This window comes from Abramis brama (assembly GCF_963993115.1).
Source record: "Abramis brama genome assembly, chromosome: 3".
NCBI lineage: Eukaryota > Metazoa > Chordata > Actinopteri > Cypriniformes > Leuciscidae > Abramis > Abramis brama.
The window spans coordinates 45,076,157-45,220,335 of NC_139965.1; the positions used below are offsets into that span (position 1 = coordinate 45,076,157).

The window sequence follows — 144,179 nt, forward strand, 5'->3', positions numbered from 1 at the left end:
CACTACCTCCTGGGGTAGGACAACTAGAACCCGTCCAGAGACCAGACATGGAGATTCCAGAGGTCTGGATGTGGGTGCCATAAGGTGCCCTGTCTCTGAGAAAGCAGATCTTTCCTCAGAGGAATGCGCCAGGGAGGGGCTGACCCAAGGAGTGAGAGTTCTGGGAACCAAGCGCAGGCTGTTGTGAGAGCTTGTCGGCTGCATGATGGAGCACGCCTGGAATGTGAATGGCACGAAGCGACCTCATATGCTTCTGACTCCATAGTAAGAGATGGTGGGTGAGTTGCGACATGCGACGGGAGCGTAGACCACCTTGCTGGCTGATGTACGCAATGCCCTGTAGCGGCCCTTTTAGGCGGACTTTGTACTGATATGAACGCAAAGCATAGGAACGGCCTGTGTCGAGGGAGAATCAAGACATGAAAGTACGCGTCCTGAGACTGCCGGTTTTGCACCTGCCATGTGAGGCCGCATAAGTTGGGAGCTCCGCAAACCAGCTCTTAAATTTCGTCTTTGGAAACAGTTGAACTTTCCAGCCGGAGGGTGTTGCGAACAGGCTTGAAAGTGGAATTCACGCCAAATTTGACGCGCATGACACTGAAATTTGAGGCAAAATTTCCCTGATACAAGAAGAAATGCAGAACCCATTTTCATCTTTGAAAGAAGACCTCAAAACCCAGAGTAAGCGCTTAACAAACCTGGAGACCACTACCTCAGATTGGACAACAACAGTCGTTTCTCTCCAGAAAGAGATTTCCTCACTGCAAGCTAAGTGCACCGATTTAGAGTGTCGTTCCCGCAGATCCAATCTTCGCTTGGTGGGAATTCCGGAATGTTTGGAAGGCGAAGTTCGTGGCAGATGCTTTGGTGGAGATATTTGATCTGCCTGAACCTCCACTCCTTGCTTGTACACATCGTACACTTGCACTGAAACCTGTGGAGGAAAGCCATCCGCAAGCCTTCGTAATTAGCTTCCATCGCTACGATGTCAAGGAGGATATTTGGCGAAAAGCGAGCCGGGGTGGGCAGCTTAGGCTAGGCTTTGCGCTAGGGTACTTGAAGTGTGTCATGTTCTCATTTCTGTGTTCATCTCATTAGCACAAGACTGGGCCATTGCTCTTTTGTATTTTTTCATTCTTTTCTGTACTGTTTCTTGCATAACTATTTGGGTTTTACACGAATATTTTTGGTCTTTCTCCTTTATTTTTTTCTTTAAATGATAGGTGGTAGGGCTAATGAAGATGGTTTGGTGAGATGGGTTAGCTGGAACTGTAAAGGTTTGCATAATCCAGTTAAACGCAATATGGTTCTGATTCATCTTAGGAAACTGAAAGTCAGTTTTGTGTTTCTTTAAGAAACTCACCTCTGTTCTTCTGACCATTTTCGATTGAAAAAAGACTGGGTAGGTCAAGTCTATCATTCACAAGTCCAGGGGCGGTGGCATTCTGGTACATAAAGATACATAGATCATAAGGGCAGATATGTCATCGTAACAGGAACTTGTTTTCAACCTCCCTAATTCTTGCTAATGTATATGCCCCTAATTATGATGATGTTTCCTTTATCACCTCTTTTTATCATGTGTATTATATGTATTATGTATTAAATACAGTTATAAATGCTGTATTCTTGATTTAAAAGCATATCTATAATGTGTTTAATAATTGTATTTTCATACTTTATTAATGATCAATTTATCATTTTTAAATGAAGTATTGCATTATTTACAAACCAGTTGTTTAGGAGTTGTCATTGATTCATAAGATCACTTAGAAAGTGTAAGTAAATGATTAATAAATTATTTAAATGTACATTCATACATCTTATTATTCAGACATATAGAAATAGTTACTTAGTGTGTTAATAAATGCTTTATTAACATGTATTTCTACTGTAATCCAGGGTTAATTCAGGTAGTTATAAAGCATTTAGTAGTGGTCAGTTAACTAATTTTGTGAGCTCATCTAAAGTGAGGACTATTTATGCCTTGTAAAGCATTTACAAAGGAGATGTAAAGGCTGTTAAATATTTTTATGTTCTGTATCACTATGTTGTGTTTGTTTCCTTTTCTGTTTAGAAGATGAACCTTTAAATCTCCTTTGTAAATGCTTTACAAGGCATAACTAGTCCTCACTTTAGATGAGCTCACAAAAATAGTTAACTGACCACTACTAAATGCTTTATAACTACCTGAATTTACTACATTTACTTACACTTTCTAAGTGATCTTATGAATCAATGACAACACCTAAATAACTGGTTTGTAAATAATGCTATACTTCATTTAAAAATGATAAAATGATCATTAATAAATGATGAAAATACAATTATTAAACACATTATAGATATGCTTATAAATCAAGAACAAAGCATGTATAGCCGTATTTATAAACTGCTTAATAAAGTATATTAATGCTTTATAACTGTTTACTAATTCTTAACAAATGATTTTATTCGCAAGTACATCAGTCCTATTCACGAATCGATTCTTTTTTTCTAGATAAACTTCTTCCATATCTGCAGAATGGCTCGTTTGAAAACATAGTAATATCTGATCACGCACCAGCTGTTCTGGAACTTAACTTTCCAAAAGCACCCCCAAAGCATAATCAAGTCTTTTAACCCTGGCCTATTAAGGGATAAAGAATTTGTCAAATTGATCTCATCAAATATATATTCTTTTTTTGAACTCAATAGTACTCAGGGTATGGCTTATTCTACCATTTGGGAGACCTTAAAATGTTATCTGATTGGTTTAATAATTTCATATTCGTCTTGTAAAAATAGAGAGTGAAAGAGGCAACTAGATTAATGATCTAGTTCTATAACATATATTGATGTTCAGTACTCACTGAATCCATCTTCCAACCTTTATAAAGAACGTCAGATATTGCAGACAAAATATGATCTGGTATCGACTGAAGAGGCAGAGAATTTGTTTTTACGAGCTCAACATAGGGTCTATGAGTTTGGTGATAAGACAAGTAAATTGTTAGCTTATCATATTCGTAAATCGCAACTTAAGTTACCTTCAGGAATTACTACCACTGACTATAAAGAAATAAACTCAATTTAAACAATACTATGGAAAATTGTACACCTCGGAATCTCCTCAAGATGTATCTTCAATGAATACTTTTTTTTAGATAAATTAGATTTCCCCACTGTAGAGAAGACTGTGTGATTTTTTGGATGAGGATATTCAAATAGCTGATGCGATTGCTTCCTTGAAAACAGGCAAGGCCCCGGGTCCTAATGGTTACCTATCTGATTTTTATAAACCATTTTCTAAATTACTATGCCCTGTGTTGCTTTTGTTTTTTTAGTCTTCAAGATTCTAAGTTACTCCCAACCTTCTATATCAAGCTACTATTTAATTAATTCTCAGGAGATATAAGCCCCCCCTAGATTGTGGTTCTTATCGTCCCATATCACTTTTAAATTGTGATTACAAGATACTAGCTAAAGTATTATCTTTTCGGCATGAAAAAACTTTGCATGGAGTCATTTCACCTGATTACTGGTTTTGTTCAAGACAGACACTCTTTTTTTAATATTAAAAAAGGTGTCTTTTTATACTGGATATGTGGAAAGGTTATTCAACAATTTATGTTTTTGTTTTATCTATCAGGCCGTTAACAAAGCTACCAATCAGTATCAGTCTTTCCCATTTTCATGCGGGCGTTTTGTGCAACAAACTTACATATTCTGTAAAACAGCTCACATCTCTTCCCGTTCAGGTCGTTTGTATGTGCTTCGTTAAATATTAAACTGTTTTACTCGTTTTACTCACCTTTCAAAGGAAGATGATTCTGATGACACCTTTCAAAGATGACCATAACCAATGTCGATATCTAAAAGTTTTTTTTTTTTTTCTTCTTCTTAGAACTTATAAATTCATTCTATTCTAAATCAGGTAGATGTGGCCATGCTGGGTGAGTGGAAAACTACAGAGGAAAGACCTTGAAGAAGGAGTATAAGAAGGGAATTTCCTGGGCTGGGTGTCAGGTCTTGCTCACGTCACAGGGTAGCTGCTGTGATTTTGTGACTAAGCCTCTTGCAAGAGAATAAATATATTTTAAAAAACAATTTGATTCTTGGTGTCTCTTATGCAGTGATGATGATTGTTTAATTATTGTTTTTGCCACAACAGCCATCATGTGGTCCCATGCCATCTTTGTCCTCCTAGTCCTCCACCACCTCTTCATCTTATTCCTCCCTGTTAAGTAAGGACACTAGTGCCAAGTATTGACAAGGCCTTTTCTTCCTCTGCTATGAGAAGGGGTGACTCATTGGTCCCGCCACCTGTTTTATTAAATGTTGTCCGCTGCAGAGCCCCTTTCCTTTTAGCAAGGCTGGCAAAGTCCTGCCACTTCTTCCTGACCTCCTTCCCTGATCTTTTAATGCCACTAGTTGCAGTCAGTTTTCTAGCAAAATCCCAGATGTTTATGTTTTTGTTTATTTGTATGACTTCCCTTAAACCTGCTGAAAATAATGATTGTATAGCTCCACCTCCTCTAAAATGACATTAATCTCCTCTTTTTAAAAAAAAAGTTTTTTCTTTTTTTTCTTTTTTTTTTTGGGTTCAGCCATTTTGCTGGTGTAGGTTTGCTGATAAACACTTGTAGGTTTGTGCTTTTATAGATTACTGGCCTTGTAAATGCACATCAGTTGAAAACAATTAGGTTAAACATTTCAAAATACTAGTGTGTGCTACAATTACGAGCCATTCTACAAGGTGACATTTCAGCACTTGACAAACGGACAGCGACTCTTAAGTAGCACTTAAAGCAAAGCTGCGTGCGATCGTGCTAAGTGCATTTTTGTGAAACGCACGTGAAATGAACACGAACGTTCGTAAAGTCGCTCGTAGAAAATCCTCGTAAGTGCTAAGATCCCTCGTTATCTGGAAACACAGCCCTGTACTGTACATTGGATACAATGAGACCATTTTCCTGTTTGTAAATGTAAAGTTCAAAATAAAGCCTTTTGAATTCAGAAAATAGATGTGTGATTAATCTAATGTTTGTTCTGTTTGAATCAAACATATTAATCTGCATCTATGATGTACACATAGAGACCCTGACCTCGATTTACCCCCACAGGTCAGAGAGGAACATCCTGTCCACTGACATTTGAGCAGAGGGGCAGTGACCCACAGAGGTTCCAACCCCCCACATGGCCCTCCAAATTATTTATGCTCCTAACATTTACACAGCACATTGCCTCTCTCAACACAAGCCTTTTTATGCTCCAGTGGGGGGATTTCATGCAATGAAAATAGATGAATCTCATTACACAGGTTTGGATTTATTAGTCTGGACAGTATTGGCAATGTTCATTTGACATGTTTTTTATACAACAGAAATAAATTGTTACTTAAAAAAAAATTCAAAGAAAAAGGGTGCCACTAGGATAGGTAAAAAAAAAAAAACTAATATTTTTGAGTTTTTTCTTTTTCCAAATGTCAGGTCAAATGCTATTAATAAAGCCAAAACAAGCTTCCATTCAGGTTCAAATTATCTTGGTAGGTTTTGTGGAGGGTCTCAAGTCAGTCGCTCCATGAGCAAAAGCACAGTCCTCACTGGGCAGAGGACATCCGTGGGGATGGTGGGTGTGGAACCAGCAGAGTCGGGTCTTCAAGGCACCTGAGGGAGGGGGTTTGTGCTTGGAGGTTACTCTAGGGCTTTGACCTGATGTATGTGTCCTCCAGTCCCGAATAAAGACTCTTCCACCCTGCACTATGGAAAAAAGAGACAGACGCAGAGAGAAATGTCAAATATTATTGTCCTTACAATTTACCTGTAAGACTTGAAATGAGAATCATATCAAATTGCCAACCCAAGGGCATCCTTTTGAAGGGGTAATATTTTGTGGGGTATTAGCTGGTCGATAATGTTAACTAGAATGGCATTTTCTTTGAAGCTGAGGAGGTCTAATTCTCTTTTATCCTCTTCAAGACACATTCACACTTCAATATGGATTCCTGTTCATCTTTCCAAATATTATTTGTTTAAGCACTAACACATTTACATTGTCAATGATGTACATGTCAACAGCACTATAACAGAAGTTTATAGGAATCTGAATGAATGAGTGTAATTTGAATAAAGAGTTAAATAGAATAGTCAAATGTGTAGTTAAACTATTATACCAATGATCAATAGTCAATTAATGTTGAAACCTAAATCAACCTAACCTAAAGTCAGATAAAAGTTTAATTGGAATAAAATTACTTTTTTCTTGCGCACTGAAAAGACAGAACACGCAGGTTACCTTTACCTGCTCAATTGGAAACCGTCGTTGAGCCAACTGGGTGGGCCTTACAAAGTGAATCTAAGGGTGGAATGTAAGGATGGTTTCACTACAGTGGTTCAGGCTGCAGGATTAGGATAAAGAAACGTTACCAGCAAGATGGTATAAGGGTGTAATGTACAGTTGTACATTTCTTGTCTATTACCACTCACTGCTACTTACCAATGACGTAAATAAGCGCAGTTATAATAGCAATATAAATATAATATATTTTAATATAATAATAATATAATTTGTTTAGGCACTATACCAAAAATAGCCACCAGGTGACACCCAAATTCCACCCAAGTTCTCCTTTGACAAATAAATGTCACAATATCACTTCTATCACAAAACAGTTGCCAAATATGGAACCTATATGGAATTACAAAAAAAAAAAAAAGATTATAAAATAGTAGAGCTATCAGGATTGTTTTTTTTGTTTTTTGTCAAATAGAGATCACGATTCTGAACAGACAACTAAACATAATGGCCTGGTTTCACAAACAGGGCTTAGATTAATCCAGGATTAGGCCTTAGTTAAATAAGGACATTTAAGACGCTTTTCTAAACGTGTCTTAGAGAAACTAAGACTGGTGTGCATCTTGAGACAAAACAATGGCACTGACATTTTAAGACATGTCAGTGCAAATTGTGTTCAGTTAAAAACAGCTCAAACATGCATTTTAGTCTGGGAATATATTTAAGCATTGTCTGTAAAACCAGGGGAATAACATGTAATTTACTAGAGGTTCTGACAAAATGTTAATGCGAACACTTGTCACCATCCAGTGGCGTAACGGTGTAATCGATACAATCATTATTTGAAGCGCCAAGTTACTTTTTTTAAAGGTGATTTGCTCTATTTTTAATCGCAACAGTAGACTGTTTAAATGCAACCCATAAACTTTTATCCCAGTACTTCAGTGATAATTTGAAGATTTGTAAGACAGAAAAAAAATATACTGAGTGGTTGAAAATACTTTTTTTTTTTAAAGCTGTTTCAGACAACTGCTCTCTCTGGGTCAGCGGCAGCGCAAACACAGAGTTGAATATTTCGGTAAGAGTTTGTCAATGGTTTAATAGACACTGGCGAATCGATGTCATTTAGGAATGAGATCGTGTGGGTGTTTGAATCGAGATTGTGATCTTTTAATGATTAATCATGCAGTTCTATAAAATAGTTCAAATACATTTTGTAATATGAAACATGACAATGCCCACTAGGGGGAGGAGTCTGCTAGAAAGCTTTTAACGTACTGTTTCCATGGTAATGCAATGTCTATACGAAGTATAGATAATTTATGATGATTTCTAAAAAATGTGAAAAAAGAGTGCCAAGCATCCTGCTAGCGGGATGGTGATAGTTCTTCTACTTAGGGCTGGGCGATAAAATGATAATAATCACGATATAAATTTCCCCGATAAAACGATAACAAGAGTTCGATAGATGTTCAATATAATGTTTATGCGCCAAAAACCCAAACAGCGTGACTCATCTGAACAGCGCCACACAGACCATTTATCAGCCCTTGTCTCAACGACCCTAGCTAGCCTCCATTAATTTCTGGTAATATTGTCCTCCTTGACAATTACTACATCCCCAACTTTATTTTAGGCATATGCCAATGTTGTCTGAGGATTACGTTGGCCATGTATTCTTTGCTCCATCTGCTCCAAAATGGTTGACACATACTGCACTCTCCACCACCTTTTCCTGGCCTACAAATCTTGTCAGACAAATTTGCCAAGAGGAGGAAGAGGCACTAATGCCTTCATTGTGAGTAAATGATTAGGCGACAAAGGCTCAACACACCTTGGGCCCTATTTTAACGATCTGAAACATTTTTTTCCTAAATTACGACATATGCTCTCAATGACAAATGCAGAAAAGTTAGTTCATGCGTTCATGACCTCAAGGCCAGATTATTGTAATGCTCTACTGGGTGGTTGCCCAGCACGCTTAAACTTCAACTGGTTCAAAAAGCAGCAGCTAGAGTTCTAACTAGAACCAGGAAGTATGACCATATTAGCCAGGTTCTGTCAACATTGCATTGGCTCCCTATTAAACATTGCATATATTTTAAAATCTTGCTATTTACTTACAAAGCACTAAATGGTATTGCTCCTCAGTACTTATAGTTACAACGCATTATAGTATGTCTCATCTATTGCAAAATTCTATCTCAAAATTCTGGCCACTTGATATTTAGCTATTTAGCACCCAAACTCTGGAACAGTCTTCTTGCTTGGGAAGCAGACACAATCTGTCAGTTTAAATCTAGACTAAAAACACATCTCTTTAACCTGGCATACACATAACCTTATCACATTTCCATTATTCACATCCGTTAAAGGATTGTTAGGCTGCATAAATTAGGTCAACCGGAACCAGGAACACTTACCATAACACCCAATGTACTTGTTACTAGGGTTGGGTATCGTTTTAATTTTAACGATTCCGATTTCGATTATGCTTATCGATTCCGATTCTTATCAATTCCTAATTTTGATTCCATTACGGTAAAAAACAACCTTAGATATCATTCACATTTAGTCTTATTGCAAAACATTTAATTGTAGCTGAATATCTTGAACAAAAATCAACAGGCTAAATAACACTTACGTTTGAATGTTTGCCTGTGGTTTAAAAATACCATTAAAAAAAAACAACTAGCCTAACTAATATAAATTTCAAACATTATTAAAGACAAGTAAACACTCAGTAATTAAAAAAGAACAAATAAAAAATTAGCAAATCGAAACAAATGGATACAACTGAACAAAGATACGATTGAAATAAACAGTGTTTTAAGATTTTCAGGTATTCAGGTACAGAAACTGTAATCAAATGTAAAATAACACTGCACTGAATTTAAATTTTTATTTTATAATAAGTATCCGATTCCTGAGCTCAAGTATTCCCAACTCTTCTTGTTACATTGTAAAAAGAATGGCATCTACGCTAATATTAGTCTCTCTGTTTATCCCGAGGTTACTGTAGTTAGCCGTATCCGGTCTGTATCCAGATCAGATGAAGGACCTGCACCTAGACACGACCACAAAGCAGTCCTGAAGGTCAGCAGAGATCCTGTCAACTAGACAATACCCTGTGAAGGCCTTGTCGACACGACAGCCATCAGCACAGATCCCAGCAAAGACCACAAGAACTGAAGCGGGGTTTCTCAAAAGGTTTTTTCTCCTTCTGTCACCTGATGGAGTTTGGGTTCCTTGCCACTGTCGCCTCTGGCTTGCTTAGTTGGGGACACTTAGTATTCAACAATATTATTGATTTGACTGCACTGACACTATTGGATGAGAACTGAACTGAGCTGGTTGATGACATCACTTTTTCTGCAGAATTGCTTTATAGATGAAATGAACTAATTTAATAATTGATGATCTTTACAACGGAACTGAATCATTGCTGAACTGACTTCAGCTGAACAATGATACTATTTTCTTTTAGGGCTGCTGTATAGCCGAAATAAACTGTTTGCATCATTGAATAATTTTCCTGTTATTACTGTAAAGCTGTTATTACTGTAAAGCTGCTTTAAAACAATCTATATTGTATAAAATGCTATATAAATAAAAGTGTCTTGACTTGAATGGAACAGGGCTAAATACCTCTGAACACCTGGTGAATGTTTTTCAGTAGAGTCTGGAGACCACCACATTCTTTCTTTAGTGCTTGGAGAGTAGACCGGTCCAGGAGGTTGACTACTTCACTAATCAACAAACTTCCTGAGAAAAAAAAAAGCAAAGAGATGGGATGAGGGGGATTAGAAAAGAGGCTAAAGAAGAAGAAAAGGTGGAGTAAGAAGAAGAAGAACAACAACAACAAGGAAGGAAGAAGGATGATGATATATACAGAAATAGCATACCAATCATAGATACCAATTTTGCCAGTCGGCCAAACTTCCTGTCCTCCATTTTTATTTTCTTTAACCTACTTTTTTAAACTCCTAGGTAGTTGCTCCGATTTTTTAAACGAAAATTGAATCAGATCATCCTCAGACCATGCCAACAAGAAAACATGGAATTCAAGTTGATTCGTCAAACCACTCTCAATTAACACATTAAATGAATTCAACGAAGAGCACGCAAAAATGGACGTGAGGATATATCTCCACACCGCTTTAGCGTATTCTGACCAAACTTGGTGTGTGTTATGACAACTAGGAGTGTGCAATAAATATCATCTGCGATAATATCATAATTAAGTGTGCTTGCTGAAAGCAGCACACTTATTGTTCTTCTTAAGTTTTCTTATTATTATTAAGTGTGCTTGCTGAAAGCAGCACACTTATTGTTCTTCTTAAGTTTTCTTATTATTAAGTGTGCTTGCTGAAAGCAGCACACTTATTGTTCTTCTTAAGTTTTCTTCTTATTAAGTGTGCTTGCTGAAAGCAGCACACTTATTGTTCTTCTTAAGTTTTCTTCTTATTAAGTATGCTTGCTGAAAGCAGCACACTTATAGTTCTTCTTAAGTTTTCTTCTTATTATTATTATTATTATTCCCGGGAGAAAAATTTTGGCCAGCTCCTGCGCCTAGGCCCTTTGAGACAGAGACACCGTTCCAACTTTAAAACGTACGGTCAGTACTGGTTTAAGTTGCTCGCGAAGATGACATCACGAGTCCATGTCGTTTGTCCGCCACACTGGATTGAACAGAAAGCGAAACTAAATTTTCACAGGTCACAAATTTAGTCCGAACTTCACGAAACTGGACGTGCATGATCCTTGGACCAAGCCTCACAAAAGTTACTAGAAGGATTTTTGATTTTCGGAAGCGTTTGCCCGTCACAGCCAAACGAAATCAGCGGCGTAGTCGCCAAAACAGGAAGTAGTTCATATTTCAGGAACTCTATCACGTATCGAAACCAAACTTTGTACATGAACTCGGGACTCCAATGTGAGGATGTACAAGATCTGATTTTTTTTAGCGATGATCACCCAACTGTCATTTCGCGCACCATGTCATCAGCATTCAGAACGGTCATAACTAACGTGTGTGTAAGTATTCATACATTTCGCCCTTGTTAAATGACAGTATTTTTAACGGTTATTGTTGTGAATATTACATATACTATTTTTGATGATTATAATTTACCTCAGTGAATGCAGCCAGCTTAGCTAGTTTGTGAAGTAAAGTGATTTTATTTTAGGTAGTTGTAAAATAGTGCAATATAATTGTAAATATATAATATAATAATAAAAATTTAAATATGAATGTAGTCCTATATATATTTATGTTATATCATAATCTATTGTAAAATAGTGCAATATAATTGTAAATTGTTACGTCCCTAAAATGGCTAAGGGCATGAGGGAACACAACATAAAATAATATAAATAATAATAAAAATTAAAATATGAATGTAGTCCTATATATATTTATGTTACATATCATAATCTGCGCGGCCCCGTAGTTGACTTTCTTTGATGACGTTTGCAGGGCGTTTCAAATGAGCGGTTATTGTCAGTGAAGTCCACTTCAACTGATATTACCGTGCTCAGGGAGTAGGGGAGCAGTGAACACTGCGTATGGACCCTGTCGAATGGAACGCACCTTAGATGTGTAAAAACAAGTGGAAAGCGCTGGCGCGCCGCTGTCTCCTTTCGTGCTTGCTCTCCCGTGGCGTCTGTCGTTGCTATGCAAGTTATGCAACCATGAACTGCGCTCTCCATGATGACAAGGAAGTATCAGCAAAAGATTAATAGATTTCTAGCCCTTGCATTAGCTTTACTACTAGATATATTTATGGAGATGAAAAATAATAAGGCGCCCTGTACAGCTATGATCAGCTGTTCGGCCGAGCATTCAATGTTGTTACGCTGCAAACTGATGGTTCGTTGCTGCTGCGCTCTATCACACCATAAAAAGCAAACTGTTTTTTAATGTTTCAATTTCGTGATTAAAATGAAATAATTTGGAAGCGGATAATTTCTTCACAAACAGCTCATTATCAATGTTAGAATGCTGCACCTACACTCGATAGTGTGAATAAGATCAGCGCAACGCAGACCACTGCATTGACAGGGTAAAACATATGATCTGTCTACGGCCAGGGCTCAGCGGAAGACAGAAAATGCCGGTCCAGCACTGATTGAGGAATTAAATTAGAAAATAAAAGACAGTTTGACACATTTTTTCTCGCATTCTCGCATTTTTTCTCGCATCTCGCATCTCGCATCTACCTGCTAACGTTAGTGCACTGCACCCAAGCAAGCACACTTTGCAGTTCCTCCGGAAATGCATTTTTCTTGTTATTATTAGCATTTTTGGAGCAAATATTGTCCCTTAATGGTTAGGTGTGACTGCAGTCTAAGTAGAAGAGAGGAGGTACGTAAAAATGTTAAATGCCTCAGTAGGGTATGCCACTCTAAAAAGTTTGAGAACCACTTCTCTACATGATCATAGACTAGTGCGGGTGCGCATTTAGAGCGCACGCTTTCACTGCGTGATTTAGTCTAATTTATATCATTTAATATAGTTAATAAATATCACACAAAGTGTGCAATTGTTCTCCAGATATCAGCATGATAACAAATGTGATATTGATTTTATACAAGTTTAATAAACAAGTTAATATTAAGAGACTTTTTTTAGGCACCATATTGCTTGTTTTTACTCTATTTTGCCAACGTAAATAGTTCAAAACAAAGCCACAGCACTGTAATTGGGTCTCTGAGCAACACACGGCGGTGTTTCCTTACTGAATGAATCAGCTTTTTGAACAAATCAGTTGAATCAATTACTAAGATAGATTAAGACAGTCAAATGCTTAGTTCCTGAATGAATCAGCCGTTTGAATGAATCGTCTGAATCTCTATGACTCACTCATTAACAGAGACTTGCTCCCACCTACTGGCGGTTTTAATTTCACATGTAAAGTATCTTTTCATGATTTAAATCATTTCAAATATCAATATTCAACATTTTATATTTAAAACATCAAAACATTATTTATGCATTTGTAACTGCAGGCTATTCATTTGTCACCCCTGAGCTGCATTAATTAACGGGGTAGTAAAGTGCTCCAGTTTACCGGGGACAATCTTTAGCTTCAGCTCAAAAAGCAATGCACGACATTAATAACTATGGTTGGGTCTGTCATATACACTACCAGTCAAAGTTTTGGATCGGTAAGATTTTTAATGTTTTTAAAAGAAGTCTCTTCTGCTCACCAAGGCTGCATTTATTTGATTAAAAGTACAAAACAAAAAAACATTAGTTTTGTTAAATATTACGACAATTTAAAATAACTGTGTTCTATTTTAATATATTTTGAAATGTAATGTATTCCTGTGATCAAAGCTGAATTTTCAGCATCATTACTCCAGTCTTCAGTGTCACATGATCCTTCAGAAATCATTCTACTATGCGGATTTGAAGCTCAAAAAACATTCATTATGATTATCAATGTTGAAAACGGTTAACTTTTTTTTTTCAGTATTCTTTGATGAATAGAAAGTTCAAAAGAACAGCATTTATTTGAAACATTAAAGTGTTTCGTGCCGAGCCCCACTCAGCGAGGGAGACCGTCATGTCATCTGCGTCTCCTGCCTGGGTGAAGACCATGCAGCGCTCGCGCTCACTGAGGGCGGCTGCCCTCACTGCGAGCTTATGCCTATGGTGACTCTGAGGACTCGCCTGGCAGTATTCTCCGAGCCTGCATTTCCCGCTGCACTGCCGCGCCGTAAGAAGCGCCGCTCTCAGCGGGTCCCGGAGCCTTCTCCAGCCCGACTAAGCTCGCCGGTTCGCCCGCCTGCTTCACCGGTTTCGCCTGGATCACTTCCTGATGCTCAGCGACCGCTGTCTGCCGCCGCCTCAGCAGAGGAAGTTGATTCTAAAGCCGCGTCGGGGGAGGATGACTCGTGCTCTCTGTTAGCCTCGGGCAGCGAAGACTGGGCGAGCTCTGCGGATCTCGCGCTTCCTGCTCGTACACCTAACAGAAGAGCTAACATCGAGAGGGAGCTGATGCGCGTACTCTCGCTGGCCGCGGCGAGCCTCGGCCTTGAGTGGTCCGCTCCGGAGCCCCCTTCTCGGACTCGACTGGATGGTAGCTTTCTCCCTGATGAGCGCACTTCTCCGGAATCCAAGCCCGCCCCCTTTCTTCCTGAGCTTCATGAAGAAGTTGCGAAGGCTTGGAGCGCTCCCTTTTCAGCCCGAACACGTTTGTCTGTTTCACCAGCATTCGCTACTCTAGACGATGCTAAAAACAGAGGCTACCATTCTCTTCCGCCGGTGGAACAGGCGATAGCGACCCATCTTTGCCCGCCCTCTGCTGGACGGCGGACGAAACCGGTGTTGCCATCCGCATGACGTCGACGCTGCTCGCGCGAATCTTTTCCGCCGCTGGGCAGGCACTACACACCATGGCTACACTGCAGATCTTCCAGGGAGATCTCCTCCGCAAGCTGGACGAGATGGGACCTGATGCGATCTGCCTCTCGGACTTAAGAAGCGCTTCGGATCTCTCTCTCCGCGCTACTAAGTCTGCTGCAAAGGCCATGGGACGGTGCATGGCTTCCGCCACTGTAGCTGAGAGACACCTGTGGCTAACGCTCTCGGATATGGCTGAGTCTGAGCGCACCGCGTTCCTCGACGCCCCGCTGTCTTCTGCTGGCCTCTTCGGATCCTCTGTCAACGAGTTCGTAGAGAGATTCGCCGAGGTCCAGAAAGCGTCTCAAGCCTTCAAGCACTTCCTTCCGAAGCGCTCTAGCTCTTCAGCGAGTCGTGCTAAACCGGCCCCACGGAGCTCTCAGCCACAGCCTCCCCCTCCTGCTGCTTCATCGCAACACCGACAGCAACGCAGCTCGAGGCCCCGCTCTCGCTCTGCCAACCGTCGCCCCGCTCCACGTGGGCCGCGGCCGAGGATTGCGATGAAACCGGAAGCCCCGAAAACATCCTAGCATGCCTAGGAAAGCGCCGGTGTGTGAGTCCCGCTGCGGCCAGACTCTCACCCAAGCGCGCCGCTGTTTCAGTTCCAGGAATTGCGACTGTCTCAGCGTCTTCTGCAACGCGCAAGTACAGTTGCCCGCTTGCCTGCACACAAAAGCCGTTTTTACGGCTACCCAGATAAATCCTGTAAAGAGTGTATTTTCTGGTATCCCGGCCACGGCCGATGGTGCAATAAATGTAGTGCTGATGCCCACTGCCCAGTGCCCATCCCTTCACACAAGCACAGCCCTTCAACACAGGGCGCGCGCCCATAAAATCGACTCAGGTCGATCGCGCAAACAACATAGTAAATGTGCCCACTTCCCAGTGCCCACAAACACTATGTCACACATGTCACAGGGTTTCTGTAAAAACGAAACCTGTGCGCGCTCGCTCTGCCCAGGCAGACAGCGCGTCCAAAGCAGTAAATGTGCCCGCTTCCCCGCGCCCACACTTACTCACAGACACCATGAGTCCTTTGGGACCCGCTCAGCCCTCCCTCACTCGGTTAAGCACCGTAGTCGGGTTGAGGACGAGCGTTCTGCCCGCTGTGATCAGCGAGCTCCCCGCCTCGAATGTCACAGGCATTGCGCCTATGTTGCAGCACACCGAAGCACCTCTGTCGCCCGACGAACAGAGCGCGCTTCGCATCCAACCCTTAGCCATCCATGCGAACGCATGGGCAGCGCTTCCAGGGGTTTCGGAATGGGTGCTAGGCATTATAAAGAGAGGCTACTCGCTACAGTTTTATCGACGTCTTCGCCGCTCCACAGCGCGCGTCGAGACTACGGTGAATTCAGAAGTAGCACACCTACTTCGCGCCGAAATATCAAAACTGATGAGCAAAGGGGCTATAGAGCCTGTGTCTCAAGCTCAGAGCGAAGGGGGGCTGTACAGCAGATATTTTCTGGTTCCCAAGAAAGACGGGGGTTTCAGACCCATACTGGATCTAAGACAGCTGAACAAAGCATTAATGAAACGCAGTTTCAGAATGCTCACGACCAGGAAAATCCTCGCGCAAATTCGCAGAGGAGACTGGTTCATGTCGATAGATCTGAAGGACGCGTATTTTCAAATACAGATAGCGTCACATCACAGGCGATACTTGAGATTCGCCTTCGAGGGCCAGGCATACCAGTATACAGTCCTGCCGTTCGGCTTATCCCTGGCACCTCGTACATTTACGAGGTGCATGGACGCAGCGCTCGCACCTCTCAGACTCAGAGGCATGCGAGTGCTGAACTATTTGGACGACTGGCTGATTCTAGCTCAATCGCGATCAGAGCTCGTGGAGCACAGGGCCATTTTACTCGATCACCTCGAGAATCTTGGTCTCAGAGTCAACTGGACGAAGAGTTCGCTGAACCCCAGTCAAACGATTTTGTTTCTGGGCACAGTTCTGGACTCACAGTCTATGATAGCGCGGCTGTCACCACAGCGCGTGCTAGACATTCAGCGCGCGGCAAAACTTTTCCGCTGTGGCGCGACCGTCACGCTCAGGAAATTTCAGAGGATGCTAAGTCTTATGGCCTCAGCATCATCAGTTCTCCAGCTGGGCTTGCTCCGCATGCACCCTCTGCAGTTCTGGTTGAAAGCGCGAGTACCGCGCAGAGCGTGGGCATCCGGTTGGCTGCGTTTCAGGGTCAATCAGAGCTGTGTGGAAGCTCTAAAACCTTGGAAGACGAGCGACTGGTACCAATCAGGTGTAAGCCTGGGGACTTCCTCGAGAGTGATAGTGGTGTCGACAGACGCCTCCACATCGGGATGGGGAGCGCTGCTCGAGGGCAGAGCGTTTTTCGGCCTGTGGTCAGAACGCGAAAAGCTCCAACATATCAACTGCCTGGAAATGATGGCAGTGGACAACGCGCTGACGCGTTTTCGTCCCCAAATCAAGGACCTACACGGCTTAGTCCGTTCGGACAACATGTCTGTGGTGTCCTATATAAATCGCCAGGGCGGTCTCACATCCCTAAACCTGTACAGGCTGGCGGGACGCCTCCTGATATGGGCTCAGCGCAACTTGCGCTCGCTGAGAGCAGTGCATGTGCCAGGGATCCAGAATCTGGGTCCAGACAGACTGTCCAGGAACAACGTTCCTACGAGCGAATGGTCTCTACACCCGCAAACAGTCCAGCTGTTGTGGGAGAGATTCGGCAGAGCGGAGGTGGACCTGTTCGCGTCCCACGAAAACGCTCACTGCCCCGCGTTCTTTTCCAAGAGCGAGAGCGCGCTGTCCCGAACGTGGCCGCGCTGTCCGCTCTACGCTTTTCCCCCCTTCTCCCTCCTGCCTCAGGTGTTAGAATGGATCAGGGAAACTAAATGCTCAGTGCTGCTCGTAGCGCCGCTCTGGATGAACCAGCCGTGGTTCCCAGTCCTGATGCAGCTAGCAGACACTGCCCCGTGGCCAGTGCCATTGAGGAAGGACCTCCTCTCGCAGGCCAGGGGTTCGATTTGGCATCCTCACCCGGAATTGTGGTCCCTCCACGTGTGGGCGCTCAACGGGTACCCGCTGATCTCTCAGTGGGGGTGCTAAACACTATCACTCAGGCTAGAGCACCGTCAACTAGACGGCTTTACGCCTCAAAGTGGTCAGTATTCTCCAGCTGGTGCACGGCTCGGGGTCTTTCACCCCTCGATTGTGAGGTGACGGAGGTTCTCTCCTTCCTACAGGAGCTGTTGGATAAGGGCAGAGCCCCTTCCACGCTCAAAGTCTATGTGGCGGCTATCGCAGCGTTTTCTGAAACAACGCTCGGTCAGTCATTAGGGAGGAACGATCTAGTCATCCGCTTCCTCAGGGGAGCTAGGAGGCTGAATCCTCCCAGACCTCCTTCAGTCCCTATGTGGGACCTCTCTACAGTTTTGGAGGCCATGAAAGGTCCCCCTTTCGAGCCCATCCAAACGACTAGCCTCAAACATCTGTCATTCAAAACAGTGTTTCTGTTGGCTCTCGCTTCAGTTAAGCGCGTAGGTGACCTGCACGCGCTCTCGGTGAGCGCAGCGTGCTTAGAGTTTGGGCCAGGTGACTCGAGAGTCATACTCAAACCTAGGCATGGTTATGTGCCAAAATCCCTCAACACACCGTTTCGGGCTCAGGTTATCTCCCTGTCTGCCCTGCCGGTGTCAGACGAGGAAGGGGACTCAAGTTTTCTCTGCCCTGTAAGGACCCTGAGAGCTTATGTGTCTCGCTCTTCTGTCTTTAGACAGACTGAGCAGCTATTTGTCTCGTTCAGTGGACGTTCCAAGGGAATGGCTGTTTCGAAACAAAGCCTGTCCAGATGGATAGTCGATGCTATAGCTAGCTTACACTGCCAAGGGTCTTCAGTGCCCATTGGGTGTCAGAGCGCATTCCACGAGAGGCGTTGCCTCATCGTGGGCTTGGTCTAGTGGGATTTCCTTACAAGACATATGTATGGCGGCAGGCTGGGCCTCGCCGTCTACATTTATTAGGTTTTATAACCTAGAGGTTCCCGCTCTACAGGCTAAGCTATTGTCGGTATAATCAAATCAGTGGTCTGATTAGGACTCTGAGGCCGCGAGCGCAGTGCGCTGCCGGCTATCATATGGGCAGTATTGCGTAAGACCCACAAATTCCCACATTAGTTCAGGCTCCCCGCCTTGTCTATGTGATGTCATGTTACCGCGTCAGTGGACGTCACCATATAGGGGCAGAAGGGTTCCCTTCCTGTTCCAGGACTCTCTGTGAGTCCCTCTAGTGATTTATGCTTGATAAATCCTGGGTATCCAGGTTTATGGGTGATTAATCACAGTACGCACAGCGTTTTGCACTGGTTCCCCTAGCGTTTTCAACGCAGTATGAGAGACCTCTCGTAAGAGAACGTACTCGGTTACTAACGTAACCTCGGTTCTCTCTAGAAGAGGGAACGAGTACTGCATTTTCTGGCCGTGCGTACGGTTCACTCTGGTTCGCTTCGGCGATGAATAAAATCAGTGAATCAGCCTTTTCGAGCTCCCTTTATAGGACTAAGCCACGCCCGTTTCGGACGTTTCTGACGTCACCGCAGGCCTCGCTCGATAGGCTTATGCAGTTGCCGCAGAGCAGCCAATGAGCGAGCGAGCCGTCTCGCCCATGGCTGTGTGCTGCTGCAATGCGCTTTACATTATTTCAAAAATTAAAGGATAATTTTTTGCTTCAGTATTTCGTGAAAAAGAGTTTTTCCCCTAGCGTTTTCAACGCAGTACTCGTTCCCTCTTCTAGAGAGAACCGAGGTTACGTTAGTAACCGAGTACGTTTTATTTTAAGTTTGCAAGGCTCCTTTCAGAATAGACTATTTTCTTATTTCAAAGGACTTGAGTGATTGTATATCGAATTGTAAACATAGTAGTATTCTCTTATCTGATCATGCAGCATTATGACTGAAATATACTTTCAGAACCATAATAAAAGCCTGTCTAGACGGCGTTTAAATACAAAGTGGCTACATAACCCTGAGTTTCTTGATTTTGTAGGAAGTCACATTGATATATTTTTTGAGTGTCATACAAACCAGACGTCTGCCTCAATAAGATGGGAGGCATTTAAGGCCTATATTAGGGGGCAGATAATCAGCTTTACTAGTTCTAAGACAAACAGATCTGCACTTAAAACAGATCTACACTTAAAAACGAACTGGAACAGAGTATCAGGGACTTAGAAGAAATAATTTTCAAACAAGATACTCCTGAACTGAGACATAAACTTTTGCTACTTAAAGCAGAATTGAATGACATCTCTATTAATAAAGCTGTGGCTAATATAACTAGGCTTAAACAAACATACTATGACCAAGGAGAAAAGGCTGGAAGGCTATTGGCAAGGCGAATTAAGGCTCAACAAAACGAAAAAGTGAGTAACGAAATAGAAACTATAAATGGACAAAAGACCAGGATTCCAACTGAAATTAATAATGCTTTTAGAAACTATTATGAAGATCTATATAAAACAACACCTCCCGAAAATACCCATCATTATAAAACATTTATGGATTATTTTCAGATACTGTGACTATTTGAGGAAGACTCCAAGGCACTGAATTAAACAATTAAAGAGGCAGACCTGAGTACAGCTATTAATTGTATGAGTAGTGGGAAAGCACCAGGTCCCGATGGTCTACCTATAGACATTTATAAGGTCTTTCACAACAAATTGATAACCCCAATGATTGACATGATGAATGAATCATTCAATAATGAATAACTTTCTTTTTCCTTGCGTTCAAGCCCTCATAACTTTAATTCTTAAGCCAGGGAAAGATCCTACGAAATGTGGCTCTCACAGACCCATTAGTCTTTTAAATTCAGACACCAAGATCATTTCTAAAGTTTTAGCCAGTAGACTTGATAAGTATTTGCCTTTATTGATTGATCCTGTCTGATCAGAACGACTTTGTAAAAGGTAGACAAGCTTTTCATTATATACTTTGTGTGTTAAATGTCATTCACTCTACAAAAGGAGATGCCGAGAAGGCTTTTGACAGGGTGGAGTGGGACTATCTTTTTGATACCCTTTTCCGCTTTGGTATCGGTCCTTATTTTAGAAAATGGATTAAAAAAATACATATTCAAATCCCACAGCAGAGAAATTGACTAATAATATATTCTCTAATTACATTAGATAACAGGGACGTGCACAGGAATTTTGAGGGGCAGTTGCTCTGACCTGAAAAAATGAAAATCCCTACATCAATATCCCTATCAATATCCTATCAAGGTTGCGATTGCAAAACGTCAGAGATGACAGGTTTATGATATACAACTTTGTAAGCAATATACAAAATGTATTAACAATATGTTAAAAATGTCACCAAAATACACATGAGAAAAAGGAAAAAGAGTTCCTCATATTATTGTTTATTGTTTTTTATTATTATTATTGTTTTAAATTTGAAAAGAAATAATCTTGATTGAATTGACAGATGGGGAAAAACTCGCTTCTAATAAAATAAAAATAAAAAAACGCTTAAATTTTGGGGAAAAATGCAATCCTTTTTTAACCTTTTGGCTTCCCGTACATTCAGTTGTGCTTCTTGCTCGTATTCAGTTCTGATGGTACGTATGGTAACTGGGCAACTACGCATGATTTGTAGTATGATTGCGTAAAGGGAACAGGAATTCCGGTAGGGAACAGAATCGACTGCTACACCGGTCGCGTGCAGTGCTGCAGCCACGTAAACAGAGTTTGCCCTTCCCCTACTGACTTTCACTTTCGGTGCCCGAATGGAAGTGAATGAGGCTTTGCGATTTTTTTTTTTTTTTATAGGCCTACGTGAAATTCTGCATCCATTATGGATTTTTTTTTTCCCCCCTCGGAAGGGCAACGTGAGTCGAGAAGGGCATATGGGCAGTTGCCCGGGCAACCTGAGAAACCCCCCTGTGCACGTCCCTGTTAGATAATACATCTGTTCCTTCTTTATTGTGCCTAATTAAAACATTTGGATCTATTTCAGGTTATAAAGTGAATGAGTCAAAATCCATGATCTTATTTCTAAAAGAATCAGAACGTCTCACCTTTAAACCATCCAGACCCCCTTTAAAAATGCTCAAGAAGGTTTTAAATATCTAGGTATTAATATTACTGCAGACCTTAGCAATTTGGTTCCCAGCAATTATAATTATTCAACTAAATGAATCACTGAATCAATTAATAAATGGTCAACCCTACCAATTTCTCAGATTGGTCAAATCAATATTTTAAAAACGAATGTTCTCCCCAAATTCTTATATCTATTTCAATCAATTCCCCTACCCCCATCACATAAGTTTTTCACCCATTTTATTTGGGCAAATCAGCAAATTAGCTCTCCCAAGCTGAAACTCTCTTTTATATCTACCATATGAAAGGGGGAGGGGTTGCAGTTGCCTAATCTTAAGTCGTACTACTGGGCACCTCAGCTAAGAGCAGCAATTTTTTGGTTTACAAATGAAAATTCTATCCCTTGAGGAGAGTACAACCAGTACAACTGAAAGTGCAGAACTTGAATGTAGAAGTTACAAGGCATGCCAAAGAAACAATTTGATTCCAGTCACAAACTTCGTAACAGGAAATTATCGAATATCAGTACTCGCTCCTCTCCGAAAATGGCGGATGCACTGCTGAACCCGAGCGACATGGACACACTGGTGAAGAAAATAACATCAGAAGTCCTGGCGGGCGTCGATAAGGCTTTGGAGAATAAAATTGATCCAGTGCTAGAGAAATTGTCGGCAGTAGCAACACACGTCGAGCAGGTGGAAAACCAAGTCACTGAAGCTGAAACACGGATTTCGGCGGTAGAAGACACGGTCTCAAGAGATAGCGCGGATATGAACGAAATGAAAAAAAAGCTCGACGCGGCACTGGAAAAAATAGACGACCTGGAAAACAGGAGTAGGCGGTGCAATATTTGAATAATTGGCCTACCTGAAGGGGAGGAAGGGACTAACCCGGTCTCGTTCCTTAGGACCTGGCTGCCCAATCTGCTTAACACCGAGTTCAAGAATCACCAGGTAAAGATAGAGCGTGCACATCGTGTCCCTTTACGTCTTCCCACATCAGGAGAATGACCGAGAGCGCTGATGGTAAAACTACATAATTTTCAAGACAAGGCACGCATCTTGCAAGCAACGAGAGCCGCGAGTCAGCTGGTCTACAAACGCCATAACATCTCTATTTTTGAAGACTTCTCCGCGACCATCGTGAGGAAAAGACAAGCCTTTGGAAATGTGAAGAAACGACTCCGTGAACGAGGAATTCGCTTCGCTATGACATATCCAGCGACTCTTCGAGTACAACACAACGGCGGCGAAAAATTCTTCAAACAACCGGCAGAGGCGGAGTCTTTTCTGGACAGGCTGTCCGAACCAGCAATCTCCACTTCGTCAAGTGCAAACCGCCCTGGAGAGACTGAATGACATGGTAACAGACTGTACATGACATATTTCTACTGATGCTTCATTCATATGTTAAGGAGTTCAACGGTTTAATTATTGGGTCACAACAACTAAGCAATGTTATTGTTCTGAGTCTGAGGGGGTAGACGATTAAAGGGAAAACGTAATAAGGAGAATATAACGATGGTATGACTTAAAGACTGAACCATCAACGTTAATGTATAGAGGGCTGTTGCTCTGTATAGAGGGCAGTGTGCCGAGAATCATATCAAAGCTTTTGGACCCTGCGATGCTCTTTTTGAAAATCGCGCTTTTTTTTATTATTATATCGAAGCTTCGGTCATGTAATGTTTCCAATGAGACAGAGTGGATCTCAAATGTGAAACTGACCAGCGTCAGACTTCCTTGCCTATTCTCAAATATGCTCGTAAGATGTTAATTGTAAATAGTTCTGTTTTTCTGTTCGACATGCAGGACAACACCTTTATTCTTTATTATTATTATTTAATTTTTTTCTTCTCAATGCTATACTTAACATCACCGTTCATTCATCTTATATGGGAATACCTCATGTATATCAGATCTAAACAGACTAATCTTTGGCTATGTCAATAAATAAATCAATACTAAACATATGCAGTTGGAATGTAAAGGGCGTTCAAAATCCAGTAAAAAGGAAGAAGATTCTAAACTATTTAAAAAAAGAACAAATTCATATTGCATTTCTGCAGGAGACACACCTAACAGACAGTGAACACATCAAATTAAAGAGAGACTGGGTGGGACAAGTATATGGCTCGTCATTCACCAGTAAAAGCAGGGGAGTTGTCATACTTGTAAACAAATGTATACCACAGAGTCTATTCAGGTGGCCTCAGCGTATCCCCAGTGGAGGAACAATTAAATAAACTTACTTCATCTCGATCTGCATCCAAAATCTTTCATAGTATTTTGACAAGGGCAAATACAGATAGCTCAGACAAAACTAGGGTGTTATGGGAAAAGGACTTTGGAGAAAAAAATTCAGATAACTGATTGGGAAACCATATGTGAGATGCCTTCCTATCTTGCCAATAACTCTGCCTGGGAAATGCAGTTTAAAATTGTTCATCGTCTGCATGTGACTCCTGCCCAAAGACAAAGTAAACCCAAAACTCTCCAACCTCTGCAATAAATGTAAAAGTCTAGAAGGATACCTCATCCACTTTTTCTGGAGCTGCTCAAAAATACAACAATTCTGGAGGGACGTCCTAAAGGAAATAGAGAACATTTTTTGTTGCTCATTACAAATAGGACCAATGACTTGTTTGCTTGGTATGAACCAGGAACTCCCGTCCAGATTCCAAGGGACCCACCTTCTTCAAATCTTACTCCACTGTGCCCGCAAGTGCATACTTCTATGCTGGATAACAGACCAAGTCCCGTCAATAGCACAGTGGATTAACCCTCTGAGGTCGGCAAACGCGCGGGCGCGTTTTGCTGGATTTTCTCCACATTGTAGCACTATAAACTTAAATTACTCCGTCATTTATGGTCATACAGAAAAAAGAAATATAAAAAAAGAATCTGTGATATTTCTACTTTTGTATGTGTCCACTTACAATCAAATCAAAACATTGTGCTTTTGTAAAATAAAGAAAATAAACAGGGTGTGCGTTCTGCCTCTCTGTCGCGGTGAACTTTTTTTTCTTGAGCACGTCTATTAACTGAAACAAAACTCAGCGAATACTTGTCACACATTTATGAGCCATATACCTTTATAAACATTTAAGTGTGTACTTTTAAATGATCGGATTCAAACTGAAAACAAATATTCTCTGTTTAAGTAATTTGTATAAAACCAACAAGATGTCCAGCTTCTCAAACGCTTCCTAATTATTTTTAATTTACCACGCCCACTCGCGCAAAAGAGATTCACATGCAAATCTCCACATGGAACGCGATCGCGCTCATTAGGCCTACCTCAAAAACAAAACACCAAAACACTTCACAAGTCTCTGCTTTTAGACGCGCCTGAGCTTACATTGGATTTACATCAGAAGAAGAACGCGATTTGAAGACAAGAAAGATGTAAGGTAAGAAATTCTTACATATTAGTTTGCTATTGTTGCATAAACTTCACATTGCAGTTGAACTGTTGCTAGATATATGGTGAATATTATAATATTTAGACCCGTGTTTACTGTTACTGTGTTTGTGGATATCTGCTCAAACGTAGATATGTATATGGTAACCATAAATGTTTTATATTTGAGCGCGATCGTGTTTGAATGTATCATATTTTGGATCGTGATCGCGTTTGAATGTATCATATTTTGCAGCGCGATCGCGTTTGAATGTATCATATTTTGGATCGCGATCACGTTTGAAAAGCAAACGGCTTCATGTTTTTACTATTATCTCATTTCATATCATCATAACGAATGGAAACATTTGAAGTAACATGGTAATCAATATATTTTTCTCTAGCTTAGTTGTTACTGAAATCTTTTGGAAGATTTATACTGCTATAGGTTATTGTTATTATTATTTTATCCAGCACTGCGCATAGCTTATGCCTACAAGGCACAACAAACCTGGTGTTCATTATATTATATATTGTTGGAAACATTGGTGTGTGTGTGTGTGTTTGTGTGTGTGTGTATTCTGTGAATTTTAAAAAGCATTTTTAACCAGAAAAATCTAAAATTTATTCCCAAAATCGTGCAGGCCTTTCTCTTGATATCAGTATGTTCACTTTTGTTTTTTCAGGGCCCAGATGCCACTGAGGACTTCAACATTCACATGAGTCTCTGTACATGAACATGGTAAAGTGAAAATCAAACACCTTGGAAATGAAAGGTATGTACAATGTTTTTAGGAATGGCACAAAGGTCTCTGTCTTTGGATCATTGTTTTCAATAAGTGCTTTTTTGGCATTTGTTGTGTATCTTTGGACTATGTTGTGTTGTAAATAAATCCAAACAATTTAAAAGCCATTCTTTTTTAAATCTCCTCATTTACAGTATTGTGCAAGGTTGCTCAGAATGACAGGGCCTGATAGCTCCTAATAGGGCCGTTAGGGGAGGGTCTTTGTCTTTCTCAGGTGTGAAAAACTTACATATTAAAGCAGCACTCAGTAGCTTCGGGATTTCTTCGCTGTATTCTCGCTTTTTGCTCGCAGGTGTCTCTCTAGAGCTCCCCCCACAGCTTCGGAATAGATATTTGACAACACTGTTGTAAAAACTCGTTGGTGATTCTCAGACACCAGAGGCTATAGATCAACGACATCAAAGCAGATGGGACATTCTTTAAAACGTCTTCTTCATTCGGGTTCGGACAGCGTGAGGGAGCGCAATAATGACAGCATTTTAACAGATTTCTTTTGGCCGTAAAGCAATTGTTTACATCGCGAGACCTGATATCACGCGAGACTTCCTGACGCGGCGGCCGGCGGCCCACCGGCTCAAAGTTGCAAGTGCGTATTTTCCGCTCACGGGCACCAGGGGGGTGCGAAACGACCACCATTCAACCCGAAATAAGTAATATAACCATTCCAATGACTCCGAAGCTGTTCAGTTAAGGTAAAAAAAGTTACTCAGTTCACCTTTAATGACCTCCGCATAAAGCTTTTTCACACAAAACACGTCGTAAAATTTTTAAATCAATATATTGTCTTATCTGAATGAGCAGTCCGGGTGATTTTCACATAGTTTTAGAGCAAATATTCTAGGCTACGTGATACAATTTTCAAAAGTCTTGTGAAGAAATAATCAGTATGGGTTTCATGGCCTTATTTCAGTGAGAATTTTTTTTTGTATTTTCACAAACCACGCATAAATGTCATTATCTCAAAACTACAAACTTTTACATACATGCTGCTGATATATTATTGTAGCAGAGTTTGTGCTGAATACAGTGTAATTAGACTTTAGCCATGAAAATGTCACAAGTAACAGAAATAACCACAAATATCAGAGCATGTCAGAACACCTCCAGGGCCCAGAAAACAGCTCAGACCTCAGAGGGTTAACACAATCAAAGGTCTTATTCCATTTGAAGCTTTTTCAACAGCATTAAAAGACAAACCTTTTAAATTCTATAAAGTATGGGATCCCTTCTTTACTTATATTGGGGCGGGAGAGAGTCACCTATTTACGCTGGGTCTACAGAACCTGGCGTGGAAGGACTGAATAATAATCCAACGGTGATGTAAATTTACTTGTTTTATTTTATTTTATTTTATTTTATTTTATCATGTTTTTCTCTTTCTCTGTATTGATGTATTTGGTAATATTGTATGTTAATGTATATTTTGTACCTGGGCAATTTGTATTAGCTCGGATGTGTCAACGATGTTTAAACCCTGCAAATGTCAAAAAGCTTCAATAAAAAATTAAAAAATTAAAAAAAGAAACCTGGCTAAAACCAGACAATTACATTACTTTAAATGAGTCCACTCCCCAAGATTACGGTTATAAACATGAGCCTCATCTGAAAGGCAAAGGGGGAGGTGTTGTTGTAATTTATATTAATATCTTCAGAATTACTGATAAGTCTTGTTTTAAATATAATTATTTTGAAGTGTTGGTGCTTAATGTAACATTATCTAGTGTAAATAATAAATCACGTTTGAGATTTGTGCTGGCTACTGTATACAGGCCACCAGGGCATCATACAGACTTTATCAAAGAATTTGCTGATTTTCTATCAGAGTTAGTACTGGCTGCAGATGTACATGTAGATAACGAAAAAGATGCATTGGGATTGGCATTTAACCTCCTGGGGTCGGCGGTATCGCCGGCGGTACCAGCTCGCTTTTTTTTTTATCAGTTCAAAAGAGATTCATTTTGCTCAGTTGACATTGATATTACAAACAAGTTTCATACATCAATCGATTCTGTTAAATGTGTATTATTTTTGTGTATACTCACAATAAAAACAAAGTGTTGTGCTTTTTGCCAAATAAAGAAAAATAAACACGAAGCGAGTTCTGCCTTCTCTCTGTCAGTGAAGTCCATTCTGAAACGCGTCCGAAAATGAACAATAACTCAGCGAATACTCAGTCAAACAGGCATACAGACACACAGGCATGAAGCTTGAATTCTCTTCTTTTAAATGAAGTAATTTATATAAAAAACAAATATTCTCAGTTCATGTAATCTGTAAGAAAAGAGCGAGATGTCAGTCATTCTCATCTCATCTAATTATTTTTAATGTGACCCCGCCCACGGAGAGCGCGCGCTATTCAAACGCAAATGACTGAGGTAATCCACACAAACCTGTGAACGCCCCCATATCAGCTCGAGAAAACACAAGTTTATTCAGATCATTACTTGTTTACACCGTCTCGCAGCGCTGTGAGGAATAATAATAATGGAAAATGTACCTCAGAAGTGCGGGTATTTCGAGGAGCAAGGATCCGACTGAGCTGAGGAATACTGTAGTAAGTTTTTTTTCCTTCTCAAGTGAATCGCGTTTCTGTTTGTGAATGAATGAACGGCCGAGATGCGCGCTGTTTACCACAGCTCGCAAAAACACAGTTTAAATTTAAATCGCGTTTCTGTGTGTGAATGAATGATGATGTTTTAGCAAACTGTATTGCTATACTGAGATGAGTAAAAATCGACTGAAATATGTTGAAATAAAATGTAGGCTATTTGTATAAGCAACGTATTAAACTGCAAATTAACATTTATATGCCCTAATATTTCATAAAAACAACGTTACAGTCAGGCGAAATATGAAAGACAACATTTTGTTGACTAGATTTGGGTACAGTTTTTACTGTAGAATATACTGCCACATCAAATAAGCTTTTGTTTAGCAATTTCTGCTCATATATATATATATATATACACACACACATACACACACACATATATACATAGCTAACATCTTAGTTGATGACTTTATTTTTGACAAAAATAGTATTTTATATATATATATATATATATATATATATATATATATATATATATATATATATATATATATATATATATATAAATATATATACAGTACCAGTCAAAAGTTTGGAAACACTACTATTTTTAATGCTTTTGCAAGAAGTCTCTTATGCTCATCAAGCCTGCAGTTAAAAACAAAACAAAAACAAAAAAAACAGTAATATTATGAAATATTATTACAATTTAAAATAATGGTTCTCTTTTTTAATATACTTTAAAATGTAATTTATTTTTGTGATGCAAAGCTGAATTTTCATCAGCAAGTACTCCAGTCTTTGGTGTCTTATGATCCTTCAGAAATCATTCTAATATGATAATTTGATACTCAGTTATTATCAATGATGGAAACAGTTGTGCTGTTTAATATATTTTTTTGGAATACTTTTTTCAGGATTCATTGATGAGTAAACCGTTAACAGCATTTATTCATAAAAACAGCATTTATTCAAAATAAAAACATTTCTAACAATATAAATCGTTACCATCACCTTTTATCAATTTAACGCATTCTTGTTGAATTAAAGTACTAATTTCTTTAAAAAAAAATAGTTATTGTTCCCAAACTTTTGAACGGTAGTGTATATTGTTACAAAAGATTTCTATTCTAAATAAATACAGTTCTTTTTATTCATCAAATAATCCTGAAAAAAGTATCTCAGGTTATAAAAAAATATTAAGCAGCACAACTGTTTCCAACATTGATCATAAATCAGCATATTAGAATGATTTTTGAAGGATCATAAGACACCAAAGACTGGAGTACTTGCTGATGAAAATTCAGCTTTGCATCACAAAAATAAATTACATTTTAAAGTATATTAAAAAAGAGAACCATTATTTTAAATTGTAATAATATTTCATAATATTACTGTTTTTTTTTGTTTGTTTTTCTTTTTTAACTGCAGGCTTGATGAGCATAAGAGACTTCTTTCAAAAGCATTAACCCTTATGTGCTGTTGGGGATGTTTTCATCCACTATGGGGTATTTTTTAGTCTAAATTTGGCCATAACTTTCTCTGTGTTTCAGCAAATGGAATGATTTTTGGTGACAAATCTTATTTTGACACATATTTTGGGAAAATGCTTTGAAATTTTTCAAAAACTCAACAGTACACTGTGGGCAAATTTACTACCCTTTCGTTATGTTTGTGGCTGAAAACAGCCACTACTTTAAACTGCTGTAAAAATATATCAGAGAAATATTTTTTTCAATTTTTTTTGCATAAATCTATTAATCAACCTCAGTCCTGCTCAAAAATACTAAATGTTTAAAAAAAATTCAGGATTTTAACTCTTTAATTGCCAAATTCGTAAATGATGTCACTGATTTGGGAAAAAACACACACAAAATGACTCATTTTCAATATAAAATGTGATTGTGGACTGGATTTTTTTTTACCTTTTATCACAGTCATGGACATGTCAAAGATTAGAAACAACATTGGTTTTGATGCATTGTTAGTTTTTGTGCAGCATCAGATTTTAACTTTTTCTCCCTCATTTACTGTTCGTGGCTGTTTTTGCCCCATTGACTTCCATTATAACCACATTTTTTGATTGCAAAGTCATGACACCATATAATTATGCATTTTTGATTGTTGGTGGTTTTCCCTGTTGGGAAGAGGTAAAATTTGTAATTTTTACTGTTGATAACCAGGTGGCACCATTAACCCTTTAGATAGGCCTGTGCAAAAAAAAAAGCTTAGTTTCTGGCTTTTACATGGAGTTATATGGAGTTTATATGAAGTATAATAGCATAATAAAGTGTGTGTTTGTGTGTGTGTGTGTGTGTGTGTGTGTGTGTGTGTGTGTGTGTGAACTCACCTTGATGCGTCTGAGAAAATCAAAATATGCACCTCAGCTCTCAGAACTACATGGAGTAAACAAAAACAAAGTAAGTGTATTTATGCATCTGCTGCCTTTTGATGGTGAGAAATGCAGACTAAACAAAAACAAAGCAAGTGGATTTAAACGCGTACATGCAAGCCTGCTGGTCATTTGATGGTGAGAAGAGCAGCAAGCAACATGAGAAAGGGCTTGACTTGTAGTGAAGTTTTAGAGATGATTATGCAGCCTGACCCCTCCAGCGAGCTGCAGGATGTATCGTCTTCTCCCTCTGACACCACAGACTCAGGAGAGTCAGATCCTGATTTGGATGTGGCACCCTCATCATCCTCTCTAGCTTCCACTGAAGGCGAGGAGGATTCGGAGGATCCTGGATCTGGGTAGATTGGGAGAAACGGCGAAGTGTGGTTTTCCACTAACGCGGAGACAACTCCCTTTCTTCAGCTTGCCAGAGGCGTGACTCCAAGGCCGACGCGCTATGCCATCGCAAAGGCATAGTCATACATGTTTGTATGACTGTACAAACATGTATGTGTTGACGCAAGTCATGCTGACAATGAGGTCAATCATCTCCTCCGTAAAAAACAGATTGAACACGGAATCCATGTTCTGGACCTTTGCGATGGCATAGCGCGTCGGCCCTGGAGTCACGCCTCTGGCAAGCTGAAGAAAGGGAGTTGTCTCCGCGTTGGTGGAAAACCACACTTCGCCGTTTCTCCCAATCCACCCAGATCCAGGATCCTCCGAATCCTCCTTGCCTTCAGTGGAAGCTAGAGAGGATGATGAGGGTGCCACATCCAAATCAGGATCTGACTCTCCTGAGTCTGTGGTGTCAGAGGGAGAAGACGATACATCCTGCAGCTCGCTGGAGGGGTCAGGCTGCATAATCATCTCTAAAACTTCACTACAAGTCAAGCCCTTTCTCATGTTGCTTGCTGCTCTTCTCACCATCAAATGAGCAGCAGGCTTGCATGCACGCGTTTAAATCCACTTGCTTTGTTTTTGTTTAGTCTGCATTTCTCACCATCAAAAGGCAGCAGATGCATAAATACACTTACTTTGTTTTTGTTTACTCCATGTAGTTCTGAGAGCTGAGGTGCATATTTTGATTTTCTCAGACGCATCAAGGTGAGTTCACACACACACACACACACACACACACACACACACACACACACACACACACACACACACACACACTTTATTATGCTTTTATACTCCATATAAACTCCATATAACTCCATGTAAAAGCCAGAAACTAAGCTTTTTTTTTGCACAGGCCTATCTAAAGGGTTAATGGTTCCACCTAGTTATCAACAGTAAAAATTACAAATTTTACCTCTTCCCAACAGGGAAAACCACCAACAATCAAAAATGCATGATTATATGGTGTCATGGCTTTGCAATCAAAAAATGTGGTTATAATGGAAGTCAATGGGGCAAAAACAGCCACGAACAGTAAATGAGGGAGAAAAAGTTAAAATCTGATGCTGCACAAAAACTAACAATGCATCAAAACCAATGTTGTTTCTAATCTTTGACATGTCCAAGACTGTGATAAAAGGAAAAAAAAAATCCAGTCCACAATCACATTTTATATTGAAAATTAGTCATTTTGTGTGTTTTTTTCCCCCAAATCAGTGACATCATTTACGAATTTGGCAATTAAAGAGTTAAAATCCTGAATTTTTTTTAAACATTTAGTATTTTTGAGCAGGACTGAGGTTGATTAATAGATTTATGCAAAACAATTTGAAAAAAATATTTATCTGATACATTTTTACAGCAGTTTAAAGTAGTGGCTGTTTTCAGCCACAAACATAACGAAAGGTAGTAAATTTAAACAATGCACAAGGGTTAAAAATAGTAGTGTTTCCAAACTTTTGACTGGTACTGTATAAAATACTATTTTTGTCAAAAATAAAGTCATCAACTAAGATGTTAGCTGTTCCAATGTTGGCTATATTCAAACTAATGAAAAACATATGATAAAATGTAGGCCTATAATCATTTTTTTTACAAAGAAAGAGTACACTTGAAATATTGTTGAAATTGTAATTATTGTTGTAATTGTAACCTTTTTAATAAAATAGCAAAACATATTTACAAGATAGATGTAAGCAAAATCTTAAATGGTCAATATAAGTCTTCTTCTAAATATATCTTTTGTCCTTGCATTGTGGCTCAGTCAGTGTCACACCTGAATGAATGGCTCATTATGCAGAGTGGGTGGGACATTGTATTCTCAGGTGTAAACCACTCCTCGTCCACGCCCCCCTCGCATATTGGCTTTCCAAGCAAAACCTGTTTTACACAATTTAAATCAATGTATTGTTTTATGTGAACGATAAAGCAAGACTATTTTCACATAATTTTGAAGCCAGAACTCGAAGCGACAACATCCATTAGTCAAAAGTATTGTGGACACATATTTAATATGAGTTTTGTGGTCTTATTTCAGCAACTTTCATTTTTATTTTTTCCAATAACCACGCATAAACATTATTCTCTTAAAAATACAAACATCTACATTCATGTTGCTTACATATTATGGTAGCCCTGTTTGTGCTATATAGAGTGAATTTACACCTTTGCCATTATCATGTTTATAAATAACTGAAAAAAGCACAAATGTCAGGGCATGTCAAAACATCCCAAGGGCCCCAAAAACACCTTAGACCCCAGAGGGTTAAAGACATTCTGAACTCTATTGGAGTTAGACAACACGTGTCAGGACCATCTTTTATTAATTCACTTTTAACTGTTAGATGGTCTGGTTACCAGACCAGAGCTCAGGGATGGTTATTACTACAGATCCCAAAGATCTCCTCTGAATTGGGTAGATCTGCTTTTAGTTTTTCTGCCCCTCACATTTGGAATGAATTACAATGTACTATTAAACTGGATGATCTGGTTCCTTTACGGCATTTTAGACGTCTGCTTAAAGGGATAGTTCACTTTGAAATAAAATTTTGGTATGTTTTAGCTTACCTCAAGGGCATCCAAGATGTAGGTGTCTTTTTTTCCGCAGAAGTTTCAATTTTGATATTTTTAGGTCAAACCGTTCTTGTCTGTCAGTCATATAATGTCAAATATATAACCAAGTGATCTGAGGGCGCGGGCGGGTATAGATATATACACGATGTCGCCTTGGCTACGGTTTCGTTCCAATGAACTGCAGTAGCCAAGGCGACATCTAGTGTATATATCTATACCCGCCCGCGCCCTCAGATCACTTGGATGCGGCTGTGTTCAAGAGGTAACAACGTTATAAATACTGTTCGTTTTCTCACACAAACCGCTCGTTTCGTGTCTTAGGCCATCAATGTGTACTTACGATGGGGAATTGTTTAATTTGGACGATGGGGAATTGTTTTAATTTGGACTCTGTGCTTGCTCTTTGAGGTGGTGACCATAGACCTGCATTATATGACTGACAGACAAGAACGGTTTGACCTAAAAATATCAAAATTGAAACTACTGCGGAAAAAAAGACACCTACATCTTGGATGCCCTTGAGGTAAGCTAAAACATACCAAAATTTAATTTCAAAGTGAACTATCCCTTTAAGGATCATTTTATTACTGATTGTGTTTGTTTCCTGTGATTGTTTTGGCTTTCCTTTTAATTGCTTTTAATTTATTTAGCTTGTTTTACTGTATATTGCATTCCTGGCTGTATTTCTCTTTTTTCTGTGTGACCTACACGGGTCGTTGCTGTAAATGAGAACTCGTTCTCAGTCAACTTACCTGTATAAATAAATAAATAGGACCTACTCATTGTCGTAATCATACTCTAGACCTAATATTATCACATGGAATCAATGTTGATGCCGTTGAAATTGTACAGCAGAGCAATGACATCTCAGATCATTATCTCGTGTATACTCCATCTAGCCAAGGTTGCAAAGACGACTCCGTGTTACAAATATGTTAGAACTATCACTTCTGCCACTAAAGACTGCTTTATTAATAATATTCCTGGTCAGTTTAATCTCCTGAGTTTTACAGTGTGCGCCAGTCACAAACCCATCCTCATGTATGATGTCTGCAATGACTTAATTTTGTTGGAGGATGAAGGAGAAATTGTGTTATGCTTACATACACACCTACGAATAAAGTAACAGAAACGCCCATAGAGAATTCAGAATTTGAGTTGTTTGTTGATGGTTCAGCTCAAGTCATTGAAGGTAACAGACAAGCAGGTTATGCAGTAACTTCCACCACTGAAGTGGTAGCTTCAGGTCGTCTTCCAGATAATTTTTCAGCTCAAGCTGCAGAACTAGTAGCCTTGACTAGAGCATGCATGCTAGCTTCAGGATCGGTTGCAAATATCTACACAGATTCCAGGTATGCTTTTGGGGTAATTCATGATTTTGGTGTCATTTGGCAAAGCAGACAGTTTTTAACTTCTGCTAGATCCCCCATAAAGCATGCTGGATTAGTGAAAGATCTAATGTTTGCCATGAAACTTCCAAAGAAATTAGCGGTGATCAAAGTGAAAGCACATCTCACAACTAATACTACGGAAGCTAAAGGTAATGCTCTTGCTGATGTAGCGGCTAAACAGACTTGTTCCTATGCAACTGTACAAGTGTGTTCAGGTAGTACAGCACAAAGACAATTCTGCCTCATGAATCAATCATTGATCTGTACAAAGACATTCCTCTATATGAAGCATGGACATGGTTAGACAAAGGAGCCACCTGGATTCATCCGGCTGCTGGACCAAAGGGGGAAAGTATGTCGCTCCTGAATCACTGCTGCCATATTTGGCTCAACAAATACACAACTTGGGTTACAGTGGTCCAGCAATGATGAATCACAGGTTCTCAAATCAATGGTGGAATCCAAAATTCAGAAAGGTAGCCACCGAAAAAGTCAAGAGATGCGTTACATGTCAGAAAAATAATGATGTGCCACTGCCAGCAGCAACACATACCCCAGCTCCACCAGGACCATTTCGTCACCTGCAAGTTGACTACATATCATTGCCTCCTTGTAAAGGAAAAACTGACGTTTTGGTAGTAATAGACAAGTTCTCAAGACGGATAGAAGCTTATCCAACAGGGCGTGCTACAGCTGCACATACTGCTAAATGTCTTGTCACTGATTTCATCCCCAGATGGGGATTACCAGATTGCATTGACTCAGATCAAGGTACACACTTCACAGGACAGGTAGTCAAGGAAGTGTCTAAAATGTTGAAAATTAAGTGGAATCTTCACTGCCCATACAGGCCACAAGCATCAGGACAGGTTGAACGAGCAAACAGAACAATCAAAACCAGGCGAAGCAAAATGCATCAGGAAGGGGTACCATGGGTCAAAGCGCTGCCAGCAGTTCTGTGTAGTATGAGAGCGTCACCTAACAGATCAGTAGGACTGAGCCCTCATAAGATTATTACTGGACGCCCAATGCAGATGCCAGGTGTGACTGATCTTAGAAATGCTGATGTACACATTGCTTCAGATGCCCTGATCGCTTACTGTGAAAAACTCACAAAGGCAGTACAGAGTGCTAAAGAGAGAGTTGAGTCGTGTTGACAGACTCCACCAGAAGGTGGACACGCAATCATCCCAGGTCAATGGGTCATGATAAAGTCATTCTGAAACAAGCCATTAGAGCCTAAATGGCACAGACCACATCAAGTAGTGTTGATTACAGCAGCTGCAGTGTTGTGTCAGGGAAGGAAAACCTGGACTCATGTGTCACACTGTAAAGTTGTTCCCCCACCTACAGGGATAAGATAGGACACGGACCAGTGAGGAGCCCAGGGAAGAACCGAATGCAACAGGCTTCGGGGGCCAACCCTGCGGTGAAGACTCTCTCATAGGCCTTCCCCATCCACTAGTCCATCCTTACCTCACTGTTCTTTCTTTTTGGTGTCGCAGGAATTAAGAAATAGGGAAAGATGGAACAATAGCAGACTCGGAAAAGGATACAACCCTAGTGGTTTCAATAAATACTGCTCTATCGTCTTTTGTTTTCTTTCTTACTCTGTGCAGATACCACTTGATGGCTGTCCCGAGCCAACTATCACAAAAGAAAAAAGAAAAAAAAGAAAAAAAAATACACAACTCAGAGACCCACATACGGGAACTTCAGTCATCCATCAACATGATCAAGATTGTCGTACTAGTAACCATCATGAACATCACACAAAGTGTAGACTCCAGAAACATATTCTTTGCATTCCAGGACTCACTTGTGCACAAACATGGTGGTCAAGAACTCTTGGAGCATTAACCCTCTGGGGTCGGCAAACGCGCCGGCGTGTTTTGCTGGATTTTCTTCACATAGTAGCACAATAAACTTAAATTACTCCGTCATTTATGGTCATACAGAAAAAAGAAATATGAAAATGTCTACTTTTGTATGTGTCCACTTACAATCAAAACAAAACATTGTGCTTTTGTAAAATAAAGAAAATAAACAGGGTGTGCTTTCTGCCTCTCCGTCACGGTGAACTTTTTTTTCTTGAGCACGTCTATAAACTGAAACAAAACTCAGCGAATACTTGTCACACATTTATGAGCCATATATATCTTTATAAACATTTAAGTGTGTACTTTTAAATCATCGGATTCAAACTGAAAACAAATATTCTGTTTAAGTAATTTGTATAAAACCAACAAGATGTCCAGCTTCTCAAACGCTTGCTCATTCTTTTTAATTTGACCACGCCCACGCGCGCAAAAGAGATTCACATGCAAATTTCCACATGCAGGAACGCGAACGTGCTCATTACCTCAAAAACAAAGCACCAAACTTCATCAGTCTCTGCTTTTCGTCGAGTTTGGAGGACACGCCTGAGATTACATTGGATTTACCTCAGAAGAAGAAGAACGCGATTTGAAGACAAGAAAGATGTAAGGTAAGAAATTCTTAATTATATTAGTTGAATATTATTGTTGCATAAACTTCACATTGCAGTTGAACTGTTGCTAGATATATGGTGAATATTGTAATATTTAGACCCGTGTTTACTGTTAAATACTGTTTGTGGATATCTGCTCAAACGTAGATATGTATAATATGGTAACCATGATGTTTCATATTTTGGAGCGCGCTGTGCGTTTGAATGTAACATATTTTGGAGCGCGCTCTGCGTTTGAATGTAACATATTTTGGAGCGCGCTCTACGTTTGAATGTAACATATTCTGCATTTGAATGTAACATTTTAGAGCGCGCTCTGCATTTGAATTTTTCATATTATATCATCATAACGAATGGAAACATTTGAAGTAACATATGATAATCAAATTTTTTTTTTTTCCTAGTAGTTGTTACTGAAGTGATCCGTTTGAAAGATTTATAGGCTGCTATAGGTTATTGTTATTATTATTATTATTTTATGCAGCACTGCGCGTAGCCTATGCCTACAAGGCACAACAAACCTGGTGTGCATTATATATTGTTGGAAACATTTGTGTGTGTATTCTGTGAATTTTAAAAAGCAATTTTAACCAGAAAAAAAACAAAAACATTTTAACCATACAGCCCTATAGTTTCTCTTGATATCAGCATGTTCACAGTTTTTATTTTTATTTTTTTTTATACAGGGACCAGATGCCACTGAGTCCTGCTGACTTCAACATTCACATGAGTCTCTGTACATGAACATGGTAAAGTGAAAATCAAACACCTAGGAAATGAAAGGTATGTACAAAGTTTTTAGGAATGGCAGAAAGGGCTCTGTCTTTGGATCACTGTTTTCAATAGTGCTTTTTTGTCATTTGTTGTGTATCTTTGGATTATGTTGTGTTGTAAATAAATCCAAACAATCAAAAAGCCATTATTTTTTAAATCTCCTCATTCTTTGTGCAAGGTTGCTCAGAATGACAGGGCCTGATAGCTCCTAATAGGGCCATTAGGGGTGGGTCTTTGTCTTTCTCAGGTGTGAAATCCATACATATTAATGATATGTTTACGCCTCTTCGCATAAAGCTTTCTTACACAAAACACGTCTTACAAATTTTAAATCAATATATTGTCTTATCTGAATGAGCAGTCAGGATGATTTTCACATAGTTTTGGAGCAAATTTTCTAGGCTACGTGATACAATTTTCAAAAGTTTCGTGAAGAAATAATCAGTATGGGTTTCATGGCCTTATTTCAGTGACATTTTTTTTTTTTTTTTTCACAAACCACGCATAAATGTCATTATCTCAAAACTACAAACTTTTCAGGGTAGCTGCACAATTTTTAAAGTCAAATTTAAGGCTTTTTAAGACCTTTTTAAGACCTGAAGAAATCAAAATTAATACAGTACATTAGGGATGCGCAATATTGACAAAAATATGTCTCGATATTTTCAAAGTTTTGTTGATAATAATTGGATGATATTTTACTGATTGTGTTTTTGTACTCGTACCCTGGCTGGTTTAGGCCTGTTGTTCACAGCAGACTCACAAAGATATTCATATTTTTTATATTCTATGCAGTGGTCAGTTCACAGTAGTGACCAAAATTAACATTTTTATTAAGGGGCAATATTTGCCACCTTAAATTGATTTCCAGGGGCATTTTCACCTATATATGGACATTGTTTCTAAACGTATTTAGAGGTATGCATCACCTTTTATGTAAAAATCTAACATTCAAATTAAATTATATTAGAATAACACAGTACCAATGTCAAATTAAATCATTAAATTAAAATCCATCCTTGCAGTGCAGAGGTGACACAGAAGTGGCATCAAAACTGGCATTAGCCTACTATATTTACACTTCATTTACAATTGCATAAATAAAGCTATTCAATATTTAAATATGAAATGATTTATAAAATGATTTAATGATTTACTGTACAGTTTTTTAACGTTTTAATTAAAGGATACTTTAAATATGAAACTAAAACCACCAGTAGGTGGCGGCAAGTCACTGTCTTAATAAGCGAGTTGTTGGAGTCATTTATTCAACCGATTTGTTCAAACGGCTGATTCATTCAGAAAAACAAGTGATTGTTCATTGAATCGTTAAAATGATTCGTTCAAAACGCGGATTTCAGTAAAAAAATAATCATCGCTGTCTGTTGGACTACGGCTTCATTATGAAATTCTCGTCGGTGATATAAAGTGAAAATTGACAATATTGTGTCCAAAAAGTAACTCACAATGTTAACTTTATTGTTAATTTAACTGTTGTATAAAATAAATAGCAAATTTGCAATTGTGCACAGGAAAACGGCACTCTTGCTCATGTGATATTCTAATATAACAACACAATATGATATAAATATAAGACAAAAACTCATTTGGGGACATCTATAACTGCACTGACACATCACGCAGTGAAAGCAAGCATGAGAGACAAACGCGATGTCAGCTCGCACTCGCAGTGCCTCGTACATAGTTAAAACAATGATTACAATATCATCATAGTTTATAGACAATATTGCACGCTCCTAAGCACATAAAGAATGAACTTACAATTGAACTGACATTTACTCGTTTTCTTCTCTCCTCTCGCGTGCAGGAGACAGACGTAGGCTAATATGGTGCCGAGTGATCAGCTCTCAGATTTAATCAAAAATATCTTAATTTGTGTTACGAAGATGAACGAAGGTCTTACGCGGTTGGAACAACATGAGGGTGAGTAATTACTGACAGAATTTTCATTTTTGGGTGAACTAACCCTTTAAAAAAATAATACGTAGGCCTACGCTAATTAGATAGTTTTAATTTCAAAAGCATTTAGATAAGTCTATCTAATTAGCGTAGGCCTACGTATTATTTTTTTAAAGGGTTAGTTCACCCAAAAATGAAAATTCTGTCAGTAATTACTCACCCTCATGTTGTTCCAACCGCGTAAGACCTTCGTTCATCTTCGTAACACAAATTAAGATATTTTTGATTAAATCTGAGAGCTGATCACTCCTCCATAGGTTTCTATGTGATTGAAACTTGCTGGCCCAGAAAAGTTATTAAAGACATCGTTAATATAGTCCAAGTGACTACAGTGGCTCAATCTTAAGTATATCAAGCGACGAGAATACTTTTTGTGCGCAAAAACAAACAAAAATAACGACTTTATTCTACTATTCATTTCCTTCTCTCTGGGCCTCTAAGTTGGTTCACGTAGTGTTTTGCGCTGCACGTCTGTGTTGCACGTCACCACGTAGGCTCACTATTGGCCGACGCTGGTCATGTGTGTGATGCGTGATGACGTGTAACACAGACACGCAGCGCAAAAACACTACGAGGCCCAGAGAGAAGGAAATGAATAGTGGAATAAAGTCGTTATTTTTGTTTGTTTTTGCGCACAAAAAGTATTCTCGTCACTTGATATACTTAAGATTGAGCCACTGTAGTCACTTGGACTGTATTAACGATCTCTTTAATAACTTTTCTGGGCCAGCAAGTTTCAATCACATAGAAACCTATGGAGGAGTGATCAGCTCTCAGATTTAATCAAAAATATCTTAATTTGTGTTCCGAAGATGAATGAAGGTCTTGCGCGGTTGGAACAACATGAGGGTGAGTAATTACTGACAGAATTTTCATTTTTGGGTGAACTAACCCTTTAAAAAAATAATACGTAGGCCTACGCTAATTAGATAGTTTTAATTTCAAAAGCATTTAGATAAGTCTAAGTCAAAGTGTCATCTAAAATTTAAGACCTTTCATAAGTAAAAATAAGACTTTTTAAGACTTTTTATGGCCTTAAATTAAAAAAAATCTAATTTAAGACCTTTTAAGACTTTTTAAGGATCCGCGGGGACCCTGCTTTTACATACATGCTGCTGATATATTATTGTAGCACAGTTTGTGCTAAATACAGTGTAATCAGACTTTAGTCATGAAAATGTCACAAGTAACAGAAATAAGCACAAATGTCAGAGCATGTCAGAACACCTCCAGGGCCAGAAAACACCCCAGACCCCAGAGGGTTAAAGTTCCTGTCTTAGTCTCTCAGCGGTTTTATCATTGGAGTGAGTAGCCGCTATATTTTCCATATTTGAATATGTGTTTTCCACACATTGCATGCTTTGCATCGCATTGCATCCAGTACTTTCAGACCCTTTTCTCCATGTTCTGCTTTTTCTAGTATCAAATGTCTCCGTATAGGGGTTTCGCTCACACACTCCAAATAACAAATGCACATTCTGGTCAGATAGCATATAACAAATACTTTAAAATGGCTGTATGCCATGACGTATATGTGTTTGCTTATATGTATATATATGTTTACATGATAACCTGTTGACTTCTTTTCACTCAAGTGTATCATGTACTAGTCGATTATGGAAACAGTTTTTTTTTCTTTAAATGTTACATTTTGTTACATTTCCATGTAACTACACATATAAACTTGACTGTTTGTTACTGTTTGTCTTATTTCTGTAAAATGATATTAAAAAAGAAAATAAAAAAAGAAATCGTAAAAGGAGCTGATATGTTATGTGAATTACTTTCTATGCAGACCCGGTGTAAGACTGAAAAAACTGGAAGAACTGGAAGAGAGGGCAACTCTGAGAAAACAAAGGAAATTAACATTTGAACTCTCTCTTGTGAAGTTAGCATCACCATTTGAGATGCAGGTCTAACCTCAGAATCATCCTAATTTACATCTCTTTCCCTCTTCCCCCATTCCCTCTCTCTCTCATCACGTGAGATCACCAAAATTCACCCAAAAATCTATATGGTTTAATGTGAATAATTATCATACAGTATTATACATGTTTGGTATCATTTGAAATGTCTCAGTACGACTGGTACAAAGGTCTCATTCCCAAAGAAGTAAACCAAAAGGTAATAAAGTTTTAAAAGTTTAGAGATAACTTGCACACACAGTCTTACAGGCAAATTATATCCTGCCCAAAAGGTATAAACTCTGAATGCAAATTCTCATTGTTAGCAAATGTTTCCATGTGAAAGAAGTTTCTGTCTATATAAAGAAATGCAACGAGAGGCTCAAAATTTGTAGCTCAAATTAGCCCGTGATGCGGAGTGTGGGCAAGACACTCAGCATCATGTATTTCTTGAGTCAGGTACATCTTTTACTCTTCATCTCTGAGCATTTGATGTTATTGCATTGATTATCTTTGAACCGATTATGAAATGGGCATGATACATTTACCTGACATAATAAAGTGTTACATTTGATTTTATTCTGCCTTGGTCTGAAATTGTTTTCCCAAGTAGATTAAACGGATTTGTATGTTACCGCAAAATCTGTGTTAGATTAGTGACGACTAATATTTGGCACTAATTCAAGTGTCTGTGGTCTTGTAAAGACAAGAAGTGAATTTCCGTTTAGGACAGCAAAATGCTGCTTGACCAACCTAAATTTGGGTGTGTCTTACCTCTGTTTTAATTTAATGTTACTTTAGATAAGTGTACGTGGGAAACCATGGCATGGCCAATCCAAAGCTATTATAAGAGAAGTAATGTTGGTCGACTTACATCTGTAGTAATGGCCATACCTCTGCCTGAAGTAAATGTTACTTTAAATTCAAGTGTATACAAAAACCACGGGGGCTATACAAAAGTATATTTGATTGTGTAAGCGTGAATGCGACCATCTCAGGTTTATAGCAAATTACCTCTGTTTAGTGACCGAAGCTGGCGAGTTTGTGATCGTGAGACCTGCGTTAAACAGAAGGTGTGAGGACCTCAAAGCGACATAGATTCCTAATATGAACAGGTCTGGGGCGGCAGTGGCTCAGTGGTTCATGTAGGTTGTCTACAAACCGAAAGGTTGGTGGTTCAATCCCCGGTTCCACCTGACCAAGTGTCGAGGTGTCCATGAGCAAGACACCTAACCCCAGCTGCTCCCGACGAGCTGGATGGCGCCTTGCATGGCTGACACCGCCGTCGGTGTGTGAATGGGTGAATGTGAGGCTATGTAAAGCGCTTTGGTGGCCATAGGTCTGTGAAAGCGCTATATAAATGCAGTCCATTTACCATTTAAAATATAAGTAAAGAGTTGAAAAGAATAATCAAATGTGCTGCTAAACTATTATATAAATGACCATTAACCAATTGGCATTCTAACCTAAATTTGAGGTTGTGATAAAATGGAGTCAGATAAGTTTAATTGGAACTAAATTACTTTGCCACACGGAAAAGAGAGTAACGCGCAGATACCTTCACCCGTTCTATCGAATACCGCCATTGGATCGATTTAGACAGCCTTACAAAGCCGGCGCCAGACACAAATTCACGGACGGGCATTCAATTTTTTCAGGGGGGCACAAATGAGATCAACCTCATTGCATAATAACATTAATCAATTATAGATTATGAACATTTATGATACAATGATAATGATCGATAGTGCATAATACTATATAATGTACTGATGCTAAAGGTCCTTGCACACTGAGACAGAAATTCTCGTCCGAAATTTTCGCATGTTAAAAAATAAATATCTCACGTTGTGTCAATCACACACTGCCTGCGAAACTTTCACCCGTCCAAAAAAAAACAGATCACGTTCGATTTTCTGCGTTTTTCGCATCCGTACCAAGTATTTTGAGAGGTGCTTTGACAATTCACAGCCACCGAATGACGAATACGAAAAAACTCATACGAATGATTCGGACTCAATATGCAAGAACCTTAAAGGTCCCGTATTATGCCCCTTTTCACAAGATGTAAAATAAGTCTCTGATGTCCCCAGAGTGTGTATGTGAAGTTTCAGCTCAAAATACCCAACAGATCATTTTTTACAGCATGTTTAAATTGTCATTTTTTGGGGCTCAGAAAAACGCGCTGTTTTAGTGTGTGCCCTTTAAATGCAAATAAGCTGCTGCTGGACGACCCAGGGGGCGGAGCTTCATGAGCTCGCGCTCAGTCTCTCAGAACAATTTCATCTCACGGAATGATGATAATATCAGAAACTCTCAGTAACAGTGTTCATTTCGAGTCGGACAATAATGCCTACAGAGTCAGAGTGCTGTATAGAGATGGAACAGGTATAGTTTAGTAGTTTAATTACGGTTATTATAACGTATTTGTCATCTGCTTGTATGTATCCATTATTTATTAATAGCCTACAAGTCTGCTGTTTCGGACCAGGTCCGAATGATGATCAAACATATACTGATGAGTTTAATAAAGTTTATTGTACATCACACAAAAGATGAAGTGTCAGTTTTACTTCAGAAAATCACCGTAAGAGCTGAGTAAACACAGTAAGTTATAAGAAGTGCACAAGTACATAAACGAATTTCGGTAGAGTTGAGAGGGAGCATTCCTGTGGGCGGAGGTTAGTCAAAAAACTGTTCTAGTGACGTCATTAAAGGAGGAAGTAGAGGGATGTAGTCCAAACGGGCCGTTCGATGTAGGCGACTTCTGTTAAATAAAATATCTCGCTTGGCATTGAACTTTGAGCTTTATAATTTTACAGATATTATTTATACTCTAACAACAACATTACACACTAACTTAAGTTTGAAACATGGGATCACGAAGAACGGGACCTTTAACAAGGTTGCGCTGTTGAGACTCGCGCAGTCTCTTGTAGCAAATTAGCTCAGGGGATATATATATTTCTGTTCATTGGATGAACTGATTAAATAATTGTACTATTAATTACAGTCCATTCTAAAACTAGTTCAAATATTTATAATTATTTATATTCTGTTATAATTATAACATTATAAAAAAAAATATATATATATATATATATATATATATATATATATATATATATATATATATATATATATATATATATATTAGGGGTGTCGCAATATACCGGTGTTGATGATAATCGTGATATTCAAAGCATGAAATATCGACATTGTGTTAATTTAGAGTGTGACAATATACCGGTATTGGCGATAATAACCACAATGTTTAAAATGAATAGGACTCTTATGATAACATGACACGTAAATACTACAGCGCCAGTACCTGGTTGACCTCTCAAGTGGCAGTATTGCACCCGCGAACACCTGTCAAATAAGAAGACGATGCAGCGCTCGTCCGCGCTCGCGTAGCTAGAGTGAAACACTCTGTCCAAAGTAAGCTCGCCAGTAATAAGAAAAGAGTTCTTTGACTTCATCAAAGAAAACAGCACATTAAAGATGGTCGCACACCGGACGAGAAGCGCAGTGCCACGTATTTAAAATTAGAACACATTACACCTTTTACAGTCTATGGTGTACACACACCGGCGGCGCCCAGCGAGGGCTCAGGACCTTGTTTAAAATCCTGCCGCGACACAGAGCGCCATTTACATCGTTTTATATTAAATTTACATTATATTTGTCTCAAATCATCCTAAATGATTTCACCCTGTGCTGCAATATACATTTAATTTTACATTTATTTACAGAAATCAGCTGCTTGAATGAAAATTGCTGATGTTATCGGATTTTCAGGTGATATTCTCAATGCATTCAGTTAACGGACGCTCTGAGGTAAAGTGTTCAGATGACAGACTCAGCAACTATTGTATTTAATTGTACAGTATAATCATAACATAGTACAGACATTATCTCAATTCCATAATGTCCTTAAACATAATGATATTGCTGGCCATAAACTGAGAAAGTGCACGTCCGGTGTGCGATACCTCGAGTTGTCATAGACGCGACGCGGCTATTATTTTACTAGTCATGGAATGGGAAACGTGACATTAACTGTTAACAGGGGGTTTTCTGTGTTCATATATTTAATAAAGGGTGATTATTAAAATTAAGAACCCTGTTTTCTTTACTCATCTTATTTTTGTATTTGTATTTGCACTTGATTTTTTTTGTTCAAATCTGCTATCTGCATGACTTTATTGGCAATAGGTTTAAGAGCTTTTCAGTTCTTCAGGAAACCTTCAGACAGTGTTTGGCTTCAGTTTAAAACCAGATAAACTTCACATGCTTGTCTTCCTTCACAAAAATTTGCCATAGATTGAGTACGCAAGAAGTAAAAATGCATGTGCCTTGTGTTTATCAGTATCCTTATGTTTGTTGGGTAAAAAAGAAAAACTATATAAACAAAGTAAAAATTAATTTGACTGATAACTACTACCCCCCCATCATCATATTAGAGTGATTTCTGAAGGATCATGTGACACTGAAGACTGGAGTAATGATGCTGAAAATTCAGCTTTGATCACAGGAATAAATTACACTTTACTGTATATTCACATAGAAAACAGCTGTTTTAAATTGTAATAATATTTCACAATATGACTCTTTTTGTTTGTATTTTTAATCAAATAAATGCAGCCTTGGTGAGCAGAAGATACTTCTTTTAAAAAAAATTTAAAATCTTAAATCTTACCGATCTAAAACTTTTGACCGGTAGTGTATATATGTGTGTGTGTGTGTGTGTGTGTGTGTGTGTGTATGTGTTGAAATATATATGTGTTGAAATATATATGTGTGTATATGTATATATATATATATATATATATATATATATGTATATATATATATATATATATATATATATATATATATATATATATATATATATACAGTGAGGAAAATAAGTATTTGAGCACCCTGCTATTTTGCAAGTTCTCCCACTTGGAAATCATGGAGGGGTCTGAAATTGTCATCGTAGGTGCATGTCCACTGTGAGAGACATAATCTAAAAAAAAAAAAATCCAGAAATCACAATATATGATTTTTTTAACTATTTATTTGTATGATACAGCTGCAAATAAGTATTTGAACACCTGTCTATCAGCTAGAATTCTGACCCTCAAAGACCTGTTAGTCTGTCCACCTCCACTCCATTTATTATCCTAAATTAGATGCACCTGTTTGAGGTCGTTAGCTGCATAAAGACACCTGTCCACCCCATACAATCAGTAAGAATCCAACTACTAACATGGCCAAGACCAAAGACCTGTCCAAAGACACTAGAGACAAAATTGTACACCTCCACAAGGCTGGAAAGGGCTACGGGGAAATTGCCAAGCAGCTTGGTGAAAAAAGGTCCACTGTTGGAGCAATCATTAGAAAATGGAAGAAGCTAAACATGACTGTCAATCTCCCTCGGACTGGGGCTCCATGCAAGATTTCACCTTGTGGGGTCTCAATGAACCTAAGAAAGGTGAGAAATCAGCCCAGAACTACACGGGAGGAGCTGGTCAATGACCTGAAAAGAGCTGGGACCACCGTTTCCAAGGTTACTGTTGGTAATACACTAAGACGTCATGGTTTGAAATCATGCATGGCACGGAAGGTTCCCCTGCTTAAACCAGCACATGTCAAGGCCCGTCTTAAGTTTGCCAATGACCATTTGGATGATCCAGAGGAGTCATGGGAGAAAGTCATGTGGTCAGATGAGACCAAAATAGAACTTTTTGGTCATAATTCCACTAAACGTGTTTGGAGGAAGAAGAATGATGAGTACCATCCCAAGAACACCATCCCTACTGTGAAGCATGGGGGTGGTAGCATCATGCTTTGGGGGTGTTTTTCTGCGCATGGGACAGGGCGACTGCACTGTATTAAGGAGAGGATGACCGAGGCCATGTATTGCGAGATTTTGGGGAACAACCTCCTTCCCTCAGTTAGAGCATTGAAGATGGGTCGAGGCTGGGTCTTCCAACATGACAATGACCCGAAGCACACAGCCAGGATAACCAAGGAGTGGCTCTGTAAGAAGCATATCAAGGTTCTGGCGTGGCCTAGCCAGTCTCCAGACCTAAACCCAATAGAGAATCTTTGGAGGGAGCTCAAACTCCGTGTTTCTCAGCGACAGCCCAGAAACCTGACTGATCTAGAGAAGATCTGTGTGGAGGAGTGGGCCAAAATCCCTCCTGCAGTGTGTGCAAACCTGGTGAAAAACTACAGGAAACGTTTGACCTCTGTAATTGCAAACAAAGGCTACTGTACCAAATATTAACATTGATTTTCTCAGGTGTTCAAATACTTATTTGCAGCTGTATCATACAAATAAATAGTTAAAAAATCATACATTGTGATTTTTGGATTTTTTTCTTTTAGATTATGTCTCTCACAGTGGACATGCATCTACGATGACAATTTCAGACCCCTCCATGATTTCTAAGTGGGAGAACTTGCAAAATAGCAGGGTGTTCAAATACTAATTTTCCTCACTGTATATGGTTTACTCCATGACAGCTCATCATGGAGGTCCTCAAAAAAGGGAAGAGACTGTTGTGGTCTCTCCCCCCTGCCACCGGACAGAAACCTATCCTCTAGCTTACTACGTTTGGGGGTCTCTTGTTCGCGTGGCCAGTCAAGCTGTAACCTGTCCACCGCGCGAGTAACCACCTCAAGCAATTCCTCGACAGATCTTTTTTCGCGAGAGGAATGCTCAGAGGCGGGCTGCTCGTGGTCCGAAGACCCAAGAGATATATCATCCCCCTTGTGAACCGAAGAAGCACCGGAGCGCACTTCGAGATCACGAGAAGGGATGCGTGGATCTGGTGACGCAGCAAGCGAAAGGGACGGACCCGTCTCTTGCTCGTCATGCAGATCCATACAAGAGCCCCACGATGGTAATGTGGGTGCGGATTGGAAATAGTTCAGACGAGAGCGAAGCATCTTAACTGTGAGCTGTTCACAATGCTCGCACTCGCCTTTCTCTAAAGCCAGAACCACGTGCTCTTCCCCCAAACAAACAAAACAGTAATCGTGTGTATCCAGCTCAGACATGGGACAGGAGCATGGAGGAACACAAAGCTTACTGATTTGTTTGGCTCATTTCTCTTTTTTTTTTAAACTCTTTGTTGTAACGTGAGAGAAAAAGATTTTGAGAATGAGAATTTTCTGCACCTGACAAAAACTAACTCCTAGCAAAGATCTGAGAACAGATGAGAGATAGAGAGGGTTTTGACGTTCACACATGCACAGAATGGTCTGAAGACAAAAGACCTGATGATGCATCTGTGGCTCATCTATTTATAGCCTCGTGTTGCGGGTGCACGCCGATGACGTCATAGACCGAGGCTATGTTACCTCCGGGTCAATTCTATCGACGTGTTACACACAATATTCACAGCTGGTCACGACTAAAGACGTTCCCAATGCGCTGAGCAGCGCAGCATCTCGTTCCGCTTTCGAAAGGGAACAGTCTGCAAACGTCTGGGGACTGAGGAGACAAGTTGCTCAAGTTTAGGAATAGGAATGTTGTCCCATTCTTGTCTAATACAGGCTTCTAGTTGCTCAACTGTCTTAGGTCTTCTTTGCCGCATCTTCCTCTTTATGATGCACCAAATGTTTCTATGGGTGAAAGATCTGGACTGCAGGCTGGCCATTTCATGATATTGTAATTGATGCAGTATGTGGTATGGCATTGTCATGTTGGAAAATGCAAGGTCTTCCCTGAAAGAGACGACGTCTGGATGGGAGCATATGTTGTTCTAGAACTTGGATATACCTTTCAGCATTGATGGTGCCTTTCCAGATGTGTAAGCTGCCCATGCCACACGCACTCATGCAACCCCATACCATCAGAGATGCAGGCTTCTGAACTAAGCGCTGATAACTTGGGTTGTCCTTGTCCTCTTTAGTCCGGATGACATGGTGTCCCAGTTTTCCAAAAAGAACTTCAAATTTTGATTCGTCTGACCACAGAAGTTTTCCACTTTGCCACAGTCCATTTTAAATGAGCTTTGGCCCAGAGAAAATGCCTGCGCTTCTGGATCCTGTTTAGATATGGCTTCTTTTTTGACCCATAGAGTTTTAGCCGGCAACGGCGAATGGCACGGTGGATTGTGTTCACCGACAGTGTTTTCTGGAAGTATTCCTGAGCCCATGTTGTGATTTCCATTACAGTAGCATTCCTGTATGTGATGCAGTGCCGTCTAAGGACCCGAAGATCACAGGCATCCAGTATGGTTTTCCGGCCTTGACCCTTACGCACAGAGATTGTTCCAGATTCTCTGAATCTTTGGATGATATTATGCACTGTAGATGATGATAACTTCAAACTCTTTGCAATTTTTCTCTGAGAAACTCCTTTCTGATATTGCTCCACTATTTTTCGCCGCAGCATTGGGGGAATTGGTGATCCTCTGCCCATCTTGACTTCTGAGCCACTCTGAGAGGCTCTTTTTATACCCAATCATGTTGCCAATTGACCTAAGAAGTTGCAAATTGGTCCTCCAGCTGTTCCTTATATGTACATTTAACTTTTCCGCCCTCTTATTGCTACCGGTCCCAACTTTTTTGGAATGTGTAGCTCTCATGAAATCCAAAATGAGCCAATATTTGGCATGACATTTCAAAATGTCTCACTTTCAACATTTGATATGTTATCTATATTCTATTGTGAATAAAATATAAGTTTATGAGATTTGTAAATTATTCCATTCCTTTTTTACTCACAATTTGTACAGTGTCCCAACTTTTTCTGATTTGGGGTTGTATAGTGCGTCTCACAGCAACACACAATTGTGTTTTTATTACTGAATGATTCAGCGTTTTGAAAGAATCGGTTGAGTCAAAGATTCAGTGACCCATTCTTAAACAACTGCCATCAAATTCATTTTTGATGAATCAGCCGTTTGAACAAATCGTTTGAATGAATGACTCAATGACTCAGGTTGTCCTACCCTCGTGCCTGTAAAAACGTCATCAGAGAAGAGATGTTGCAAGACATCGTTGTTATTTTGATTAAAGATTATAAGGGCACATTCATTTTTTTTAAATGATCATTTTTTAATGATGTGCACGGATAGATTATTTATAATAAAATACTGCAATATTCCATTAAAAAAAATAAGAATTGTCAATTTTGATTTCATGGTGACTGTGATCAACATGGTGACCTCTATTCTTTTTTTATATTACATATATTAAAGTCACAATGAAATGGAAGTGGTGGCAAATATTTTCTTCCATATTGTGATGTGTGTAATGGATTATGTAAAAAAAATAAAATTGAGGGCGAGGACTTTCATCAGTGACTGATTAGATTTTAAGATGTGGCTGCTGCACTCAAAAGGGGTGGCAGATGAACGTGAGCTTGCAGGAGCAGGGTTTAAGTGGACTAAATAACTGTAGAAGTCCTGCATACATCAACAGAGAGAATTCTGTTGGTTTCACCAGAAGATCCAGTTATGATATTTTGGTTAGAAACCAAAATTTAGTTTTTTTATGAAACCTATGTACAAGCATTTAGAAAACAGATATGGTGAATTTTTATTTTCAAGCCAACTTTAACTAACACAGTTATGAAAAAACACAGTTAATAAAAATATGGCATGACACATATGGCAAATTACACATACACCAGAAAGTACATGATTTTTTTTGTATGTATTCCTGAAGTTTCTCTCCAGGCTTTAAAGCCACCCATGTCTCATGACATCCCAGTGAAACATTAGAAATATTCTTACCTCCTGTATTCCAGGCATCAATGCAATCACTGCTCTCTATGTCTCTCGCAGTCAGACTCAGCAATGCCTTTGCCACCCTCAGAACCACTGCATCCACAAAATCCCTTGGCAGAGCTGAACAGTTCCTAACAGCCTCTGTCTTTTCTCTTGGTTGAAAGCCATTCACCCAGTCATTTGCAGGGGTTGAGATATTCTGTCCATTATCATTGTGAGGTCCACGATTGCCACATTGATTGACATTCATACTAACCCCTGAGCTTGTAAATAAGGCCTCACGCCCCCTGATATAATCACTTCGCCGCTCCTCTACCATAGGCTCTTCGGCCTTGCTGTACCTTCTACCTTTGCCTATTATGCATACCTGAAAAAGAGAATGACACAGCAGAATGAGGCCCTCTTTTTTTGCCTTGTTTTGGCAATGTGAGAAGCTGCTTATGCGAGTGAATCTCAAATAATCCATTCTAGAGCCCCAGCTCTACAGACATTGGACCAACCTACCCGTTTGGTGGAGGGTATCCTCAGACAGTCCTCCTCTGTGTGGAAGCCGCACACTGTGCTGACATCTATGATGAAGTCAATGTACTCCTTATACTGAGACTTCTTACATTGTCTGCGCTGGTACTTCCCACAGAAGTCAAATAAGCAGCAGGGAAGCACAAAGTAGCGGCATGAGTAAGATGATCTAGGCAAGATAAACACATAGGAGAGGACATAGCAACAATCAATGCAAAAAAAAAAAATACAGAACTACAAAAATATCTTCTGTTTATATTTGACCTAGTTTCAAAGACTGCATAGTTCTCAGGTGAAGTCAGTCCTGTACATGAACTAATCACAGTCAGCAAACATGTTTGATGAAAAGTTTGTCTCAGTTATATTATAGGTCACTAAAATACATAATACATGTATATCATTGCTTTACATGTTATTCTACATTCTGAGTTGTGTTTCTGATATTTTTTACCTTGAACTACCAATAATGCATGTGTACATTACACAAATATATTGTCATCTGGGACAAATTCAGTTCACCAAGACAGTATATGACTACTGATTAAGCTAACCACCTCCACCTAGTGTCTGAGACAGGACCCAAAAAGACCACAGCAATTTCTTAACTAATTTGGAGTCAATGCTGGCATGGACTATAGTTAGAATATGACTGGTTCTGAACAGAGTGAACAACTCAATGTGGTAAATCATAAAAAAAAACTGGGCTTGCAGTGTGAAGTAACACTTCATCTATGAGCGATTAATGCACACTGAAACCATTAGAGAGACTATAACAGCAAAACATTTGCTGTTTATCATTTTATAAAAATGTACACTATATCGTTCTATAGTTTGGGGTTGGTAATTTTTTTTATGCATATGGAAGAAGTCTCTTATGCTCAAGTCATTTATTTGATCAAAAATAAAAGCAGTAATATTATGAAACATTATTACAATTTAAAATAGCTGTTTTCTAATTTAATAGATTTTAAAATGTAATTTATTCCTGTAATGGAAACAGCATTTATTTGAAATAGAAATCTTTTGTAACAATATAAACATTTTTACTGTAACTTTTAATGAATTTAATGCATCCTTGCTGAATAAAATAATTTATTTAAAAAAAGAAACTTCTGCTTTTCAGGAATCTGTATTTTAGAGAGAATTTTGTACAAATAAAATAAGCTTTACAGCACTTTATTGGAAAGGGTTTAGACAATGTTTTTCATTCTTGTTGAATAAACTATAAACAATTACTGCACATGCACCTGTGGAACAGTCTGTATGAATTTATTTCTTCAGCTGAACACAAAGGAAGATATTTTGAAGAATGTCGGTAACCAGACAGTTGATGTACCCAATTGACTTCCATAGTAGGAAAAAAATAATAATACTATGGAAGTCAATGGGGTACATCAACTGTTTGGTTACCAACATTCAACAGAAGAAAGAAATTCATACAGGTTTGAAACAACTTGAAGGAGAGTAAAAGTGAACTAATCCTTTAAGACACTAAGTTCACAGGTGGTAGATACTTAAAGGGTTAGCTCACCCAAAAATGTAAATTCTATCATCATTTACTCACCCTCTAGTCGTTCAATGTTTATATGTGAATAAAAGCCTCAATTCAATCTGTTCATTATATATAAGGTGATCATGTTTAAATGATTAAACCGCTCAATTCACATGGATTAGTTTTACGTTTTTTTAATGAACTTTTTGAAAAGCCAAATTGGTAGTTGCGTAGTGGAGGGACAGAAATCTCTCAGATTCATTAATGAGGGTGAGTAAATGATGACAATTTTCATTTTTGGGTGAACAGGTACAATAACTTAAGACATTAAAGAGACCTTTAAACTGACTAAAAAAACACCAGAAAGATTCCCAGAGTCCCTGCTCACCTGCGTGAACATGCTATAGGCTTGCTGCAGGGAGGCAATGAGAACTGCTAATTTTTAAATGCTTTTGATAATACAAATATTTGGAAGTAAAAGTAGCCGAAAGACAGATGAAAGTTCATATTTTGCTGAGTTTATTTGACTGAATCCAAACTTTTGAAAGGCAGAGTATAAAAAAATACCAAGAACTGAAATGAGTTAGTTTTACTCTTTCGTTGCAAGTTGAATAGAACTTCCAGAATTAAACATCAAATTATATGAATCTACAATACATAATGGGTCATTGTAAACCACAAATAATTTTAAATGCTCATTTATTTACTGGCACTGATACCACAACCTGGGAAAATAAGCACAGAATGAATTATCTAATCACTTTAGATTAATTTACTGGAGAACAGGTGTCTTTGTAACACTAGTGCTAATTTTCATGACTTGCCTGGCTGCTATTACAGGGATCCATGGGGTAAGCTCATCTGAGTGGTTTCCAATCAGCCAGTCTGTGGTGGGAAAGAGGAAGCCATTGCTGGGTGTGATGGCATTTTCCTGAAATAGATGAGAACATTCACCACATTTCATAATTGGCTGAAAGTCCAATGACACTGTGAGGCATTGGTGGCCATATGAAAATAATGAGAGAAAAAAGACAGCCAGATGGTAAAATAAAAGTTGAAAAAATTTTTTATCATGTAGCAAGAGGATTAAGTTAAAGGAGAACTCCGGTCAATTTTAACATTGAGCTCATTTTTTTGTAAATTTGGAGTGTTGTCAGTACAGAGAACAACGACAAAAATCGGTGTTGCCTACACCGTTATCCTCTTTTTAAAATTTGCACCCTGTTGACTTAAATGGGGCAAGTTTTAAACCTGCTTTTAGCCTCTTAACATCCTTGATGTGTCATTACAAGTGCCCAGCCATTGTGAGTGATTCCTTCAGAGTGAACACGGTGAATCTGACTGCAGTAGATGTGAAAGATATGAATAAAAGTGATGTTAATTCAGCCAGCGCACATACCTGTATTTACTTCCTGTTTTCGGTCGAAGTCCACAGTAGTCGATTGTCGAGTTCTCCACTATGATCAAACGCGTGAACTCGACAATCGACTACTGTGGACTTCGACCGAAAACAGGAAGTAAATACAGGTATGTGCGCTGGCTGAAGGAATCACTCACAATGGCTGGGCACTTGTAATGACACATCAAGGATGTTAAGAGGCTAAAAGCAGGTTTAAAACTTGCCCCATTTAAGTCAACAGGGTGCAAATTTTAAAAAGAGGATAACACGGTGTAGGCAACACCGATTTTTGTTGTTGTTCTCTGTACTGACAGCACTCCAAATTTACAAAAAAAAAAATGAGCTCAATGTTAAAATTGACCGGAGTTCTCCTTTAATTTTGATGACCATAATGCACAAGTATAATTTAAAGTTGTAAGACTGGAAAAACTGGAAGAACTGGAAAAGAGGGCAACTCTCTGAGAAAACAAAGGAAATTCACATTTGAACTTTCTCTTGAGAAACTAGCATCCCCATCCAAGACGGAACCACACTGAGTCAATCGCCTCAGTATTGTATTAATTTACATCTCTTTCCCTTGACCCCCACTTCCCCCATCCCTTCTCTCTCTCATACTGAGATCACCTGAAATTCACCCAAACATCTATATGGTTTAAAGTGAACAATTATCATACAACACTATACATGTTTGGTATAATTTGAAATGTCTCAGTGTGACTGGTACAATGGTCTCATCCCCACAGAAGTAAACCAAAATGTAATAAAGTTTTTAAGAGTTTAGAGATATCTGGCTTACAGAGGAGGGTGGGTCTTTCTTGCAAATGGCATCCTGTCCTCAAAAGGCGTTAAATCCTAGAGACCATGATTAATGCAAATTCCCATTGTTAGCTCATCTTTCCATGTGAAAAGTTTCTGCCTCGTCTGAGTACTTAACCCCCTGGGATCGGCTATCGCGCCGGCGTGATAGTCTAGCTTTTTTTCTTATCAGTGCAAAAGAGACTCAAATAACTCTGTCGATTCGTGTTATACATCATTCAAAACTGTTAAATGTCTTCTTTTATTTGTGCACACTAATAATAAAAACAAAATGTTGTGTTTTTCGTAAAGTAAAGAAAATAAAAATGATGCGCGTTCTCGACAGAAAATGATCTGTAACTTAGCGAATGCTTGTCACTGTGACATGAAACGTCTTTACAAAGCTTGAAGTCTCCATTTTTAAATGATGTAAATCATATCAAAAACAAATGTTCTCTGTTTAAGAAATCCGTTTGAAAGCAACGACATGTACAATTTCTCCAGTCCAAGCTCATTAACTCTAATGTGACCACGCCCACGCGCGCACCAGCGATTGACATGCAAATAGTCTACGCGGGCCTGTAAACGCCCCCATTACCTCAAAATAAAGAATCAGAGACTACAGTAATGTACTTCTCTGCTTTTCATCGAGACTGTGTTTGTGCTGTGCAGAAGAACACGATGTGAAGATGAGACGATTTTTAAAGGTAAGACATTTCCACTCCTAATAGTAAGCATGTTATTGTTCAAGTTCAAATTCAAGTTCAAGTTACTTTATTTGTACCCGAAGGTAGATTTTGTTTGCAGTAGAGTCCTCATACACACACATGGAAAACAAAGGAGCACATATCACACATCATTCAACTTAAGACAGTAAAAATTAGGAAATGGCAACAATTAACCCTCTGAGGTCTGAGCTGTTTTCTGGGCCCTGGAGGTGTTCTGACATGCTCTGACATTTCTGGTTATTTCTGTTACTTGTGACATTTTCATGGCTAAAGTCTAATTACACTGTATTCAGCACAAACTCTGCTACAATAATATATCAGCAGCATGTATGTAAAAGTTTGTAGTTTTGAGATAATGACATTTATGCGTGGTTTTTGAAAATACAAAAAAAAATTCTCACTGAAATAAGGCCATGAAACCCATACTGATTATTTCTTCACAAGACTTTTGAAAATTGTATGACGTAGCCTAGAATATTTGCTGCAAAACTATGTGAAAATCACCCTGACTGCTCATTCAGATAAGACAATATATTGATTTAAAAATTTTACAACGTGTTTTGTGTGAAAAAGCCTTATGCGAGAGCTCATTAATATGTAAGCTTTTCTCACCTGAGAAAGACAAAGAACCTCCCCTAACGGCCCTATTAGGAGCTATCAGGCCCCTATCATTCTGAGCAACCTTGCACAATACTGTAAATGAGGAGATTTAAAAAATAATGGCTTTTAAATTGTTTGGATTTATTTACAACACAACATAATCCAAAGATACACAACAAATGCCAAAAAAGCACTTCAAAGACAGAGACCTTTGTGCCATTCCTAAAAACATTGTACATACCTTTCATTTCCAAGATTTTCACTTTACCATGTTCACGTACTGAGACTCATGTGAATGTTGAAGTCCTCAGTGGCATCTGGGACCTGAAAAAAAAAAAAGTGAACATACTGATATCAAGAGAAAGGCCTGCACGATTTTGGAAATAAATATTAGATTTTTCTGGTTAAAATTGCTTTTTAAAATTCCTTTTTAAAATTCACAGAATACACACACACACACACGTTTCCAACGATATATAATATAATGAACACCAGGTTTGTTGTGCCTTGTAGGCATAAGGTATATGCGCAGTGCGGATAAAATAATAATAACAATAAATAACCTATAGCAGCCTATAAATCTTCCAAAAGAAGCTAGAGAAAAATATATTGATTATCATGTTACTTCAAATGTTTCCATCCGTTATGATGATATGAAATGAGATAATAATAAAAACATGAAGCCGTTTGGTGCGTTTTGCTTTCATCCAAAATATGATACATTCAAACGCGATCGCTTGCAAAATATGATACATTCAAACGCGATCGCTTGCAAAATATGATACATTCAAACGCGATCACTCTCAAATATAAAACATTATGGTTACCATAAACATATCTATGTTTGAGCAGATATCCACAAACACAGTAAACACATATGATACATTCAAACGCGATCGCTTGCAAAATATGATACATTCAAACGCGATCGCTTGCAAAATATGATACATTCAAACGCAATCGCTTGCAAAATATGATACATTCAAACGCGATCACTCTCAAATATAAAACATTATGGTTACCATAAACATATCTATGTTTGAGCAGATATCCACAAACACAGTAAACACGGGTCTAAATATTATAATATTCCCCATATATCTAGCAACAGTTCAGCTGCAACGTGACATTTATGCAACAATAACAAACTAGGCTATGTAAGAATTTCTTACCTTATCTTTCTTGTCTTCAGATCGCGTTCTTCTTCTTCTGAGGTAGCCTAAATCCAATGTAAGCTCAGGCACGTCTTTCAAACTCGACGAAAAGTGAAGTGAAGTGTTTTGTTGTTGAGGTAACGAGCGCGTTCGCGTTCCATGTGGAGATTTGCATGTGAATATCTTTTGCGCGAGTAGGCGTGGCCAAATTAACTGTAATGAGCAAGCGTTTGAGAAGCTGGACATCTTGTTGGTTTTATACAAATTACTTAAACAGAGAATATTTGTTTTCGTTTTGAATCCGATCATTTAAAAGTACACACTTAAATGGTTATAAAGGTATATGGCTCATAAATGTGTGACAAGTATTCGCTGAGTTTTGTTTCAGTTTATAGACGTGCTCAAGAAAAAAAAGTTCACCGCGACGGAGAGGCAGAACGCACACCCTGTTTATTTTCTTTATTTTACAAAAGCACAATGTTTTGATTTGATTGTAAGTGGACACATACAAAAGGAGAAATATCACAGATTCTTTTTTTATATTTCTTTTTTCTGTATGACCATAAATGATGGAGTAATTTAAGTTTATAGTGCTACAATGTGGAGAAAATCCGGCAAAACGCGTCGGCGCGTTTGTCGACCTCAGAGGGTTAAAAATAAATTTACAAATTAAAAACAAGTAAAAAGTAAAAAAAGTTCTTACTGGTCCAGAGTAAATGAATACATACATAAAAGCAAAGTAAACATCTGTGCAAAATATAGCTATGACTTATTCCTCAGTGTAATGGCTGCAGGGACAAAACTGTTTTTGTGTGTTTTTGTTCTACACCTGGGGATTATAAACCTACGCCCAGAGGGTAGAAGCTGAAAATCTGTGTGCAATGGATGGGAACTGTCGTTTAAGATTGAACCAGTTATGTGCTGTAACTGTTTTGTGTACAAGGTCTCCACATTAAGCTGTGGCTCACCAATCAGCCTGCTAGACCACTTTACTATTTGGTTGAGTGAGTTTTTATTTTTCAAAGAGAGGTTCCCAAATGAGCGCAAATGATAAAACTGATTCAATAAAAGCGTGGTAAAAGAGGGTCATGATGGATTTGTCAATATGGAAATGACTCAGTTTCCTCAAACAGAACAGGCGCTGATGCCCTTTTTTACACACAACTTCACAGTTAGTTTCAAATGTGAGTTTGGAGTCTATTATCGTCCCCAGGTACTTATACAATTGGACACATTGAACAGTTTGACCTTTGATTGATGTAATTTCTTGTGTTTGGATTCTTTTTTTTCTAAAATCAATGAGCATGTCATTTGTTTTGGCTACATTTAGTTGAAGGTGGGACGCCTCACACCATTCAACAAAGTCATTGATGACTGGACCATGACCTGTTTCACTGTCTTGGAGCAGGCTAACAATTACTGAGTCATCTGCGTATTTAATTATAGTCCTGTTTTCCCACCTGCTCTGGCACATATTTGTGTACAGGATGTAAAGAAGAGGTGAGAGTACACATCCTTGTGGGGAGCCGGTTGATGAACAGACTTTTTCAGAGAGACTGCCATTCACTCTCACTCTTTGCGTCCTGTTTGTTAAAAAGTTAAGGATCCAGCCTACCAGGTTATTGCTCAGGTCAAACTGTTCTAGCAGCCTTGTGGTTAAAATATGGGGTTGAATTGTATTAAAAGCAGAGGAAAAGTCAACAAATAAAAGTCTGGCATGGGAGCCACTGTTATCCAAATGCTTAAAGAGTAAATTAAGTAAAGTGACTGTGGCATCTTCCACCCCCCTACGTATGGCGTTATTTTCCTGTCAAATGTCGAGAGCGCATTATTGTAGCGCGAAAGTACATTAATATAATGCGCGAGCGCGAATCTCTCTGCTCGCGCGCGGAATATAATATGCTGAGGGCGAATCTCTCTGCTCGCGCGCGCTCTCAGATACACGCTGCTCTTGTAAGAATTTTCTCTGGGCTCGCTCAGAGAATATGCCTGCACTTAAAACGTGTTCAGTGCAATCGCGAATCTCTCCTCTTCGCTTAAAGTAAGCGTGTATGTGCTTAGACTGTGTCCCGTGCGGTCGGTACTCTTCTCTTCGATTTCTTTCTCTTTGCTCTTGGCAGCATAAACGCTGTCAAAATGGCAACAACCAATCAGAAATAGGCTTCAACGACTGACCAATGAAAACGCGACATCATACATGGAATCTTATTGGTTGATATTGAACCGCACATGGAATAAGTTCACTTAAAGGGATAGTTCACTTTGAAATTAAATTTTGGTATGTTTTAGCTTACCTCAAGGGCATCCAAGATGTAGGTGTCTTTTTTTCCGCAGTAGTTTCAATTTTGATATTTTTAGGTCAAACCGTTCTTGTCTGTCAGTCAAATAATGCAGGTCTATGGTCACCACCTCAAAGAGCAAGCACAGAGTCCAAATTAAAACAATTCCACATCGTCCAAATTAAACAATTCCCCATCGTAAGTACACATTGATGGCCTAAGACACGAAACGAGCGGTTTGTGTGAGAAAACGAACAGTATTTATATCGTTGTTACCTCTTGAACACAGCCGCGTCCAAATGATCTGATTTGGACGTTTGGAGGTTTCGTTCCAATGAACTGCAGTAGCCAAGGCGACATCTAGTGTATATATCTATACCCGCCCGCGCCCTCAGATCATTTGGACGCGGCTGTGTACCGTTTTGGTTGCACAGAGCGCGTTATTTAACGGCGTTTTGCTTATAGTATAATGAGACACGCCCACTGATTTCCACAAGTTTGAACTGTTCTCTCCCAATCAATGATGAACTGAGTCAGACCAGACGAATTTAGCATGGATCATTTAATCAAATTCTTATGCTCTTAAGGAGTTATTAAACAAGGAAAAGAATCCAGGTCGTATTGGCTTAACTCTGCACATTTTCATCTAAGTGCTGAATAACACAAAACATCGATATAACCGATAGAATGCCCTATGAATTTGTGGGTTTTAAATATTTGAAAAATATAAGACGAATGTATTTTTTGCCATTTCTAAAAAATGTGGCAGGTTTGTTGGTAGGCCTATAAGCTTCTCCTTCCAGAATTAAATAGTGTTCCGATAGTAGTGTTTTACTTAAATTATTGTTTTATTCATAGTACATTGATTATATATTCATTAAATAACATTATTACATTTCGTTATATCCAATATATTTTTGTAAAATGAAGATTAAAATATTTTGCCCTTTCGATCGTCCAGTTCATAGTGAAATAAACGACTTGGGGAAAAAAGTCAACCGTTAAAGGTCCCATTGCATGGATTATTTTATTATTTTAGAATGTTTCCTGGGGTGCCCTTATAATGTTAGTATGTTTTTTAGATCAAAAGTTGTTATAATTTAGAAATAAAAGGCATATTTCCTAGCCTGATTTCATCCTCTGATTTGAACGCTCTGTTTGAAGGGGCGTGTGCCTGCTGTGAGACGTGTAAACGCCCACTGCTGTGATTGGCTGACATGCTTGCATATGAAATATCTAGCATTACATGTGAAACTATCTGGAAAACTTTTACTATTACAGCTATCGGGATTAACGAATCGTGAGAAGTTTTTTAAGTATTTAGATCTATTCCCATCACATAAAAGGTTGCAGTGATGAGAATTGAGCAGATAACAGTCTGTTGATCGCGTGAAAAAAGATCTTATCATTGCAACGCAGTTTCTGCACTCTCACTAATGATTTCACCAATGCAAACATGAGGTAAGTACAGTAAGAGCTTCGTTGTGCAGTGTAACAGCGTCATTGATTTCACAACGAGTTTTGGCAAGTGTCCAGATAAACTCGTGCTGTGTGATTGACAGCTTGGGCGATTGGAAAGGGATTGTTTTTTGATCGCTTTCTGTATATATATTAATCACAGTTTAAGTAAGATTATTTTCATCCTACTAAGAGAAACGATGTGAAGTTGATCGCTACTTCCTTAGTAAATCACTACTTACCGCTTGCTGGAATATAGTTGGAATTGCCCCCTTCTTCAGTATGAGACGCTGAGAGAAGCCTGCTTGATATTGTCCCAGGTTAGAAAAACAGTCCTTGGTGAAATGGGCAGAGCAAACTAACAACTTCGAATTAAACTGTTGCGGTATCCGATTATAGATAAACATCAACCTGTTGACATTTGACTGTTGACTGCGCAGTTCCGCCTGGCATTGAACATGGGCTGGCATATGCAAATTTTTGGAGGCGTACATATTAATGATCCCGACTGTTGCGTCACAGTCGGTGTTATGTGGAGATTTGCCTATTTTTCAGGGGCGTTTTTTCAAAAACGAGATTTAATTAAGAAGGAGAAAACAATGGTGTTTGAGACTCACTGTATGTCATGTCCATGTACTGAACTCTTGTTATTAAACTATATGGAGCTCATAATATGACAAAACGATTTGAATTTGAATTGTGTAAATTTGAATTATTTGCAAGTGTAATCTAACAAAATTGAATTTTAGGTGGTAGTTTAAATAGTTCTGAATTTGATTTTTTTTTTAACGAATATTGAACATGTGAAATTTAACAAATTGAAATGTTTTTATGGCTGAATTTTATAGACATGCATTTTCAAACAGCTAGTTTTTTTTGTTCTGAATTCGTATACTGCAAAATTCAGTTAAAAAAATACAGATTCAAGTTTTCAAGATGAAGAAATTCGGAACTTCAAATTCAGTTTTCTAAAATTCAAGTTCAAAAATTCAAGTTCAAAAATTCAGATCTTAAAGAAAGTAGGTCACAGGTCATCCACAGGGAAGAGTAAAGTCGAACAGAGCATTTTGGCTGCACTGCAGTAGTTTTCTGCCGCAAACGCGGTGGTGGTTCAAGAGAATCTGTGTATCTTTCGTTCAGTCGTTTTTTATTTAATATTAAGAGTAGAAAAATGAGAAAACAGCTTGAGTATTAGATTTCTAATATTCTAGAAATAATAGGCCGCTGCAGCAGTTGCACGGAGCTTACCGCGTGTATTGCAACTATAGGCTACATTTAATTTTATCATCAAACAACTAGACTAACGAATGGCTCGGTACAACAGAAGAGCTTAGAAAGGGCTTTTTCTCTGTGTAGACCAGCAGTTGGTCTGAATTTGCTATAACCTATAGCATATTTTCCTGACTGTATAGGCTAAGTCACGTTTTATCATGAAACACGCTGTGATTTATTCCAAAGTGACTCAGGCATATATAATGCAACGTTATAACGTTAAATAATCTAAATGTTGACTTTCAAAAGTAGGCGCACCAAGAAGGCTATTCTCTGTATTTTGGTTCATTTTTGGTGAGCGCCAGAAAGATCTAAAGAGACCGAGACGCGCTAAAGCAGCTCATCATGTTGTTTTATTTATTTTTCAATGACATGATATTTTGTAGTCATTTTGAATGTACACAAATAAAAATATACATTTTACTGTTTCGAATGATGTCATATTATCTGTATGACTATAAATAACAGCAGTGGAACAAATCCAAGAGATGGCGCTCGCACATCGCGCTCTCACACAACATAGTATCAGTTCTGGCGTTGCTTCATATCGCAGACTGTTCATTATCAAAATGAAACACAATCAACCAAACATATAAAAAGTTATTCTGCCTAATTTAATTGGTCTGTTGTACAATATAAAGGGCAAGCTGTGCTGCACACAGTCCTACTTGTTATTCCAAACATTTACCTTGCTGTGAAGATGCTGATTTAGCCTGGACTCGACTGAAGTATGACGCCTTCTTTATATTAATAGTTAGCATTGTGGGAATGCAAATTTATTAAAATGTTTAATTTAGGTTTACATTGAATTTAGCATGTTAAGGTTAGGTATAAATTATGATTATCAGAGTTTTCTAGCAAAAGACTCTGGTCAGTCCTGTTTTACTGAAACTCTTGGAGTTTGTGTTTTAGCAAGAAAGTCCAGCCAGTCCTGTACTCGGGTCTCAGTGTTTGAATAGATATGCTGAGTGGATTAGGGTGGGCAATGCTCTCAGTCTAAAACCGGTTCCTAAACCTGTCTTTTTCGGTTCCTGCCCCTAAATGTATATAAACTGTAAGAGAACATTCACGTCAGGCTTGGTGACTGCAGCTGCCGACGGCTCGTGTTCTCAATAAAGAAACCTGCTGAAGAAACAACCAAGTCTCCTGGTCTTTCGATTCTAAGTTCACAACAACTTGGTGCCGTGACCCGGATGGAGAAAAAGAAAACTCAAAGAACGTCAAGCTCAAAGACCTGAATCCAGATTGAAACAGCAAGCTCAACAAAAGATCTGCTTTCAAGACTGCATCTTTTGGAATCCAGAGCGAAACTTCCAGCTAAACAAAGATTACCAGACTGAATCTTTCCAGCTTCCTCCAGATTGAAACTTCAAGCTCAAAGATCTCAAAGCCTGACTGAGTTCCAGAATCTTCCTTTACAACCAAGGGTTGGTGAGTTTTTTTTTTCCGCTCCATTCAAAGAACTGCTACAGACCAGTATATGTGTTTTGCCTCTGCGCCGTTCAGAGAAGAGTTAACAGACAGCTGCAGGGTTTTGTTAACTAAGTTATCCTTTAAAAAAAGTTTTTTTTTTAGAGATGAAAGATACCCTCTGCCCGTCAGGGAAGATTAACATTACAGGTTAATATTGTGTACCCTTTGCTTTAGGCAGAGAAGAATTAGCTTTACGTGCTAGTTATTTGCAGTTGATCCTCTGTTTTTGTAGACAGGGAAGATTTTAGCGTAAATTGCTAATATTTAGTTTGATCCTCTGTTTTTGTAGGCAGGGAAGATTTTAGCGTAAATTGCTAATATTTTGTTTTATCCTCTGTTTTTTGTAGGCAGGGAGGTTAAGTGTGAAGTGTTGGTCATTTGGAAAGTTAGCAATAGCTGATGTGTTAACAAGTGTACCCTAGAGAAGTTTTAGTTTTTTGTTTATTGTGTGGTAACGAGAAAACTCACAGAAATGTTTAGAAAAAATGCCAGACTGATCCCCACAACGGAAAAGGGTGGCTTTGCGACTCCATCGTGGACAGAAAGCGAATTCAAAAATATGTTAAGAGAACAAATGGACCTAATAGTCACTGAAAAAGTTAGACAGGAACTAACTCAGAAATATGAAATTCACCCAGACAAAACTTGGTCAGTAGATGAGTGTAAAAAGGTGCTTGGAGCAAGCATCCGCAAAAACCATATGAAGGGCATTATTTGTGTTCATCGAGAATTTGTCTTAGCAAAAGCCACAGAACAGTCTAAGCGCAACGCAGAGCTAGAGAAACAGGTAAATGAGCTACGTGCTAGAATATCTTCGTTGACTAAGAAATTGAGCCGCAACACAGCTATAGAAAAAACTGATGTAGAAGTTAGTCAGCCAGATACCATTTACCCTGACTTACAAGCTTTTTTTGAAACAGATGTAGCCATCCAATCAGTAACTGATAAGCCAGTAGATTCAGTGAAGGTGTGTGGGGCAAGGAGAAGGTCTCAGGGAATTGAGGGAACTGAAAGTGTTCCTCTCAACTCTTCTGTTGTACAAATACAAACTGTTGTCAAAGCGCTAGGACCTAAAGATGTAGAGAGACTATCCCAGAGCCTACCCTCAGCACGCACAAATTTTTCTGAATTTAGAAGAGCATTGATAAGTAAAATGCGTCTTTACGACATGTCGTTGCCAGAAGTAACACAGCTGATGTCACAAATTCTAACTGAATCTGAATTCAACAATTTTGAGTCTGCTGTTACGTCTGAACTACAACATGCCAGTAAAGGCGATTTGAGAGAAGGTGTTTTGAAAATCCTAAAGAATCTCTTAGGACCCAAAATAGACTGGTCGAAAGTTACTAGACGTGTACAAAAGAAAGGAGAGACTATAAGTGAATACACTGAAAGATTTTCTCAGGCAGCTGCAACGTACAGTGGAATAGTGGAGGATTCTGAAAGTGTACTAGATGATAGAGGAGCTCTAATCCGTATTTGGGCAGATGGTCTTATAGCTGAGTACAGATCAGCCTTGCCATTCCTACATGTTACGTGGGCTAACGGAACTCTCAGAAGTAACCTAGACAGGTTAGCTACATGGGAAAGAGATGCTGATGTTAAAAGCCAAGTGAGAATAGCAGCAGCTACGTTTAACCCAACGAAACAAGAAAACAGGTGGTCTAAAAAAGAAGGCAAATGCCACTACTGTGGAAACTTAGGACATTGGGAGCGAGAGTGTAGGAAGAAGTTGCAAGATACAAAAAGAAATGCTATGCATAATTCTGCTCCTTCTCAGCCTGCCTACAATCCTGATGTAGTTCCGCCAATGTCCACTGAAACTTTAGGACAGCTCGCGCAGGCTCTTCTAAGAGCACAAAAAGAACAGGAAAAAAACTAATTGTTGGGGCTGTGAGTAGCTACCTTTCCCCTGTAATCCATCATAATGACAAAAGAATTTTTGTGAAAGGTAGCATAAAAGAAAAAGAGATTGACTTTTTGCTTGATACAGGTGCAGAGATTACGATAATTCCTACAAAATTGGCTAAAGGTTTAGACATCCCGTACAAGAAAACCAAACTTTCTTTAACTGGCGTAATAGGTGAAGATTCTGTTTTGTATGAAACCCAGCCCATAGAGGTACAATTTGGCCCGAAAACTCTGACGACAAAATTGCTATGTGCTCCATTGAATACAGGTGCAATTTTAGGCATGGATCTCCTGAGACAAGTACATCTAACTTTAGACATGTCCTCAGAATCTGCTAGCATTAAAATTTCCTCAGCACACATTTCTACCAATAATGCAATCCCTCCAGAGTATGCTTTCTTACTGAATCATCCAATTTGGGCTAATGACAAGGATGATTGTGGTTTATTGACAGGTGTAGAACCAGTCAAACTGACTGGAACTCCACCCCCAGTTACCAAACAGTATCCGATCAGTAAGGAAGCCATACAGGGAATCAAACCTATTGTAGAAAAGCTGCTGACGCAAGGAGTGCTAGTTAAAACCAACAGTCCCTGTAACTCACCCATATGGCCCATCAAGAAATCCAATGGGACATGGAGACTCACCATAGATTACAGAGTAGCCAATAAAAACATTGATAAAATCACCCCGCTAGTGGCAGATCCATCTACAATTTGTAATGGCTTACCATTAGAGTGTAAGATTTTTTCAGTAATTGATATGTCTAATGGATTCTTTTCTGTACCATTGCACTCTGACAGCCAGCCATGGTTAGCTTTCACAGTTGACCATGAACAATATCAGAGGACCCGATTGGCCCAGGGATTTCAAAACTCCCCGACCATATACCATCAGGCTGTCAGACGTGATTTGTGTGACCCAGAATGTCCAGTAAAACAGTCCACTATGATCCAATATGTCGATGATATTTTGATTGCCTCAACAGATCACGAGGTACATCAAACTGAATTGGCAGCATTGTTGGACTATTTACATAAAAAAGGACACAAATGCAGCTTTCACAAAGCTCAAATTGCTAAAAAGCAAGTCACATTTCTGGGTCAAACAATTGGTGCAGGAAATAGATCCATTACACAGGATCGAGCGGCTTCAGTCAAAGCCATACCTCCGCCTACTACCATTAAAACACTACGCTCATTTTTAGGAACAGCAGGTTACTGTAGACCGTGGATTGAAGAATATGCCTCGATTGCTCAGCCTCTCTATGACTTGTTGAAAGGCCATGGTAAAGATTCAGATATTGTTTGTATGGAAGAACTTCACCTCAAAGCATTCAATGATTTGAAGAGAGCACTATGTCAAGCACCAGCATTAGGAATTGCCCAATCTGATAGACCCTTTGTGCTTTATGTCCATGAACATTTGGGCTTTATGACTGCATGTCTAATGCAAGATCATGGGGGCAGTTTACGTCCAATTCATTACTATTCTGGTAAACTTGACATAGTAGCTCAAGGTATGGGACCATGCCTCAGAGCAGTACAGGCAGTTCATCTAGCGCTTCAGGCTTCATCAGTAATGGTGTTAGGTCAGACGGTAAATGTAAAATGCCCTCATGCAGTATCCGCACTAATGAATCAAGCAAAAGTCACTTCTGTCACTTCCTCTCGTTGGGGAAATTGGTTAACTACTCTCACAGCCCCGAACATTGTTTTACAGCGTGCACCAGTCACAAACCCCTCAACATGTATGATGTCTGCAATGACTGAAGTTGTGTTAGAGGATGAAGGCGAAATGACTCATGATTGTGTTACGCTTACATATGCAGCGACAAGTGAAATAGCAGAAACTCCCATAGAAAATGCAGAATTTGAGTTGTTTGTTGATGGTTCAGCTCAAGTAATTGAAGGGAACAGACGAGCAGGTTATGCAGTAACGTCCACCACTGAGGTGGTAGCTTCAGGTCGTCTTCCAGATCATTTTTCAGCTCAGGCTGCAGAACTGGTAGCTTTAACTAGAGCATGCACGCTAGCTTCAGGATCAGTTGCAAATATCTACACAGATTCCAGATATGCTTTTGGGGTTATTCATGATTTTGGCGTCATTTGGCAAAGCAGACAGTTTCTAACTTCTGCTGGATCCCCCATTAAGCATGCTGAATTAGTGAAAGATCTTATGTTTGCCATGAAACTTCCAAAGAAATTAGCGGTGATCAAAGTGAAAGCACATCTCACAACTAACACTACAGAAACTAAAGGTAATGCTCTTGCAGATGTAGCAGCTAAACAGGCTTGTTTCTATGTAACTGTACAAGTGTGTTCAGGTAGTACAGCACAGAAGACAATTCTGCCTCCTGAATCTATCATTGATTTGTACAAAGATGTTCCTCTATATGAAGCATGGACATGGTTAGACAAAGGAGCCACCGTTGATTCATCTGGCTGCTGGACCAAAGGGGGGAAGTATGTTGCTCCCGAATCACTGCTGCCATATTTGGCTCAACAAATACACAATTTGGGTCACAGTGGTCCAGCAACGATGAATCACAGGTTCTCAAATCAATGGTGGAATCCAAAATTCAGACAGGTAGCCACAGAAACAGCCAAAAGGTGTGGTACATGTCAGAAAAATAATGATGTACCAGCAGCCATTACACCAGCAGCACATACCCCAGCTCCACCAGGACCATTCCGTCATTTGCAAGTTGATTACATATCGTTGCCTCGTTGTAAGGGAAAAACTGACGTTTTGGTAGTATTAGACAAGTTCTCAAGATGGATAGAAACTTATCCAACAGGGCGTGCTACAGCTGCACATACTGCTAAATGTCTTGTCACTGATTTCATTCCCAGATGGGGATTACCAGATTGCATTGACTCAGATCAGGGTACGCACTTCACAGGACAGGTAGTTAAAGAAGTGTCTAAAATGTTGAAGATTAAGTGGAATCTTCACTGCCCCTACAGGCCACAAGCATCAGGACAGGTTGAAAGGGCAAACAGAACAATCAAAACCAGGCTAAGCAAAATGCATCAGGAAGGAGTGTCATGGGTTGAAGCGCTGCCAGCAGTACTGTGTAGTATGAGAGCGTCACCTAACAGATCAGTAGGACTGAGCCCTCATGAGATTATTACAGGACGCCCAATGCAGATGCCAGGTGTGATTGATCTTAGAAATGCTGATGTTCACATTGCCTCAGATGCCCTGATCTCTTACTGTGAACACCTTACAAAGGCAGTACAGAGTGCCAGAGAGAGAGTTGAGTCATGTTGGCAGACTCCACCAGAGGGTGGACACACAATCATCCCAGGTCAGTGGGTCATGATAAAATCATTCAGACACAAGCCGTTAGAACCTAAGTGGCATGGACCACATCAAGTAATGTTGATTACAGCAGCTGCGGTGTTGTGCCAGGGAAAGAAAACATGGACTCATGTGTCACATTGCAAAGTGGTTCCTCCCCCTACAGGGATAGGATAGGACACATGGACCAGTGAGGTGCCCAGGGAAAGAACTGGAAGCAACAGGCTTTCGGGGGCCAACCCTGCGGTGAAGATTCCCTTATAGGCCCTTCCCAACCATAGTCCATCCTCACCTCACTGTTCCTTTTTAGGTGTCTCATAAATTAAGAAATAGGGAAAGAAGGAACCACAATTAGCAGATACAGATTGAACAGAGAATACAACCCTAATTTTTGTAGTCTTTACAATGAATACTGGTCTGTTGCAGTTGTTCTTTGTTTGTTTGTTTTTAACCATATGCACTGACCTACACACCTGCATATGAAGACCCAACCTCCAGAAAACAACTAGACCAACTGCAGAGACTACAACCAACACAGAAGAAAAAAATACACAACGCAGACTCACCTACGGGAACTTCAATCATCCCTCATCATGATCAAGATTGTCGTACTACTACTAACCATCATGGACATCGCACAAAGTGTGGACCCCAGAAACAACATCTTCTTAGAGCTGATGAATATGTCAAGAAATGCCTTGTTTGCTGGAAAGAACGTTTGCATGCCACATGCACCTTCAGTAGGAGCCGGAATCCCATGGGTTGCACACTCTATCTCTGTCTACAGCATCCTACCCAGCCAATTCAACGGCAGGTGCACCCTGGTTTATGTTCTACCAGCTATCAGAGAAAATACACACTCCACCCCAAGCTCTTCACAGCTACAAAATTCAGCTCCTTCTATCAACAAAGATGGCTGCATTCCAGGACTCACTTGTGTTCAAACGTGGTGGTCAAGAACTCTTGGAGCATTAATCCCATCGTATGGTGTACCTGAGTGCTGCACCGGGTTAATGGATCCAACAGAGAACTTGAACAAAATCCAACAAGACATTCTTGATCTTTCAACAAAATTACACCAGATGACTGAAGACAATTCTTCATGGTTTCGGAAACTTGATAGGTAAACCCTGGCTGTGGATTAAAGAAATAGCAATGCTGCTGTTATTTCTCCTACTGGCGTTCTACGTATGCTTCCACAGTATCAAGTGTTTCATTCAACAAATGACTCACGCCTCTCACGAGAAAATGACTGGTCCAACCATAAAATAATATTACCCGTAAGAACTTCACGGACCCTAATTGCATGTTTGTTTCTGTGTCAACATGCAATTACAGATGAACAACACAGATCATGCTTTGTGCCGGTAACTTACACAAGTTACAAGATTGAACTTGCTTTGTGCCTGTAACTTACACAAGTTACAAGATTGAACTTGCTTTGTGCCTGTAACTTACACAAGTTACAAGATTGAACTTGCTTTGTGCCTGTAACTTACACAAGTTACAAGATTGAACTTGCTATGTGCCTGTAACTTACACAAGTTACAAGAATTAACTTTTAAGTGTATAAATTTGTATTTTGTGAGAGTTTTTTTTAAGACTCTCAAAGGGGCAAATGTGGGAATGCAAATTTATTAAAATGTTTAATTTAGGTTTACATTGAATTTAGCATGTTAAGGTTAGGTATAAATTATGATTATCAGAGTTTTCTAGCAAAAGACTCTGGTCAGTCCTGTTTTACTGAAACTCTTGGAGTTTGTGTTTTAGCAAGAAAGTCCAGCCAGTCCTGTACTCGAGTCTCAGTGTTTGAATAGATATGCTGAGTGGATTAGGGTGGGCAATGCTCTCAGTCTAAAACCGGTTCCTAAACCTGTCTTTTTCGGTTCCTGCCCCTAAATGTATATAAACTGTAAGAGAACATTCACGTCAGGCTTGGTGACTGCAGCTGCCGACGGCTCGTGTTCTCAATAAAGAAACCTGCTGAAGAAACAACCAAGTCTCCTGGTCTTTCGATTCTAAGTTCACAACAGCATCCACATGTTACATTGCAAATATGAAAACTTTTGACTGAATGAGAGATGCGCGACCGTTTCGATTTAAATAAATTTGTTTAGGCTTGGCGTTTAAAATAGGCTAAATGTTGTTTGTAATAAAGGGCACAGTATAGGCTATTTTTATAGTCTATGTAGCCTATGTTATTTTATTATACATGGCTACTTATTTTTCATTCTTGTTGTTTTCTGCATTCATTTGTCATACAGTAAGGGAAAGTAAAATAGGCAAAACATAGCCTACATGTTAACAGTGTTTATCATGTAAATGTTGTATTTTATTTACAGGTCTTTTACACTATTGCTGAATAGGCTAATATTAAAATGTTTTTGTTTTTTTTATGACGCGTTTCTCTCTCAACATGATCCGGTGTGACTTGCACTCATGTGCATGCAACTTATTTTCTGGCAAATACGGTCAGTTAAAAAATGTTGCTGTATTATTACAAAATGCATAGAGTGGAGACCATTTGGGCAAAAAAAAAAAAAATAGTGTTTATTACCCACACCCACATTTGGGCTTAATCACTGTTATTATTAGGAAATGTATTTGGGTGTAGACAAAATCAGTTGTGTTTATTTATAAATATGAACGTACCTCGCATTTCCCGGACACTAGCCGTTAGTCTACTTCTTTGGCCTATTTTTTTTAGCTGGCCGTTCTCAAATCTGTGTGTAAAAGCTGCGGAGGGCGGAGAGAACGCACAATGGCTTTGCTTTGGAAGTTTTTTTTTTTTTTTGGAAGTTTAGTTGCCAGAGAAAATAACACACCGTTTTGTTTAACATCATTTGATACTCAATATTAATTAAATAAATAAATATAATGTCAGAGAATGCACAAAGCGCATCCTTTTGAGATGTAAATTATAATACATTTTAACACACAAGGCCTACATCATAAAACTCAGAAGATTTTGTATTTTAATATATTATATTATAATACAAATAAAAAGGCGTCATACTTCAGTCGAGTCCCAAAATACACGTAGGCATATAGGCTAAATCAGCGTCTTCACAGCAAGGTAAATGTTTGGAATAACAAGTAGGACTGTGTGCGGCACAGCTTGCCCTTTATATTGTACAACAGACCAATTAAATTAGGCAGAATAACTTTTTATATGTTTGGTTGACTGTGTTTCATTTTGATAATGAGCAGTCTGCGATATGAAGCAACACCAGAACTGATAATGTTGTGTGAGAGCGCGATGCGCGAGCGCCATCTCTTGGATTTGTTCCACTGCTGGGAAATAACTTAATACTCTGTTATTTATAGTCATACAGATAATATGACATCATTCGAAACAGTAAAATGTATATTTTTATTTGTGTACATTCAAAATGACTACAAAATATCATGTCATTGAAAAATAAATAAAACAACATGATGAGCTGCTTTAGCACGTCTCGGTCTCTTTAGATCTTTCTGGCGCTCACCAAAAATGAACCAAAATACAGAGAATAGCCTTCTTGGCGCGCCTACTTTTGAAAGTCAACATTTAGATTATTTAACGTTATAACGTTGCATTATATATGCCTGAGTCACTTTGGAATAAATCACAGCGTGTTTCATGATAAAACGTGACTTAGCCTATACAGTCAGGAAAATATGCTATAGGTTATAGCAAATTCAGACCAACTGCTGGTCTACACAGAGAAAAAGCCCTTTCTAAGCTCTTCTGTTGTACCGAGCCATTCGTTAGTCTAGTTGTTTGATGATAAAATTAAATGTAGCCTATAGTTGCAATACACGCGGTAAGCTCCGTGCAACGGCTGCAGCGGACTATTATTACTAGAATATTAGAAATCTAATACTCAAGCTGTTTTCTCATTTTTCTACTCTTAATATTAAATAAAAAACGACTGAACGAAAGATACACGGATTCTCTTGAACCACCACCGCGTTTGCGGCAGAAAACTACTGCAGTGCAGCCAAAATGCTCTGTTCGACTTATCTGAGATCCTTTACTCTTCCCTGTGGATGACCTGTGACCTACTTTCTGTAAGATCTGAATTTTTGAACTTGAATTTTAGAAAACTGAATTTGAAGTTCCGAATTTCTTCATCTTGAAAACTTGAATCTGTATTTTTTTAACTGAATATTTGCAGTATACGAATTCAGAACAAAAAAACTAGCTGTTTGAAAATACATGTCTATAAAATTCAGCCATAAAAACATTTCAATTTGTTGAATTTCAAATGTTCAATATTCGTTTAAAAAAAATCAAATTCAGAACTATTTAAACTACCACCTAAAATTCAATTTTGTTAGATTACACTTGCAAATAATTCAAATTTACACAATTCAAATTCAAATCGTTTTGTCATATTATGAGCTCCATATAACTATGCCAAGATAAATTAAATTTCAAATTCTAGGGCACCTTTAAAAGATAAAACATAAGGGAGCAAACTCAGCAAAGGACAATAAATAAATAAAAATAACATTGTTATTTCTTTCCCACATTTGAGTCATTATTCTTAAAATAAATGTAAATTATGCTTGCAACAATAGCTGTAGGTTAATTGGCCTGGATGAGTGATTGGCCTAATATTGTGTCCCAGACCCGCATTAAAGGTGCCCTAGAATTTGAAATTTAATTTATCTTGGCATAGTTAAATAACAAGAGTTCAGTACATGGACATGACATACAGTGAGTCTCAAACACCATTGTTTTCTCCTTCTTATTTAAATCTCGTTTTTGAAAAACACCCCTGAAAAATACTGTAGGCGAATCTCCACATAAAACCGAGTGTGACGCAACAGTCGGGATCATTAATATGTACGCCTCCAAAAATTTGCATATGCCAGCCCATGTTCAAGGCCAGGCGGAACTGCGCAGCCGAATCATCGTCCGAATCATTTTTCTTCGAGAGACATCATGGCTTGCAAACGAGGGAAGCATGGCAGTTGCTCAATGTTTGGATGTGCAAATGAACACAAAGGTATTGTTTTAGTTCCTTCATCCGAGCCTCTGAAGAACCAGTGGGTTATGTGAATTTCTGATGTGTAATTGTTCAAGTTCAGACATATAATCTTTCTCTCAAAGTCGTTCAATACTGTTTATGCATCATTAAATCAAGCCAGTGACTAAACGATCAACTTCACGTCATTTCTCTTAGTAGGATGAAAATAATCGTACTTAAACTGTGATTAATATATATACAGATAGCAATCAAAGAACAATCCCTTTCCAGTCCCCCAAGCTGTCAATCACACAGCGCGAGTTTATCTGGACACTTGCCAAAACTCGTTATGAAATCAGTGACGCTGTTACACTGCACAACGAAGCTCTTACTGTACGTACATCATGTTTGCATTGGTGAAATCATTAGTGAGAGTGCAGAAACTGCGTTGCAATGATAAGATCTTCATTCACGTGATCAACAGGCTTACACTGAAGTCTCACAGCAGCCAATCACAGCAGTGGGCGTTTACACTGAAGTCTCACACAGACATGCCCCTTCAAACAGAGCGTTCAAATCAAAGGCTAAAATCAGGCTAGGAAAAATGCCTTTTATTTCTAAATTATAACAAATTTTGATCTAAAAAACATACTAACATTATAAGGGCACCCCAGGAAACATTCTAAAATAATAAAATAATCCATGCAATGGGACCTTTAAATAATTCGTGAATATTTGTAAATATTCGTGGCTTGAAAGAGTTGGAATCGATCATTCTCCATTCATTAACCGACAAGATTAAGTTAAATTAAAATTAAATTAAATTAGAATGAATAAGTGTCTGTGACTGTGACCCATTAAAAAAATACCCAAACATTTTTTTCCAGGGGTTTAGTTTTAGCCCACATGTAAAATAGCAGCAACAGAATAGGGGGATTCATCATCGTATTCACCTGTAGCGCTTCTGTGAACGGAGAAAAAAAACAGGATAAAATCCATAACTCTATCCATAGAGTTATCCATAACTCTATCCATAGAGTTATCCATAACTCTATACTCTATCCATATCCATAACTCTGCTATTACTGATACAGTGTTTCTCAACTGGTTTTGCTTCAAGATCTTTTCTCCCCCCTTTTAAAATGTGAAAATCCTATTAATTTTGCTTTATTGATTTGAAATGTTCTTTAATATTTTCTTTAATTTCAGTTTATTATTTAGCTTGGATTATTTTAATCCACAACTTCCTTTAATTTCAGTTTATTATTTAGCATGGATTATTTTAATCCATAAAATTAATAACTCCTTAAGAGCATAAGAATTGGATTACTACAAATTATCCATGCTGAATTCGTCTGGTCTGACTCAGTTCATCATTGATTGGGAGAGAACAGTTCAAACTTACTGGCTGTGGAAATCAGTGGTTTTAACCCTCTGAGGTCGGCAAACGCGCGGGCGCGTTTTGCCGGATTTTCTCCACATTGTAGCACTATAAACTTAAATTACTCCATCATTTATGGTCATACAGAAAAAAGAAATATAAAAAAAGAATCTGTGATATTTCTCCTTTTGTATGTGTCCACTTACAATCAAATCAAAACATTGTGCTTTTGTAAAATAAAGAAAATAAACAGGGTGTGCGTTCTGCCTCTCTGTCGCGGTGAACTTTTTTTCTTGAGCACGTCTATAAACTGAAACAAAACTCAGCGAATACTTGTCACACATTTATGAGCCATATACCTTTATAAACATTTAAGTGTGTACTTTTAAATAATCGGATTCAAAACGAAAACAAATATTCTCTGTTTACGTAATTTGTATAAAACCAACAAGATGTCCAGCTTCTCAAACGCTTGCTCATTACAGTTAATTTGGCCACGCCTACTCGCGCAAAAGATATTCACATGCAAATCTCCACATGGAACGTGAACGCGCTCGTTACCTCAACAACAAAACACTTCACTTCACTTTTCGTCGAGTTTGAAAGACGTGCCTGAGCTTACATTGGATTTAGGCTACCTCAGAAGAAGAAGAACGCGATCTGAAGACAAGAAAGATAAGGTAAGAAATTCTTACATAGCCTAGTTTGTTATTGTTGCATAAATGTCACGTTGCAGTTGAACTGTTGCTAGATATATGGGGAATATTATAATATTTAGACCCGTGTTTACTGTGTTTGTGGATATCTGCTCAAACATAGATATGTTTATGGTAACCATAATGTTTTATATTTGAGCGTGATCGCGTTTGAATGTATCATATTTTGCAAGCGATCGCGTTTGAATGTATCATATTTTGGATGAAAGCAAAACGCACCAAACGGCTTCATGTTTTTATTATTATCTCATTTCATATCATCATAACGGATGGAAACATTTGAAGTAACATGATAATCAATATATTTTTCTCTAGCTTAGTTGTTACTGAAATCTTTTGGAAGATTTATAGGCTGCTATAGGTTATTTATTGTTATTATTATTTTATCCGCACAGCGCATATACCTTATGCCTACAAGGCACAACAAACCTGGTGTTCATTATATTATATATCGTTGGAAACGTGTGTGTGTGTGTGTGTGTGTGTGTGTATTCTGTGAATTTTAAAAGGAATTTTAAAAAGCAATTTTAACCAGAAAAATCTAATATTTATTTCCAAAATCGTGCAGGCCTTTCTCTTGATATCAGTATGTTCACTTTTTTTTTTCAGGTCCCAGATGCCACTGAGGACTTCAACATTCACATGAGTCTCAGTACGTGAACATGGTAAAGTGAAAATCTTGGAAATGAAAGGTATGTACAGTGTTTTTAGGAATGGCACAAAGGTCTCTGTCTTTGAAGTGCTTTTTTGGCATTTGTTGTGTATCTTTGGATTATGTTGTGTTGTAAATAAATCCAAACAATTTAAAAGCCATTCTTTTTTAAATCTCCTCATTTACAGTATTGTGCAAGGTTGCTCAGAATGATAGGGGCCTGATAGCTCCTAATAGGGCTGTTAGGGGAGGTTCTTTGTCTTTCTCAGGTGAGAAAAGCTTACATATTAATGAGCTCTCGCATAAGGCTTTTTCACACAAAACACGTCGTAAAAATTTTAAATCAATATATTGTCTTATCTGAATGAGCAGTCAGGGTGATTTTCACATAGTTTTGCAGCAAATATTCTAGGCTACGTCATACAATTTTCAAAAGTCTTGTGAAGAAATAATCAGTATGGGTTTCATGGCCTTATTTCAGTGAGAATTTTTTTTTGTATTTTCAAAAACCACGCATAAATGTCATTATCTCAAAACTACAAACTTTTACATACATGCTGTTGATATATTATTGTAGCAGAGTTTGTGCTGAATACAGTGTAATTAGACTTTAGCCATGAAAATGTCACAAGTAACAGATATAACCAGAAATGTCAGAGCATGTCAGAACACCTCCAGGGCCCAGAAAACAGCTCAGACCTCAGAGGGTTAATGTGTCTCATTATACTAAGCAAAACGCCGTAAAATAACACGCGCTCTGTGCAACCAAAACAGCGTTTTTTACGGCGTCATATGGCGAGATGAACGGCGTAAAAAGCGGCGCTTTCCATGTACACTAAAATGCCGTTGAATACGGCGTCATTGACGTATTTCACGCGTTTGTAATTACAACGGCGTATTTTGCGCCGTCAAATGCAGTTTAAAACGCCGTATTTGACGCCGTTTGGCTGTAAACGCGATTAATCTATAGTAATTCTGAACCACTTGGCTTGCCATAGATTCGCGCTCGGCACATTATATTTCGCGGGCTAGCAGAGAGATTCGCCCTCGCGCATTATATTAATGTACTTTCACGCTACAATAATGCGCTCTCGACATTTGACAGGAAAATAACGCCATAGAGGTCTGGAAGGATGCTGTGGTTGTCCCTGTTCCCAAATCCAACACCCCCAAAACCCTTAATGATTTCAGACCAGTGGCACTCACATCAATAGTAATGAAAGTATTTGAAAAATTGGTGAGGTCTGAAATATTAAGGAAAACGGAGCATTCACTTGACCCTCTGCAGTTTGCTTATAGACCCCGTAGGTATGGCGTTATTTTCCTGTCAAATGTCGAAAGCGCATTATTGTAGTGTGAAAGTACATTAATATAATGCACGAGCGTGAATCTCTCTGCTCACGCGCGGAATATAATGTGCCGAGCGCGAATCTCTGGGCGCACGCTCTCAGATACATGCTGCTCTTGTAAGAATTTTCTCTGGGCTCGCTCAGAGAATATGCCTGCACTTAAAACGTGTTCAGTGCAATCGCGAATCTCTCCTCTTCGCTTAAAGTAAGCGTGTATGTGCTTAGACTGCGTCCCGTGCGTTCGCGCATGCCTAAGAAGTACTCTTCTCTTCGATTTCTTTCTCTTTGCTCTTGGCATAAACGCTGTCAAAACGGCAACAACCAATCAGAAATGGGCTTCAACGACTGACCAATGAAAACGCGACATCGTACATGGAATCTTGTTAACAATAACAGTATCAAAATATAGCTGCAAGCAGCCATTACCGGGGCCAAGCAGAATAAGACGACAAGACATGCCAACATGTCTGAAAGTGTCAGACCAACTGCCACAATGAGCAATTAAAGACATTTAAAAAGGATTTTAGGCAAAATGGCTGAAAAATCATAGAAATAATAATTAAAAATATGATTTAATGGATTATCACTTTCGACCAATAGGTGGCGCAGTTAAAAAACTGATGTGATGTGGTCAGAGTGAAGTGACAATGACACATACAAAGTTTGGTGTCAATATGTCAAGGCATTGCAGAGATAAAGCCTGAATAGTGCTATTAGCATCATGCCTCAAATTTGCTGCTGCGCTATACGAAAACGGTTTCGTCTATTGTCACGAAATCCATAACTTTTAGTTGGCACGGTCGGGAGATGATACGATTCGATTTTGGTGAAAATCGGATAAACGGTCTAGGAGGAGTTCGAAAAAGTAGGTTTTGACTGAAAATCAAGATGGCGGACAAGAAAGTTTGGCAAAGGAAAACTTGGTATCTATGTTCTCGGCATGACCCATGGAATCTATTAAGACCAGTGGCATTTCAATAACCAGATGTATTCAAAAGTTAATAGCCTTTTTGGAAATTTTGTTATAACTTTTGACCACTAGGTGGCGCTGTCTCGAAATATTTTGGGTACCTTCAGGGGATGGTGCTGATGGCACATTCTGAGTTTCGTAATATTACACCAATGCATTTGTTTAGTATAGCATTTTATTTCACAAAACTGCATTGAAGTCAATGGGAATTTCATGTTTTGTTCTATTATAGCGCCACCAAGAGGCTCAGTCCCACCATTTTTTTTATGTGTCCTCAGAGTGAGCCCATACATATGCGTGCCAATTTTGGTGCAAATATCTCAATTTGCTTTGGAGTTATAGACATTTATATGAAAAAACACGTAAAAAATGACTGACACATGACTTTGATTGGATTTTACTACCCCTTACTATCAATATTTTCACATTTGGGCATTTGCATATAGTTAACCCCCTGAGGTCGACGGTATCGCCGGCGATACCAGCTCGCTTTTTTTTTATCAGTGTAAAAGAAACTCATAAATACTCTGTTGACTTTGATTTTCCATAGGAGTTTCATACATCAATCGATTCTGTTAAATGTGTATTATTTTTGTGTATACTCACAATAAAAACAAAGTGTTGTGCTTTTTGCCAAATAAAGAAAAATAAACACGAAGCGAGTTCTGCCTTCTCTCTGCCAGTGTAGTCCATTCTGAAACGCGCCCAAAAATGAACTGTAGCTCAGCGAATGCTCAGTCAAACAGGCATACAGACACACAGGCATGAAGCTTGAATTCTCTTCTTTTAGATGAAGTAATTTATATAAAAAACAAATATTCCCATCTTGTGAAATCTGTATTAAAAGACAGCGATTCCAGTCGATCTCATTAGAGCTAATTCAAATGTAATGTGACTCCACCCACGGAGAGCGTGCGCTATTCAAACGCAAATAGCTGAGGCAATCCAAGCGCAATCCTGTGAACGCCCCCATACAGCTCGAGAAAACTCACAAGTTTATTCAGATCATTACTTGTTTACACCGTCTTGCAGCGCTGTGAGGAATAATAATAATGGAAAATGTCCCTCAGAAGTGCGGGTATATGGAGGAGTGAGCTGAGGAATACTAGTAAGTTTTTTCCTTCTCACGTGAATTTCTTCACGTGGGTTTCTGTTTATGAATGAATGGCAGAGATGCCCGCTGTTTACCACAGCTGGCAAAGACAGTTTAAATTTAAATCGCGTGTGTGAATGAATGATGATGTTTTAGCAAACTGTATTGCTATACTGAGATGAGTAAAAATCGACTGAAATATGTTGAAATAAAATGTAGGCTATTTGTATAAGCAACGTATTAAACTGCAAATTAACAATATGCCCTAATATTTCATGAAAACAACGTTACAGTCAGGCGAAATATGAAAGACAACATTTTGTTTAGTAGATTTGGGTACAGTTTTTACTGTAGAATATACTGCCTCGTCAAATAAGCTTTAGTTTAGCAATTTCTATATATAAAATACTATTTTTGTCAAAAATAAAGACATCAACTAAGATGTTAGCTGTTCCAATGTTGGCTATATTCAAACTAATGAATACATAGATAAAATGTAGGCCTATAATCTTTTTTTTTTACAAAGAAAGAGTACACTTGAAATATTGTTGAAATTGTAATTATTGTTGTAATTGTAACCTTTTTAATAAAATAGCAAAACATATTTACAAGATAGATGTAAGCAAAATCTTAAATGGTCAATATAAGTCTTCTTCTAAATATATCTTTTGTCCTTGCATTGTGGCTCAGTCAGTTTCACACCTGAATGAATGGCTAATTATTATGCAGAGTGGGTGGGACATTGTATTCTAAGGTGTAAACCACTCCTCGTTCACGCCCCCCTCGCATATTGGCTTTCCAAGCAAAACCTGTTTTACATCAATTTAAATCAATGTATGGTTTTATGTGAACGATAAAGCAAGACTATTTTCACATAATTTTGAAGAAAAAACTATAGGCGACGACATCCATTAGTCAAAAGTCTTATTGCCACATATTTAGTATGTGTTTTGTGGCCTTATTTCTGCAACTTTCATTTTTATTTTTTCCAATAACCACACATAAACATTATTCTCTTAAAAATTCAAACATATACATGCATGTTGATCAGATATTTTGGTAGCCCTGTTTGTGCTATATAGAGTGAATTTACACCTTTGCCATTAACATGTTTATAAATAACTGAAAAAAGCACAAATGTCAGAGCATGTCAGAACACCTCCAGGGCCCAGAAAACAGCTCAGACTCCAGAGGGTTAACAAGCTATGATTCCAAACTTCTGACGGTGGTTTCGTCTCGATCGGACAAACAGTTTCGAAGATATCGCCTAATGTTTTTTACGTGCTAAATCACAACGCTACACAAACCGTAAGGCGAAACCTAGCATGTTTGGTATCGTTGGACTCGGCAAGGATTCAGGAGTCTAAAGAGATGAGATTCGTGAAAATAAGTCGACCACAGCCAAAGTTATAAGCATTTGAAAAAAACAATTCACCACTAGGTGGCGCTGTTTCGAAACTTCTCAGGCTCCTTCAGGGCATCGTGCTGATGACCCACACCAAGTTTCGTAACAATCCGTTCATGCGTTCATGCGTTCATAAAATACAGCATTTTAGCACATAATTCAAAATGGCCGACAGTCAAAATGGCCGATATGGTAAAATTGGAGACAGTGAACTCTTCGCCCAATTGACTCTGAGACACAGATTCTCGAGGTGTTCCGAGTAAAAATGGTCCTGTGCTCTATGAGCTCAGTGTGATTGAGCTAGAATCAGCCAATCGTCCAAGTAGTTCAACACTCGCATGCCCCGGAGTTTCAGGGGTGCGAGCGCCGCGTCCATGCACATCGTAAATGTACGGGGTGCCAGGGACAAGCCGAACGGCAGGACTGTGTACTGATATGCCTGGCCCTCGAAGGCGAATCTCAAAAAACGCCTGTGACGTGACGCTATTTGTATTTGGAAATACGCGTCCTTCAGATCTATTGACATAAACCAGTCCCCTCGGCGAATCTGCGTGAAGATTTTTCTGGTTGTGAGCATTCTGAACTAGCATTTTGCAAGCGCTTTGTTCAGCTGTCTTAGATCTAGTATGGGTCTGAGACCCCCGTCTTTTTCCGGTACCAGAAAATATCTACCGTACAGCCTCCCTTCGCTCTGAGCTTGAGATAAAAGCTCTATGGCCCCTTTGCTCAACAGTTTCGTTATTTTCGGCTCGAAGTAGGTGTACTACTTCTTTCTTTACCGTAGATTTGACGCGCGCCACACAACGGCGGGGGCGTAGACTGAACTGTAGCGAATAGCCTCTCTTTACAATGTTTAGCACCCACTCTGAAAACCCCGGGAAGCACTGCCCATGTATCTGCACGAATGGCTAGGTGTTGAATGAAATGTGAGCTCTGGTCGCGTGCCGACCGAAGAGCTTCGGTGTGCTGTAACATGAACCCGTGCTTGCGACATTCGAGGCGGGGGGGGGCGCGCTGATCACAGCGGGCAGTCTGCCCGCGCTCGACTCCTCTGCGGCGGTCAGCCGAGAGGGGGAGGGCGGGGCGAGCCCCGTGGGGCTTGTCATGTCTGTGAGTGAATGTGGGCGCGGGACATCGGGCACATTTACTGCACTGAATACACCGTCTGCCTGGGCAGATTGAATGTGTGCGGGTTTCGTTTTTACAGAAACCGCGAGACATGCAGAGTGTAGTGCTTGTGGGCACTGGGTCGTGGGCACATTTACTACATTTAATGCACAATCGACATGGGTCGATTTTATGTGCGCGAGCCCTGTGTGGCGGGCTGTGCTTGTGTGTAGGAATGAGCACTGGGCTGTGGGCATTTTTACTACACTCATAACACCATCGGCCGTGGCCGGAATACCAGAAAATACACCCTTTATGGGATTTATCTGGGTCGCTGTAGAAACGGCGTTTGTGTGCAGGCAAGCGGGCTGTGGTTCCGGCTTGTTTACTGCAAAATACACTGGAACAGTCACATTTCCTGGAACTGAACGAGCGAGAAGTTTTGGTGGAAGTCTGGCCGCAGCGGGACTTGAACACTGTCGCTTTTCTAGGCGGGCTAGGAAGACTTTTTTTTAATTTTTTTTTAGAAACGGTGTTTGGGTGCAGGCAAGCGGGTTGTACAACGCGCTCGTTGGCTGCAAAATACACATCTGCAGTCGCCTTTTAAGGGGACTGACAGAGCGAAAGATAATTTCACCTGCCGCCCGACCCGGGATTCGAACACGGGTCTCTGGCGCGAAAGCCTAAGATTCCACCACTGAGCTACAGGGGGAAACACATAAGCTTTCAGTTAGCGCGAGCATACAAGAGAGCGTATGTTTGCGTTGGCATTTGTTTGCAGGCGTGCGTGTATTATAACAGGCTCGTTACTGCAATATTGACATTTCCAGTCGCCTGAACTTCAGAGGGGACTGAGAAAATGTGTGAGAAAAGGAGGTTTGTCCGGCCTCGGTAGGACTAAAAAACACTCTTTCGCCGGCGACGCACGCGAGGGCGGGGTAGCTTTCTTGTAATGTAAAGAAACTAACTAGCCCAGTAACCGTCCGCTTCCGACATCCCCTGTGAACGGCGCAGTTTGTGCGGCACGAGCGAAGGGAGAGAGTGGGAAGAGAGAGCATCATATTTTGCTTCGGCGTCCGTTTGCAGGCGCGAGTGTATTATAACAGGCTCGTTACTGCAATATTGACATTTCCAGTCGCCTGAACTTCAGAGAGGACTGAGAAAATGTGTGAGAAAAGGATGTTAGTCCGGCCTCGGCGGGATTAAAACACTCTTTTCTCCTTTCGCCGGTGAGTAACGCGTGAATGGCAAGGGCGGGGTAGCTTTCTTGTAACGTAAAGAAAAACTAGCCCCGTTTTGCTGGCTCTTTGCAGACGGCTCGCGAGCAGAGGGCGCGAGATCCACAGAGCTCGCCCAATCCTCACTGCCCGACGCCAGGATAGAGCAGGTATCATCCCCCACAGACGCGGCTTCTTGGTAGATATCCACGACGGAGGCGGCGGCAGGCGGCAACCGCTGTCCATCAGGAAGAGACTCTAGCGAAGCAGGCGGGCGCACCGGCGAGCTTTTGCAGGTTGGGGGAAGTTCCGGGACTCGTTGAGCACGGCACTTTTACGGCGCGGTCCCGCGGCGGGCGGAGGTGCAGTCTCAGGGAAGGATGCCAGGCGAGTCCTCAGAGTCGCCGTAAGCAGTAGCTCGCAGCGAGGGCAGCCGCCGTCAGCGAGCGCGAGAGCTGCGTGATCCTCACCCAGGCAGGAAAAGGGCATCTTGAAAAAGACGCCCGGCTCTTTTAGGCAATGAGAGTGTGTGTCGCGGCGGCGAACACACACACACACACACAAAACACAGTAGCAGAGAAAAGGATATAACGCCGGTTAGCGCAGCAGGAACGGCAACTGAAGGTGGCGCGGCCAGCGGCTTCAGGTGCAGTGGCTCGTCCCGCTGAAGAGCTTTCTCAGACGGCGCGGCTTCTTTCTCTCTGGATCCAGCGATGCGTGAGCTTCGCTGAAGAGATGAAAAATCAGTTTATCCAGCCCCGTCGAGCCTGATTTATAGGCCCTGGCCACGCCCGCTTCGGCGGGATGTGACGTTGAGGGCGCGAATCTCATTGGATCTGACGTCATGAGGGCCTCTCTCGATAGGCTGGTGCAGTTGCCGCAGAGCAGCCAATAGGCACACGAGCCATCTTGCCTATGTCTGCGTGCTGCTGCAACGCGTTTTACATTAACCCCCAGAGGTCGACGGTATCGCCGGCGATACCAGCTCGCTTTTTTTTTATCAGTGTAAAAGAAACTCATAAATACTCTGTTGACTTTGATTTTCCATAGGAGTTTCATACATCAATCGATTCTGTTAAATGTGTATTATTTTTGTGTATACTCACAATAAAAACTAGTGTGGTGCTTTTTGCCAAATAAAGAAAAATAAACACGAAGCGAGTTCTGCCTTCTCTCTGTCCGTGTAGTCCATTCTGAAACACGTCCGAAAATGAATCATAACTCAGCGAATACTTCTCACACAGGCATGTGAGTTATGTCTTTATGAAGCTTGAAATCTCTTCTTTTAAATGAAGTAATTTATATAAAAAACAAATGTTTTCAACTCATGTAATCCGTTTGAAAGCAAGGAGAGGTACCGTTTTTCCTTCTGCCTCATTATCTCTATAATCAGCTGCGGCCGCCCCGCCCCCGGCGCGATTCACATGTAAATAGTTTAGGTGATATAGTATGCATCGCATACGCCCCCCGATCAATGCCATAAAAACACAGTTTCTATCAGACTTACTGATAGTTCATCGCGTTTTGAGTATGGCACGCTTCTCCGGTAATGAAGACGCCATTCAGATGATTCTGGACAGCGAGGAAGAATGCATGATACCGGGTTGTTTCCTCAGAGGAAGATTGTAACTCAGACGACGAACGGCAGCATATTGAAGAGCGAATTCCGCCGAGGACACAATTTCGGAGTAAGTTTTACTTAAAAGTCTTTTGTCTTTTATTTTTCGTGTTCGCATTTATGAGGAAAAAAACAATATTACGTGACAGTTCTCCATTATGGACGCGAGCGCTCTAAGCACTAAAAGACTTTCAAACATTCACAGAGACCTCAAAACAGAAAGTACAAATCCTTTCTTTAAAACGAATTTCGTTTTGTATCAATTGTATCTTAATTTTAATAATTTTTTCATTAACAAATTTCCTGGATTTAAAGTAAATATAGGCTAGCTAGCAATCACAACATAAGGTCTGAACTGGAGATCATCATGAACCAGACCGTAGCCTACTCGCCTCACATGTCTAAAAAAATTTGAAATATATTTACAGAAAGCTGGTTCTAAACAAAACCATCCAAAACAAAAAAACTATGTAGCCTAATAAATGTGCATTTCTCCGGTGCGTTCACTAGCCTACTGCGAAGATCGCGAGTCAATAGCCTATCGTCAACTTCATCTTTGCCAGAAGTTAAATTTAAATCGCGTGTGTGAATGAATGATGATGTTTTAGCAAACTGTATTGCTATACTGAGATGAGTAAAAATCGACTGAAATATGTTTAAATAAAATGTAGGCTATTTGTATAAGCAACGTATTAAACGGCAAATTAACAATATGCACTAATATTTCATGAAAACAACGTTACAGTCAGGCGAAATATGAAAGACAACATTTTGTTTAGTAGATTTGGGTACAGTTTTTACTGTAGAATATACTGCCTCGTCAAATAAGCTTTTGTTTAGCAATTTCTATATATAAAATAGCCTACTATTTTTGTCAAAAATAAAGTCATCAACTAAGATGTTAGCTGTTCCAATGTTGGCTATATTCAAAGTAATGAATACATAGATAAAATGTAGGCCTATAATCTTTTTCTTTTTTTTACAAAGAAAGAGTAGGCTACACTTGAAATATTGTTGAAATTGTAATTATTGTTGTTGTAACCTTTTTAATAAAATAGCAAAACATATTTACAAGATAGATGTAAGCAAAATCTTAAATGGTCAATATAAGTCTTCTTCTAAATATATCTTTTGTCCTTGCATTGTGGCTCAGTCAGTTTCACACCTGAGTGAATGGCTCATCATTATGCAGAGTGGGTGGGACATTGTATTTCTCAGGTGTAAACCACTCCTCGTTCACGCCCCCCTCGCATATTGGCTTTCCAAGCAAAACCTGTTTTACATCAATTCAAATCAATGTATGGTTTTATGTGAACGATAAAGCAAGACTATTTTCACATAATTTTGAAGAAAAAACTATAGGCGACCACATCCATTAGTCAAAAGTCTTATTGCCACATATTTAGTATGTGTTTTGTGGCCTTATTTCTGCAACTTTCATTTTTATTTTTTCCAATAACCACGCATAAACATTATTCTCTTAAAAATTCAAACATATACATGCATGTTGATCAGATATTTTGGTAGCCCTGTTTGTGCTATATAGAGTGAATTTACACCTTTGCCATTAACATGTTTATAAATAACTGAAAAAAGCACAAATGTCAGAGCATGTCAGAACACCTCCAGGGCCCAGAAAACAGCTCAGACTCCAGAGGGTTAATACAAAATTAAGGATAATTTTTTGGCTTCAGTATCTCGCGGAAAAGAGACTTTTCCCCATAGCGTAAGATATTACGCAGTACGAGAGAACCTCTCGTAAGAGAACTAAATTTGGACAGTTTTCAAAGTTATAAAGTTTTTTGCAAAAATCCTTATATCTCTGGAACACTAGGTGGCGCTGTGTTCAAACTTCTCAGATACCTTCAGGGCATTTTGTCGATGATCCCCTTTTAATTTTGTGCCAATATGTCAAATTGTTTAAAAGATATTGCAATTTATGACAAAATTCAAAATGATCAGATTCGGCAGGACACAAGGAATCCATAGACACCAAAGTAAAAAAAAAATCTGACAAACTGTTCAAAAGTTAAGAGCAAAAATAGCCATTTTCCAGATCTCATTACCTGTAGGTGGCACTGTTCCCAAATTTGGCATGGACCCTCAGATCATGGTTCCAATGAAGCTTACCAATTGAAGTTTTGCCGAGAAAGTTCAGCCTCTGAACCAATTTTGGGTCAACATTGTTAAGTTTGTGACATCTTATCATTTATACATCTAAAATATCTTAAAAATGTGTATAAATATTCTTTTATACCACTATGTGTTTGAGTGATGTTGAAATACTACAGGGTTTTCACTGGTGCACAAATGCACCTTCTAAGATCACAAAGATTGCCACAGAAGCATCTCTGAAACTATTTCAGGGCAGGACATTATAAATAATTTAGCTCAGGAAATGTTTGAACAAAAGGACACAGAGAAAACAAAATTTGCACAGTTTGAGGATAGCAACAAAAAAAAACAAAAAAAATCAAACATTGACTGAATAGCATGGCGAGGGAAACAAGTTCAGATTTTCTTGAGAGATGGGACAGGAATTTATAAATCACAGATATTCGTCTGAATCTCCATTATTCATTTAAAATCAACTTTAGTGAAACTTTTTTCTAATAGAAAAATCTCAAAACAGTGGAACTACATTTCAACATTTTCTGAAGAAAATTTGCACATTGCTTGGCAATATTTTGATATTTATTAATCAAAATAAGGATTGATAAATTAATTATACTGTCAACATATTATAGCACATTAAAATGCGACATTTATAATATATACAACAATATGGACTTTTCATACTGACCAATGATTAAAGCACAATAAAAGGTGAGTTTGTAAAATAGGCAAAACTGCTATAAATGGTTACAAAAACTGGTCTAAAGCATCTTATAAAATGGAAAATGTGACTATCAATGACACTGTACATTGTCTCAATCCTATCTTACCTCTAGATGAGTACCAGGCCCATACATGTCCCAGATCTTCCTTTTGCGAATGTCAGTGCCCTTTCCAGGATGCTGAAACCAAGGAGTGCAAGACCAACTTCAGTTTACTCAAAACAGAACAGAGTACATCACAGTAACTGTGAATAATTATCTTTAAGCCCTGAGAGGGAAGGAGTCAAATTTCAAATCCATAGTATAATTAAAAGTTAAAAAACATAGATGGGTGTATGATTGATTTTAAAACTGGATGAATATTAACAAGTGTTAAAAGTGTTTCACTAGGGGAGTTGCGTAGGTGATTTACAGGAATGACACATGGTCCATGGTGTAGTAATTCAACACTGCAGTAGATGCTAGATAACCTACCCCTTCGTTGTTTAAAATGTGAACCAGGAGGCCATTTCCACAGCCGAGATCCACAAAGGACTGTTTGGTTGTTGTTCCGTTTTCAGCACGCTCTTCACCCCACAAGACCTGCACCGGTGACCGAGGGACACTGTTTTTCTCTGATATGCTCAGTCAATTAGATTTCATTAGATGTTCATGACTCCATTTTAGGGCTGTCACGATTCCTAAATTAAATTTGAGTACTTGATTTAAAAAAATCCTAGATTGCAATTTTACCTGTGTCAAGTAACCGGCAAAATACCGGAAGTGGCTCCATTTACAATAAATGCTGCTCCACACAAACTGTTATCATTTATATCCGTGGAGCGTGTCTCAAACTCCATATCTGCATATGCTGTGAGTTTTGGTTTCTTATAACGTTCATCTGGGAACGCAATGTGTGCCATTTAATCAGATTTGTAACATACATAATTTATTAACCTACGGCAACACAGGAGAATACATCAATATGTTTCTAAACATGCAAACTGTTAAGTGCTATTTCAAAATAAAAGTTTAAACCCTCGCTTTGCATGTTTTGATGTCCACATATTCTTGTTCAAGAAAATACAGTGACTGTAGCATTTCTATCATAAAAATATTAAATATTAAGTTAACATTTGAATTAAATGTCATTTGGCCAATATTAAACAATGATTTGATCTCCTGTAAAGTGGGACAACACCACCACCAGGCTGTTGGAGACCTCTGCAGGCATTTATAATACATAATGTACATAAGTTGATTGTTTATATTATGTATATAATATTATGTATTTTAACAGTGTTGTTCTATAAAACCATACGATTACTTATTTGAACCAAAAATGATTGCCTCATTGCTATTATACAGTATATGTATTTGAAGTCATTTTGAAAGCTATTGTTTGCTTAGGTTTATTTTTATTACCACAAAAAAATATCCGATTACTCAAAATAATCGACCAATCACTCAATTACCAAAATAATCGATAGTGACAGCCCTACTCCATTTCTTTAACATGCACCATATACATTTTCAAAGCTTTCCATATAAAGTCTCTTATGCATAAACTGTCAGTTATTAAATCTTAATATCTTAATGATATAGTCCTATGTATTCACTTAATATTTAGGTAAAATGCAATCACTCAATTATAAATTAGATAATATTCCTAATAAACAATGAATAGTCCAACCTACCAACAGATACGTAGCAATGGCAACATCTTCAAACACAAACTTCTCTGGATCAGTAACTTCAGGCCAGACCTGAAAAATTAAAAGCTTTCTCTTATTTATTTATCTTAAATTGCAGAAATGTAATACTTGAAATCTAAGCAAACACCCAACACATATTAAGGATAGTATATGAGACTAAAATCAAATCCTGAGACCAATGATGGCCATCACAATAAACAGTAGATAGTCCTCCACTACATGCACCACCAATGCATATAATACAAACTACTCTTGATTTTTAAAGACATTGATTTTCACTGTGTATGAAAGAGATGTTTTAACAAGGCACGGGCAACAAAAAACTTTTTTTTTTTAAAGAATCTTCTGTAATACTAAATATTTAGGTAGTTAAAGGATAAGTGTAACAGATTTGCAAAGAATGTTTCCTGAATACTCCACATCTTTTATTGGTTGGACAAACAGATCATCTCAACCAACAAGTAGTCACACTGCTTTAACAAGCACATAAGGTTTTTCTTTTTTGATAGCACCATAATCAACTTCACACTTCAAAAAATGTCTTGTTTATAGTTTAAGTTTTGAAAGAAGAAAGTATTTTAATATTATAAAATGATACACATAACAGGTAGGAATCATGCAGTGAAGTCAAAAGACGACTGATCCAGATGCCTGATCTTATTTATTTAGTATTTAAGTAGTGGGGTGTACTGTATGTAGCATCCACCCCCACCATTTTTGGCTTTAAGAAGGTGTTTTTTTTTTGTTGTTGTTGTTGTTGTTGTTGAACATTAACAGAAAGGCAGTCATAACTGAAAGATTTACAAACAAAGATTACATTCAATTTTCACATCACATTCTACAACACATACCAAACAATAAGTTAAAGGGGGGTTAGGAGGGGGTTAACATGGTGGGGCTCCATGTTATTTTATTAAGGAAAGTTGTTAAGGAGATTGGTAGGTCTATTACTAAAATCTGTTGACTTCTTTGTTGCATTACATGGCAACAGTGACGGTTCAAAAATGCACTTATTGTGTTTTTCCCCCAAGTTTTTATGCCTGTAACTCAAGAAGTATTAAAGATATCTTAATATACTTTTAGATTTTGCTTTTTAACAAACATTTATTTTGTTCTCTTCATTTTAAAGGTCCTATATTGTTCAATCCCAGAGATATGGAGATTTTAATGCGGTTCCATGAATAAATTCGTCAATTGTACACATTTTCAGTGGCCAAAAAACAAATGTTGGTCCCTTTGCATACAGCTGATACTTTTATCTTTTAAAGAGGAATACCTGAACAATAAATAATGTTGAAACTAGAAATGCTATCATTGCTATCATAATTGCCATAAATATTATTTTTCCACAGTTTGTGTGACTGTCACTCAAAAAGTCCTAAAGACATTTCAATATGATTTTAGATTCTGGTTCTTAAACTTTTCTTCTGAAATCTTCATTTTCAAGGCACTATATGATTTAATCCCATAGACATGGGGATCTCAATGTGGCTCCATGTTCAATTTGTTGGATTTTACCCATTTGCAATGGTCAAAAACCAAATGTGATTCAATTTGCACACAGCTGATACTTATTGCATTTAAAGGGGAATGTCTGAAAAATAAATGATGAAACTAGAAATATATGTTTCCCTCTATCAAAACAACTGCATACAACATACCTCTATGAGTGCCAAAAATACACTAAAATAGTCAAGTTGAGGCACATGAACTTGCTCTTAAAAGTGTATTTATAAGAATCTATATTTGAATCAGATATTTGGAAGAAGGTATTTTGTTCATTTTAACAGATTCTGAAGTGTTACTGCACTGAAATCCCAATATCTCTGTTATTGAACCATATAGGGTCTTTAAAATGAAGATATTGGCATATAATGCAACAAAGATTGCTGAAGTAAACAGATTTAACTAACAGACCTACCAATCTCAAATAATGATGCTGCTATCTTTTTACACTCCTGTAATTTGGCTCCAAATCTCAAGTGAAAATTGTCATTTTGACCCCCTCTACAAAACCGTGATTTTCTTAGTAAATATTAGGGGTGTAACAGTACATGTATTCGTCACCTGTAGGTTTCTGAAGAGCATTTTTGAATCTTGGCAGATTTAATCTTTCAACTGCATAAAGATATCCATAAAACAGCTTGAGAATAATATGCCTTTCTGCCACCACTCATCATCAAACAAAGATTTCATGTTCACTGTTATACATCTGTTGTTCCAGATTGACATGTTATGTGGGCTAAAATTATGTTTTGTAAATTAATTTCCAGTATAATAATGAAAAGCAGAAAGTTTTAGAGGGAGTTTAGAAAGCTCAAAGTCACATTGTAACAAAAAAACTTATGCCGCCACATTTTTGAATACAGCTATCTCAAACCAGAATGAGGACTAATCATTAATGAAAGATTGATGTTAAGTTTGATGACCCCATTCATAATATCAAGATCAATCGTTTTAAGACCACATTCTTCATAATCTTTTATCATATCACTTTTACGTGTAGAATAGTCTCGCGTAGCCAGACCTTCAGACTGACGGCTGAAGGTCTGGAATTCATAGCAGCTTTCTTTGGCCAAGGCCCGCCCATAAGGCCGTTTGACCGACATGTCAGTCTTTATGCAAATGTATGTTTATTATTGAAACCATAGTCAACATAGAGCATGAAGACGAGACATGTTTCAAAGGTCATAGATGTTTTTCAAAGAACTTGTTCATGTCTATTAGACACATGTAGAAAGAACAAAGAAATACCAGGTTCCCATTACTTCTCTTTCTTTGCACTGAGCAATTTACTAACACAAACATGTTTAGATTTTTGCATGACAGGGCAGCTCTTCTGAAAATGCTAAATGTACATTTATTATTTATTATTACATTAGTTTGTCTCTCTCTGTGCCCATTTTAATAACGCTAAATTCTCAATAAAACTGTTTTCATTGGTATATTTTACTGTTTCTGTTGTCAAACAACAGAATGAATATGAAATAGTGACTGAAACGCGACCCTTTTTTGAAGGGAAAAAATCACTAAAGGGGTCTGCAATGTCGCTAAGTTGGCAACACTGTGTATCTCCATTTCTCCAACTAGGGGTTTGGGCCACGGGTCAAACAGAAAATACGCGCTGCGTTAATCGCGCGTTAAAAAAATTAGTGCCGTTAATATGATTTTGCGTTAACGCGTTATTAACATGCTAACTTTGACAGCACTAATATATAAATATATACTATACAATTAAGACATCTTTTAAATGTATAGCGCAGCTGTTTAATGAGGTAAATAATCACCCTTCGGCGTGCTGAGTGGCACAGGAAGAGGGGCAAGGAGAGGGCCTGTAGGCGCAGTGCCTTCATTGCTGATCCATTTGGTTTTACAAGGAAGCTGCTGGGAGAGAAACGCAGTGGTCAACTCTCATGTCCTGAGGAGGATATCAACCGCTATATCCGCAACACCTACAGCGATGGCATGAGGGAGCAAGACCTTGGTCACTGTGCAGCCCTTATATGCCCACCTGAACCTAGCTCCCTCTTTAACATCAACGAACCCACCCTTAAGGAAGTCAAAGAGGTCATCAAATCTGCCAGAACATCATCAGCACCGGGCCCAAGTGGAGTTCCATACAAGGTCTTCAAACATTGCTCCAGGCTTCTGGAACGTCTTTGGAAGATTCTAAGAACCATCTGGAGAAGAGGGAGAGTACCTCAGCAGTGGAGATACGCAGAAGGCGTGTGGATTCCCAAGGAGGAGAATGCAAGTAACATCGAGCAGTTTAGGACAATCTCCCTCCTTAGTGTTGAGTGCAAAATCTTCTTCAAGATTGTTTCCAATCGTCTGATGGGATTTCTCCTTAAGAATACCTACATAGACACCTTGGTGCAGAAGGGAGGAGCCTCCCAGGGTGTATCGAACACACAGTTACAAGCATTACAAGCTGCACAATCTCTGTGTCTCTGTTTGCACTGGCCATGAACATGCTTGTGAAGTCTGCGGAAGTGGAATGCAGAGGTCAAAATATTGCAGAATTTAAAGTAAAAAAGATGTCAAGTGGTACTAAATGGAAATATTTAAAACAAATTGAGAGGATATTCAATGAGCTTTAGCAAAAATCTGATAAAAATGAAACATGAAAAAGAAATGCAGTTAATTCAAGAGATTAATAAATGTTGTCGCCAACCTAAAATGTCAGAAGAAGAGAAAGAAAAACTAGCTACATTCCATTTTAGATGAAATCAATATTAAAAAGGCAAAAGGGGCATATGTGAGATCTAGGGCTAAGTGGCTAAGAGGGTGAGAATAATTGCTCATACTTCATTAATTTGGAAAAAAGATGACAAAAAAGACAGTTTAATTGTGTACAAAGTAGAACAATCAAATCATTGCATAATAGCAAAAGAGGTTTACATTTGACTCTAAATTGTATTCCTCATCCATTTCCTCTATTATTTACTTTTTTTTTTCCAGATGATAAAAAATAATATCCAGTCAACTTTTGTGAATCAGACGACATAACCATACAATAGATTGATGCAGCTGTTAAACAAAGTAAACCTGGTAAATCACTGGGTCCTGATGGTTTAACCACAGATTTTTATTAATTATTTTGGGATGACCTAAAATATATTTTATTTGAAGCCTTACACAATTGTATAAGTGATCATGAATTATTGCGAACTATGAAACAAGGGCTTATAATTTTGATACCAAAGCCAGGAAAAGATGAGAGATTATTAACCTACTCCCCATTACACTACGAAATATGGATTACAAAGTGTTTACTAAAGCACTGGCTTCTAGATTGAAAACTGGAATAATTTTATTGTCGGTCAATTTGCTGACAAAACTACTCGTTTCCTAAGAAATTAACAGCAAATACCCCTAACACTTCAGTTAATCAAGATTTTTTCAAAAGCTTCAGGTTTAATGCTAAATATGTCAAAATGCGAGGGATTGGCCATTCATGATCATCCTAATATAACAATGTACAGTATCCCAGTTAAAAACGAAGTTAAATATTTAGGCATTTGGTTATCTAAAGCCCTATTCGCACTGGATTAGTATTATCTGGGGACCTCGTGTGATTTAGAAATTACCCACCCACATCTGAAATTCGTGTGGCGCATTCGCACGGGAATTTAATGACTTATCTCCCGGATATGATGTCAATTGGCTATTGCTTGGAAATGTCTTGTCGTTATTATAGGTCTAGCTGTATGATATAACATAAACAGAAGAATGTTCCTTACCACATGCTGCTATACATGTCATCCATCTCCATCTAATCATTATTTTTGTTTTTGCTCTTATGATGGTTTTCAGCTTTCTCTTTCTGCAAATTGTATAGTTGTATCGTATCATGGTGTATAGCGATATGACCCAGCACCCAAAATACTATCAAAACACTCCAATTGTATAGTTGTATCGTATCATGGTGTATAGCGATATGACCCAGCACCCAAAATACTATCAAAACACTCCATTCTTCGCGAAAGATGGATAAAAAAGCGCACAGGAAACAAAAACCTTGAAAAAATTATAAACGACCCCGCCAAATCACAGAGATGCTGATTCGCACGGGACTAATATTATCACAGGACCTCATTTGCGGGGGAATTTTTACTTTACAAATTACAGACATGGCCGATTCACACGGGATTAAAATCACAGACAATCTCTGCAATTATTACAAATTACTAGAGTTCACCAGGTAATACTAATCCTGTGCGAATAGTGCTTTAGACAGTGGATGATTTAGAAAATTTAAATATTGATAATTTAGAGAAATGTAGATTAATAATGAATACTTGGCTGCAGAGAGAGCTTGGCTAATGATTTTTGGAAGAATTTTATTGACGGAACTAGAGAATCTTTCTAGATTCATCTACCCATGTTTCTCTCTAGTAGTTTCTGCTAAAAAGATAAAGGCAATAAGTTAAATTTTGATTTTATATGGAAAATCAAGAGTCATTCTACACGTAGTCTCAGCCTCAGATGTCACGCCCACGGAACGTTGGCTAAACGTCTGATGCATATGGTACACTTAACTGGAAACACTTCAGGAATGTCGAAGTCGTCATCTGATTGGTTGAATTTTATCGGATTTCCGGGGGGCGCGAGTGTCGCGTTTATTGTTGCACGCCGGTCTGTTGTTGTGGGGACATTTCCACGCCCCGAAACGTGACGCTGAACGAAACGAACTGTATTCGGGGCGTGGAAATGTCCCCACAACAACAGACCGGCGTGCAACAAGTCAGTCAGCATAGAAAATCAAAGAAGGAGAAGAAAACAAGATAGATAGGAGGGGACACACAACTAGTAAAATTGGATCTGCTGGGAATCCTTCTAAATGCTGACAAAGGGTCGGCCAGGCTTGGAAAATAATACTCTTCCCAAATCCCGTCGGCAAACAGGCTAAAATATCTCTTTTTGTCTCCACTAAGTGCCTCAAACAAAACTCCTGGACATCTCTTAAAGAGTCTATGCCGTGAACCTCGCATACTTTTGAGAATCCTACGTTTAGCTGATCTTGATAAATGCTCATTGTCACTCATGTAAACACAACAGTTTTTCTTCCGCAATCACACGTCTGCGCTTTGTTTCCCGGCGGACCGAAAATAAACGCGACACTCGCGCCCCCCGGAAATCCGATAAAATTCAACCAATCAGATGACGACTTCGACATTCCTGAAGTGTTTCCAGTTAAGTGTACCATATGCATCAGACGTTTAGCCAACGTTCCGTGGGCGTGACGTCTGAGGCTGAGACTAGGTTTAGAGAGACTGAATCCTTGATCGAACCATTTTAGACACTGTGAGAAAAGAGGTGATGCTGCAATGTATACTGTGAGAAAATTAAAGTGTTTTTTTTTTTTTTTTTACACCTTGGATGCATGTAAACCTCCAAAACAAAATTAGATACCTTTAAAATAGCACAATAGGGGCACGTTGAATGATATAAACAAACTCCCATGCCTCTGCGACATTCAGAATGGAAGATATGCCTCTTTGGATTTTGGTTGCTAGGGTACTCTGTTTGGTTGCTATGGAGTGGTTTGGCAGCTGCCAATGATGAAACTCCAAAGGCTTCTTGTCAGTATGAATGATATAAACCAACTCCCATGCCTCTGTGACATTCAGAATGGAAGATATCCCTCTTTGGATTTTGGTTGCTAGGGTACTCTGTTTGGTTGCTAGGGAGTGGCTTGTCAGCTGCCAATCATGAAACTCCAAAGGCTTCTTGTCACTATGAATGATATAAACCAACTCCCATGCCTCTGTGACATTCAGAATGGAAGATATCCCTCTTTGGATTTTGGTTGCTAAGGTGCTCGACAATGGTTGCTAGGGAGGGGCTTGGAAGTGTTGAGGTGATTCATGATTGGCTGTTTGCTGCCCCGAGTCAAATGAGACCACCCCCATGTTTCTATGACAATTCAGTCTGGAGATATCTCTTTGAACTCTTTCAATGGAAGTCTATGGAACTTGTTGCTAAGGGGCTCTAAATGGTTGCCAGGGTGTGGCTTGATAGCTTCACAATGATCTTGAGAGACTGATTGGTCGTCTGAGTAAAATGAGCCCTCCCCCTTGTCTCTATGACACTGTGATCCAGAGCTACGTTCAATACAAAGTCCCTATGCGATTTACCATAGTAGGAAAAGCATGTGTGTTTCATGGGACGTTCCTTCCCCATAGTAAGTCAATGGGGCAACTTTGGGCATCTCCTGCCCCCCAGGGGTGCAACTTTTACCCCATTGTGAGGTATGCTCTTACAGAGCCTGTCAGCCTCTTCAAATGTGGCAAATCACACGTTTCTGCGAAATCCTCGCTCAGAGCTACGTGTGGTCAAAGTTCGTCGCAATGTTAAGTCAATGGGACTTTTTTGGCCGCTTTTTGTCAGCCATCGCGATGGACGATGGTATCGTCTAACGGCCCAACCCTAGCTGGTGTCAGATATCGGTATCGGAACGAATCTGAAAAGAATGGTATCAGTTCATTTGGTTCGTTATCGGTTCTATAGCAAACTTGCAACAATGTACTTGGAATTAATAATTTAGTAGATGCACTCCGGTCTGTTATCGTATAAACATCAACTTTATATTTTCATGCCCCTAAAAATGATGCGGAACAAAATGAACTGTCATTGGTTGCGTTACATGTCAGTAAGACATCCTCTTGGGCGGTCCTTGGCCAATGAAAGCTGCGATGGAGTTCAGACCTTCTGCAGTCAGATAGGGAGTTTGATTTTGACCTTTGTCTTTGTATGGGGTGGCGACAGAGAACACTGCCTACATCACCAATGCCAGGATGCACCACTGCTTAAATTAGCTGGCCAGAAAATACGGACAATATCAGAATATTTTCTCACTTAAAATCTTTAATTTGTGTATAATTTTGGATTCATAGTAGGTCTATAAGTTGACCGTCTCACTGGAGAAATCCTGGTTCTCTCTATGACCAATTCATCACTGATGCATGTGGAAAGACACAATCAAGATTTCATTTGAAAAAAAAATAAACATCATGCCCTTACCTTTACTAATGCTTTGTACTTTTCTTTCAGCTGCTGGTAGAGAATACCGTATTTCTCTAGAGGTATGAGGGACAGGGTGCTCTTAAACTCACTGGCCTTGCTCTCCAGAGCCCACCGTGATAGTTTGGGTAGAAGTTCTGAATGGAGCCAGGAGAGTTTAGGGTAAGCTACTCCATCATTGTACCACTGTTCAGGCCTCAAAGCATGAATAGACAACTTCCTGGAAAATATTTTTACCACAAAAAAAAAAAACACATGAAACCATATTGTTTTCATATTCTCTATGAAAGTCAGCTCTCTAGAGATAGTACACATTCTGCTGCATCTATATACAGTTTTATGACATAAGCTAATAAAGTGTACATTAATAAAGTACTTAAAAATCAATTGCAAACTATTAGTTTATAGTTAATTCATAGTTTATATATTGTGGTCTCTAAATTGTTAATATATTAATAGGCTATATACAAATAGTAAGTTCTTCATTCATTGTCACTGTAATTAACAAAATGATTGTATATTAAGCTAAAATTCAGCTTTACCATGATACCACAGCAGTAGAATCCCAAACTTTTGTTGTGTTCCTTTCATTTTAGTGACGACAGCTTCTCAAATCTCGGAGTTCAACACGGGATTCGCAAAATGCTTGCTCTTAAAGATGGGTCAGCACCCAGTTTAACTTGCTCCTCAGAATCACAACCTGTAAGTATGACTTAATTGTTGATGTATATTTTCTACCAGTTGTTCAAAATACTTAGTTTTGTGTTTTATATTGTGTAAGTTTCCAGCTAACTGGCTAACTCACGTTATTACTGTCTTACTGAAATACTTATGCTAATCAGCTGTGGGCCCACTATTACCTAAAACTGCGTCTATTAATGCAGATTGTCTGTCATTCTTACTACTCTGAGTAAAGATAAAGGATGGAGCAAGATTTGTTGTGCATCGCAATTAATTAGAAATATACACATCGGTTTGTTGATGGACATACACTTGTTAATGCTGATGGTGAGGAATTACAGTTGCAACATCTCATAATGTACCTCAAACTGAGTAGTGTAACACTGAGAAACGTCCTTGCAATGGAGCTTCGGACTGAATAACTAGTTCTGCCAATCTTTCATCTTCGGACTCACGCTCAGATTGATTTGGTAAAATCGACGTCATCGTTCGTTACTGTCTTTAGTTTATGGTGTGTACAATCACTGAGATGTATGAAGCCACCGGATGGAGCTGACGTTCAGTTATGGCAATGGGCTTTTTTGTTTTCGACGTGCTGTCACCAATCACAACAGACTGAGCTGCCTGGCCAATCAGAGCAGAGCAGGCTCACGGAAAGGAGGGATTTAGAGACATTGATTCATCCATCCAGTCGTCTGTGAGTCATTGAAAAATGTGGTGATGTATATTATAGGGCTGGGCGATTTAAATCGTGAGATTGTTATGCGCATCTCGTCAGTAAAGCCGGTTCCTTGATTAGTAATAAATCACCATCACCTGCTTTCAGATGGAGCGGCATTTACTACAAAGAGCCGTAGTTAACTGACAAGCTGAGTCATATCGCATTAAAATCGCGGACGTATCGCCTGCGATTTTTAATGCGATATGGCTCAGCTTGTCAGTTAACTACGAGCCTCGTGAACGCCCTCCACACCCTTCTAACCGTCAAGATGGGTGTGGCCAGTGTGTATATAACGAGGGCTCACAGGCTGAATATCTGGTTTTCGTAGTCTGAAGCGCAAAAGCTTGTGGCGCGACACGGCAGGTTACGCAATACTCGTTCCCTCTTCTAGAGAGAACCGAGGTTACATTAGGTAACCGAGTACGTTCTCTTACGAGAGGTTCTCTCGTATTGTGTAAGTTGCTTACGCTACGGGAACCCCTTGTCAACGCCGTGCGCACCGAGCATCCAGCACATGAATCCCAGGGAGACCGGGGAAAAACATTCTGCTGGAACAGGTGGCCGGTCGGAGAGACGGGCCAACACAGTACAAAGCACTTCACTCAGTGTATAAAATAGAGCGGCGCGGCCGGTCTATAAGTATATATCAGTGCAAAACAGTGGAGCCGGCAGCGCGAGCCCACAGAGTACATAAGCACACATTAGGGTAAGAAAAGAGCGACATCATCGGTCTTTTACGAAGAGAATAACCCCCCGCACAACAGAGTGGAAGACGGGTGGCCAGCAGCGCGGGCCAGCACCGGTAAACAGCGCGTAACGGGGAATGAGAAACAGAGCGGCCCAGCCGGTCTGAGTATAAAACACTTCACCCTAAGTACCATACCAGAAATATCGCCAGCATGTGAACGTAGTCTGCACATAAGCGACTGGGCAGAGCATACATGTCACTTATACTGACAGCAATTTAGCCTGTAAGGCGGGAACTTCCAGGTTATAAAACCTCACGAATGTCGATGGGGAGGCCCAGCCCGCCGCCATACAAATATCGTGGATAGAAATTCCACTGGACCAGGCCCACGAAGAGGCCATGCCTCTAGTAGAGTGGGCTCTGATACCCAGAGGGCACTGCAGGTGTTTGGAGGCATAAGCTGCTGCAATCGCGTCCACTATCCACCTGGACAGGCTCTGTTTCGAGGCGGCGAGACCCTTGGTGCGTCCGCCGAAGGAAACAAAGAGTTGCTCGGAACGCCTGAAAGCGGCGGAGCGCGTGAAGTAAACTCTCAGCGCCCTGACAGGGCATAGGAGGTTATCACTGTCCCCATTATCGGATGCTGGCAGAGCCGAAAGGGAAATGATTTGTGCCCTAAAAGGGGTTCCAATCGCTTTGGGGATGTAACCGTGTCTCGGTCTGAGAATGACTTTCGAGTCGTTCGGTCCGAACTCAAGACATGCAGGGCTAACAGATAGCGCGTGCAAATCCCCCACGCGTTTTACTGAAGACAGAGCTATCAGAAAAACGGTTTTGAGCGACAGGTACTTTAAATCCACGGATTCAAGTGGTTCAAAGGGAAAAGCCTTCAGGGCCTCCAGGACCAAGGACAGATCCCAAATAGGAACCGAGGGGGGCCGCGGGGGATTCATCCGTCTAGCTCCTCTGAGGAAGCGGATAATAAGCTCATTCCTTCCTATTGCCTGGCCGCGCGTCGTCTCAGCGAACGCTGCAATAGCCGCCACATACACTTTGAGCGTGGAAGGGGACCTGCCCTTGTCCAACAGCTCTTGTAGGAAGGAGAGCACCCGTGGGACCCCACATGCACATGGATCCAAGCTCTTAGTAGCGCACCACTTAGAAAACACCGACCATTTAGACGCGTAGAGCCGTCTCGTGGAGGGAGCTCTAGACTGCGTGATCGTGTTCACGACCCCTTCTGGCAGGTCAACGGGTATCCGTTGATTACCCATGCATGCAGAGACCATCGTTCTGGATGGGGATGCCATATCGATCCACCGGCTTGAGAGAGGAGATCCTTTCTCACCGGGATCGGCCATGGGGATGAGTGCGACAGCCTCACTAGCTCTGGGTACCAGGTTTGGTTCTCCCAACGCGGGGCTATAAGAAGCACTGGGTGGTGCGTTTCCCTGATCCTCGTAATGACCTGTGGTAACAGGGAGATCGGGGGAAAAGCGTACAGCGGGAGGCTGGGCCATGTCTGGGACAGCGCGTCCTCGCTTTGAGAAAAATTTCGGGCAGTGAGCGTTGTCTCTCGACGCAAAGAGCTCGACCTCCGCTCTGCCGAATAGGCGCCAGAGAAACTGGACTGTCTGGGGGTGCAGGGACCATTCTCCCCGGGGGAATGATGTCTCTGGACAGTCTGTCTGGATCGACATTCAGGTGGCCCGGCACGTGCGCGGCTCTCAGCGAGCGCAACGAGCGGTGAGCCCACACGAGAAGGCGTTCTGTCAGCTTGTACAGGTTCCTGGATCTGACACCGCCCTGTCGGTTCACATAGGATACCACGTACATGTTGTCCGAGCGGACTAGCACATGGTGATCCTGTATGAATGGTAGGAAGCGATTAAGCGCATTCTCGACCGCTATCATCTCCTAACAGTTTATGTGGAGGCATTTCTCCTGGTCTGACCACAGGCCAAAGACCGGTTTGCCCTCGAAAAGAGTGCCCCAACCTGAGGTGGAAGCGTCCGTCGAGATAACTTTGCGGTGTGAGATGGCTCCCATTGTCACTCCCCGCTGGTACCAGTCGGCCGCTAACCAGGGCTTCAGTGCTGAAACGCAGCTCTGAGTCACTCTGATTCGAATGCCGCCGGAAGCCCAGGCTCTGTGATGCACTCGGGCATTCAGCCAGCGTTGTAGCGGGCACATACGTAACAGACCCAGCTGAAGCACTGCTGCAGCTGAAGCCATACAACCCAGCATCCTCTGAAATGTCTTGAGAGGTGCGGTGCTGCCCGGCTGGAAGGACGCGGCCAGGTGTCGAATGCAGCGCGCGCGCTGTGTCGACAGGCGGGCCGTCATTGCCACAGTGTCCAGATCCAAACCCAGAAAAGAGGTTGATTGACTGGGCACTAATGAGCTCTTGGTCCAGTTGACCGTGAGCCCCAGGCTGTCCAGGTGGCTTAGAAGCACTGTTCTGTGGGCGATGAGTTCGGCCTCTGACTGTGCTAGAATTAGCCAATCGTCCAAGTAGTTCAGAATTCGCATTCCCCCCCTCAGGGGAGCGAGAGCCGTGTCCATGCACTTCGTAAATGTACGGGGTGCCAACGACAGGCCAAAAGGCAGGACGGTGTACTGATATACCTGACCGTCGAAGGCGAATCTCAAGAATGGCCTGTGACGGGGTATTATCTGGATCTGAAAGTACGCGTCTTTTAGATCGAGAGATATAAACCAGTCCCTCGGGCGAATTTGCGCGAGAATTTGCCTGGTTGTGAACATTTTGAACGGTCTTCTCATAAGAGCCTTGTTCAAACGTCTAGATCCAAAATTGGTCTGAGAGCTCCGTCCTTCTTGGGAACGAGGAAATAACGGCTGTAAAAGCCTGAATCGCTCATAGAAGGGGAAACCGGTTCTATAGCCCCTTTGCACAGAAGTGTAGCTATTTCTGCTCGAAGTAGATGTGCTACTTCTCCATTCACTCTCGTCTCGGTACGCGCCTGAAAGCGCAGGGGGCGGCGAGCGAACTGCAGAGTATAGCCATTTTTTACTGTGCTTAGCACCCATTCTGATGCGCCTGGAATAGCTTCCCACGCTTTTGAGTGTGAAGCCAGGGGCAGAATGGCCTCCGGGCTCTGATCGCCGCGCGTCGCGGGCTCAAGAGCTCGAAACGGAGGGGTGGGCGCAGCGCGCGCGCTCTTGGTGCTTAGATACGGTGGATCGCACGCAGCGATAGCTGGCCGTTTTACACACAGTGTCCCGGTGGCTTGGACGGGGAACATATAGTGTGAGGCGCAACGCGCGAGGGCGGCGTCGGGGGCGAAATGTTCGTTAGTATGTGTGAGCGCTCGAGGGCGGGCACAGGACTTACATTTAAAACATGACCGGTCGTGAGAGGCCGTGTGACAGAGCGGGCAGTGAGTAGGTGTGGGCACGGTGAGGTGGACACGTGACCAACTTTTAACACTCGAGCGGCTTCTGCCTGCTTTATGAGAGTGGGCTCTGTGAGAGACACGGGATTTATAGTGCTTGTGTGCAGGGGTGAACACGGAAACGTGGGCACATTCACTGCATTTGAAACACATACGGCGTGAGCCGTGCAACCAGACATTATGCTCATTTGAGATTTCTCTGGGTCGCCGTTAGAACGGTGAATCATAGATATACCGGCTCGTTGACTGCGAGGTAAACATCTGCAGTAGCCGTGGCAACGTGGACTGACAGAGCGTGAAGCTTTGACAGTGGTCCAGCCGCAGCGGGACTTAACCGTCTTTTCTTCCCTCGTGTTTAGACGCTCATAAATACTCGAGCACCATGAGTAGGAGTGGTACGAGAGGCGGGTTCGTTTTCTGTATGTAAGAAAAACTGGCCGCGAGCTCGGAGAAGCGAACAGCATAAATTTTTATCTGCCACGAGAGCCGGGATCGAACACGGGTCTCTTGCGCGAAAGCCTATGATTCTGCCACTGAACCACAGGGGAGAACACATTACCTTTCAGTTAGCGCGAGGATATAAGAGAGCGACCTCATGTTTGTTTGCAGGCGTGCGTGTATAAAAACAGGCTCGTTTACTGCAATAGTAATATTTCCAGCCGCCTGAACTTAAGAGGGGACTGAGAAATGTGTGAGAATTGGCGGTTTGTCCGGCCACAGCGGGACTAAAACACTCTCTCTCCTCTTTTCGCCGGTGAGTGAGGCGCGCGCGCTGAACGTTGCTCATGACCGTCCGCTCTGTTATCCCTTGTGAACGGCGCAATCTGCGCGGCCCAACAAGGGGGAGAGCGGGTTCGCTTTCTGTATGTAAGAAAAGCTGGCCGCGAGCTCGGAGAAGCGAACAGCATAAATTTTTAACTGCCGCGAGAGCCGGGATCGAACACGGCGCGAAAGCCTAAGAATCCGCCACTGAGCCACAGGGGAGAATACAATAGCTTTCGGTTAGAGCGAGGATATAAGAGAGCGTCATCATGTCTTGTGACGGCGTTTGCTTGCAGGCGTGCGTGTATTTATAACAGGCTCGTATACTGCGATATGAACAATTCCAGTCGCCTGAACTTAAGAGGGGACTGAGAAATGTGTGAGAAATGGAGGTAGGTCCGGCCACAGCGGGACGAAAACACTCTGTTCTCCTTTTCGCCGGTGAGTGACGCGCGAGGACGGAGTAGCTTTCTTGTAACGTAAAGAGAGCTCCAAGACCGTCCGCTTCTGCCATCCCTTGTGAGCGGCGCAGTTTGCGCGGCTCGAACAGAGGGAGAGGAAGCTCGCTCCGAGACCGTCCGCTTCTGCCATCCCTTGTGAGCGGCGCAGTAGCGCGGCTCGAACAGAGGGAGGGTGTCTATCTCATTCGCCTCATCCCCTGACGCAGCGGTGGCGGTGGCGCGGGCGAGAGCCGGCGGTTGAGCGGCCGGGAGGGGGGGCGGAGAGGGCGAGAGAGAAGCTCGAGGGAGAGGTTCCAGCGAGCTCCTCAGTCACATCAGTCTCCGGTGGTCTCTGCGAGCGGCGCTTCTTCTTGCGCGGCCCGGCAGGGACAGGCGGAGCGACAGCTTGGTCGAAAACTTCAAGTCGAGCCCGCAGGGTCGATATTGAAAGTTCTTCGCACTCGGGGCAGCCGTGTGCGGTGGCGGCGTGCTCGCGGCCCAGGCAGAGAGCGCAGATGAGGTGGCGGTCTCCGTTGCTGAGCGGGGCGCGGCACAAGCCGCAGGAAAAACGAGGCATTTTGACAAAAACGCCTCGTGCTCTTTTAGAACAGTGAGAGAAAGTGTGTGTCGCAGGGCGAACACACACAGCAGTAATAAAAGGATATGTCGCCGGATAGCGTAGCAGGCACGGATGGCTGAAGGCGGCGAAGGCGGCCGGCTTCCTCAGGCGCTGTCCTAAGCTTGCTGGTCGCTGGTTTCAACGGCGGCGGCTCTCAAGATCCAGCGATGCGTAGAGCTTCGCTGAAGACTAGAAAATCAGATATTCAGCCTGTGAGCCCTCGTTATATACACACTGGCCACACCCATCTTGACGGTTAGAAGGGTGTGGAGGTTTCACGAGGCTCACTGATAGGCTTAAGCAGTTGCCGCCGAGCAGCCAATGAGCACGCTTATACAGCCTGCCTTGGTCTGCCGGCTGCCGCACTGCGTTGACAATGAATACAAAATTAAGGATAATTTTTGGCTTCAGATCTAGAAGAAAGAAGACTTTCCCGTAGCGTAAGCAACTTACGCAATACGAGAGAACCTCTCGTAAGAGAACCCATTTACTCCTAATAACAATTAACAACTCCTTTACTACTTGTTTAAGATCACTTATATGATTAATAAGTTAAAGCATAAAAAAATATGATCTATTTTTATGAGCTAATTAAATATTTTTTTTTAATACAGCACTTTATTACTTTATACTTACAAAGTGTTAAGCAGTTAAAATTAATAGTTAAAATTAATAAAATAAATTTAATGTTGGATGTTTGTACTCTGACGAATAATTACAACATCATGCCTACTGTTGTTTTTTAATCATTAAAGGAGAACTCCGGTCAATTTTAACATTGAGCTCATTTATTTGTAAATTTGGAGTGCTGTCAATACAGAGAACAACGACAAAAATCGGTGTTGCCTACACCATGTTATCCTCTTTTTAAAATTTGCACCCTGTTGACTTCAATGGGGCAAGTTTTAAACCTGCTTTTAGCCTCTTAACATCCTTGATGTGTTCACGCGCATGATCACGCGCGTGAACTCGACAATCGATTACTATGGACTTCGACCGAAAACAGGATGTAAATACAGGTATGTGCGCTGGCCGAATTAGCTTCATTTTTATTCATATCTTTCACATCTACTGCAGTCAGATTCACCGCGTTCACTCTGAAGGAATCACTCACATTGGCTGTGCACTTGTAATGACACATCAAGGATGTTGTTAAAATTGTGTAAAAATGTAACTGTCCTGAGTTCCGTTGTTTTCCCTGGATTACCTGTTTGTTTTATTAAAGGGGTCATATAATGGTACATGCACTTTTACAAGTTGATTGTACTGAAATGTGTGTTGGCAGTGCCTGTACACAACCATCATAAAATGATAAAAATCCATCCAGTGTTTTTTTTTTAATCTTCTTATATGTTTCCTCCTGTCTCAAATCAAGCTGTCCCTTGATTTGAGACAGGGGCTGTCGCCCCTCCCACGATGGCTGATTGACAGCAGCGTTTCAAACACAGACCCGCCCTCGTGAGCGAGCTGTCAATCATAGCACGCGCCGACCGGCGCGTTCATTGTTGATAGCTGGAGTGCTGAGCAGAATGGCGTCTAACGATTGTGGTGTTCTGTTCTTGGGTGTAATAACGAACACAGCAGTCATATTGATGATGTTTCTAAATCCGTACAGCTGAAGACGCAGTGGCTGAGTTTGTTTTCGAAGGGAATATTCCCCACGATCAACGTCAATGCTGTCATGTTTGCGCGAATCATTTCACCAGACTCGAGACTGCTTTACAAACGAGGGACAGTATAAAGCTGTTTTTGCTAAGAAGCTGCTCCAGAAAAAAGGATCAGTACCAACTATTCGTGTTCCTGCTGAACCTCCAGAAGAACAAGTGAGTGTAACGTTTTATTGACCTTGATATTAATCTTTGCAAATAGCTTGCACGCTTCACGATGAATGTGGCTATTTTTACACTCAGGGTACATTATGGCATGTTTTCTATGTACGACGTTCTCAATATAAACAACGCGTTATGGTTTTTGTATTATTATTTTAAACGGTGTACGCACAGAACAGAGGGGCGGGGTGAGCAAAGCTCATTATCATTTAAAGACACATGCACTGAAACGGCGTGCTGAAAACAGAGCTGTTTTTGACCAGGTAAAATGAGTGTTTTCTTACAATATTAATGAGAATTTTTAATTAAAGTATATTACAAACTTTTAATTTAGACCCTAAAGAATCATATTAGCTTGTACAAAAATGACATTATATGACCCCTTTAAAGTAGTGCTTGCATGTGGATTCTCTCTCTGCTTCGTTCCTGCCTCTTTGTTACACTAGGGCTGTGAATCTTTGCGTAGACAGCGAATCGATTCGGTTCACGATTCATGGGTTTTCGATTCAAGAATGATTTTTGCAAATTCAGAACAAGACGATTCACATTAAAATTCGACGCGATTTGATTAAATCAATTCTGCATTTTTTTTTATATGCATTCATAGGATTATTGAAAAGCTTCCCCCAATGTGTCTTAGTCAGGGTGTGAATTACACAGAGGCCTTCAGGGGGTAAGAGAGTGGGGACAAAAAAAACATTTTGTCCATTGTTAATGTTAGTTCATGTTCGTTTTTAATGATGCTATTATTATTAAGTTTATTTTAATAGCCTATAAATTGGCATTTGTAGAAATTTACATAAGCCAATATTTAAAAAGGCTTCTTTGTTCTCTTTATACTGAACATTTTCCTTATGATTCTGAAAGAAAACGCACCGGGTGTCTACTTTTGCTATAATAGCGAACGCAACTTTAATGCGCATCTGATTGATAGATAAACCACTTATTTTAGTGTTATTAATGTAGTTATTTCAGCAGTTTCCTTCGTACATTCATTTTAACGACATTAAGTAAAATTTCATTTATCATTCATGATTCATCGGAACTGTGCGTATGCATTTTAGACACCTATTATGTGTTTGCTCTTTCCATGCAATGAAAGTGTTTTATTTCACAGTGCCCACGCAATGACTAGGCAGCTTTATCAATGGCTTGAGCAGATTGACTCAGGACTATTGCTGTCTCGATAGAGAGCTGTCATCTGCTCATGTGAACAGCAGTGGCTGTCCTGAGGAGAGCTCAAACATGGACTGCTCAAAAATGTGTAGATGAGAGCTATAGGGACCGAGTGCAAGCACTCTAAAGAGTGCAGCGAGTATCTGGGAAGGAGAGCTGTGAGGGCACGAATGACGCCGCACAACATCTCCATTAATTTGCACAAGTAGTCATTTAATGTTTATATATTTTAAAGCACTGAATCGCTATCGAATCGTGATTAATTCGATTCTTAGCATTTTAAATCGATTACTGACCAAAAATAAACGATTCACGATTCAAAAATACATGTTTCAAGATCGATGCATCGTCAGGATTTGTAATCGATGCATCAAGAAAACAAGTGAATCGTTACACCCCTACTTAAAGACGAATGCTGAACATAGATTAGTTAGCTTGATTCCTGCACGGACAATAGATGCATTGCATAGAACATCCAGGTTATAACACGTATAGGTCATAGCAACATACTCATAGCCCACCTGGCATGGGTTTTCTGCAAAGGTTATTACTGTGTTTGGGAGAAACCACAAACGATGATGGATTCCTTGTCTGTGCTTTTTACACCGAGATTGTGAATGCTGAGAATTCGTCTTCTGACCACGACAGGCCGCTGCACTGAGACAGGGGCTGCTTATCGTGTGAATGAGGAATGTAAGTGATTTGTGCTTTGTACATGGCAGATCGCCACTCTAGGCAGGGAGCTTTGCACATATGCAGATCAAGGGTCCATGCTTAGAACCTTAGCTGCAGTCTCAGCGCTCGGCTCATAACTCTACCACAGGGGGAGAGCATGAAAGGCCGGGCTTAAATCCTTTTAAAGGGTTGGGTGAGAGGAGCACGACACTTAGTCGGCATAAGCTCATCACCGGAGTTCATAAGGTCCACCGATAGTATAGAGGGCAGACGGACTGAGGGATGCCCAGGCAGAAACACCGCGTTACGGGAGGCATCTGAAAGAATTTGTCATACTCATCGGAACGCTGGGGGAGGAAGCGGCAATGCAGGCACTGTCCCCCGGATGACAGTACCTCAACGGCGAACTGTAGATGGCTTCTTGAAGATGGCTTCTTTTTCCTTCTTGAAAGGAAAAGATTCTGAGGCAATGGCATTCAGCGCTGCCTAATAGTAAGGGGGAGATCGCCTCTATTTCGCCCACGAGATTTCAAAAGGCTTCAGTAAATTCGAAGGAAGGAGGGGATAACCCCAAAGCGCCATCTTCAATGACGCAGTGTCGAGAGACCAACACGAAGGGGAACTAGGGCTGCCCTCGACTAAAGAATTTTCTGGTCGACTAATAGTCTAATAATCTGAGAATATTTATTTTCCATTTGCATTTGTTTATTCAAAAGTAGACATTTCAAGCTTTCTATAGAGATATTTCTCATGTCTGGGAGGGAAGTATACACTGAGTTTCGGGGGGAGGGGGGTTGTGACGCACTCAAGTTCACTGAGACGGAGACAGCAGAAAGCGCTTCCTATATTTGTTTTCTTTATTTTACGAAAGCACAACATTTTACTGTTATTTTGAGTTTACAAAAATAAAAGTACACCCTTTACAGTTTGCATTACTCTTATATTACTAGTATTTTAAGTTAAAGAAACGATCTGTCCGTAACAGCCTGTGTGACTTCGCCACTTCCTATGGAGATTTTTTCGTCCTGCAACTAAAGGCCCTTGCACACTGAGTCCGAAATTCGCATCCGAAATTTTTGCATGTTAAAAAATAAATACGACCTCACGTTATGTCAATCACGCTTGCACACTGCCTCTGAAACTTTGAAAAATGTGGGTTTTTTCTGGGGTTTTTGCATCCGTAGCAAGCATTTTGAATGGTGTTTTGACAATTCAGAGCCACAGAATCACGAATACGAAAAAACACATGCGAAAATTTCGGACTCAGCGTGCAAGGACCTTAACAGACTAATAAAATTTTGGTCGACCAAGCCTCTTCTAGTCAGTTAGTCGACTATTAAGGGGCAGACCTAAGCAAAACAGCTTTCAATAGTAATATTTCCTGCATTTACAGGCAAATTCTAAAATTAGCATTATTACTTGTCTTGAACCACTGGCACAACTACTTAAAATATTTAAATGTTTAATTTAAAGACCTACGAATTACTAATGAAATGGTCTCATAAATAGGGCTGGGAACCAAGAATTGGTTCTTATCTAGAACCGTTAGTGTTTTTGAAAAATACAGAAACCGTGCAAAATTCCTAAGTTTCGGTTGAAAAAACAGCTTTACTTTCACAGTCTTTTCAACCACACAGTATCGATATTTCTGTGTTTCAAATATTCAAATGATCGCAAAAGTACTGAGATAAAAGTTTATAGTTCGAGTATAAACACTGATGTTGACGGTAGCAACCAAAATAGAGTAAATCTCCTTTTGAAAGTCGCTTCAAATAATGAGTGTATCGATTACATCTGATGATTCAAAACATTCATAAAGACAACTGTTAAAGCTGCAGTCCGCAACTTTGTGTTCAGAATTTATTAATTATAGCTATATAATGAGCGAGTACATCATGAATGCCTCTTTTCAAACCGTGTTTTTGTCTTATCCTGAATCACTACGATAAGCCTGTAATAAGCGTTTATACTCTGACTACTTTACACCGGTCGGGTCGGCACCGCTGCGGAGAAGCCCAGTGACTCATCATAGACATAAACAGAAAGAAGTAGCTCCGGCTACAATGTTCTTCCGCAAGACGCATGCAGTTCTATTTATTAACCGCAAAACAAGTGAAGTCTTTATGAATCAATCATTCAAACTGATTTTAAAAATATTCTGTTTCACCTGTCTAGATCTTACATGTGTGTTCAAGCATATTCTTCCCCTTCTGAGAGAGTATTCTCCACTGCTGGAGATACAATAAGCTAGGAGAGGTCCCAAATTCTCCTAGAGAAAACAGAAATGTTTATTTTCCTTCAGAATTTTTTTTTGCAAAAATTGCTAAATAATATGTTGGATTTGTTGACATTACCAGTCTGTTAAACTCATTTGACAATAAGAGAAATAAACAAAAAGGATTGTGCATTTTTCCCTTACAACTATTTTTTATTAGTTGTTTTAATTATTTTTATTGAATGGGAACCAGAACCGAAACTGGAATCGGAAAATTTCTTACGATTCCCAACCCTACTCATAAATTAACCGAAACTCATCATACAGGCTACTTGCCTCACAAACATGAGAAATATATCCATAGAAAGCTTGAAATGTCTACTTTTAAACAAAATTCAAAACGAAAAGGAACAGACTACTCTCTGCTTATGTAATCCGTAAATGTCCATCTCTCTGGCACATTCACTACTGCGAAGATGGTGAGTCAGCATCGTCAACTTCATCTTTGCAGCCGACAATGACACAGAAAACACTAGTTTATTAATAAACAATTAAAATGTCTCCTTTTCTATATTTGACACATTCATAATCATTAGCCTACTTTTGCCGGTTCTTTGTGGCAAGCTTTAAGCTTGAGTGCGGAATAGGCTATATTACGTAAAAGCTCATTATATTATATTATATTATATTATATATTTAAGTAATTCAATTAATATAAATATGCGATTAGTCAACTAATGGTTTAAATGGTTTAAATGAACAACTACTAGTCAACTAGAAAAAAACTTTAGTCGGGGGCAGCCCTACTTATTTCACAAATTTTCAAACCAGCATGTCACGACACCTGAGAGATCGCAAGCCATAGGCTGCCTACAATATGCTGACATGCTGTGGTGTTTTATGTATAGCCTATTTATAATGCAATGAAAATATTTGATATAATATGGATAAAAGTAAAATGTTTTACTGTATTATTGTATGGGCAACAAGGATTGGGCGTAAAAACAATGATAAACATGACCGTGATAACATGTAGCCTACATAAAATTTCCCACTCGCCTTTTAATGAGATCAGTAGTTGTGTGTGTGTGTGTGTGTGTGTGTGTGTGTGCGTGTGAGACACCAGAAGCTGCTGTGTGCTCTTCCTAATTGAATGCAAGTATTATTTCTACAAACTGAGCTCATAACTCATAGGGCTGACAATTAATAACAAGTGTATTTAAAAAAAAAAAAAAAAAAAAAAAAACATACGTAACGTAACGTCACTCTCGTATGGTGTTTTTTAAAATGTATTTGCATTTGTTATAATTTATATCTAATTGAATTTCTTAATTTCGCTCATGGAGATAGCACCATGAGACATGTTTTAGTGGAAGATTGCTGCCATCTACTGGAAAGCAAAGACATTTAAAATTAAAATAACATAACATTTCAAGGACAGCCACTAGATGGCTGCAGCGCATCACTCACTGGTTCGTTTGCCATTTCCACATACTGTAGGTATTCATCTTTTCACAAGTTTTCATTTAGATTTGCGTTTAGACATTATAAAATCATTATAACAATAAAAAAAAAAAACTTTGGTCAAAGTATCTGAAGTATCATTGTTTTTTACAATACAGTCAAACCTGAACATGGTGTTATATGTGTGTAGGCATATGTGTGTGTTTTTGTATTCGTTCTGCATTGTGGATGTTTTATGGTGTCACCCCTTCATTTCTGTGTCTGCTCCGCATTGAGCTGTTTTTTCTTTTTTGACAAAAAATGTAACAGAGCAATCCTATGGATGACTTTTGGGGGTGGGGTTGCTTGTGTTTTGGGTGAGCATTCCCCAATGTGGATGTGTTAACGTGTTGTCGCTCTCAAATCATGTTCAGTTTTGGTTGCATGCATTGTTGTGAAGATAAAATAACATTTTGCACATTACATTTTCCATTGTATTGACTGACTCACACATCTGCCTGCAGACACCCAGCTGTGCAGATTCATTTATAGATTTAACAACATTTAACCCAAGCCAGTGGTGACCAATGCAGCTTCTGGAGGGCCAATGTCCTGCAGTTTATCTCCAGCCTATTCCAACACAATTCATCAGGTACAAAAGCTGTTACTGGGGTGGTAGCCTTTCACAAGGTAAACCTATCGTGCATATTATACCTCAAAGGCTACTAGTAATAAAAGGTACTTTTAAAAGGATAACATCCCAGTGACGGCTTTTGTACCATTTTTTTCTGATAGTGTAGCCTGGATATTTCTAGTAATCCTGAAGACCTTGCTTAGCTGGTTCAGGTGTGTTTATTGGGTTAAACTTTACAGGACATTGACTCTCCAGGACCAGGACACCCCTGACATAGGCCCTTCACATTAATTGAATGTGATTTATCAACACCTAGTACATATTAAAATATAGAGCTCATGACAAATGAAAACAACATAAAATAAAGTATTTTAGTTGTAATAAAATACTACCAGAGCTTTGCTAGACAAGTATAATATACATAAAGCAGTGGGAATAATTAGCAAATCTCAGAGAAACATCAACTAATTAAGCATGTAATAATAATAACTTAAAAAGTGCTGTCTTATAATTTACAATGTTAAGAGGCTTGGTTTTAAATTGTATCCCACATATGATAAAATCTGTTAAATGTAATTTGTAGATTAATGTATTTGGTTAATTAATTAAAGCAGCATGATCTAATTAATTTTGAATTATTTGTTTAACACTGATTTTAATTTGAACCACTGCAGAAACTCTCCACAGATCACAATTCATTAATTGCTATTTGTATTGGATTGCATTTCTAATCCAAGGTAAACTATTAATAAAAAAAAATGTATAACCAGCGATTTACAGTGTATTCTAGCCTGTAACTTTAACAGTACAGTTCCTATTCATATTTCAATTTAAGGCCTATAATACTGTTACTCTCCAACCCTGATAATTTTGTCATTCAGTATCCTACAAATTCAACTGATTCAATTATCTTTTTTATCTCATTCTATTTGTGTGAACTGAGTAGTGGTCGACCGATATATCGCCAAGGCCGATATATCGGCCGATATTTGGCATTTTTGAAATATCGGCATTGGCCGATAAGTTTTTCTGATTGGCCGATGTGTTGGAAGCGGGACTTTTATTTTGACGGGCGGCGCTGAGAACACACCAGCGCCAGAAGAGAAAGCTCCTCTGATCACACAGCGCTCACTCACATTCTCTGTCTTCATTAGTTTACGATCTCTGTCATCAAATGTCAGCGAGTGGTACAAAAGCTTATTAAAGTGGGATTTGAGTGTGCCGTATGGACTCTTATTCTGGCTGTGCTGAAGACGAAGCGGTTTGACCAATCAGATGAAAGGGGCGCTTCAGCGCCGCCCACATGTGCGAACGAAATATCAAAGCCATAAACCGATTTGTAAACCACAAACGAAAATTGAGAAATCGAGCCGAAATCTCATTTTCCGTTTATTAAACTAAACGAAAAAACAAATAAACGATCCGTCTTTTCATTTCTCGTTATTCCATTCCAAATAGGAAATTAAATGATCGGATGATACACAGACCATACACGGATTCAATAGAGGTAAGCAGTAACAGAAATTCTATTTCTGTATTCTATTAGTCTATATGTATTTGTGTTTGTTTGCACATTTTTGTATTCTGAATTGTTATTATTAGACATATCTATCTACTGGAGAATGCAATTTTCACATTTATGCTTTTAATAATTATTGTGTATATCAGGGGTCTCCAACACGTCGCTCGCGAGCTACCAGTAGCTTGTGGCTTGATTGGAGGTAGCTCGCCAAGGGCCGTTCACATATCGCGTCTTTTGCGTGCTCAAGTTCGTTATTTCAAATAATTGAAGCGTACGCGCTCATTTTTTCCAGGCGCAGCGAGTCAACATGAAGGATGGGAGTGCACCAAAACACTACGGGTGTTTTTTTTCTTCTCCGTAAATAAATCTTGTAGCAGAGCTACAGCAAGCGTTTTTCGGTGGTGGAAATCCATTAGCTATTAAAACTTTTGTCATTGTGGAGAGCGCAGTGCATGGTTGCATATAACACAGTCTCACCCCAAAACGTCACGTACTGACGGGCCTTGACCATACGGCAACATACGACGAAAGAAATGGTTGTTACAGTCAGAAGACAGCCTATCTGTTGACAGTTACATGATGCGTTTGTTACGTTTCACAGTCCTCACCGACAGACGCCACGGGAAAATCGGACCGAATTTTACTATTAATAATAAAAGATAAGCTAATGACGTGCATTGTAAATGTCAGTAATTTATCTTTTTTGACTCATTCTTTTTATAAAACTGATTTAAAGGCTGAAATATGCGAGGTTTATCTTTTTATAAAAACTTTTTTGTCAAAACTTTATTTGAACTTGTACATGTTAGTATATAACATGTTGCAAGACACTCCTTTAAAATCTGGCCATCATTTTTAATGTTATTATTTTAATGTTTATGTAAACAAAAAGTGCATATTGATGCTAAGTTTATTTGTTATTTGCTGGTTTTCGACATAAAACTTGGTGAATTGATTTTATTGTATAGTTTTAGTACTTTTTGAACAGGATTCTGTGATAACCGTGATAATTTTGGTCACTATAATCATGAAATGAAATTTTCATGCCATTTCATCTCTAGTTATCATGCACTATAAAATCAACTATAATTATGTGTTTTTACAGTATAATATGCAAAGTACAATTTTCTATATTTTTTTTTATCTCTGATTCTGTTCTTTCCTCTGACATTTAAGGGTGACATATATAGGCCTACAAAACTATTTTAGGTCTAAAACAGTTTGGATAGTTGTTAATATGAGAGTTATGAGACATTATTTAAGATATTTAAGTATTGTATTACATGAGTAGCTCTCGGCCACTTTCATTTTTAAAAAGCAGCTCTCAAATGAAAAAAGGTTGCAGACCCCTGGTGTATATGGTGTGTATCTGTGAGTGAGTGAGTGAGAGAGTTACAGAGACAGCCAATAAAGCTTATTGAATTGAGATAGTGTGTGTGTGAGTAAGAGAATGACAGCTAGTGTGTGTATTATAATTATAATTAATAAAACTTACTTGCTCATAACAAAATTGTAACTGCTATGAATATGCTGACTTTATTGTATTTATGAACTGAGAAATGTGAAAACTTAATGTTTTCTGTGTTTACTTTTCTAAAATTGTGTATCATTTCATAGGTATGTGATGCCATTATGAGCCAGGAGAGGTTTTCTTTCACCAAGCATCTCATCAGTGCCACTCTGCCACTCACTCAAAGCCAGACTTAAAACAGAACTGTCCCTGATCTACCAAAATGAGGACTTCCAGGGTTGCAGTGGTGCACTGGCCCTCTTTCAGGTTCTAATGGAAAATAACCTTCAAGACACATTCACAAAACTGTAAGTCTTCTCAAGATCCTCATCACAACACCAATGACAACAGCAGAATCAGAGAGGTGCTTCTCTACTTTAAAGAGGATAAAAACTTTCCCTAGGAACACTATGGCACAAGATTGCCACAACACTCTGGCTCACACAACACAAACTCTATGTCATTCTCTTACTCAGTTTCTCTCTCTCTCTCTCTCTCTCTCTCTCACACACCCCTCTGCTATCTCAATTCAATAAGCTTTATTGGCTGTCTCTGTCACTCACTCACTCACTCACTCACACACACCATGTTTCACACACATTTGCCATTAAAATAGTGATCTCAATAGGAATGTAACTGTATGTTTGCTTTTCTTTTTTTGTCTGTCTCTGTTGTCTTTGAGAGCCTTTTTCTATCTGGACACGGAGCATAATAAACATGCAACTTGTTCATTATCATTACCTGTGAAAACTGTTGATTTCTACATGGCAGTTCAATTAATATTGTCTTTTTAGACCATTGGTATTGACTGGTTTGAGTTATTTTATTGGTATAGGCAAGGGACATGGCCTAAAATGCACCAGAATGCAGGAAATCACATCTACGAAATTCTAAATTTTCAGACCCCCCACACACAGAGCCCCACCTTGAATATGTTTCACCAGCCGCCACTGCAACATTGAATGGTTAATCAGTGTGGTGATATTAGTCAATGTAATGTTTTTTTTTCTTCTTCTTCTTCTTCTTCTTTCATTTCCATCCAAGTATACTCACCATTCATCTGGCTTTAACTGCAGTTGGATTTGATAAATATTACTGCTCTTGAGAGTAACCTGTCCCACATCATTCACTTCAAACGGGATAAATGTCACTGCATTTCCAACCGTATCTAAAAAAAAGAGAGACATTTTTAAAAATCAACAAGAAAGACAAAATACCCAAAAGGTTAATTCCGTGCTGTGTCTCACCTTTAATGACAACCTCTTTGTACCGACAGTCTCCGGTCTTATTCACTTTGGGTATAATAGTTCTTACTCCAACATTCCAGCGTCCTGTAGTTTCATGCTCCTCAACCACAACATCAGCGTGAAGAAAGACAGAAATATCAGTCATCTCAATATTGGTCCCCAGAAGACTAGATAAAACCTGATTTAATTCCGCAGTGTCCACGTCCCTGTACTCTGTCTCTGTCACGCCACACAGTCTCTTGTTTACTACATGTGGTTTCTTGATCCAGACGTCAGCAGCGGACCACAGGCTCTCTGCGCTGCGCTTATCTGTCATGTTTATTTCAGAAGGCTTCGACATGCTTCCGACCTCAGTAACAGCCCAACATTACTAGAGTACTGTACACTCTAACCACGAGTAGAAAATCGCTTAAACCAGTAGGCTGACGTTGACGTTGACGCTGACGTCTTCTTCCTTCTTCTTCTTCTTCGGTGTTTATTCGCGGTTGGCAACCTAACTTATTGGTTCATTACCACCACCGAATGGACTGGAGTGTGGATCAGGGTATTTGCGGGATTAAATAAAACATAAAACAAATAAACAACCTAGAAAAATAAAACAAACAAATAGATAAAAAAACAATCAAAAATACTATATTCCTTTACTTAATTTAGCCTACTTTCTTTTATAAACTTAATAATATCATATATCCAGGGCCGGATTAACATAAGGGCTAGGTGGGGCTGAAGCCCCAGGGCCCGCGGGATTAGGGGGCCCGTGATTGGCTGGAGGAAATGAGATTGTCAAATCATAGGTGGTTGATTTGTGTATAATAAAATAACAAGAAGTTATTGGAAAATGTGCCTGAATTATATAATTCACCACCCAATCAAATTTACTCTACAATTTGCGCCATGACGTTGGGAAACGCCTCTTTTCGTTATGCTTTCATGTTGAACATGGGTATAAATCGCTCGCTGACGCTGGAGTTCAAAAATGATGGAAAAAAAAAAAGTGATAGTGGTGCACAAAAAAGGAAAAACAAACTCGAAAGGCAGAAAAGGGATGCAAAAATTCCTAAACTAACTAACTAGCCTACTTTGGATCACTTTCATCCGTGCCCGTGGAAGACCCCGAGTGCAGCGGCAGCAGCCCACAGTTAGCTTCACCCTCCTGCGTCGTCACCGATCCGCTTGTTTTATACGTTGAAGAAGGTAAGCAAGCAGCTGTAATGAGTTAAGCACTATTTGGATGGTAATTGTTTCTCGTGGAGTCGTAAGGTATTTTCAATATTTATAGGGGCTAATAGTCGGTGATTTTATTGCAGTCTGAATCCAGAATGTCAGTGTTTTTTCTCCCACCCGCGTAAAAATCCCCGGCCGAATTACTGTTTTTTGACGAACATCAAGGTCCAATATCCAAGGTACATCTGACAATAGCGGAAGTTCGTCGCGACGCTTGTGCACATAGCCTATTCTAAGTTCATTCTTTATGTGCGTAGGGGTGTGCGATGTGTATTGTCTATTATGATATTGTAATCATTGTTTTAACGATGTACGAGGCACGGCGAGCTGACATCGCTTTTGTCTCTCGTGCTTTCACTGCGTGATGTGTACGGTTATAGGTATGTTCCCAAATGAGTTTTTGTCTCATATTTATATATTGTTTGTTTTCCCTTTATTTCGCTGACGAGAATTTCAAAATGAAGCCATAGCAGAGTCTCAATGCAACAGACAGCGATGATTTTTTTAATAGAATCCGCGTTTTGAATGAATCAATTTAATGATTCAATGAACAACACAACGGCTGCGTTCGAAACCGCATACTTCCCTACTATTTAGTATGGGAAAAAGAGTAGGCGAGCGAAAAAGTATGTACGAATCCAAAAGAGTAGGCGAGAATTACCTGGGTGACGTACTAATTATCGCGAGATTCGGACTTAAGTGCGTTCGAATATGCCTACTTTCCTACTATATAGTAGGCGAAAACAGTACGTGAAGGAAGCAGTACGTTCGAAACATCGATATTCATAAAAGAGTAGGCGAGAAGTTCCCGGATGGCTTACTGCTTTCGGCCAGATTTTCGAGTGCTCAACCGATGGATACTCTTCTATCCCAGGAGGCCACGCGAGAGGATACGTCATAAAAAAGAAGGATAGGTCATACTCGAACGTGACGGAAAGGATGACGGACGAGACTGTTTTCAAATGTGAGTATTACAAATCAAATGATCGCATGTGTTGAACTACTGTACAGTAAACTGTTGAATTGTTGAAGGTGTAAAGACGCTATATATTTGTGATTTTGCTGTAAATCACATTTTATTATGTATAGCTAACAGAGAAGCTCCAGTAAGGACACATACGTCTCCAAAGTGGCTTTGCATACATTTTAAACCGTATACATCTTAAATACAATTACTAAATGTCTATTTAATATCTGGCAAGAAACTCTTCTATAAGAATTGCAGATTACTACGTCTAATAGATATGAAATAGACATCTGAGTGATATATGTGTGCTATTATGTAGAACAAATCTATAAAGTAACTAAACATAAGTTATCTATTTTATTTGTCCATTAGTAGGCTACTGTTGATAAATTAAGGAACATTTATGTAGGATAAAAAGTTCAACCTCAACATGTAAATGTAGTGTTGAGGTAACGTGAGTCTGGTCTGGATGTTACAGGGACAGATGAACGCGTGTGTGTTTATCCAGAGGAGTGTGGCTCATGAAGCTGAATGCTGCCATCAAAGGCTTTGTGACATTACAGAAATGAATAACAACAACTATTTAAATATTAAGTTGTAGTTTATTTTAATTATTGTAATTTCAAACAGAGATATTACAGCACTTTTCTGATTCTTGATTTCTGTGCATTTGCTGCAGATCTTTTGTGGTGGAGCAGGACCTGCAAGGAAAGATGATGGCGGCATTTGTGGAAAAAAGCATTTTTGTCTTCTAAATAATACTGAAATCAAATGACATTGTGCTGTTAAAATTACTGCTTTTGTGTTATGTTTGTGCATTTTTGTAGGATCTGAAATGTCAGCAGACTGGTGTGAGCACTGAGGATGAAGAGCCCAGAGCTGAATCCTGGAGATGGTGCCATGGATGAGACCCTCCATCACTCCACCTGCCCTTATGAGAACCTTCATCACTCCACCTGCCCTTATGAGACCCTCCATCACTTCACATGCCCTTATGAGACCCTCCATCACTCCACCTGCCCTTATGAGAACCTTCATCACTCCACCTGCCCTTATGAGAACCTCCATCACTCCACCTGCCCTTACGAGACCCTCCATCACTCCACCTGCCCTTATGAGACCCTCCACCTGCCCTCATGAGACCCACCATCACTCCACCTGCCCTTATTGCCTCAGATTGTGAAGCACAACACATCACGCAACAACCTCAGGCACGAAGGAACGGCTCACCTCTGGCGGTCAGCTGATTCATCAGAATAAAGCCGCAGAATGGGAACCGCTGTGTTGAGACGGCAGAAGGATGTGGGGTTCAGCGCCTGTAGCCTACATACATGATTGTAGTTTGAATAAAACTTGTATATTTGAATGTGTTGACTTGTATATGCATTTGTTTATTGTGTGATGGTGACTTTGATTCATTCTTTTACTAATTTATTAATATTTCTCATTGTTGTCAGTAAATAAAATACAATTAATTAATGCTTTATTTATTGTTTGAATGAAAATGTAGATGTTCACTATATACACATCTAGAGTGTATTCATGCATAGCTATTTCAAATGACATGCATTACATTTTGTTTGTTTTATTGAATTATATAATTTACAGTAAAAAGTAATATAATTAATTGATCAGCATTTATCGTTTTTTATTATTGTATGTTTTGGACTGGGATAGCAATGCAATTCATTCTGGGGTAATATTAATTTTTAATAATGATACTTACATTTTTCGAGTATAAAATCATCAGTTTTCTCCAAAGGTGAATCTCCCTTTGTGCAGACATTACAAATGCTGAGGAAAACCGTTCTAGGTAGGGCTGTCGAGTTACTGATGTTATGAGGTATATGTATGTATGTATATGTATGTATGTATGTATTATATATATATATATATATATATATATATATATATATCATGGGTTTGCAAACATATTTTGAGATTTTATACACCGGAAAAAAACAATAAGTTTGAATATCAATATATATTTTCTTAATTAATTATATAATACATTTTAAAAAATGCATTTTCTGTTATTTATAGGCCTGAGGGATGAAACGAGAGTTAAATTTAACAAGAAAAAGAGGAAAACAAAGCAGTAAGCCACTTTTGCTTATGGATGAAAATGTTTGGATATAAAATAAAGAAACTAACAACATATTCAAGAGATGACAATTTTGGGATTTCGTAATAAAAATAAATATCGTTAAGGATAAAACAGTGGGTCACATTAGTAGGGTTAAATATAATAACTTAAATCAACCCTAAATGTACTCACAAAATAAATGGGCAGCAGTTTCTTCAAAAAGACCACAAAATGAGCAAGTTTAATCAATATCATGATATTTACAGACAGATGAATTAAACGTGTCGTTCAAATCTTTTAAGTTGTTGCGCGTGTGATAACGCGTCGTAGGTCACATGATAACGTCAACATGGCAGATGTCCGGTTCTCATTCATACTCAACGAGATCTGGCTATAAAGTACCTACTCTTTCAGCGCTCGTTAAGTAAGTACTTATTGAAATTAAGTACCTACTCATTGAGTATGCGGTTTCGAACGCAGCCAACTTGCTGCTTTCCCGAATGAATCAGCCGTTTGAACAAATCGGTTGAATGAATGACTCCCTCAACTCACTTATTAAGACAGTGACTTGCTGCCACCTACTGGCAGTTTTAGTCTCACATTTAAAGTACCCTTTAATTAGAATGTTAAATATGAACTGATTTCTAATTTCTAATTTTAACGATCTCATACAGGTTTTGAACAACATGAGGGTGATGTTTTGAACTATCCCTTTAAATTATTCATGGTTAAGTAATAAGTACTTATTGAGGAAGTATGACTGAAGTATGAGTAATGTTTTTGCTGATTTTGGAAACCTTTATGTTTTTGAGTTCATATCTGGAGTAAATGCACTTATGGAAGGGGAGGGGGTAAAAAATGTTTTATCAATAAAATGTTCCCAAAATGAACCAAGAAATTATGTGGAGTAATTTTTATCATGATGTTCCAACAAAAAATCTGTGCAGTAGAGGGTTAATGTGTTAAATAGCCTGGACTATTTAGTGTGCAATAATAATAATAATAATAATAATAATATGTTAAAGAAAAACATTAATTAAATACATTGATTAATAACAATATATTTTTTTTATTGCGGTAGAAGACTGGCGTGGCAATCAGATGAAAGGGGGCCCTTGGTGTTGCTATAGCCCCAGGGCCCAAAGTCCTCTTAATCCGGGCCTGCATATATCTTAGCTTTTTTAGACCTGATAAAGAAAGGTCAATGGCAATGGCAATGGCAGGGTTATTTATTTTCTTCTCCTCTATCCACTGCAGGGCCAATAATTAATCACTTCTGCATTACGTCTAGCAACCTCACAGCAATCTCTGGCTTCCTAAAAAGGGGTAGTGAACACAATCCTCTCTAGCTTAAGTTGGAGGTATTTAAAATGCAGGTTTTGAGTCCACTGTAATGTACGCTCCCCTGAAAAAATACACCATTCCAACAGCGACTCTAATGAAGAAAGAGCACTTTCTACCATTTACCCCCTCTGGCTCACGCTGGAGGTGTTCTAAATGTAGGCTGTGTGTGTAACAGGTCAAATATGTGCTTCCACTTGCTACAGTTATTTTCATGTATGGCCCCTTTAATTGCACTCTCCGCCCAGATCTGGTAGAATGATGAACTGGTTCCGGTAGAGTCATTTAGACTCGCTCCAGTCAAGAGTGAGAATGGCCGCGGTGAGTGAGTGCTCCATGTGTTAAATATATTTTAGTAATTATATAACCATTTTATGGGCTAATACTGAGTTATACGTGTGTTTAGAAGTATGTTGTATGATTTGGGTTTGTGTCACTGTTATATGTATTGTAATATCAAGTTTAATGTTCACTTCCAATAGAATATGTACGAGGGTGATTCCTGAAACTGATCACCGCTGTTCTATATTCATTGTCAACAGGTACAGACCAGTTTCAAATGTGTTATTAATTACTGTTTATTATGTAGTTTATGTAAATTAGTCATTTAGACTCGCGCCAGTCAAGAGTGAGAATGGCCGCGAATATGCACGAGGGTGATTCCTGAAACTGATCACCGCTGTTCTATATTCATTGTCAACAGAATAAACATCTTAAAGTGCGATTTGGTGTCCATCTGATTTCAACACAACAAAACGCAGAGACAACACTGTTACATGTGCCCACTATAAAGCATGCACCCCTGCACCAATAGCACACGAGCATGAAAGCAGCTGGGCTGTCCCTATCATGAAGCAGTCCGGCCCCAGATTTCATTCAGACCACGCTGGAGGTGTACTAAATATAGGCGGTGTGCCCACTACATGGTGTGCACCCCTGCATATGAAACGGGGACCCCGACCCAAGACTGTGTTGGACCCTGAGCCTCGAATACCTTCCTAGCCACAGTGCTGGAGGTGTAATAAATGTAGGTCTTGTGCCCACTATAAAGTACGCACCCCTGCACATGAGCGCTGTTCACACAGCATTAAAAGCACAAGACGGCTGGACGGCCGGGTCCCTATCTCACAGCGGACCCGTCTCCAGTCTTCATTCAACCCCTAGCTATGCGGGCTGGGGGCCAATGCGGGCCAAGGCCTGGGAGGCTATCCCCAGTATATCAGAATGGGTGTTGAACATAATAAAACAAGGCTACTCACTACAGTTTGCTCGCAGACCCCCGCGCTTTTCAGCCATGGTCGAAACGACAGCGAGAAAGGACGTTGCCCACGTTCTCCGCACCGAAGTGTCGAAACTGTTAGAAAAGGGAGCTGTCGAACCAGTTCCCCTTTCACAAAGCGAGTCGGGCTTACCCCCCTGAGACAGCGGGGAGTGCGAGTGTTAAACTACCTCGACGATTGGCTGATTATAGCCCAATCGGAGGCGCAGTTGATGACTCACAGATCCTGGCTCCTCAGCTATCTAGAATGCCTGGGTCTCAGGATCAACTCTTCCAAGAGCACACTGTCTCCCAGCCAGAGTATTTCTTTCCTGGGTACAATGATAGACTCTATACGAATGACAGCGGAGCTGCACGAGCATCTCCTATGCATCTCTGAGAATGATGCTCCTCCCCTACTTCTCTCAGGTGAGTATACAAAGCTTATTTCTCTAAAAGAGCATATTTACACTGACGTTTGTTTCAAAATGCCCAAACCACTTGCCGGCTGTTCATTGAGGTCCAGCGCTGCGAGAGCGCGAGTCTCGCCTCGCTGCGTTCAGGAGACAAAGAAACAATGGAATCGCAATGCTGATTGAATGGGACCCCAAACAGCCTTGTTTATGCCTCATAGCACCCGGTTCAGTTCCCGGTGCTGGAGACAGTGTGTTTGTTGCAGCCTCTCAATTTCACGCTCCCATGCTGTTATAACAAACACAAACATACTCAAAAGAGAGATCTCTTTTCCTCTTCCACTTACCACGAGCCCCAGGCCCCTGCACAGAAGCCTGTCGCTCGACCTAATTGAACCCCTTGCCACGCAGGCCAATGCTTGGGAGGTCATCCCCGGAGTGTCAGAATGGGTTTTGGGGATAATAAAATGAGGTTATGCTCTAAAATTCGCTCGCAGACCCCCGCTCTTCAGCGGCGTGGTTCCCACCTCGGTGAGGAGCAGCGAAGCTCTCGTCCTCTGCACCGAGGTGATGAATTACTGACGAAGGGAGCCGTAGAAACGGTCCTGCCAGCACAGAGCGAGTCAGGCTTTTACAGCCATTACTTCCTCGTCCCCAAGAAAGATGGCGGTCTCAGACCCATCTTAGACCTCAGATGCCTGAATCACACCCTTATGAAACAGACGTTCAGGATGATTACTTTGAAACAGATCCTCTCACAAATATACCCAGGGGACTGGTTCTTCTCTCTGGAACTGAAAGACTTCCACATCCAGATAGCCCCCCATCACAGGTGATTCTTGAGATTCGCCTTCAAGGGAGTGGCATATCAGTATACGGTTCTGCCGTTCAGCCTGTCCCTGGCTCCTCGCACTTTCATGAAGTGCATGGATGCGGCTCTCTCCCCTATGAGACAGATGGGAATCTGCATTCTGAACTATCTTGACGACTGGTTCGTTTTGGCCCAGTCGGAGGCGGAGCTAACACTCACAGATCCGTGAGAGTGCCTGGGACTCAGGGTCAATTTCGCCAAGAGCTCACTGTCCCGCAGCCAACGGATTTCGTTCCTGGGAACAGTTTTCGACTCAGCCCAAATTTGGACCGCAGTCACGTCAGAGCGCGTGACAGACCATTCAGCAGCTCATGCCCTCTTTCAAAATTGGAGCCTCTCCCACCGTCAGGTCTTTTCAGAAGATTCTGGGCCTCATGGCCTCTGCATTTCCATTACTTCAACTAGGTCTGCTGCACATGCGGCCCCTACAGTACTGATTGAAACCTCGAGTACCAGCCCATGCCTGGCGTCACAGACCCCTACGTATCAAGGTGAGCCAGGCTTGCGTGTAAGCCCTGGCCCCTTGAAAGAATCCTCGTTGGTTCCAGTCTGGCATGGCGCTGGGGACGGTTACTAGAAGGAAGGTGGTCTTGACAGATGCTTCCAGCACAGGCTGGGGAGCTCTGTGCGAAGGCAAAACCGGCCTTCGGCTCCTGGTCGAACGAGGAAAGTCGGCTGCACATCAACTGCCTGGAAATGCTGGCAGTCTGTCAAGACTTTCAGACTTTCCTACCAGACCGAAGGGACACCACGTCTTGGTCTGATCGGACAGCATGACAGTGGTATCTTACATAAATCGCCAGGGCAGGCTCACCTCAAAACTTCTGTTCAAGCTGGTGAAAAACCTCCTGGTATGGGCACACCACAACCTGCGCTCTCTGAGAGCAGCGGACGTGCCGGGCAAACTGAACCAAGGGGCAGACATGCTATCTCAAAGCAACGTCCCCTCGGAGGAGTGGATGCTTCACCCCCACATGGTTCACAAAATATGAGAGATCTTCGGGAAGGCAGAGGTCGACCTCTTCGCCACAGAAGACAACTCTCACTGCCTAACTTATTTCTCAAAAAGCAGGAATGCACTGGCCCACAACTGGCCCAGCCTTTTCCTATACGCTTTTCCCCCGATCGCACTGATCCCTCAGGTCATCAGATGAATCAGGGAATACAAACATGTAGTCCTCTTCGTGGCCCCTCTCTGGAGGAACCAACCATGGTTCTCAGAGCTGATGCAGCTGCTCACAGTGGCCCATTCCTCTGAGATGGGACCTCTTCTCTCAGGCGAACAGGATGATTTGGCACCCCCAACCTGAGTTGTGGGCAATGCACTTTTGGCCTCTTGATGGGAGCCTATGGACCTCCCTGAGAGAGTTTTAAACACTATTTCAGAGGCTAGAGCCCCATCTACATGACGCCTCTATGCCCTTAAATGGTCTGTGTTCTCCGCCTGGTGCACAGCTCAGAGCGCAGACCCTCTCTCTTGCGACATATCTTTGATATTGTCTTTCCTGCAGAAGCTGCTGGATAAGGGACGCACTCCCTCCACGCTCAAGGTTTATGTGGCAGCCGTAGAAGCGTTCCACGCCCCTGTGGCTGGCCAAACTGCGGGCAGAAACAACCTTGTGGTTCGTTTCAAGAAGGGGTCCAGTCTACAATGCCCCATCGGAGTAAGAGCTCATTCTACTAGAGGCATGGCCTCGTCCTTGGCCTGGTACAGTGGTGTCTCCATTGGTGATATTCGTGCGGCGGAAGGTTGGTCCTCGCCGTCCACATTTACCAGGTTCTACAATTTAGAAGTCCCTGCTCTGCAGGCACAAGTCCTTTCTGTCTAGTGGATTTGGCCTCAGCCGAGCCCAAACCACTATGAACTTTCCCCCCTACTATATGGGGTAACTCTGTGGCTATCGCCTATTGCTATAATACCTTTGCGGGAACGAGTACTGCGTTTCAGGCCGTGCTATATTGCTGCACGACTCTGTTCATAACTTCAGTCGAATTTAATCTGAGTATCCTATGCCAGATCGCCTGCTTTATAGCCAGATGCCACGCCCAAATTGGCGTGCTCTGGCGGGCTTCTCTGCCATAGGCTTGTGCAGCTCCGCTGCCTTGCCATTGGTTCGTTTTATTACTCTGGACAAACCAATGGCCGTGCAGTTTCAATGCGTGATTAAAAAGGCTTCAGAATTCAGAGAAAAAGGAGTTTTCCCCATAACAGCGTCTAGCGACGAAGTACTCGTTCCCATATCTCAGGGAACCGAGGTTATGTAAGTAACCGAGTACGTTTTCTTTTATCGGAGTAAGGTCATAAACGGCTTGAGCATAAACCGGTCGACACAAGTAGTTTTCTGCCTGTTGCTCCGATTTCGCGCGGTATGTAAACGCATTGACCTGCTTTCTGCTGACTCAGCTTATTGAAGTGCGCATGTGTGAAATGTGTGAAGAACACATCCTTAGCGCAGATTTAAACACATCCAGACAGAGCGAGCGTTTTGCAGGAAAGGAAGAAGGAACTCTATCACAAACGCAGACTCTTTCATGACCCAGAAAATGATAAAAATGTCCTCTCATGTGCAGCAGAAGTAGAAGTTTCCGAGAAGTGCAAAACAAATCACAATTCCGAAAACAAAATAACAACTCCAAAAAACAAAACAACAAAAAGGCAATGGAAAGACTAAAAACAAATTAACAAGTTAGAAAACACAACAACAATTCCGAAAACATAATGACAAATTAAAAAACACAACAACAAATCTGAAAACAAAATAGCAAGTCAGAAAACACAACGACAAATCTGAAAACAAAATAGAAAGTCAGAAAACACGACAAATCTGAAAACAAAATAGAAAGTCAGAAAACACAACAAGTCAGACAAAACAGAAAAGGTAGGTATATGTGGCGAATGGAATACTGACCGCTGATTGGACAAGACATCTGTCAATCAAGACACACAAGAAAGTACAGCAAACTGCGGCAGGACAGGAGAGTCCATGCGTGTGCATGTGTAAATATTAGGAGAAAAAAAACACTTTTCATATTAAAATCTCCCTACCACTATCCGGTTTTGTCAGACAAAATAAAAAAAAGACCCGATCTGGTAAAGTGGGAGAGTGGCGTGTAGAGTAAGTGTAAGTCGTTTGGTTAAATGATTATGCAGTTTGTTTATTACGAAACACCGTACTGTGTCGTGGCATCCAATCAGAATGCCCGGTGGCGGGGTTGACTTGGTCTCTGGTCTGTATCGGCTGGCAGTTATCGAATGTTGAGATTAAACGCAGTCATCTACATTCAGTGTGATCATTGACTCAAGATAACATATTCAAACTTTCTACATGGTGTCAGAAGTGAGTACGGTTCTCGCCAGTGAGTATTTCTTTCTGTCGTCGTTGAACAACCTGTTACATTGGACTGTGCTAGCATAGCTATCGCCATTTGACAACGTTGTTTTCCTCTTACTTTACCCAACGTGATGGCGGATGGATTTCGCAGACCCGACCCTCTCATTTTTGATGAAAATATTGCAGAGAATTGGCGTATTTTTGAGCGGGAGTACGATATTTTTATTGCTGCCGCACATTCGGACAAGCCAGAAAAAAGACCCAAGCTTACATCCTTCTCAACATTGCTGGCCCAGATGCCATCGAACGAGAGCGTTCTTTCGCCTACGCTGCTGAAGTGCGCACGCCAGGAGATGGCGGAAGGATCATTACACCTGCTGAATCTCGAGAGGACCCCGAATGTTTGAAGAAAAAATTTCGTGAAATCTGCAATCCTCAAAACAACAAGATGATGGAAAGACACAAATTTCATACCAGAGGTCAGAAACAAGGTGAGAGCATTGAATCATTCATTAGTGATTTAAGGATTAAGGCTAAACGCTGCAGCTTCGGAGACCAAACAGAGGAGCTAATCTGTGACCGCATCGCGTGTGGCGTCACCAGTGACACTTTGAGAAAAGCTCTGTTAAGAGATAGCGAGCTAACACTTGCCAAAGCCATTTCAATCTGTCGGATACACGAGATGACCGAGGAAAGTAGCAAGACGTTATCATCACAAAGTAATGCTGCCAGTGTGGATGCAGTTAGGTTAGTTTCAAATAGAATGCAGTATGCAAAGTCCCAGCCCCCCTCACAGACTATCACGAGGTGCAATAAATGTGGAGGCAGCCACACGGCTAAGCGGGAAAAAAGTCCAGCATTCGGACAACAGTGTCACAATTGCCAAAAGTTTAACCACTTTAAAAGTTGCTGCAAGTCTAAACCGTGCAGCCAAAATAGGCAACATCCTAGACAGAAAACTGTCAGACAGACCGTTAATGAGATAGAAATAGAGGAACAAACATGTGAAGATGGAACATTTTATGTGGACGGCGTTGAAGTTGACAGTCACGTTGATTGTGTGAGTCTAAAAGCCATTGAAAAGGATGAAGGATTTGTCACAATGCATATAAACGGCAAGCCCACTGAGATGAAAGTGGACACAGGAGCAAAATGCAATGTGATGTCACTTGACACTTTCAGGAGATTTAATAGCGGCGAACTACTTGTAAAGCAGAAGAACGCGGCTAGCCTTGTTGCCTATGGAGGCACCAGAATAGAGACCAGTGGCGTCGCTACGCTTCGGTGCTGTTTAAAGGAGCAGAACCACTCATTGCCGTTTTTCATTGTGGACAGAGCAGTGCAACCACTGCTAGGATTTTGTGCATGTATGGACATGGGGGTTGTGAAAATGAGTTCAGACATCCATCAGACTAGTGTGGAGAGCAGCACGGACTTCAGCTCACAGACATTTACACAGTACAAAGACCTGTTCAGCGACGAGTTGGGAGAACTTCCGGTCACATACTCCATGATTCTGGATACCAGCATACAGCCTGTCATCCGCCCAGCTCACCGTATCCCCGTTGCAATGCAAGAAAGAGTTAAAGCTGAACTTGAACGCATGCAAATCATAGGTGTCATAACACCAGTCACACAACCAACCGACTGGGTGTCGTCCATGGTGGCAGCACATAAGAAGGATAAGCGAGAAATCAGACTATGCATCAACCCCAAAGACCTCAACACCGCACTGAAAAGACCCCATCACCCAATGCGCAGCGTTGAAGAGGTGGCAGCGCAAATGTCCGGGGCGACTGTATTTCTAAGGATGCCCTTCGGCATAAATTCCGCAAGTGAAGTATTTCAGCGATCCATGGAACAACTGTTTGCGGGTTACCCCTGCTCAGTCATCGTCGATGACATCATCATAGGAGGCCGCGGAGTGGCCGAACATGACGCCAACTTGAGAAAGGTGCTCGAAAGGGCACGGGAAGTCAATCTCAGGTTAAACCCGAACAAGTGTAAATTTCGCCTGGACCAGGTAGCGTACATAGGCCACATCTTCACAAGCGTAGGCCTAAAAGCAGACCCATCTAAAACTGCAGCGATCAATGACATGCCAGTGCCCACGGATGTGACCGTACTACAATGCTTCCTGGGCATGGTCAATTACCTTAGCAAGTACATCCCAAATCTCAGCGACATCGCAGCGCCCCCTTAGGAAACTCACCCGCAAAGAGACAGCATGGTGCTGGTTTCAACAGCATCAAGAGGCTTTCGAGCGCCTCAAATCATGCCTGTCCAGCCCACCAGTACTGGCATACTACAATGTCAAAGACCCAGTTACAATGACTTGCGACGCATCATGTTATGGACTAGGAGCAGCATGCTTACAGAACGGTAGACCAGTAGCCTCCGCGTCGCATGCTCTCACGGACACGGAGACGCTATATGCTCAAATAGAAAAGGAGCTTCTGGCTGTCGTGTTTGCCTGCACAAAATTCAAAGACTATGTCTACGGAAAGCCCACAATCGTAGAAACTGACCACCAGCCTTTAGTGACCATCATGAAAAAGCCCATCCATGCCGCTCCTGCCCGTCTCCAGAGAATGTTGCTTCGGCTGCAAAGCTACGACATCAGCCTGATCTACAAAAAGGGCAAGTACATGTACTTGGCAGACACCCTCTCAAGAGCTCCCAGCTCACAAGCACCACATAGCCCTGTTGAAAACGGTGACTACGAAGTCATGAGCGTGAGCTACATCTCCTCAGCACGCCTGGAGAAACTCCGTAGACACACAGCAGAGGATGAGCTGCTACAAACTCTTACCACTATCATTTGACGCGGATGGCCCACCAGAGAAAGCCAGCTCCAGTCTGCCATTAGCCAATTTTTTCCATACAGAGATGAGCTGACAGTGGAGGATGGTATCGTCATGAAAGGCCATAAAGCCGTCATTCCACGATCCCTACACAAGGAGTACATCAACATTGTACACAAAGGCCACCCAGGTATTGAGGCAACCAAGCGTAGAGCTAGAGGTGTAATTTTTTGGCCCACAATGTCAAAGAACATCACAGAAGAGTTGCTCTCATGTGCAGTATGCAATAGCACAAAGTCACATCAGCAGAAAGAGCCCCTCCAGGTCCACCCTGTTCCAGATCTGCCATGGTCCACAGTGGCCGCAGACATTCTTGATTGGCATGGCAAACATTATCAAGTTCTCGTGGATTCGTATTCCGTCTGGTTCGAAGTCGACCTCCTTTGAGACTTGACCTCATCAGCCGTTATATCCAAATTAAAAAGACACTTTTCGGTACATGGTACGCCTCACATACTCCTCACCGACAATGCTAGACAATACACCAGCCAGCATTTTAAGGATTTTGCTGAGCAATGGGATTTTACTCATACCACAAGCAGCCCAGAGTTTCCCCAGTCAAATGGACTCGCGGAAAGAGCAGTCCGCAGTGCCAAGCAACTCATGGAGAAATCACACAGGGATGGGTCTGATGTGTTCCTCAATATCCTGAACCTCAGAAACATTCCCCGTGACCCAACATTAGGCTCTCCTGCTGAGCGTCTTATGTCTAGCCAAACTCGCGCAGCCATTAGTGGGTTACCATTAGTAGCCATTAGTGCTTACCCCGAGGAATGTCAAGCAAGTTACTGCTCAACTCCTCAACAAAAGACTCACACTGAAGCGCTGCTATGAAAAGTCGAGTCACCCACTACAGCCGCTGGCAGAGGGACAAGTGGTCCGGTGAGCACTAAACTGCTGGAGCCTACCCCGAGGAATGTCAAGCAAGTCACCGCTCAATTCCTCAACAAAAGACTCACACTGAAGCGCTGCTATGACAAGTCGAGTCACCCACTACAGCCGCTGGCAGAGGGACAAGTGGTCCGCATGCAGACAGCGAAAGGCTTCGACAAACTTGGAACAGTAAAGGAGATGAGTAAGGAACCACGGTCCTACATAGTTCAAGCAGATGGGAAGGCTTATAGGAGAAATCGCCGTCACATACTTCCTGTGGCTGAGCAGCCATTACCGCAGCTCCTTGACGACCCAGACCCTCAGGACACCAGCTCCCCTATGGTGGACAGTTTTCCTTCACCACAAATGCCGACACCAAACACTGCGCAACCACGATACCCATCCTCCCCCCAGCCCAAGTCCACAGCACAATCACCCATTAAGAACCACGACACACCATACACCACACGTTCAGGTCGCATCTGCAGACCAAATCCCAAATACATGTGAAAAAAATTTTAAAAAAGTTTTCTTCTTAGTGTAATTTCACCCCAGCAATCCAGCGTGTTCAGTCTTGTGACATTTGATGGACTTTAAACACTCTTGGAGATTAGTAGGCTATGAAGAGGCCTAACTGTTAAAGTGCAATGTGAGGTATTCATCTAACTTAGTTTGTTTGATTTATGTTGCAAAGTTATGTTTACCAGTGTTGCCTTGTTTGATAGGGCTAAATACTAAAAGGAAGGGATGTAGGTCATTTGGTTAAATGATTATGCAGTTTGTTTATTACAAGCCACCGTACTGTGTCGTGGCATCCAATCAGAATGCCCGGTGGCGGGGTTGACTTGGTCTCTGGTCTGTATTGGCTGGCAGTTATCAAATATTGAGATTAAACGCAGTCATACATTCAGTGTGATCATTGACTCAAGATAACATATTCAAACTTTCTACAGTAAGGACAGCAGATTTAGATTTTGACGCGAATGACCTGAGTTTGAGTCTCCCTTTTCCCGATCCCTTTCTTCTCCCTATACCCATTTCTTATCAATTTCGGAGAGGCATTTCATTTTAAATCTAAAATTTCATTTTAATTTTAAATCTTTTCATTTTAAATCTTTAAATCTTAAATAAAATTGAAGAAATGTTTTACAAATGTAAATAAAGTGTAGGCTATAACAGGTACTTAATAGACCTACAATATGATAATCTATTTGTACTAAATAGCATCTAGCTTATCTATAATGGCCTCTGCCAACTTTAAATCTAAGAAAAGTTTCCGTTGGCAAGAAAATGGAATTTACACAATGCATTACACTGCAGTTATAATGCTATGAGAGTAACGTTTTGTATTATTGGACATGAAATATTTTTTTAATAACATTATATCCTTTAAATATGAAAAACCGCCAGTAGGTGGCAGCAATTGACAGGCTTAATGAATCAGTCATTCAAACAATTTGTTAAAACGGCGATTCATTCAGGAACGAACGCATGAGTGTTGGGATTCATTCAGGAACGAACGCATGTGTGTTGCTCGGAGACTATGGGATGAATATAGTATCAAAATGATTAACATGTGCAAGAACAATTATCCATGAACTTGATAAAAGTTGCAGGTATGTTTTACTTTCCACAACCAAATGCCTTTCAACTTGCGTGAGCAAAATTCAAAATTGAATGAATGTGTAGCAATTTGCACAAATAGAGACATTTTTGTGAATACAAATGTTTTCTTTTGTATTAGTGTATCATAATTTGCACATGCAACAAAGAAGATGTGCATGTGTGGATCAGGTGACACGGGTGCATTCATTGACATCTTTTCTGAGTCAATCTCATTTGATTCATTTGGATTTTGAGACTTTCATTTCGCCGGTTTAGCCTTGCACGATCCACACACAGCTGTCTGAGAAAACCTGCTACCACTAGATGGCAGTAGTCTGCTAAAACAGACAACGGCAGCGTAATAAAGCGTTCTTCCCCATTTAAGACGCTTAATGCGCGATGATGGTAAATAAAATTGTACTCAGAGGTGGACGAAGTACACAACTTCCTTACTTGAGTGAAAGTATAGATACTACTGGTCAAATATTACTCCGTTACAAGTAAAAGTTGTAAAGACCTATTTTTACTTAAGTAAAAGTACAGAAGTACTCGATTTTAAAAGTACTTAAGTATCAAAAGTAAAAAGTAAATGTCAGTGCATTGTTTTGTTGCATTGTTGTATGTAAGTAGGCTACCGTATGCCTCTGAATCTATGCCTGCATACCTACCCTCATATCAATATCAAATTTATTTCTAGAACACAGTTCCAGTAGTGGGATTGAATGTGAGATTGAATAAGTGCACTCAATAACGTCCACAATGGTTTCGGACACCCAAATGGCTGTTCCCTCAAATATTGCCCTATTTAAAGTTTTTTGGCTTTTAGTATGAATATGTTAGTCTTACTGTTATCTATAAGCAAGGGTGCTCCAAAAAAGTGACAAAATTCGCATTTAGAAAACCAAACCCAACGTTGAAAATGAAAATCAGGTTTATGTCAGAATCCAATGTCAGATTGACGTTGATCTCCAACGTTGGACAGACGTTGTATTGTGGTTGAAAATGAAAATCGGGTTGACGTCAGAAACCAACATCAGTCGGGTTCTGACGTCAACCCGACTTTTATTTTCAAACAATATCCAACATCAATCTGACGTCGGGTTCTGATGTCAATCAGATGCAGGGTTCTGACGTCAACCCGACTTTCATTTCCAACCAAAATGCAACCCCTGCAACCAAAATCATGCCCTGACTGATGTTACTTTCTACTCAAGGACCTTGACAGAATTGTAGTGGAGTAAAAAGTACGATATTTATCTTTCAAATGTAGTGAAGTTAAAGTAAAAAGTTTCCAGAAAAAATAATACTCAAGTAAAGTACAGATACTCAAAAAGTGTACTTAAGTACAGTACTCAAGTAAATGTACTTTGTTACTGTCCACCTCTGATTGTACTGTAACTGTAGCCGCGAGAGTGAGACAGCGAGATGATTGACAGGACGATAGCGGAGGAAAAAGCGCAAGATTTTGTTAGTAAAGAAATATTTATTTGTTTAATATAAAAGTGAGTTTGTCTTTGAAAACAACAACTAAACAAAGTGGTGAAATAACAGTGTGATCACAAAACTGAGCGTTCGTTTTAAAGGGAAATTTCCAAATATATTTTATTTATTTGTTAGCCTAATGCTGTTGTTTTATGCTACAAGTTTAATACTATGCGGATGCGGGAGTTAAAACTGTGCTGGGCTATGTTGGTGACCCAGTGTAATTGTAGCCTACAGCGTAAAATACAACCACAAACACACGTAATATGTATGCATAGCCAAAACACAACACGAGTTTGTTTAAACTTGATTTTTACCATCCATATTTTTTTTTCTTCCGGACTCCACGCCAGAGGTCCCCCTCAGCACCCCTAACCCTTGTGTTATGTTGCGGGTCAATTTGAACCGTTTAGGGTGCTTTCACATCTGTAGTTCCGTTCATTCCGGACCAAGGGAGAAAAATTATACTTTGTAGCATTTTTCAGGCGTTTTGGTTCGTTTTCACACCACACATTTGTGATGTTCCCGCCCGGGTCAATTTGTCCCTCAGCTATTCAAAAGCAACTGTATGGACACATGTGTTTGTATGACAGGGCACTTCAACTCCAGTTCTAAAGTGCAAGTGTCTAAAAGTGATCTAACCCTATCCAAACACACTTGAAAAAGCTAAATCACGTTGTTCAGAATTAATTGCAAATTACAGATGAAAATCTTTGCCAGACAAATAAGCTCTCATTTCTATATTCAAGATATCTGAAATACCTAGCTTTTAACCTTTTATGATTTTCAAAGGCAGCTTTACAGAGCCAATAAATAAATAAAAAACATTTATTTGATGTATGTTTTTGTTATGTTTTGTTTCTCACTCCCATGTGAGTGAATAATGAGCTTTCCCACAATTTTGCTTAGTGTGGCACAAGACTTTGGCATAGACAGCAGGAAAAATGAGCTCCCAAAGATTGACATTTAAATAAGTATTTTCATTATATAGCTACATTTAATTGTTTAGTTATGATGTTATAAGCATAAAATATATAAGAAAAAATGAAAACGTAAAAAAAAATTATGCAAAAAAAAGTCAGTAGGCCTATACGGTTTATAAAAAGAAAACGGTTTTAAAAATGGTTAAAAAACAATTTGACCAATTTGTCAATTTGACCCGCTCCGTATAGCCTAAGGAAATCGAACAGTGCAGGTACGTTCAGCATATAGCGCTTATTTTAGATTTTTTTAATGTTTGACAACATCTTCCTCCACTCTTTGAACAATTTTAATTAACATTAAAGCTGCAAGCAGCGATGAAAGGGCCCTCGCACTCGTGCCATCGTCACTCGGTGGCTTTAGGAAGACAGAGCATGGTTGGGCAATGTGCATTTAAGGAGGTATATATAGTAGTTGCTAGCATGTTTAGTATGTTTCTAGCATGCTTAGTACAAAATAGTTATGTGGTTAGTACTGCATTACTGTGTTAACCATGTCAGTTTCTGTTGACAGTAGGTGGGGCTATGTCTATATCTGAATATCGCTATGTAGATGTGTTCAGTGCAGGACTTTTATCAAACATGGGAAGTTTGGGGCAGATTGGACATTGTATGCTTGAGTTACAACAACTTCCTATAGCATTTCTAGCATGTTTTATGATGTTTCTAGCATATTACATATTAATTTTGGGGTAGATTGGACATTGCATGCCTCAGTTACAGCAAATTCATATTTAATTGCATGCTTTAACACTTAGCTAAGTATTTGATAGCATGTTTCTAGTATGTTGCTAACATGTTTAGCAGTTGGTGGCACTTTTTGTATATGTTAATAGGAGTCCAGAACAGTGTTAAACGTCACTTCCTGTTGCCAGCAGGCGGCGCTATGACTATATCTGAATATGAGCATGGACTTGTGTTCAGGAGATAATTCTTATCAAACGTGTGAAGTTTGGGGCAGACTGGACATTCTGTGCCTGTGTTACAGCAAATTCCTATTTAATTTCAGTAATAGCATGCTTTAACACTAAGCTAAGTGTTTGCTAGCATGTTTTAGCATATTTCTAGTATGTTGTTAGCATGTTTAGCACTTGCTGGCACTTTTTTATATGTTATCAGGAGTCCATAACAGTGTTAAACATGCCACTTCCTGTTGCCAGCAGGCGGCACTATGACTGTAACTGAATATGAGCATGGTCATGTGTTTAGGACAGAACGTTTATCAAAAGTGTGAAGTTTGGCACAGATTAGACATTGCCTTCTTGAGTAACAACAACATCCTGTTTCATTGAATTAGCATGCTTTAGCACTTAGCTAAGTATTGCTAGCATTTTTTAACATGTTTCTAGCATGTTTAGAAGTCAATGGCATTTTTAACATGTTGCTAGAACAGCATCAACGTGTTAAACATGTCACTTCCTGTTGCCAGTAGGTGGCGCTATTACTATAACTGAATTTGAGCATGGACATGTGTTCAGGCCATGATTCTTATCAAATGTGTGAAGTTTGGGGCAGATTGGACATTCCATGCCTGAGTTACAGCAAATTCCTATTTAATTGCAGTAATAGCATGCTTTAGCACTTAGCTAAGTGTTTGCTAGCATGTTTTAACATGTTTCTAGTATGTTGTTAGCATGTTTAGCACTTGCTGGCACTTTTTTATATGTTATTAGGAGTCCACAACAGTGTTAAACATGTCACTTCCTGTTGCCAGCAGGTGGCGCTATGACTATAAATGAATATGAGCATGGTCATGTGTTCAGGACAGAATGCTTATCAAACGTGTGAAGTTTGGGGCAGATTGGACATTCCATGCCTGAGTTATAGCAACTTCCTGTTTCATGGCGAAACATCGAAATTTGTCAGGCCGCCGAGGACCCGCCCTTCGACGAAAACTCAAGATCTTCGCAATTTAACGTCGCACAGGCCTTAAGATTACACTCACCAAATTTGAAGATGATCAGATTAAAACTGTAGGAGGAGTTCGTTAAAGTACGAGGCCTGAAAATGGCAAAAACTGCACAAAAATCTGAGAGGAAGTTCAAAATGGCTGACTTCCTGTTGGGTTTAGGGCTACGCTCCAAGAGACTTATTTGTAGGTATTAGGTCATTACATATATGTACCGAATTTCGTACATGTACGTGGAACACAGCGGGAGGCGCACTCCGTTGAACTTTTATAGGTGGCGCTATCGAGCCATTTTGCCCCGCCCAATTCTGAAACCTATATCAGATGTAAATTTTCGCCAGTTCTGACACGTGTGCAAAGTTTCGTGAGTTTTCAAGCATGTTTAGGCCCTCAAAAATGCGATTAAATGCGGAGAATAATAATAATAATAATAATAATTAAAGCTGCAAGCAGCGATGAAAGGGCCCTCGCACCCGTGCCATCAACACTCGGTGGCTTTAGGAAGACAGAGCATGGTTGGGAAATGTACATTTAAGGAGGTATATATAGTAAGAGTATGTCAAAGTCAGTTACAAAATGTTTTGTATAATGGTGATAATAGCATGCTTCATGACTCAGCTAAGTGTTGCTAGCATGTTTAGTCTGTTTCTAGCATGCTTAGTACACAATAATTATGTGGTTAGTACTGCATTACTGTGTTAACCATGTCAGTTTCTGTTGCCAGTAGGTGGCGTTATGACTATAACTGAATATGAGCATGGATGTGTGTTCAGGACAGAACTCTTATCAAACGTGTGAAGTTTGGTGCAAATTGGACATTGCCTTCTTGAGCAACAACAAAGTCATGTTTCATTGAATTAGCATTCTTTAGCACTTAGGTAAGCATTGTTAGCATGTTTTAACATGTTTCTAGCATGTTTAGAACTCAATGGCATTTTTAACATGTTGCTAGAACGGCATAAACGTGTTAAACATGTCACTTCCTGTTGCCAGTAGGTGGCGCTATTACTATAACTGAACATTCTCATGTAGATGTGTTCAGGCCATGACTCTTATCAAAAGTGTGAAGTTTGGGGCAGACTGGACATTCCATGCCTGAGTTACAGCAAATTCCTATTTAATTGCAATAATAGCATGATTTAGCACTTAGCTAAGAGTTTGCTAGCATGTTTTAGCATGTTTCTAGTATGTTGTTAGCATGTTTAACACTTGCTGGCACTTTTTTATATGTTATTAGGAGTCCATAACAGTGTTAAACATGTCACTTCCTGTTGCCAGCAGGTGGCGCTATGACTGTAACTGAATATAAGCATGGTCATGTGTCCAGGACAGAACGCTTATCAAAAGTGTGAAGTTTGGGGCAGATTGGACATTCCATGCCTGAGTTACAGCAAAATCATATTTAATTGCAGTAATATCATTCTTTAGCACTTAGCTAAGTGTTTGCTAGTATGTTTTAGCATGTCTCTAGTATGTTGGTAGGATGTTTAGCACCTACTGGCATTTTTTTATGTTATTAGGAGTCAAGAACAGTGTTAAACGTCACTTCCTGTTGCCAGCAGGTGGCGCTATGACTATAACTAAATATTAGCATGGACATGTGTTCAAGAGATAACTCTTATCAAACGTGTGAAGTTTGGGGTAGATTGTACATTGCCTTCTTGAGTAACAACAAAGTCCTGTTTCATTGAATTAGCATGCTTTAGCAGTTAGCTAAGTATTGCTAGCATGTTTTAACATGTTTCTAGCATGTTTAGAACTCAATGGCATTTTTAACATGTTGCTAGAACGGCATCAACGTGTTAAACATGTCACTTCCTGTTGCCAGTAGGTGGCGCTATTACTATAACTGAATTTGAGCATAGACATGTGTTCAGGCCATGATTCTTATCAAACGTGTGAAGTTTGGGGCAGATTGGACATTCCATGCCTGAGTTACAGCAAATTCCTATTTAATTGCAGTAATAGCATGCTTTAGCACTTAGCTAAGTGTTTGCTAGCATGTTTCTAGTATGTTGCTAACCTGCTTAGCACTTGCTGGCTCTTTTTTATATGTTATTAGGAGACCACAACACTGTTAAACATGTCACTTCCTGTTGACAGCAGGTGGCGCTATTACTATAACTGAATATTCTCATGTAGATGTGTTCAGGCCATGACTCTTATCAAACGTGTGAAGTTTGGGGCAGATTGGACATTCCATGCCTGTGTTACAGCAAATTCCTATTTAATTGCAGCAATAGCATGCTTTAGCACTTAGCTAAGTGTTTGCTAGCATGTTTTAGCATGTTTCTAGTATGTTGTTAGCATGTTTAGCACTTGCTGGCACTTTTTTTATATGTTTTTATATGTCCACAACAGTGTTTAACATGTCACTTCCTGTTCCCAGCAGGTGGCACTATGACTGTAACTGAATATGAGCATGGTCATGTGTTCAGGACAGAACGTTTATTAAAAGTGTGAAGTTTGGCGCAGATTGGACATTGCCTTCTTGAGTAACAACAACATCCTGTTTCATTGAATTAGCATGCTTTAGCACTTAGCTAAGTATTGCTAGCATGTTTTAACATGTTTCTAGCATGTTTAGAAGTCAATGGCATTTTTAACATGTTGCTAGAATGGCATCAACGTGTTAAACATGACACTTCCTGTTACCAGTAGGTGGCGCTATTACTATAACTGAATATTCTCATGTAGATGTGTTCAGGACAGAACGCTTATCAAAAGTGTGAAGTTTGGGGCAGATTGGACATTCCATGCCTGAGTTACAGCAAATTCCTATTTAATTGCAATAATAGCATGCTTTAGCACTTAGCTAAGAGTTTGCTAGCATGTTTTAGTATGCTTCTAGTATGTTGTTAGCATGTTTAGCACTTGCTGGCACTTTTTTATATGTTATTAGGAGTCCATAACAGTGTTAAACATGTCACTTCCTGTTGCCAGTAGGTGGCGCTATGACTATAACTGAATATGAGCATGGTCATGTGTTCAGGACAGAACTCTTATCAAACGTGTGAAGTTTGGGGCAGATTGGACATTCCATGCCTGAGTTACAGCAACTTCCTGTTTCATGGCGAAACATCAAAATTTGTCAGGCCGCCGAGGACCCGCCCTTCGACGAAAACTCAAGATCTTCGCAATTTAACGTCGCAAAGGCCTTAAGATTACACTCACCAAATTTGAAGATGATCAGATTAAAACTGTAGGAGGAGTTCGTTAAAGTACGAGGCCTGAAAATGGCAAAAACTGCACAAAAATCTGAGAGGAAGTTCAAAATGGCTGACTTCCTGTTGTGTTTAGGGCTATGCTC

The 144,179-nt window shown here is 40.1% G+C and overlaps 1 protein-coding gene across 1 annotated transcript; it reads right to left on the reverse strand.

Moving 5' to 3' along the window:
* Positions 1 to 5,289: 5,289 nt before the first annotated feature.
* On the reverse strand, positions 5,290 to 120,141 carry trmt44 (tRNA methyltransferase 44 homolog). The gene is made up of 11 exons (XM_084110298.1): positions 119,665 to 120,141; positions 119,471 to 119,585; positions 100,087 to 100,306; positions 91,543 to 91,611; positions 90,341 to 90,448; positions 89,975 to 90,046; positions 55,013 to 55,119; positions 52,682 to 52,865; positions 52,184 to 52,544; positions 9,925 to 10,041; positions 5,290 to 5,741 (listed from the first exon to the last, which is right to left on the reverse strand). Exons 1-11 carry the CDS (start codon positions 120,002 to 120,004, stop codon positions 5,515 to 5,517), a joined length of 1,920 nt encoding a protein of 639 aa, XP_083966424.1. The 5' UTR covers positions 120,005 to 120,141; the 3' UTR covers positions 5,290 to 5,514.
* Between the last annotated feature and the right edge of the window lie 24,038 nt (positions 120,142 to 144,179).

What these genes read in the sequence shown, in the direction of transcription:
- trmt44 (XM_084110298.1), bottom strand. Translation starts at nt 120,004, where the DNA reads ATGTCGAAGCCTTCTGAAATAAACATGACAGATAAGCGCAGCGCAGAG. An exon ending in CCATTGCTACGTATCTGTTG is followed by an intron (nt 90,449 to 91,542) that starts GTAGGTTGGACT and finishes TCACCGGTGCAG; the next exon opens with GTCTTGTGGGGTGAAGAGCG. An exon ending in CATTCACCAGGTGTTCAGAG is followed by an intron (nt 5,742 to 9,924) that starts GTATTTAGCCCT and finishes TTTTTTCCATAG; the next exon opens with TGCAGGGTGGAAGAGTCTTT.